Source organism: Nannobrachium achirus, assembly GCF_963921795.1.
Source record: "Nannobrachium achirus genome assembly, chromosome: 23".
Taxonomy (NCBI): domain Eukaryota; kingdom Metazoa; phylum Chordata; class Actinopteri; order Myctophiformes; family Myctophidae; genus Nannobrachium; species Nannobrachium achirus.
The window spans coordinates 35,552,146-35,696,324 of NC_137830.1; the positions used below are offsets into that span (position 1 = coordinate 35,552,146).

General features: G+C 42.4%; 6 protein-coding genes across 6 annotated transcripts in view; 4 read left to right on the forward strand and 2 right to left on the reverse strand.

Annotated features, from left to right (window-relative positions):
- Window positions 1-9,967, forward strand: part of samm50l (sorting and assembly machinery component 50 homolog, like) — a 13,354-nt gene extending 3,387 nt beyond the window's left edge. Inside the window, exons 3-15 of the mRNA XM_080754627.1 lie at window positions 13-114; window positions 1,337-1,424; window positions 2,016-2,122; window positions 2,636-2,766; window positions 2,973-3,060; window positions 3,226-3,354; window positions 3,507-3,578; window positions 3,683-3,769; window positions 5,576-5,646; window positions 6,803-6,870; window positions 7,098-7,244; window positions 8,620-8,761; window positions 9,357-9,967. Of these exons, the coding sequence (XP_080610753.1) occupies window positions 13-114; window positions 1,337-1,424; window positions 2,016-2,122; window positions 2,636-2,766; window positions 2,973-3,060; window positions 3,226-3,354; window positions 3,507-3,578; window positions 3,683-3,769; window positions 5,576-5,646; window positions 6,803-6,870; window positions 7,098-7,244; window positions 8,620-8,761; window positions 9,357-9,402 (1,278 nt within the window). The 3' untranslated portion in view covers window positions 9,403-9,967. The remainder of the gene's footprint in view (window positions 1-12; window positions 115-1,336; window positions 1,425-2,015; window positions 2,123-2,635; window positions 2,767-2,972; window positions 3,061-3,225; window positions 3,355-3,506; window positions 3,579-3,682; window positions 3,770-5,575; window positions 5,647-6,802; window positions 6,871-7,097; window positions 7,245-8,619; window positions 8,762-9,356) is intronic.
- A 4,615-nt stretch (window positions 9,968-14,582) lies between these two features.
- aldh1l2 (aldehyde dehydrogenase 1 family, member L2) lies at window positions 14,583-46,569 on the forward strand. The gene is made up of 23 exons (XM_080754574.1): window positions 14,583-14,804; window positions 16,288-16,432; window positions 18,956-19,190; window positions 22,640-22,805; window positions 25,072-25,173; window positions 25,846-25,935; window positions 26,609-26,743; window positions 27,478-27,603; window positions 28,790-28,881; window positions 31,967-32,114; window positions 33,278-33,397; window positions 34,051-34,178; window positions 35,034-35,184; window positions 38,012-38,082; window positions 38,198-38,303; window positions 39,349-39,436; window positions 40,360-40,453; window positions 40,900-40,999; window positions 41,101-41,199; window positions 42,324-42,489; window positions 43,313-43,418; window positions 43,836-44,035; window positions 45,370-46,569. The coding sequence occupies exons 1-23, from the start codon at window positions 14,757-14,759 to the stop codon at window positions 45,423-45,425; spliced, it is 2,772 nt and encodes a 923-aa protein (XP_080610700.1). The 5' UTR covers window positions 14,583-14,756; the 3' UTR covers window positions 45,426-46,569.
- A 769-nt stretch (window positions 46,570-47,338) lies between these two features.
- Window positions 47,339-47,779, reverse strand: LOC308308894 (mitochondrial import receptor subunit TOM20 homolog; the record flags this gene model as incomplete). Its single annotated transcript, XM_080754350.1, has 1 exon — window positions 47,339-47,779. One exon carries the CDS (start codon window positions 47,777-47,779, stop codon window positions 47,339-47,341), a length of 441 nt encoding a protein of 146 aa, XP_080610476.1.
- A 3,010-nt stretch (window positions 47,780-50,789) lies between these two features.
- On the reverse strand, window positions 50,790-60,503 carry nopchap1 (NOP protein chaperone 1; the record flags this gene model as incomplete). The annotated part of the gene is made up of 4 exons (XM_080754583.1): window positions 50,790-50,997; window positions 55,897-56,030; window positions 59,689-59,763; window positions 60,443-60,503. 4 exons carry the CDS (start codon window positions 60,501-60,503, stop codon window positions 50,821-50,823), a joined length of 447 nt encoding a protein of 148 aa, XP_080610709.1. The 3' UTR covers window positions 50,790-50,820.
- On the forward strand, window positions 52,887-54,518 carry LOC308308462 (E3 ubiquitin-protein ligase TRIM21-like; the record flags this gene model as incomplete). The annotated part of the gene is made up of 1 exon (XM_080753877.1): window positions 52,887-54,518. The coding sequence occupies one exon, from the start codon at window positions 52,887-52,889 to the stop codon at window positions 54,516-54,518; it is 1,632 nt and encodes a 543-aa protein (XP_080610003.1).
- A 10,747-nt stretch (window positions 60,504-71,250) lies between the features above and the next one.
- On the forward strand, window positions 71,251-117,504 carry slc41a2b (solute carrier family 41 member 2b). Its single transcript, XM_080754751.1, has 11 exons — window positions 71,251-71,341; window positions 72,450-73,147; window positions 74,361-74,468; window positions 77,599-77,670; window positions 79,109-79,253; window positions 82,695-82,841; window positions 91,109-91,256; window positions 92,100-92,179; window positions 98,688-98,819; window positions 101,146-101,294; window positions 113,124-117,504. The coding sequence occupies exons 2-11, from the start codon at window positions 72,590-72,592 to the stop codon at window positions 113,307-113,309; spliced, it is 1,725 nt and encodes a 574-aa protein (XP_080610877.1). The 5' UTR covers window positions 71,251-71,341; window positions 72,450-72,589; the 3' UTR covers window positions 113,310-117,504.
- Window positions 117,505-144,179: the final 26,675 nt, after the last annotated feature.

Consider the following 144,179-nt stretch of genomic DNA (forward strand, 5'->3'; position numbering starts at 1 on the left):
TGTTCATTACAGGTTGTTGTCCAACACGTCAACATCCAGGGACTGGGCAGAACTAAAGAGGATCTGCTTGGCTACGAGATCTCTGAGGTCTTCCACGCCAAAAGCCTCATTGACGTATGTATTGTAAACCTTTACTTGACAATATAATAACCTGCAAGTTGCGCTGATCACAGTTTTGAAAAGATTTGGAATTGAGTGTAAAAGCGCAGAAAATGGTGGTTGATCTCTGTGACACATTAGTAATTTTACACATTTCATCTTACTGTAGGCCGACTGTCATGACACATACTGTGATATTTGTTGTTTAAATGAAATGATGACAAAATACATTAGACACTGCTTGGCCGCAGTCATCGTTATATATTAGCCAGTTTAAGCATCGCAACGACAACGGCAGATGACAACGGTAAGCGGAAATGATCCGCGCTCGATAGATAAACCTGCCGTCGCCGCAGCCGTCTCTACAACGCCAGAAGGTCCCTTCCCACGTAGCGCCTACTCCGTCTGCTGCGTGTGCGCGTCGCCATGGGAACCAAAGTGTTCAGTGAAAGGGGTGGGAACCCGTCGCCGCCGAGGCTTTGCTTAACCATTTTGATCGCTACGGCGATTACGTCATAGCAGCCGTAGTCCGCCTGGCGTTGCCGTCCTGAAAATCATCGAGCTTAAACTCGCTAATATTGAGCACTGACCAGAATCTTCAAATAAGGAACTAAAAGGATGTGTAAAGGTTATTGCAGTCCTGTCTGCATGATACCTTTGCAGCAGATAAGACCACCTTAAAGCTATACTGTGTAAGATTCTCAACTAGTGGTCAGTAGCCATATAGCAAACCGCGGTCGCGTTCGCGTCTTTCGCCCGTTTTTCGTACCTTCACACCCCCGCGTCTGCCTCCACAACGCCGAGAGCTATCTTTAGAGGGGTCCCTGGTTCCTGTGCGTTCAGGCATTTCGGAGAAACGGACTATTTCACCCTGCCTGGTAGGCGAGAATTACCTTTTGAGTAAAGAGACACACGGGCGACTACAAATATGGCGACCCCACTTCAAGATGCGCTGCATTGGCCGGTAGTGTACCATGTGTGCATGATCGGCGATGTGATTGGGCAACGTATACACAACGTATACAGATGATGCAGATTACGTAATCATGGCGCGAAATTCTCCCCCCCTCACGGCTCATAGAAAACATATAAAGAGAAGGCTTCAGAAGCTGAAAATAACGGAGTGGGTGTTCTAAAACTTTAGCGATTTAACAGTTAGGACAATTTTAAGATTTGTTTTATAAAAAAAGTTACATAGTAAAACTTTAAGAGCTACATTTCCATGTCTTCATGACAGGTCATGAAGAAGTCTCACGTAGCCAGGCAGAGGCTCCTCCGCATGGGTATCTTCAAAGACGTGGAGGTGCTCATCGATACATCAGAAGGTAGGAGGACTCCTTCCACATGGCTGTGTAATGGCATGCATGAGTTTTTCAAGAGACAACGGAATCCTCCTAACTCATCTCATCCTAACTCAGGGGTCTTCAACGTTTTCAGGCCAAGGACCCCTTAGTTGAGAGAGAGAGATGAAGCAGGGACCCCCACAACCTTATAGATTCCATATAGTTTCATCGTTTTACAGCACAATCATCGTGTATTTTGGATTCATGTCAATTTGTGTTTTCATATATTTAACCACTTGAACCGTCAATAATGAATAAACTTGACCTTTCACCAGGTACTTAGTCTGCTCTTTTTCCCCCTCTACACCAAACCTCTTTGCCGAAAATAGCCGATCTACAAGCTCACAACGCCTCGCAGCACGAGGCATTGTGAGCTTTTAGATCTGCTATTTTTGGCTAAAGTTCTCAGAATATGGATGCTAGGGTTCAAGTGGTTAAATAAAAAAGGAGAAAAAAGTTTCTATCACACAAAGATTTGGAAGACCCCCTGTAGTAACTCTGAGGACCCCCTAGGGGTCCCGGACCCCCTGTTGAAGACCCCTGTCCTAACTCATCTCATCTTCTATACTGTAGGTGCAGATGCTTTGCCCAACGGTCTCGATGTAACCTTTGAGGTGACAGAGATTAAGAGGATGACTGGAAGCTACAACACCATGGTTGGCAACAACGAAGGGAGTATGGTAAGAAACAAAACATGAGAAATGAAAAGTTCTTTAGCTTAATGATTTGCTTCCATGTTATTTATCACCAATGTCCTTGCCAAGACCTCACTCTAATTGAGGTGTAGCTTGCCAGATTGGCTAGTTCTCGCTAGGTTATCATCTCCTTTGAAGACCAGTGGTTTCCAACTGGATCAACACTGCAACCAAGAGTTTCTGTTGACTTTGAAATTGGTACCCATACATAAAATATAACTCAATATGCCTTTCAGTTGACCTTGAATTCTGTACTCATACATAAAATATAACTCAACATGCCTCTTCTAGCTGTTACATTTGAGTTGCTAGCAATTCAAATCCAATTTAGCCATGAGGAAGTTTTCTACCCATCTGTTTTCCCAGTTAGTACTCGGCTGTCTGACTGTTATTTTGTTTGGCAGACAGCTGGTTTTGTATTCCAGTAGACTGATGCACAGTAGGGTGGTTCTCCATCCTGATAGAGCAGGTGTGTGTGACACAGTGTCTTTCTCCCAGGTACTGGGTGTGAAACTACCCAATATGTTGGGCCGTGCTGAGAAGCTCACTTTCCAGTTCTCTTACGGGACCAAGGAGACATCCTATGGCCTGTCCTTCTTCAAACCTCAGCCTGGACACTTTGAACGCAAGTATGGCCACTAATGCCGCTTTGCTGTTTAAAGATGCAAACATCACATTGTCCCCTGTAACCGTTTCTTATTATGAGCACTTATCCTCTCCTTTGTGATTCAAATCTGTTTTAGCAAACGTGAACCCCGAGTGTAAATTCTAGTGGTTCTTGGTTTGCTGGGTCATATTATTTTCTCACAGTTGTTGTTGGTGTCCTCTGTTTCAGCCTCACTCTCAACATGTACAAAGTCACCGGCCAGTTTCCATGGAGCTCCCTGAAAGAGACAGACAGAGGAATGTCAGCAGAGCTAAATGTAAGATGATTTGTACGCGAGTGCTGTTTTTTTCCCCCTCCATGTATTCCATATTTGTGTACAGATTTCTTTTTCATTTTGAGTGGATGTCGCCTTTCACCAGCTATGACTAAAGGCAGTTCATGGTTTCATTTCAACTGATGCCCTTCACCTTCCCCCCTGCAGTTTCCTCTAGGAAGGACCAACCACATGTTGAAGTGGGAGGGGGTCTGGAGGGAACTGGGCTGTCTAGCACGCAGTGCCTCCTTCGCAGTACGAGAGGAGAGTGGACACTCGCTAAAGTCGGCACTCTCGGTATAAAAAAAAACCTTTTCTAAGACTCCAGTGCATAATATGTTTCCCGCTTTGTACTTATAAGTAGACAGTTCTACAAACAGTATAAACTATATATTTCTCTGTGTCTGATATACATAATACACATAATCGATGGCACTTTAATTTTCCAGCACACCATGTCGATCGACACAAGGAATTCTGCAATCTTCCCCAAGAAAGGTGCCTTAATTAGAATCAACCAGGTAAGTTTGTGTTGTGCAGTAGTGCCTGCAAGCAGTAGTGTTGCCGCATTATGTTGAGACATCCAGTTACTGTCCTTGCCAACTGAGGTGTGTTTGCCCTGTAGGAGCTGGCTGGATACACTGGTGGAGACGCTAGCTTTCTGAAGGAGGACTTTGAGCTACAGCTCAACAAACGGCTGTTCTGGGACTCGGTAAGACGAATGTAACCATTATCTCTAAACGTCAAAACATTAGAGAAACGCACCATAGCTTCGTTTAATTTAATTTCATGTCGTTACATTTTGTTTGGATTTACTTTTACTTCTATTTCTTACCTCACCACCACCACCATCACTATCACCATTCACCATCCATTCTCAGGTGGATGTTTTAAAATGGAAACCTGTTATCTTAGTGGTTGTCTGAGCAGTCAAACATTTATTAAATGTAAAGCATTCATGTGTGATCCTGCAGTTTCTTATACTTATATTGCCTAATACTTTAATATTTGTTGATCTTAAAGGACAACTTAAGTTTTTTACAACAAGGGTTCATATTTTAGATTGTAATTAAAGAATATAAAAGATGAGTGTTAAAATTATTTCATTTACTTCTTTCTATTGTTTTAGAGATTCTTATTTCAGTGGTTGGGGGCATGCGTACAAGTGGCTAAATATGTCATTTTACACAGAATAAGCCCATTCCCAAGATACAACGCAATCTTTCATGGTTGGATGTGACTTATGGGAGCTAGAAGTGTTACTGTAAATAGTTATAAAGAAACTGCTGGCTTATTGTGTCTAAAAAGACATATTTAGCCACTTGTACGCATGCCCCCATGCGTACGCATGCCCCACATTTTACAGGGTTTCCTGCAGGAAAAAGTCTTGACCAGGGGGGGATCTCATGGCGCACGCGCGAAGCGCGTGCGCCGAAAATTTTTGATAATTAATTAATTAATTCGAGTAATTAATTCACTTAATTTTTAATATTAATTCTTATTTTTGCCCTATAAAAAACACATGAATGTGCCCATGATGACGGAAAACACAACTACATGCTATCATCCACATTTATTCAACATTGAATAACTTATATTGCCGGTTCGCCACCAAAGGGTTAAAAAAATAGTGTGCACGCTGGTGTACGAATTCGTGCACAGATGATGCACTATGCATGTACACGCTTTTCACAGCTTTCAAACAAAAAAATCCGCTTGGAAATCCGTTCAGGCATTCAGGAGATACCAGCCCTTATGTTTTCTTCAAATGTAAACAAACATGGCTGCCATGTTTGAAAGATAGGGTTGTATGGGGGTTAAACATGCAATTTCGCGATCGCGATCATGCCTAGTACATTGTTGGAGGTCCAAAATGTTTTTTTGAAAAAAAAAATTTTTTTGAAAAAAAAAGTTTTTTTTTTTTTTTTTTTTTTTATATACCCTTGGGGGGGCGGGGGGGTTTTCTGGCCAGGCGGGGCGCCTGGCCTGTAAAGTGCTGCAGGAAACCCTGTTTTAGCACGGTAAACACGATAAAACGAAGCAAATGAAAACATTTCAACACTCACTTTTTCTTTTCTCTAATTACAATCTATAATATGAACCCTTGTTGTAAAAAAAACAAAGTTGTCCTTTAAATGTTGCAGGGCTGCAGTATTTCTTTGTAGCCATTATAAATGTTCTTTTACTTTTTCACTTTTCCTTGTCTTGACTGATGGATTATTATTTATTTATTGAAATAAATGTTAAAATATGCCAGTGGCATCCTTTTAAATAATAGTACGCCTGGACTGTAAAAAACAAACGCAAGCACACATAACTTGAGTTGCACTGAGTAACCACAAGGTGGCAGCACCCAATCATGCAACAAAATTGACCCTTTAATGCTTTTCATTTTAAGAAAGAATCACAGCCATTATTTATAGGTTTTTTTCTTGTTTCCTTTTACATTTTATTTTATTAAACCTTTGTGTAATCTAATGTTGATTTAAAAGAGGAATGTTTCGTTGCTTTTTCCCAGGTCTTATCTGCCTCCCTCTGGGGTGGATTGCTCTACCCTATAGGAGAACAGCCCTCTTGCATCGCCGACAGGTATGCCGTCTGAATCATCTCATCCTTTTGACACATCCCTGGGCCTGATATAAGCAGGGTTCCCACGGTCATGAAATTCCTGGAAATATTTTGAAATTAGGAAAATATTTTTCCAGTACTTGAAAAGTTTTGGAATTGATCAAGGGTCCTGGAAGATCCTGGAAAAAATTAGAGGCAGAAATAGCAGATCTACATGCTCACAACGCCTCACAACGCGAGGCGTTGTGAGCATGTAGATCGGCTATTTTCACAATAAAACCGTGTTATACAAAATTCCTCTACTCTTAGTGCTCGTCAGGGTGCCGGGGTCCCCAGTTCAAATATGATTATTTCGGGGGTAGCGGCCAGAAAAGGTTGAGAACCACTGGCATACACTACCTGTCTTTGGGCATTGCGTATAGGAGTAAGCGACTCGTTATTGAGCTGAATTATTGTTATATAGTCCTGGAAATCAGGTTAAATATTTTGGAAAAGTTTTGGAAAAGTTTTGGAAATTAATTGGTAAAGATGTGTGGGAACCCTGTATAAGTATTACATATAGGGCGCGTTCGGAAATGCGCACTCAACGCACTGGTGTGCCATGTCGTTCGTTTATTCGGTGCACTTGGTGCGTTGTCGTTCGGAAATCCAGTGCGCGGCGCACTGGTGTGTTGAGTGCACGCACTCACCAACCCTACTCAGAAGATGGGGTTAGGCGGTGTGGTGCGGTGGTTCGGTGTTCTGATTGGTTGGTTTTCATAGCCATGTCTCGAACGCTTCTCAGCTGTGAATTTACCGCAAAATGCAGCATTTGCAGCTTAATTGGTCGTTTGGCCTTGATAGTTTCACACACATTAACGTGTAAACTAACAGCAGGTATGCCAATGCTATGAATTACATCTCCTTTCAATGTCAATGTTACGTTAGCATACTTAGCAACTGCTGCTTTTCAGAAAGTTTGCCTTCAGAGTTCAGAGTGAAAAAGCACACAGCTCCCTGTTAAAACTGGTCGTTCGTAAATAAGCCACACTGAACGCACTCTCGAACGTCACGCCCACTGCACTCACTACACCGAGCACACACTCGGTGCGGGTTTCCGAACGCACCCATAGTCACCTAATCGCAAGATACAAATTTTTGCATAATCATTGGAATCGTTTCCATGTTTTCCGTCCAGGTTCTACCTAGGGGGTCCCACCAGTGTCCGAGGCTTTGGGATGTACAGCATTGGCCCACAGAGTGAAGGTGAGTTCATTTTCTGACATTGTCAGTCTGAGCTCGAGGAAAGCTGACCATCAGAAAGTCATTGAAATACAGATAGGTACTGGTAGTTGATGTCTGCAAATGTACAATATGGAACAGAGTCTAATTTTTATTTTAAATCTCATATTTACCACTTATATACTACCACTTTCTTTTTACACAATTAGTGAAATACTCACAGATTTACAATGAGCTTGGATGTGTTTTAGGTGACTACCTTGGTGGGGAGGCGTATTGGGCAGGTGGTCTCCATTTATACACCCCCCTGCCCTTCCGACCAGGCAAGGGAGGCTTTGGAGACCTGTTCAGAACACATTTCTTCCTCAATGCCGGCAACCTCTGCAACCTCAACTATGGTAGGTGTACTGAATAAATGGTAAATGGTGCATTTATATAGCAACTTTATCCAAGGCGCATTACATTCACCCATTCACACACACATTCATACACTGATGGCGGAGGAAACCTGCTCATCGGGAGCAACTAGGGGTTCAGAGTCTAAAGCCCTTTGCACACAGGCGCGTTTAACCGCACGGATAAAACGGACAATATAATTTTTTGAAAAGAAAACAATGATTCTCTATGACCTCATGCACACCGGCTCCGAATTAGCCGTGCGACGGGTGGCTGCCGCCGTGCGTTTTTTTCTCGATCGAAACCAGTTCGATTCGTGCGTCTTGTCGCATGCGGTAAAAAACTCATCACTCCTTTTATGACTCCTCTTTGGATCCGCAGCGCCGATTCCACACAGCCTTGCACACCAAATCCAATGCGTTTTATTCATGCCGCAAACGAAAAAAACGCAACTGTCCTGTGTGCAAAGGGCTTTACTCAAGGACTATTTCGACAATAACTCTGGGGTAGCCCAGGATCGAACTTGGAACCCTTCGGGAACCCTTGAAACCCTTAAGCCTTAAGTTTCGAGACCTCTGTGGGGGTCTCGACCCGCACGTTGCCATCATGGCTTCTTACTGGTATAATTTGTCTCATAATGGTGTTTAAAGGAAGACACTATTTTTGAAGTTTTGGATGTTTTCTCCTATTATGACAGGGATCGATTATTACTTGATTACTGAATAATGAAATTATTATGGGGGCCTGCTGGCCTAGCTGTCCAGGTGCATTCAACATATACCGTATATTTCCAATTAATCGTCTGGGCGATTAGAACCCCCAGCGGGTATTTGGTGCTCGGTGGCTGTTTGCCATACAGGTACTTATTTACAGCCATTTGAATGTGAATGGCGGTAGATATAATATATTTTAATTTGTTTCTTATAATAAAATGATTTATTCCTTTTTATAATCTATTTAAATCGATTCATTTGATCAACTGTTGCACTCCTAGTATTGAGCACTAATAGAGACTTCAACAAACACACCCCTTCTGAATGTTCATGGTACCACACATGCTTGATGTTATGGAAGAATGAGGCATTGTGTTAGTAGCATTACCCCAAAAATGCAGTATCTAGGTTTATTGCCACAAGCATGATTCACAAATAAATGCTGTCTGTGAACTTAAATGGACTCCAGCTGGTTGTCAATGATATTATTTACATGTTTATTTACAGTCAAATTCACACATTAATATATTTGCCAATTCTTACTTTCAACCATTTCTTTTCAAACTTACAAAATATTGGAACACGCTGTTGGAATTACGTGTGTGTTTGTGCGTGTGTGTGTGTGTGTGTGTGTGTGCGTGTGCGTGTGCGTGTTGTACTGTAGGTGATGGTCCTCAGGCACACCTTCAGAAACTAGCAGAGTGCATTCGCTGGTCATACGGTGCAGGCATTGTGCTGCGCCTCGGAAACATTGCCAGACTGGAGCTGAACTACTGTGTCCCTATGGGAGTGCAGAGTGGAGACAGGTGGGATGATACACAATGGCACTGCCATTGACAGACCTACCGTTATATTTTGCATTATTTAAAGGACAACTTTGGATTTTTACAACAAGGGTTCATAGTTTAGATTGTAATTAGAGAAAAGAAAAAGTGAGTGTTAAAATGTTTTCATTTGCTTCATTCTATTGTTTTATCGTGTTTGCTGTGCTAAAATGTGGGGCATGCGTACGCATGGGGGCATGCGTACAAGTGGCTAAATATGTATTTTTAGACACAATAAGCCAGCAGTTTCTTTATTGCTATTTACAGTAACACTTCTAGGCCCCATAAGTCACATCCAACCATGAAAGGTTGCTTTGTATCTTGGGAATGGGCTTATTCTGTGTAAAATGACATATTTAGCCACTTGTACGTATGCCCCCAACCACTGAAATAAGAATCTCTAAAACAATAGAAAGAAGTAAATGAAATAATTTTAACACTCATCTTTTATATTCTTTAATTACAATCTAAAATATGAACGCTTGTTGTAAAAAACTAAAGTTGTCCTTTAATACACACACTTGGCCCCAACTGACTATTTCTTTCTCGACTTTTTCCATCTTCTCTCCCTGCACAGGATATGTGATGGTGTCCAGTTCGGAGCTGGAATTCGCTTCCTGTGATGTCATCACCCTGCTGCCTTCAGTTTATGGCAGCAGAGACATATGGCGCTAAAGGGAGAGAGTATTGTCACTTGTAATGTGTTGTCGAGTGTAACACTAGGCATGGATCCTACAAAAATGCATTGTCCTCGGGAAGTGCACCTCCTGAACCAATCTCCTTTTGATATTTACCATTTATATCACACACTCCTGTTTGCTGTGGCACCACTAGTAATTCTATTTCTGGCCTGAGATTTGGGCCGCATCTCCTTTGCCTTCTGCGGGATTGCAGCCTTTCCAGGGGCATGGCCGGTTACTTCATTTGTTTTTCGAGATTTAATCTTACACTCTAAGCACTGTTGTGTCCTGAAGACTGATGTCCATTGAGCTGTGAAGGAAACCAGCACTTTCTGTTAATGTTAAGGAATAAAACGTAAAGCTCTGCAATTACGGAGGGAGTTGGACCTCATGCCAAAACAGTTTGTTCAAGTAATTAATTTATGGAGTAGAGGAACGATTTGTCATCATCCCAACCCAGCAGCCCTAATGAGTGAACGGTGACTGTGTGTGACCTACTGTACCACCAGTGCACTTACTGTTAGTTCTCTTTTTACCGTTGTAAAAGCTGTTCTACAAACAATAAATCTCAGTTGGTCCCCTGTTCTTATTGAATCATTTGTGGTCGTCTTGAATGTACTATCAAGCATGTAAGAACAATCTCCCAGAAATGTCCCTTAAATTCTGTCAGGACCCTTATATATTTGTTCTTCTTTGTAAAACACATTCTGTTTGACAGATCGGTAAAGAGTGCTATATGAAAGTATATGAAGTAGGCACATTTCTGCCGCATCAGCTGCAATTGGCACTCATTTGTTATTACAGTAATACGACTGAAAGGTACTGTACATAATTATATACATAAATAAGATTACTGCATAACACGGGTATCTAGCAGGGTTAGACTCGGGGCACCCCTGTAATGACTACATTTTTCATGCACGGGCCACAGCACCCCTGAATTACATAATTATTTTACACTTATGTCAAATATGTAAATCTTCCCTAGCGTGTCACAAGGAAAACTTCAGAGAATTTCAGTTTCCATTAGGACATTATCTAACTTTTATACTTGCCGTTTAACCCCAGCATCCCTATTCACATTCACCAAACGTAGCCGATCTACACGTTGGGATGTGTAGATCAGCTATTTTTGGTGAAGAGACTTGGTGCACTGTAGTCTAAAAAGCATTGCACCAAGCACAGTGCAACTCTGGCCCGTTTTACGTAGTAGGCCTATGAGTGGTTAAACTGAAGTGATACTGATAAACTCAAAATATTAGCAAAGTATTGTGGCGGCACCCCTGGACTTGCGTCACAGCACCGAAAGTGAGAAACCCTGGTCAAAGCCAAAGTTTCATAGTCCTCTGTGTGTGTGTGTGTGTGTGTGTGTGTGTGTGTGTGTGTGTGTGTGAGAGTGAGAGGGAGTGTAGAGGGAGTGTGTGTGTGTGTGTGTGTGTGTGAGAGAGAGAGAGAGAGGGAGTGTAGTGACTGGACTTTTGCCCCACATGGGATCCTGTGTGGGGCAGTTGGTAGTGGCTGATGCCAGACACTGTTGAGTGAGAGTCAGGGCAGGTGTACACTCTGATATCAGCTACAGGTGCACAGATCGGCATGGGCAAATTAACAATTAACTGATTAAGTGAAACGTTATCAGCGTCTTAACCATTACGTAATATAAAAGTGAATTGCTAGTGCTTAACTTCATAGCATTCGATCATAAAATGAAGCCCTCGGCAGTACCCATACCCATGTATCAAATACCTTGGATAAGTCATTGAATATAATATAATGGCTTAAGCTGGGTGATGTACAAAATCCTGAAGAGATGACATACAACCACTGAGAAGAGAAGCATTGACACATTTCTGAAATACATTAAAAAACAAACCACTGGGACCACCAAGCCGATGCAAATTTGAAGCCAGTCGCCTAAACAAGAAAAATCTGAAGTCAAGTCTATAACTAGTAGGCTATATAGATTTCTGTAAAGGTCACCACCACAGTTGTATGCTTATAGGCCTCTGGCCTACTGACAAAACACTTGTGGCCATTGTTATTGCGACCGAAGGTCGCAGCAGTTTACCATGAGAAATGTCACAGCTTGTCTCTGTGTGTGTGTGTGTGTGTGTGTGTGTGTGTGTGTGTGTGTGTGTGTGTGTGTGTGTATATACATGTTTACAGTCTATGGGTTGGTTCCCTTGACACATCACTGTGACATCACAGGTGACATCACATATGTAAAAGTCCATATATGGGTATTCCCCAGAATCCCTTTTATGCCTATATATGAGGATCCCTGATGTCATCCCTGACATTAATCCAAACAACTGACATTATAAATAACGATCCCAATAATGACGTCTCTTTGATAGCTTGACACATAGACATAGACCCTCTTTAATTAGGATGCCCTGCCTGTTCTCAGCTTAGCAAATTATTTTGAAAACACACTTTTTATTGAAGCGGTGAAAGCCGCTTCCAAGGAGTGGCTTTGTCTGTCCCGTACCTGTTTTTTTGAGGATTCCCATAGATTCTCAAGGAGTGAGAATGTCTGTCCCGTACATGTCCCATACCTGTTTTTTTGAGGATTCCCATAGATTCTCAAGGAGTGAGAATGTCTGTCTCGTACATGTCCCGTACCTGTTTTTTTGAGGATTCCCATGGATTCTCAAGGAGTGAGAATGTCTGTCCTGTACATGTCCCGTTCACATGACAATTTGGCCCTCCAGACAAAATCATTCATTCATTCAGAATTCATAAAAGTAAAGAACTAAAGCACATAGAAAGTATATCTAAAACACAGAATGTATAGATCTGGAACACTGATTTCAAAGCTCTAGTACACATAGAATAAAATAATTCACCGCTTCACTTCAAACCGAGGTTTGATTATTATTATTATTATTTTTTTAAGGACATTACATTCCAAATATTTTCATCTAGTATCTATTCATATCGAATATCATCTTATCCATTATGCTATTTATTTCAACTGCTTGAAAGGCCTACTATATTCTTTTGTGGGGTTATGTTGTAAGTGTAACCTTTGATTGATTGATTGAAGACTTTATTAGGGAAGTTTGCATAGGAAAAGGTACAGTTTCAAGACAAAGGTCTGGTACAAGGTCAACTAAACAGAGATCCTAGAAAAGCACTTGGCTTATTTACACAGGAAACCATTGAAGTATCTCATATAACATTGAATGACAGACGAAGAGAACACAGTACTACTATGCTGTAGATAGTCAGGAAAAAAAGGAAAATAAAAATAAAACTACAAATAGGTCTATATATTCACGATATTCCTGGCCATTCTATGGAGGCTGCCATTTTCCTTTTACAGAGGGCGCTGGAGCATTTTTAAACATCTTTTCACTTCCTCCCAAGTCGAAGAACAAGAGATCCCAAGGAAGTGACAGGGAATTGTCTGTTGCCAGATATTGCCAGAGACAAGCGGCCAGGTCTATGAATAATAAGCCCAATAGAATTAACTAGGTTCAGTTTTACTACTTTACATTTACATTTGAAAATAGCAGATCAGCAAGCTCACAATGTGTCACATTGTGACACATTGTGAGCTTGTATATTTGCTATTTAAAAAATATAGAGGAAAGAAAAAACTAAAATAATTTGAATATTTTTGAAACATTTTAACAACACAAATCTGTGTGGCGGTCCCTGGCACCACATATTTTCAGATGGGGGTCTGCGACTGTGGACAAATCTGTTAATCTGGGGTCCTTGATATGAAAAGATTTGGGAACCACTGGATTAAAAAATATTAGAAAGTAAGCCCAATAAACAACGACACCAATTGCTTATTATAAGCAGACATGGCAACACCGGTTCATTCAGAGCCAAGAGCCCAGAGCGCCTCTACTGACACTTTAATGCAAGGACACAGGAAACCAAATGATGTTTTTTATTTTCTTTCAGGATATGAACAGGAAGCCGGGGGCGGGGCCAGGAATATCGTGAATAGACCTATATATATATATATATATATATATATATATATCGTAGGTAAAAACACCTTGTGTGACAGGTGTTGTTTTGGAAAGCGGTCACAATAAAAGAGAAATAACGTTTTATTATTACTACTAGCCCTTACCCGTTCAAAGATATGAGCTCCGAAATGATGTGCAGTGTGTGGGTTATGGGATGTGCACTGTGCAGTGTGCACACAGTATATGAGGGATGGAAAGTAACTTTAACTGGTGCTTGCATGCTAATATGTAGGAGCATCAATGTAAGAAATACCCGTTCCATTTAACGGCTACAGAGATACTGTGTACCGATCTGCATGATTTTTGGACATCATCTGTAACAGGGCCAGGGCCAGAACAATCACACACAAACCCACACACACACACACACACACACACACACACCCCCCCCCCCCCCCCGTGTGTGTGTGTGTGTGTGTGTGTGTGTGTGTGTGTGTGTGTGTGTGTGTGGGTTTGTGTGTGATTGTGCATGGCCTGAACAACAGCGCCCCTCCCTTAACATGTGTGGTCACAAAAGGTACTGTAGGCTAAATAGATGTAGATACACCATAAAAATGCTAATATACAGCATACGATTTGTGAAAGTGACAAACGGGCTTCACAGTTATGTCAGGTGTGTTCATATGCTGATGGTGATGCGATTTCAGATAAATTGCTCCAGCCACCGAGGAGAAACGGTGTGTGTGTGTGTGTGTGTGTGTGTGTGTGTGTGTGTGTGTGGTTTGTGTGTGATTGTGCTAATGGCCTGAACAACAGCGCCCCTCCCTTAACATGTGTGGTCACAAAAGGTACTGTAGGCTAAATATAGATATAGATACACCATAAAAATGCTAATCTTCAGCATACGATTTGTGAAAGTGACAAACGGGCTTCACAGTTTTGTCAGGTGTGTTCATATGCTGATGGTGATGCGATTTCAGATCAATTGCTCCAGCCACCGAGGAGAAACGCTGGGACACTCAGACACTCAGACATTCGCAAAATTATAGTATAGATGAGTCCATATAACCCCACCCCTCCCATACATACGTAGTATAGAGGCAGTGCATGAATCGTCGTGTGAGCGCGCACGTAAACAGTACAACCACGGCGTGTCTGTGTCTGGTATAAGCTGGCTGTGACGGGCCACGCAACGGCTGTCACCCAACGGTCACCAACGCGCTCACATCGCCCACTCAGGCAGGTGTGTGTTTGTGTGTCACTCACCAGGAGGAGAGGAGCGCACGTTGCCCTGCCAGTGTGGACTACAATTCGGCAGCATTATTAATCAGATCGGGGGGGAAATAAAAACAAAACACCGCCATCATCATGTTGTGGACAGCGAATCAAATCATAAGAAAATTCTCCACGTCCTCCGTGAGTAGCGTTCACGACTAGTATGCATGCAGTTGCTGTTGCACTAAAAAAAATGATCTTGATCTGTGTGTTACCATGATTGCACGCATCTAACGTTAACCTAATCTATGTGCACTTCTGTGACCTGTGCCAGGACACAATTACAATATTAATGCTTGATTGGTTATATCACATTTTATCTTAGAATGGCAGATACATACAGATCGCAGGCCAGCCAGCCATGAAACACGTTTGATTGCCAATTGCCACGTTACTACTGGACGCTTACACTGATTCATTTCAGCTTACTGTAGCCTACTGTACAGTCCACATTCAGTGGAGTTGCGTCAGATCAGCGTAGCAGTGGAATGGAATGCTCTGCGATTGACTGTCACTAGCTTAGCCTCAGCCTGTCGTGCACATAAGCTGCAAGTTAATGTCATTGTGCTTAGCCTATATAATGAATTGCTCAGAATATTGGACGACAATATTGATATGTATCATGGGTTCTATGCAGTTTGGTTTTGCAAGCTAAGGCTGGCTGCAATTTACGTTTTATTTATTATTCATACGATCGTTTGCATTGTCACATTTTGAGCCATATCCCCTCCTTGCAAATTAATGCAAATGCCTAGACTGTGCCTCGTGGATTTAACAGTATCATTTATTTCTGCATGGGAAACCTGACACCTCGCTCCTTTGAGTCCACTGTCCTTTCCATTTGTGGCGTTGTATTGTACTGTTGTCGTGTTGTGCCTTCTGCAGCCTCACTGGACAGTGCTGCTCAAGCAGCTCACCATTGACTGTATAGTAAGCCCAGGGGTCTTCAACGTTGTCAGGCCAAGGACCCCTTAGTTGAGAGAAAGATGAAGCAGGGACCCCCACAACCTTTCCATAGTTTCATTGTTTGACAGCACAATCATCAGTGTATGTTGAACTTGAACTGCAATTAATAAACTTGACCTTTGACTCTCTACTTAGTCTGCTCTTTTTCCCCTCTACACCAAACCTCTTTGCCAAAAATAGCCGATCTACAAGCTACAAGCTCACAACGCCTCGCAGCGAGGTGTTGTGAGCTTGTAGATCTGCTACTTTTGTCTAAAGTTCCCAGAATATGGACACTAGGGTTCAAGTGGTTAATATAAAAAAGAAGATTTCTATCACTAACAGGTTTCTATCACTCAAAGATTTGGAGGACCCCCTGTAGTAACTCTGAGGACCCCCTGTTGAAGACCCCTGTAGTAGCCTATACAGTCAATGGTGATGTATATCATACCGATGACATTGGTGGCCGTTGAGCTTGCCAAAACTTGTTTAAATTGGCCAGAGGCAACTTTAAGGCAAGGTGTGGTGTAAATGCAGAGGGAAATGTCACTATGCATGCTTTAGTCAGATTTGCAGTGCTACTTGACAAAGGATAAACGACTAAATTAAACGTACCGTCTCGCCATTTATGGATATTTCCATTGCGTTTGAACGATCGTCTGTTTGTTCTTTTTTACAGCATTACTACCAAAATAAGCTCAAACTAGCTCTGATTGGCCAGAGCTTGTTTGGCCAAGAAGTGTACACCAACCTAAGGAAACAGGGCCACAAAGTGGTGGGCGTGTTCACCGTGCCAGACAAGGATGGCAAGGCAGACCCACTGGGTGAGTCACCTCTGTTAATATTTCTCTCCTATATCTATGATCTATCACTGTTTCTTTCAAATGTCAAGGTCTCCCCTTAACTCTGACATTGTACAAATGGAATCGAATGAACCTGTTGGGGTTCATTTGGTTCCATTTGTACACTGTCAGAGTTATAGACTTGTGGGTCAATTTAGACCCCCTTAAAGGAACCTACAGAGTCCCTGGAATCCACTTTGAGAACCACTGATCTATCATCTATCATATCTGATCACTGCCCAGCAGGCTATTGTTAACAGACAGGGAGAGTGCCGTCAACGAACCAGTTGGCAAAGTGAGCCTTGTATGGTAGCCTCTGCCATCAGTGTGTGAATGAGTGAATGTACTGCACGTTGGAAAGCTCTTTGGATAAATGTACGATTACTATCTGGCTGTCAAATGGTAACCGAAATAGTGGGCACCTGAGAACTCTGGGTGCCATTGCTTATTTTTATTTGTATTTTATATTGACATACGGTACATTTTATAATAGACGTGTCAATTGCATATAATCATTTATGCATCGAGCATGGTCAAATCGATCATGTATTCTTCACATTATAAAAATTTGGGTGCCCACAATGTTAAGTTGCACACTAGACCTGTACTCGTTAAAACTACCCAAAACAGGACAGGTTGCCTAATCCAAGTCCTTCAGAGAGCCTGAGCACGCTGGTGGAGCGGTGGTGATGGGGCTTCAATGCGTGCCGGAGGATCTGAGAGGTTGTTGCTGCGTGGGCCTTCGTTGTTCTCACAGAGGGTCTGTGGTTGAGGTAGATGCGTGTTGACTCTGCACAGTGCTCCTGCACAAAGACACGCTTTTATCCTGCGTTAGCTGCGGGATAGTGGTTCCATTGTCTGGCCAGGGAGAGGCCCTGTGTGGCCTGGGAGATGCAGAAGCGAGGTGAAAAGTCTACCACCGACCGGACTGGGCCTTTGGTATGATGCAATATGCCCCAGATGAATCATCATCAACTGGACCCACTGAACCCCTGCACTCTCCCTCCATGATCACCCACCTACCTACAGTTTACACATTTTGTCCCCCCACTCTTCCATGTTCCTTCATGAAACATTCGTCGAGGGGTTTTGGTGCCCTGTCTCCTTGTTAATTTGGAATTTTGGCAAAAGTTGCAGGCTTATAGCAACTCATTTGTACCAACTAAGCCAAATAACCCAGGCCCAGAGGGGTCACAGCATGGACCTCATTTGAAACACAGAACACCATGCTTACTCCTGCTGGTTATAGTATTTGTGACTGTGAGGCCAAGTTTTTTTTCTCTCTCTCTCTCTCTCTCTCTCTCTCTCTCTCTCTCTCTCTCTCTCTCTCTCTCTCTCTCTCTCTCTCTCTCGCTTCCTCGCTGATAATTGACCCCATGTCACCCATGGCTCTCCCTCTTAGAGGGTGTGTGCTTGTGTATTGCAACACTTGTGTGCCTGTGGGTAGAGCAGTTGGATCTGGTCATCAGAATCACATGACCAGGGGGCATCGTGACACAGTGAGCAGGCTGCCCTGAAGCGAGCTGAACTGGTCATGGACCGAGCGGAAACCCAACTCACTGACATCCAAGATGCATATACTGCTGCCAGGATTGTAGCACTGTTTTAGGCCTGTTGTATTTTAGTTTCGTTTAGTTTATTAGCACATCATATAAAACATGTAACATTACATATACATGGGAACAAAATACAGTGTGAGGAAAGGAAGAAGCCATCAGGCTTATTTGGAATCCTTCCCTTAATGGAAAAGTTAATCAAATTACAAATTTAAAAGTTGAATAAGAACAATACAATAGAATACCACAAAAGGGGCAGCTGTGCAATAAAGAGATAAAAACACAGAAACTGCACAAAAGAACAAAAGATAAGAGAAAAAGAAAAAAGAACATTAAGATAACACATCAGTAAACTAAATCATGTTGACTACAGTAAGGACGAAATAAGATATAGCTTTAGATGTTTTTTGAATACTGGCAAGGATATTGATGACTGTTCCACAAATGAGTGCCTCTAAATTTGATAAATGATTGATGTTTTGAAGTACGACAAAAAGGTAAATCAAAATCATCCCTTTGCCTTGTAGGGTAGGAGTGAATGTCAGAAGTTAACTGAAAGAAATTATGAAAAGATGGAATGTCTTGTTTGCATTCTTTTAATTTAAACATAAACAAACAGGTTTGTAGACTATTTACTTTGTCTATAGGCAACAATGAATATTTAATGAAGAGAGGAGCAGGTGGCTCATATCTATTTGACTGAGAAATCATTATTTTTTGAATGATCAGTATTTTTGTTAAGAATGATGGACATGTTGCAGCCCAAACAATATTACAGTAACTAATATGTGGGAAGATTAAGCTATAATAAAGTGTTAAATGGGACGAACTTGTATGACAAGTAGAGCCCCAGCTTGGGAGGCCTAGTTCAAACTGATGTCAAAACCTGACCTCCTTCAATATCAGTTATCTTCTCTCTTATATCTCTCTCTCTCACTCGACTCATCAGCGGCGGCAGCAGAAAAAGACGGGACGCCTGTGTTCAAGTTCCCACGCTGGCGCGTCAAGGGGAAGCCCATTCCGGAGGTGGTGGAGGCGTACAAGGCGGTTGGGGCCGAGCTAAATGTCATGCCCTTCTGCTCACAGTTCATCCCCATGAATGTCATCGATAACCCTAAGCATGGCTCCATCATCTACCACCCATCCATCCTGCCGCTTCACAGAGGAGCGTCAGCCATCAACTGGTGAGTTACGGATTAGGAGAGAGGGTATGTTATTGTTGCGTGCTTGTCTGTCTGTCTGTCTGTCTGTCTGTCTGTCTCTCAAGACTGTGTATCTTTGGGGACATCAAGCATGTGGTTGACAATGCAAGGGTGAACAGTCACTTAAACATCCTAGGTGATACAACGTAGGGATACAACATTTTGGTCAATCTGACCTCTAAGCCTTTGTTTCATCTCAGCAGATTTGTTGATGTAGTCATCTGTTGTGTTGCATATTCTTTGGAGTCTGTAAAATTGGCTTTTTGGTAGATCTTTTTTGAGGGCGGGTGTGCGACTGTGCACTGTCTTGGCCATATCAGTCACCTACATATATGGGACGCCTCACGCCCCTCTCCATGGTAACGGATTGGCGTGGTGTTTTGTTTGGCCCTCACCTCTCTGAGAGTTATCATACAGTATATACTGGCTGTTTGCCAGTTGTTTCTTTGGGGCTTTTTATGCCTTTATTTGATAAGATAGTAGACTGACAGGAAATGGGAAGAGAGATGGGGAGTGACATGCGGCAAAGGTCGTCCGTCCGGACCTGGAATCAAATCGGTGACGCCACAAATCCCATGTGGTATGCGCCTGGACCAGTAGGTCAGCTGGTGCCCCAGCCAGTTGCTTCTTTATGCCTGATGAATATGAGCGACCAAAACGTTGTATCCCTTAATACATCTTTGTAAGTGAAGACAGTGTGTATCTGCAGGACTCCCGTTTTTGCTCTTTGGCTCCTAATCAAAATTGGTTCGCATCAGAGGAAAAAGACAATAAACTTTGACATTCACTTACTCATTTACACGGTTTATGGCTTTCATTTGAGGCTGGTCCAGATTCCACTCATTACCAATATATAGGCAACTACATCTGTTTGAGTGGTGTAATCAATCATGCTAGAATTATACCTTTTTTTTTTTTTGCACCACGCTTATGTCGGTCCGAGCCACCAGAAATAAGCAGTAGTGCTCTGCTCAAATAGTCACTATAAGAACTGCAAGTAGTCTGGAGTGTGTGAATTTAGTAGCAGTGACATTCACAAATCGTAGTTCTGTGTCTTAACCTCACATGGCCTTGACACAGACAATCTCCAAGGAGCCGATGAGGTTTTGCTTAATGACTTGAAAGACTAAGGAAATATTCACATTATTTGCAAATCTATGTGGCATGTTAATTGTAGCTTATCAAAATAAATGACAAACATCAATGTCATATAGGGCTGTCACGATATGACATTTTACATGACGATTAATTGTCACTCAAAAATTGGCGATTAACGATTTAATTGTGTTTTTGTCGTTGATAATTACATTTCTGTTTGGCTTTTAGGCTTTGAAGTTGTACATGGTAGATATGACACATAACCTAAATAATATACAAAGAAATTACTGACATATTTGACAACTTACTACTTGTGAGCTTGTAGATCTGCTATTTCCAACATTTTTGACCTTTTTTTAAATATATGAAAATTTTTCAACATGGAAACGATTATGAAAAATAATCACGATTATGTCAAAAAAAATCACGATTAGACGATTATGTAATAATTGTGACAGCCCTAATGTCATACAGTATGTTGTACAGTTCTATAGGCAGTTTTTGGGTTTGATGGATTCAGGCTATGTAATAGGCCCTAGGCAGAGTGGGCAGAGGAGAGTTTGGTGCTACAGTCAGTAACTGGTCAGGCTTATAGGTTTGAACCAGTTCTGGCTGACCTCCATGTTTTATCTGTCTTTCTAAGAAGCTATCTGTTCTCTGCCCCCGTTATCGTGTGTGTGAGCGTGTGTGTCTAAGCCGGTGCAGAGTAGAGATGCAGCCCTCTTCCAGAACAGACAAGAAAATACACATTTGTGGAGTGTTGTTGGCACCAGATATACTACTGACATTGTCATCATAAAGGTTGAGAACCAGTGTTGATTTTGTCGACTAAAACTATGACGAAAAATGTTTGTCGACTGTGTTTTTTTCACTGACGAAAACTAAATAAAAATTAAACAAAAACTAAGCTGTGGTGACTAAAACTAAGACTAAATATATTGACAATTTCGTCAACAAAATAAAAACTAGACTAAAACGTTAGGGAGGGACTAGTGGAGAAGAGAGTAATTTTATGTTTGGTTGCTCTCAGGTGTTGCGTGCTGATAATAGCCGATCTACAAGCTCACAACGCGTCGCGCTGTTGTGAGCTTGTAGATCTGCTATTTTCAGCACACAACCAAGTGTAAAATCAGTCATTACGATGCCATCAAGGCCTGCCAAAAAAGATTTTAGTCGACTAAATCAACTGTAGATTTAGTCGACTAAAATCTTATGATATTTAGTCGACTAAAAGTAGACTAAAACTAATACTTTTCAGGTGACTAAATTATGACTAAAATTAAATTACATTTTATTCAAAAGACTATGACTAAAACTAAATAAAAAAATTCTGTCAAAAACTATACTGTTGAGAACCACTGGTCACTCTAGCCTTGGTGAATGACAATGGTGTTCAGACTAGTCTGTGTTTGTGTGTGTCCAACATGGCCAATGATCAAAACGCAACGTAATCTAATCATGGCTGAATATTCAATTAATCATTATATTAATGTCAGTAGAATAATTGATTTTGATTTAGGTCAGTCTTGCACATCCTTAACACATTGACCGCCATTTTAACATACCTCCGTACTCCCACCTGCCATTCGTCTCCATAGACTTCCATGTAATTGGGTGTGCACGGATCATGCACACCCATGCCTAGATAATGCACCACGTGTGTCCACATTGCTCACAGCTTTCAAACAAAAAAATCCGAATGGAAATCCGTTCAGGCATTCATGAGATAACAGCCACTATGTTTAACAAAGATGGCTGCCAAAATGGCTGCCATGCTTGAAAGATGGGGTTGCTATGGGGGTTAAACATGCAATTTCGCGATTGCTATCATGCCTACTCCATTTTTGGGGGTCAAAAAAAAATTGAAAAAAAAATTTTTTTGAATTTTTTTTTTTTCTTTTTTTTTTAAATTCTCGGGACTATCGGGCCTGGCGGGGAAAGACATTGGAATAATCTCGGGACTATCGGGCCTGGCAGGGAATGAGTTAATAGAGTGTTTGAGCTTGTCGATCGGCTAGTTTTTTCTAATTGTCTAAGTATGTAGAGCCTGATGAAAGGAAATTTGTATTTGTTAATAAATTATGTGACCCTTTCAGTGTGATGGGCCTAAACGTGGTCCAAATTACTATTACTAATGAGAAATTTGAAAGCTTTTTTTATGCAGCAGCATATTACAGCATACTGTAGCCACCAATATCATCAAACCATTTTGTCCTTGTCTGACTCCCTTTTATCATCTGCTTATCTTGGTTGTGTTTATGACACAGTTTTATGACGTGAAAGGTTTGTGGCTCAGTTCCATGTGTTTTTTGTGGTGGGCTATCATCAACCAGGACCCTGATCCACGGTGATAAGAAGGCTGGCTTCTCAATCTTCTGGGCTGACGATGGTCTGGACACTGGGCCCATCCTGCTCCAGAGATCCTGTGACGTAGAGCCCAACGATACCGTAGACGCCCTCTACAACCGCTTCCTCTTCCCAGAGGGCATCAAGGCCATGGTAACCATACCCCTGCATCTCACCATCTGCAAGCCCCACTGACGATTTGTTCAAACCAGTCTGGTGGGTTGCATACTGGATTTTCTGTCAAATACACAAAGGTTAAAATTAAGCAAGCATTTTATCAGATTTATTATGTTCTACTGGCTCAACTCCTATGTTCTCTCACCATTACGTTTATTTCTATTCTGTACACAAACGTACCAGTAAGCGTGAGAACAGGACCATACAGAGGTTTTGCTTTTGACACAGAACATTTCTTGGAGCTAAGAAAATAAATAAAAATACAAACTAGGCTGTGAACTGTGTTGGAAGATCCTGGGACAGTGATAGACTCTAAATTGACCTTCAAGAAGAACTGTGAGTCAGTGTATAAAAAAGGATACTGTACTCGTTTTGTCATAGAAAAGCTCCTTTTATTAGGATTTTATTAAATCAATTTGTCTTTTCCCCCATATGTCACAGTTTGCTAACCTGTCTCTGGAAAACCAACATTTTCTAATCCAATTAGTCAATTGGGCTAGTAAGCTTATAGGTGAATCTCAGCTCAAGCAATCAGTTCTTTACTCCACACAGCTTCCACGTAATTGTCTCCACCAGCCGAAGGCATGGGGGAGAGTATGTTTTCCCCTCCGTCCGTCCGTGTGTCCGTCCGTGTGTCCGTCCGTCCGTCCGTCCGTCCGTCCGTCCGTCCGTCCGTCCGTCCGTGTGTCCTCGCAGTTTGTGTGCGCCTAATCTCAGTCGCCGTTGGCCCGGTTGCTGCCAAAGTGAGCACACACATTCCCTGGATGCCAATCTAGAACCTCTGCCCTAAATTTATCAAATGGGCCTTGTCTAGCGCCACCTGGTGGCCGATGTTCACAAAACACATTTCTGTGCACTACTCTTACAGATTTTGACCAAAAATCCTACATATCGGTAGGCAGTATCTAGACAGTCATGTGATCGACACGGATCTGTCCGATTTTGCATATTCCATCCTGATTGGCTAAGATTGGCTTCCAAAGTTTGTAGGATTGAGCCGTTTTGAACAAAATGCCTCAAATCCCAAACGCCAAGTGCAATTATCATGAAATCGCGCACACACGTTCCCACTAGGTCGAGGAAGAAATGCCACTTCAAATTTTTGAAATCAGCCTCATGGTGGTGCTATAACAGGCCGATTTGTGGTTTTACCTATAACTCCACCGATCAGTTTCAAACTTTGTAAGCGCACTCCCTAGAGGCTAAGGATAAACCTTTGCCCTGCATTTTTCACATCAGCCTTTTATAGCGCCACCTTTGGGCCGACTTATATAAAACACATTTTTGGATATTACTCCTTGAGATATTATCAAAAAATCACGCAAATCGGTACACAGTATCTCTATAGTCATGTGATCAAGTCCGATCCGTCTGATATTTCATATTCCATCCTGATTGGCTAATATTAGCTTCCAAAATTTGCAGGATTGCTCCGTTTTTGAACAAAATGCCTCAAATTATCAACGCAGCTTGCGATAACCGTGAAAGTTGCCACACATATTCCCACTAGGTCAAGGAACAAATGCTACCTTTTTCACATTGGCCTGTTATAGCGCCACCAGCAGGTAGACTTTAGCAAAATACATTTTTGGAACACAATGCTTCAAATCATGCATGCAGTGTCCGATTGCCATGAAAGATCTAAGGTGAAGAACATATGCCACCCTTTTTACATTGGCCTATTATACAGTAGCACCACCAGGACGCACTAGCCTGATTTCAGACTCAGCTCACGCTTTAGTCTGAAACTGTGCCCTGTTCTGAGCGATTTACGGGGGACTTTTTTGCGAGCGTGCACGCGCGTGTCCGCGCGCGAGTGATCGCGACGCACGGTGATCGAGACGCACGGTGGACGCGACGCACCGTCGGGGAGTGTGTGTGTGATTGTGTGTGTGTCTCTGTCTGTGCCAGTGACTGCTTCCACACAGAACTGCGACCAGAAACTTGTAATCAACATTAAACAGCTTGGTGAAATCAGTGCGCTCGTGCGTGTGTGTGTGTGTGTGCCTTCCTCAGCTTGCCTGTGTGTGTGTGTGTGTGTGTGAACTTCGTTTGAATCGTTTCTCCTGTTTGGACAACTCATTTAGCTGCTAATAAATACATCTTGATCTTGACAACGTACTCGGTTGGATTTTAGACAGAAAGACCTAATAAAGACGCATTATTAGAATTGTTCTCTTGCACTGTGGACTGAAGTGCTACACCTTTAGTGACTGGCCATTGATGTGTGTCCATGGGACAGGTGGAGTCCGTTCAGATGATAGCTGATGGCAAAGCCCCTCGTGTCACCCAGCCAGTGGAGGGAGCCAGCTATGAAGGCATCCAGAAGAAATCCAACTCCAAGGTGAAGTTCATAGACACGTGCACATGTGCACATTCCTACACAAGTTCATGCCTAGTGCCTGCCTACCCAGTACAGATATACATGTACAGCACTAAATCATGGGATAGAACAACATTGCTGTGAACCACATTTACCCTAGTGTCCCTATTTTGGACAAATGTTCAAGCTTTTTACATTTAAATAATAGCAAAAGAAATTGCAGATCTTCAAGCTCACAAGCTGTGAGCTCATCTACAAGCTGTAGATCATCTATTTTTACCATGCGACAAAGTATACGCATAGGGCTTTAGCGGTTAATGAGCAACACTTGTATGCATTCCTGTCCTGCTGTTTACTGAGCAAGCAGCTCGGGGCCACAAATGGGTGACGTTTGTTTTACCAGGAAAAGAGAAGGGGTGGGGCTGGATTTTAGAGAGTTCTCTGATTTGCTGCGTGGAGAACCACGTTGCTGGTGTTTCCTCATACGCTATTCTTAGGCTGGGATTCTTTTTTTAAAGGGTCCGCTTACACGTGTTGCACAACTACAGTCAGACAGCTGTTTGGTGTCTCTCTCTGTCCATTACTAGAAATGTAGCAAAGCACTAATGGAAAGCACTTTTGGTGCGTCAGCATTTTCTTGCCCCCGCCCCCCACCACCACCACATTCCATTCTGTCGTCTTTCCGTTCCCCAGGTCAACCTAGCCCAGCCGGCAGAGGCCATCCACAACTGGATCCGTGGCCATGACAAAGTTCCCGGTGCATGGGTCGTCATTGATGGTCAGGTGTGTTTCTCTCTCACACACACACACATACACACACACGCACACACATACACACACGCACATTGTTCAGTTTTTACACACACACAAATGGATATGTACATGTCAGACTTCGCACTAGGATTTTAAACTGCCGGTCACTGTGACCGGCATGATTAAAATTTACCGGACATCTGAAAAAAATACTGAACATAATCATTTTAATGCATAAATTACAAGCAGGTGCACAAACATAGCCAATATAGCAACAGTTAAAGTATTAAGCCTACTGCATAGTTGGGACTGAAAACGAATTGAATAAAAAGTAGTAGTAGTAGGCTATACAAACGTACTGTACAGCTTCATCTTGCATAAGGGAATTAATTATATTGGACTATAATTGCGCAGGCTGTGTCTGCATGTGCACATACTGCTTTCACAACAGGTGTTTCTGTTGCATCATGTTTCATGCCAACAATACAATACCATGTCTTGACTTTAGAATAATGAGAAATTGTCTAAAAGTCGGGTCTGCGCAATTGTTTCATAAGGTTGATAGATTCATCTAGCCAGCAATCAGACAGCGATAATAATAAATTACCATTGGTTTTTCAATCGGTCAGAGTGTCCCGGAGGAATTTTATTTTCCCGTCTTGGCCATAAGAAATCACTGCTCCCTCTGCATGTCTGTCCCCAGCCCGTGACGCTGTATGGCTCGTCCCTGCTGTCTGGATCGGTGCCAGCCGGTCAGCCGCTGGAGATGGAGGGGGCTTCGCAGCCGGGCCTCGTCACCAAGAACGGACTGGTCCTGCTGGGGTCTGACGGTAAAGCGGTGAGCAGTCCTGTCCTCCCACCGGTTGAATAGAATAAACCTGGAGCCTGGCCTGGGAACCGACCGGGCCAGTGACGTCGCCTCTGTCGGCTGTAAAGAAATCACACCCAGTGTGAATGAGGGGTGCAGGCTGCACAAGAGCAGCGCTGGGTGGCTGCTCACATAGACAGACAATCCATGAACACTGTTGGAGCAGCAGGCACCGCTACAAAAAAAAACAGTGTTCATTTTGTCGACAAGACTAAAAGACTACAAGATTTTGATATTTTGTCGATAAGACTAGACTATTAATTGTGTTATTCAAAAGACTAAAACTAAGACTAATGGCTGTAAAAAATAACACTGATATGAAACTGCAATGATATTAAAGCCAAATACATCTTTTATGTATGGTTTAGTTTGACCAAGTAACAGGCAGTAGAAGACAATGACTTGTTCATAATTATGTGGTTATATTTAGCCTAAAAAAACTATCCTAAAAGACAAAGACTAAAAGACTAAGACTAACCCCAAAAGACTAAGACCAAGACTCAAATGTTTTGATATTTAGTCAACTAAGACTAGACTAGACAAAAACAATTTCAAAAGACTAAGACAGGACTAAGACTAAATGGTGGTTATTCAAAAGACTAAGACTAAATCAAAATTTGCTGACAAAATTAACACTGGTCATTCAAACACGACCTAAGTGAACACATTTTTCCTTATGTCCCTCCCTGCCTCCCTGTCTGCAGGTCCTGGTGAAGAACCTGCAGTTTGAGGATGGAAAGATGATCTCCGCCTCAAAGTACTTCTCCGCAGGAGAGAGCTCCAGTGTGGACCTCACTGATGATGAGAAGAAGATGGCAGAGGAGATCAGGGTAAGTTACCATCCATTGATCTGGATCAGGATACTGGACTATAAAAGATTATAGTGAAAATAGCCGATCTACAAGACACATGAGCTTGTAGATTGTCTCTACGATGGTGTCATGCTGCAAAAATAGACAAAGTATAAATGCTTATGCTTAATGTTGTTAAATTTAGCTAATGTTATTCAATGTAAATTTGTAGTTTACCGTAGTGTTGTGTCGTTACTAGGGATGGAGCCCTAAACAAGGGTAGCTCGATAACCCGATAACAGATTTATTGAGTACCCGGTATCAATAAGCTTTGGGGTTATCAAGCTTATTATTGAGCATAGCGGCCTATGATGTCATGTTTAATCAATCAAGACAAGAGGCGATCAAGAAATTATTACAGTGCTATCCATAATATAAAGCCATTTAACACTTATTGCACAGTAATGAATGATTGTTTTAATGATATTTGTTACTTTTGTCAATTGTCATCTTCATAGATTGTGGTCAGCAACAAACTCACAGTCGCAACAACTGGCCAATAAAGAAAGATACTAGTTATGTTCTGAATTTGTCACATATCTTTCCACAAAATATTAGAAAACGCTCAATAGTGGGCTTGATAAAAGCCTGACTCAATAAGCAGGATCAATAAGGTGCTCATTATCAATAAAAAATTAACAAGCTCCATCCCTAGTCGTTACAGGAGATTGTCTATGTACTGTACAGTATGTATAGGATAATGGTAGGGCTGTCACGATGTGACATTTTACATGACGATTAATTGTCACTCAAATAATTGGCGATTAACGATTTAATTGTGTTTTTGACGTTGATAATTACATTTCTGTTTGGCTTTTAGGCTTTGAAGCTGCACATGGCAATCATGACACATAACCTAAATGTACAAAAACATTACTGACATATTTGACAACTTTATACTTAAAAAATAACATTGATAGTGGAAATAGCCGATCTACAAGCTCACAACGTGTCGCGATGCGACGCGTTGTGAGCTTGTAGATCTGCTATTTCCACTATTTTTTTCATTTTTTTTAAAATATATGAACATTTTTCAACATGGAAACGATTATGACGATTATGAAAAATAATCACGATTATTTCAAAAAATCACGATTAGACGATTATCTAGTAATTGTGACAGCCCTAAATAACGGTGGTGATTAGGAATGGCTTTTCTCAACAGGCCGTTTGGAAAGCCATCCTCAGCAATGTACCTGCCATCGAGGACACCACCGATTTCTTCAAGTCCGGAGCTGCCTCTATGGATGTGGTCAGGTGAGGCACGGGGCTGTAGCTGAATCCTAGACGGACTACATGTTGACCTTTGACCTTCAAAAGGCATGTACCACCGAGTTGCTCCACAGTGGCTCCTCGGTGCCCAAGAATAGAATACTGCGCTTGTTTTGGGGCTTTCCCAAACATGTATTCAGTAACTTTATGGATGTGCTGCTGCTGCAGAGCCTTTCTTAGAAAGAGCATGCATGGACCAACTAAACATCTGTAGAAAAATAGTGTTTGAAAAAGAGAAGGAAAAGAAATCACACCCAATGTGAAGTGAGCGGTGGTCGTGCTTGCATAACGTCTTCAATTGGTAATTGGTGATGTAATACAGGCTACACACACACATATTGCTATGGCAAAACACTGAGGAAAACACATTGCTATGGCAAAACGCTGAGGAGAAGTGGCTACAGACACACGCACAGCCACTCTTAGGAGCGGTTTACCACTGCTCAAAAACATTTCTAGATATCAGTCTAGATACAGTATACTATAGGTATTTTGGTTTCATAATATAATACTGTGATATAGCTTAAATGTTGTGTTTTCCTAAATTACATTAAAGTATTTCCTTTTTCTGAAATGTTCCAGTGAAATGAACAATGAATGCCCCCACCTACATGTCCTTTTAGGAACATTAGCATCGTATATATTATGTACTGTATGTCACATAACATATTATGCGGGAGTATACCTAACATGCCACCCTGAGGCGAGCTTAGAGAAAGCAGTTCACTAGACCAGGTCGTGCAACAAGGGAAGATGCTAACCAGATATTCACATGGGTATATCCACCTCAGGTATAAATACATAAAAACGTAGTAGAATAGATAAAGGAACAAAACTGTGGTGCAGGGGCGTCAATTGGGTATGGCAGGGGTATGCAGCTGCCATACCCTGGGTCCAGGGGGGGAAATAAAAGTTACTTTTAAATATAAATCCATGAATGTCTTTTTGTCTATCTGCGCTGGTTATTATGTTGTTAAATTACAGTGAAATAACTACAAATGCAACATTTTACAAAATGGTCACTTTTACAAGGTATTATGATTATATTCTCCACACTTGTATTCTCCCCATCTTGACAGAATGGTATATACCCAGGTTCCGCAGGTCAGCTGCACAGGTGCAATGCATTATTAGTGTGGTTGCCCAACAGGGCAACACACTATAGTCCTAGGGAAACTTTATTACTAACTAGGGTAACCAAAAGTTTGTCCGCTATCTCCTCCCACAGTTTTTGCGCCACACACTCGCGCCATATGTCAAATCGACCGGCTTCGTCGGGAATCGTGTGCTTGCATTTTGCTAAGAGAAAGGTTGTATAGTTTAATTGATATTAATTTATTAGTGAATTAATTTCCCCCATTGACTTATAATGGGAATCACAAAAACTCACATTCATGTATTTTTCTCTCGCAAACCATAAGGTGTACAGTTTCAAAACTTAGAGAGGAGATTCATAATGATTTCAAGGATTAACTGAAAAATAATTACGTCAGTCGGCCTCATGGTGGCGCTATAACAGCCCACGTTACGTTTCGGCCTGTAACTCTTGAACCGTAGGTCGGATAATTAAAATTATTTTTTCCCTGGATTCCTTGGGTCATGACGCATCTCGAGATATAGGCCCCACCCATTTGCGTCAGGATAGATTTTCCGCCATTTTGAATTATCTTCAAAACACACTTTTTGCTCCTTTTCCCACATATTTTCTACAAATGTCATAAAAATCGGTACACAAGATCTCTGTAACCATGCAATGAACATAGTCAAGCGATATTTCCATAGTCCATACCGTTCGTCCGTAACAGGCTTCCAAAGTTAGCGGGAGGGGCCTGTTTCGCAAGAAATAGCCATAGATGACAAACAAAACGTCCAGTCAACATCAAATTTTAACCACAAGTCGGGGGTGGGATATTCAACGAATCCCCAAAAGCATTTCCCCTTTGACCCATAGGGGGTGCCACAAACGCGCAAAACGTAACCGTTTCATGCCAAAACGCATTTTTCAGGGTGGAACGACTCTCAAAACGAAACACAAACGTTCTCGGGGGTGACATGGCGAAATAATCGCCTTGCAGAATTTGTGGGAGGAGCCTAGCCGTATCCTTACATCAAGAACGCAGGATCCCAACGGCACCTTTTGAATCGCGCGTCGCACGGCCCCGACGGTATCCGTCCCGACGTCGTCTCCCTCGGGCCCCGGCGTTTTCCTCGGGGTCCCGGCGGCGCACCCCCGCCACTCGCGCCGGGGCGGGGCGGGCAACCACACTCGCAATTTCACAAATTGCAAATTTTCTAGTTGTTAAAGCTGTACTGTGGAAGCTGCTCAACTAGTGGTCAGTAGCGGTATTGCCGGAGTCGCCACGGCCGCCGCGAGCACCTCCGCCTCGCCGATACGCATCCGTAGAGCCGTCTCCCGTCATTTTTAGACCAGGATTGAGGGAGTAGCAAGCAAGATTCCTTCACCAATGTAAACACAGTTGCTGAGGGAAGCTACTTCCTTTAGAGACAGCAAGACTCGCTGTGATTGGCCGGTGGTGTATGATCTGCGCTGTGATTGACCGGTAGTGTATCATGTGGGAGATGACATCATTTTGCCGGGAAATTCTACCCCCCTCACAACTCATAGAAAACATATAAAGAGAAGGCTTCAGAAGCTGAAAATAACAGAGTGGGTGTTCTAAAACTTTAGCGATTTAACAGTTAGGACAATTTTAAGATTTGTTTTATAAAAAAAAGTTACATGGTATAACTTTAATTGTGGCACGTTTACTAACATGCTGAGTTTAGCTGCACTTGAACAACCATTCCAGGCTGCCATATCCAGCCCAAGAAACCGTAGAAACCTGTGTAAAGAACTGAAAAAAATAGTTTTTTATCGGACATTGTTAAAATAGCCGATCTACATGCTCACAACGCCTCGCAGCGCGAGGCGTTGTGAGCATGTAGATCTGCTATTTTCACAATAGAACCGTGTTATACAAAATGTAATGTCTCTTTCCCATGAGGACTCCCATCGTTGCCATACCCTAGCTTTTGCTGAACTGACGCCACTGCTGTGGTGTGTTTTCAGGCTGGTGGAGGAGGTGAAGCAGAAGTGTGGTGGTGTCCAGCTGCAGACGGAGGACGTCTACATGGCCACCACCTTCAAGGACTTCATCCAGGTGTTTGTCCGCAGGCTGAGAGGAGAGGATGACGAGGAGGAACTGGTTGTTGACTACGTGAGTCAGATCTGCTTGTTTAGTTTCACATTAGTCTCGCGTGGCCAGACTGTTGCCTCCGCGATTTGGGCAAATGCTCCCGGCATACAGTCTGGCAAACGGAAATAGAAACGATGAGTGCGAGATAAGGCGGATGTGACGCAACCGCTCCCTTGGTGCAGTAGCAATAACATGTCCTACTGGAAGCGTTATGTCTCCTTTCAATATTTCTGGGGGTGTTATTTTGTCTTTCTCTGGTGTTATTGGTATTACCTCCATGATGTTTTCAAACGTTTTCTTAAATTATACACCCATAACAAGAATAGGCCGCTCAAATGACTTTGTCTGAGCTATTGTGTTTCTGTTATGTTTCCAATGGGACTACAATTCAGTGCAGCACTGGCTACTTCCGATACTCGCCGTTCGGGAGCTGCTGTTCCAGACTCTATATAGCATTCGGAGATTGTGGAATAGTTGTCTGGCCACGCAAGACTAGTTTCACATTGACTGGATAGATCATTCAAGATTCAAGATTATTTTATTTGGTCCCAAGGGAAATTTGTCTTGGACATGCAGGCTGCTACATAACATACGACAAGACAAACAGAAAGAGAGAAAATTAAAAAGAATAGTGCAAAACACACAGTGCTGACATACAGTTAAAGTGCATACATACATTACATTACACTACATTATAGAGCCAACACACCCTACTAACGGCCTTAGTTTAACAGAGTAACGGATATGGGAATAAATAAGTATTTGTATCTATTCAGATGTCTTTTCTTGTTTTTCACTGGGACTCTGTAACGTCTGCCAGAGGGTAGCAGTTCATATTCTGAATACAGGACATGAGAGGGGTCTGCAATTATTTTCTTAGCTTTCTTAACTACAGTTTCCTCAAAGATTATGTGCCAGATTTGAACGTACTGGTGTCGTGCTCAGAAAACAGCCTATCTACATGCCCCAAACTATTAGTAACTGCTATTTCCAGTGCGCGACACAGCATGCTACAATGTATATCAAGCCCGTACCAGTCAATATCTAATATAAAGCTTTTTCCCCCACACTACGCCTATTCTTTCCAAAATGTTCTTAAATTGGTTGAGAAACGGTGTAAGAGAAGCTCTGACAGTGCTTTTCGCTATGTGTGATTGGTCGGTACCATGTGGTTTGATCCCCAGACAACAAAAGAAGTTAACAACATGACAGTGAGGATGCCATACCAGAGCTTTATCAACGGCAAATTCGAGGACTCCGAGAACGGAAAGACCTACAACACCATCAACCCCTCTGACGGCTCTGTGAGTGCCATGGACCATAAAAGGGCATGAACGCTGATGGGTAGATTGTCAGACACGTCATGGGGTTGCTCGTCAACTCCTGGTGTAAATGTGCTGACAGGGTTTCGCACCAAATTCTGGGCCCTGGGTACAAGGATTCACTGACATTTTGTGCTTTAACTATTGAAAAATAGCAGATGTACAAGCTCACCACGCGGCACCGAGTGCCGCACTGTGAGCTTGTAGATCTGCTATTTTTGAAAAATCGTGAAAATGTGTGCAAGTCTTTGAACATTTCAAATCCTTCTAAGGTTTTTTTGAAAAAAACTATGTTTCTATGTCAGTGGTGCTTCAAAATGATATGTATTTGGCCACGGACCCCCATCCACCATATTTAGTTCCAAGAACCAACCAGTTCCAAATTTGAGTTGCAGATGCATATATGCATATATATTTTGCACACATTTTCACGACTTTTTGAAAATAGCAGATCTACAAGCTCGCAGCGCGGCACTCGGTGCCGCGCTGTGAGCTTGCAGATCTGCTATTTTTCAATAGCTAAAATATAAAATAATTTCAGGCCCCTCTACCTTGGACCCTAGTAACTCAGTCCCACTTTCCCCCCCTTGTGACGCCCCTGTGTGCTGATAGTTACCGGGATGTTCCTCTCTCAGGTGATAACTAAGGTGGCGTTTTGCACAGTGGGAGACGTGGACCGGGCCGTGGCCGCTGCCAAAGAAGCTTTTGATAACGGCCCCTGGGGTAGGATGAACCCCAGAGACAGAGGAAGTCTGCTTTTCAAGTAAGCACTGTGCCTCTAGAGCACCCCCTGGTGGTTCCCTGGAGCTCAACATGAACTGAAGTTGTACAATCAAAAATGATCTGAACTGTGTATCAACACCACCAACACATTGGATGCCCACGATGAATGCAAGGGTTAATTTGCTGGTGCCCATGGCAACCCGCCATTTTGCCTACCTTCGAGGTCCTGGCGGAAAAAGTAATCAGAGTATGTCAGAGCATGTCCTGTTTATTTCGTCAGGACCGGTTATTAACACATGGGATGCCATCAAAGGGTTAATGGAACTCACCGGGGCGCGTGTGCGCGCGATGTGCGTGCGGGACTCGGCCTGTGTGACGGGCACACGTAGGATCGTTAATGTTCCAACGGCGATAAACATCTCAAGCGCTTTGTTTGGTCGCCACTTTACAATGAGCGTGGACGGGGGCATTCTGCAGCCCTGTCTTCGCTGGCCTGCTGTGCGCGTCGCACAAGCCAGTGACGCGCGCACCCTATAGGGCCGCAAAGCGTTATGGGTAATGTAGTGTTTTTGCTAATCTGGCGATAAAATTGTAATATTGATTAGTATTTATTGGTAGAAACGCCAGGAATGCCAATTTTTGCTTTGCTTGCATGTCTATTAGCGAGACAGCGGTAGTACAGTACAGGTGCTACAGTACAATATAGTTTACTGTATGACGCGTCGATGGGCACACGTAGACATCAAAGAGACTGACACGTTGACACCTCGTGGGCATCCGATGAGCTAAGAGTAGTTAACAGTCTTCCCATCCCACCTAAAGATCATCGCCTTCTCCCTCTTGTCGCTTTCTCCTTTTCTCCTTCCTTCAACCTTCCTCTGCTGTCACCCTCCAGACTGGCTGACCTGATGGAGGAGCACCAGGAGGAGTTGGCCACCATCGAGTCCATTGACTCTGGTGCCGTGTACACCCTGGCCCTCAAGACCCACGTAGGCATGTCCATCCAGACCTTCCGCTACTTCGCCGGCTGGTGTGACAAGATCCAGGTAACGTCGAAGGAGTTTCACCCGATCTGCCGCACATGACTTTAGTTTACTTGGTAGTTGGTGGGACAGTGCACGTTAATGAACATTTGATACATGTAGGCCCCTACAAGAAATGAACATGTCATGTAAACATGCTGGATTTAGCTACATGCTAATTTCCATCCCTAGTCCCACATATAAAAACATCACAACAACATGACAAAAACAGAAGAAAAAGTGAGCTTTTTTTTCTCCTTGTATGGGCCGTTCTCAGCTGTAGTGATATCTGTCTCTGCGTACTTTCTATGATGTTAGTCTCGTGTGACGTTAGTCTTGTGCTCTCACGGAAGTCTCTTTCTCATATGGACACTCGTGACGTCAGTTATTTCCATACATGGAGTTCGGGACACTCATGCCTTGATGTTGCTAGGTTTTCAATGTAACGGGTCCCGGGACCCGAGGTTTTTGATTGATTGAAGAATTTATTAGAAGTTTGCAATAGAAAAAAGTACAGTTTCATGACAGTACAAATCACTGGTACAAGGTCAACTAAAAGGAGATCCTAGAAAGCCGAGGCTTATTTCCACAGGAACCACACTTTAAGTATCTCATATAACATTGAAAGACAGACGGATAGAACATAGTACTTTATCTAGGATAATATCAGTTTCAAAAGCATAACATCAAATACAAAAGGCAGAATACAAAGAAAAGGGGGGGGGGAGCATGGGGGCTTAGTCTATTTACAAGTCACGGGTAGCTGCTGTCTGAAGGTGACTTTTCATACCAATTTTGAAGGAGGCTAGGGATTTGCTCTCCTTTAGGGCTTGTGGAAGGGCGTTCCACATGTTGATGGTATAGCAGGAGAACGAGTTAGCGCCTTGTTTAGTGTTAAATCTACGCTGATGATGATTAGTGGAGCTGCCTCTGGTGTTATGATCGTGAACATCCTTGACCTTTAAGAAGTAGTTTGTCAGGTACATGGGAATCTTGGAGGTGTAGTGTATCTTGTACACCAGGCCCATTGCAAGATGCTGTACTCTGTCAGCTACTTTGAGCCACCCCACGCTTTCGTGGTGATGCTCGGTAAGGTGGGTCAGAGGAGGGAGACCAAGCACAACCCTAATTAGTTTGTTTTGGGCTGTTTGGAGCTTTAGCTTTAAGGCAGCTGGGGCGTCGCGATACCAGACAAGGACTCCGTAAACAATGAGGGGCCCAATAAGAGCACCTCCTAGTGTCTTTCGGGATTTAATATTGATCAGTGGGGCAACTCTTTGCAAGAAGCGAATTCGTTGGTTGACTTTATTGATTACCTTGGTGGTCATTTTTTCACTGGATAGGTTAGCCTCCAGGATGCAACCCAGGTAGCAGATGTGTTTTTTTCTTTCTATCACAGTGTCACCTACTTTAATTGTGAAGTTCTCAACTAGGCTAAGTTTCTGACTAGATCCAAAGAGGATACATTCAGTTTTGCCTAGGTGAATTGAGAGTCTGTTGTCATTAAGCCAGGTGCAGATCTTGTTAAGTTCTTGGTCTTGGTCTTTCGGATGGGTCCCAGGGACATTTTATGAGTCCCACAGAGTCATAATAAAATGTGTCATTTTTGACAAAGTGCAGTGTTTAACTCGTGTTTCATCTTATATGGTAATAATTGCACTAGTTTCAGCACTCAAAATGGTTACAGTCAGGTCTGTGCACATCACGGCAGACGGCACAGAGGAGTCACGTTCAGCTTCGTGAATGGACCGTGGTTACACTCAAATAAGTGCCCTGATAGAATTTGGTCGCGCATGCGCAAAATGGCAGCGCCCGTGTTTTTTTTATTTTTTCCTTTCGTTTCTATCGTGTTTCTAAGACGATTTCTGCTTGGATTTTATTGTTTATAACTTAGGATAAAGTAGCATACAGCCATGAACAATGGTGGAGTCCATGGATTTTTTAAATGTTTCTTTTTACTGCGAATTATTTTTAACTGGAATCTGTTGGCAATTTAGCAACTGCGTCCCATGGACCCAGCAACGTTGACATGAACGCGTCCTTTCACAATAAAGTGCGTCACTGATGCGTGATTATGGATCCCACTGGGAAAGATGGATAACCACGCCCCGGACTCATTTTTGAAGCTTGTGATTGGCTGAACCGGACGTAGGGAGCGCTCCGTTGTAGTCACTTGGACCGCGCGAGGTGCACCAAAGCCCAATTATCATGGCGTTTATCGTGCGCTTGCCCAGGCCTTACGGCCTGGGCATAAATATAACGATTGCATTCACCACGGCTTCGTAACTCGCGCGGCGCTCCGTCGGCCGCGCGGCCCTGGCCCGCTCTTCGCGGGCACTCGCGCCTGCGGCGCTCGGGCGCGAAGAGCAGGACCAAGGTCCGCTGGCCTTCGCGCCGCTTGCAATGTCGTGGACAATAACTGAAAACGAGCGCTCTATGCCGTTTCCATCCATCTTTCCCAGTGGGATCCATAATCACGCGTCACTGATGCATAATGCAGGCCACCCAGTTGTTTTAGTTGTGTTTTTAAGGGTATACAGGGTGGGGCTTTCCCTTGGAGTCATTGGGAGGCTATTATCGTAGGCTTCTGCTTCCCTTGAGGGAGAGGACACTCTGTCTAAAAGTGGTCTGCCTACGAAAGACCTCACAGTCCCCAGCATATGCTTTTCCAAAAGCTGTTGTTTATGGTAATGTAATGTATCGTGCCTTTACGCCTCATCATGTGTCGTGCGTCAAGCTTGATTTTTACTTGGTTGAGAGACACTGGCACTCAGCAAAAATAGCAGATCTACAAGTGCGATGTGAGAAACCCTGGTGCGACCAAGTAAACCATGTCTTCTGGGTCCCACAGGGCAAGACGATACCCATCAACCAAGCCAGGCCCAACCGCAATCTGACCTTCACCAAGAAAGAACCCCTTGGGTAAGTGTTGTGTTCCTCACGGCTCCCTCAGTCATTCCTTTTGAAAACCGTTTTTTCTTTGGACAATGTTAAACTGTGATGCTGATGCACCTGTGGTGTGGTCATTCCGTGGCAGCGTGTGTGCTATAATCATCCCATGGAACTACCCACTCATGATGCTGGCGTGGAAGAGCGCTGCCTGCCTCGCGGCTGGAAACACACTCGTCCTGAAACCTGCGCAAGTAAGTGTGCACGTGACACATACGCACACATGTTCAGAGGGGTGCATCGATACGCTGCTTATATGTACTCGTACTCGTAAAAAAAACACTCGTGTGAACTGAGCGGTGGAGGCTGCGTGCGTGCGTGCATGCGTGTTTGTGTGTGTGTGTGTGTGTGTGTGTGTGTGTGTGTGTGTGTGTGAATGTGAGTCTGAACAACAGCGCCCCTCCCTTAACATGTGTGGTCAGAAAAGGTACTGCAGGCTACATACAGACACGGATGGACGGACGCATACATACCCACACACACGGCCACGTATAGGAGACGGTGTGACCACCTCTCAAAAATGCCCCGATATTCCAACCGAATAAAGTTGCACTCAATGACACACTAAACCAGGGGTCTTCAACGTTTTCAGGCCGAGGACCCCTTAGTTGAGATAGAGATGAACAGGGGCCCCCACAAACCTTTCGTAGATTCCATATAGTTTCATCGTTTGACAGCACAATCATCAGTGTATTTTGGATTCATGTCAATTTGTGTTTTCAGATATTTAACCACTTGTGCCGTCATTACCTAATGCATTTGACCTTTCACTGTGTACTTAGTTGCTTTTTTCCCCCTCTACACCAAAGCTCTTTGCCGAAAATAGCCGATTAGATCTGGTATTTTGTGGCTAAAGTTCTCTGAATATGGACGCTAGGGTTCAAGTGGTTAATATAAAAAAGGGAGGAAAAAGGTTTCTATCACACAAAGATTTGGAGGACCCCCTGTAGTAACTCTGAGGACCCCCTAGGGTTCCCGGACCCCCTGTTGAAGACCCATGCACTAAACATTTGCAAGTAGTCTACATATCACTGTAGTGACACAGCCTACAGATGGCGTTGTTTACTGTTGCAAATTAATATATGGTAATGGTGTTGTGTAACCCTGCATCTAACATCACATACAGTACGTTGCGTACGTTTGTTTGTTTGTTTATGTTTGTTTGTTTTCTCCTACCAATTCTGCCATTCCCTATCTATTGAACAGATGCTATCTAAAAGTCATATGTGGTTTTAATAGGTCACTCCACTGACTGCCCTGAAGTTTGCTGAGCTGACAGTGAAAGCTGGCATTCCTAAAGGAGTGATCAACATTTTGCCAGGATCAGGTAATAAACAGAGATAAAAAGGGATGAAGTGAACCTTAAAGAGTAGTTATTGTTCCTGCATTATTGAGGGTTCAAGCCTGGAGGGCTGAAACCCTATTATTTTTGTGATTCACTTTTTTGGACACTGCTCCTACAGATTTTGCCCTAAAATCACACAAAGTGGTACACAGTATCTCTTAAGTTATGCCATCAACATGGAACTGTCCCATGTCCCATATTCCCTCCTGATTGGCTACCATTGCCTTCTGAAGTTTGTGTATTCGACCTGATGGTCTCCCGATTATGGAGTCTTACTGGTAACATTAAAAGTAATGGTTTTGCTAATTCCTATGAGATGGTAAATGGTAGACATGAAATGTTCAGTTCTCACGGCTCACGCTACATTGCTGACATCTCCTAAACTGTAGGTCCGATTGCTAACAAATTCTATGTAGATTATTATTGGACCAAGCTCACCAACACTGGGAGCTTCGCATTTCATTTTCAATATATTTACCAATGAACTTCAAACGGGTGTGACTTCGCACATAAATAGCCCACTGTAAACTTAAGTGAACAAACATTTGTCCAATAGTTTGTCCAATTCAGGATATGTTCCATAGCAATGTAGGACCATGTGTGTCAATTCAAAGGGGCTGACATCAGGTTCTAAACTTGTGCATGGGCCTGACACAAATATGTGGCTGTAAATCAATGAGGGAGGGGCTTTTGCTGAAAAAGGGTTCAACCCAGCACGGATTTGGCCGTAAATCAATGAAGGTCATAAAACCTGTTAGTTTTCTTTAATACAGGTGTCAGAAGCTGTCAAAAGTTTGCTTGGTCCCCTGAATCGCTGCTTTGTGGCTACTGTATAATAGTTTAAATTTTTTTTCTCGCTCTTCTCTCTCTTCCTCCTGTACAATCACCCCTCCGTTGTCTGAAAGGCGGCATGGTGGGACAGCGTTTATCAGAACACCCCGATGTCCGCAAGCTTGGCTTCACTGGCTCTACTCCAATTGGCAAACAGATCATGAAGAGGTACAGTATCATTGGTCACCGGAGGTGCAGGGCTGTCACGATTATGAGATTTTACATGACGATTAATTGTCACTCAAATAATTGCGATTAATGACTTCATTGTGTTTCTGTCGTTGACAATTACGTTCCTGTTTGGCTTGTAGGCTTTGAAGTTGCACATGGCAGATATGACACATAACCTAAATATACAAATAAATTACTTGCATATTTGACAACTTTATACTTGAAAAAGAACATTGATAGTGGAAATAGCAGATCTACAAGCTCACAATGCGTGTGAGCTTGTAGATCTGCTATTTCCAAAAAATGTTACTTAAAAAAACACATCTGAACATTTTTCAACATGGAAACGATTATGACGATTATGTCAAATAATTGCGATTAGACGATTATGTAATCATTGTGACAGCCCTGATGCTCACGCAGTTTCGTTTCCTGTTTGGCAGCTGTGCTCTCAGTAACCTGAAAAAGGTTTCTCTGGAGCTGGGAGGGAAGTCTCCTCTCATCATCTTCAGCGACTGTGATATGGACAAGGCTATTCGCATGGTGAGGAAAAAGAGAGGTGGACGGACATGCATAGAGAGAGCGAGAGATAAAGGGGTGTTCCTTCTTATTTAACCCTTCCCAATCTCTCTCTCTCTGAACAGGGCATGAGTTCTGTATTCTTCAACAAAGGTGAGAACTGCATTGCGGCCGGGCGTCTGTTTGTGGAGGAGTCCATACACGATGAGTACATCGCGCGAGTGGTGAGATGAATCACTGTTTCTTATACACACATTAACCATTTGAAGTTTGAACCCTAGCATACCTATTCTGGGGGAACATTCATTGTGAGCTTAATGGATCAGTGAAGATATTTAGTGTAGTCAATGGGAATGTGGTCAACTAAGTATAGATTAGGGCCCATGGAAATACAGTATAGGGTTTTAGTGCAGCCACAATAGAGTGGTTCAGGGATGATGTGTTTTTCTAGGTGGAGGAGGAAGCTGGCATCTTCCTATTGTAGTTCCATTGACAAAAGAATCCTACGACATCAAGATAATCTTCACAACTGAACACCACTTTTATGATTTTTGTAAATGCAGTCACCTGAAGTAAAAAGTTAATATGGAGCTGTATACAAACTACACCACGGTCGGTGGCTTGTGTGTTCGGCCTGATGACGTGCATGTGTCCATGATGACCTCTGTAGTCTCATTTGGCCGGTTGTTGGCAAGTGGCTACCGCTGTTGTAAAATTTTAAAATCTTCCAAATTCATTAGTGGTGTATATGATAATATTTTTGTGGTAGAACAAAACATGAAAATCTCTTAACCCATTTAGACCTGAGGCCAATTCTAAAAATGCCTTCTAAATCCTGACTTAAGTTTTCTTAAGTCAGGATTAAATTAAGTTTTTTGTTTGTTTTAGTTTTGTTTTCTGGAATTTTCTTGTGATGAATGCTGACAATAAAACAATAAGTTGGAAAAGAAATTGTCTTAAGAATGTCCTAGGAATTGTCTTAGGAATGCGACAAATACCATGGCGTGAATAATCAATAGAATAAAGGTCATTTTGGGGTTGAACTACTCCTTCAAACAAAAAGCTTAACCCTTTAAATGGGTCCCAGAAGACCCAGAGAACAACGGCCGATCGTTTTTTTTTGATAATTATCATTTATATCAAAAGTACGGGAAAGTACGGCGGCTGCGCCGTGGCTACCTCAGCATTAAAAGGAACTACGGGAAAGGACGACCGGGCTAGGAAAGTGTTAATACTGTAGAATCTACTTCTACCCAATTATCTTTCTCCTCTTCTGGGAAGCACAGTGGCCCAGTCTCTTCAACCTACACTTCTAAACATGTCATTGCTCCATGTGTTCTCTCTTAAGGTGGAGGAAATTAAGAAGATGAAAATTGGAGACCCACTGGACCGCTCGACAGACCACGGCCCCCAGAACCACAAGGCCCACATGGACAAGCTGGTGGAGTACTGTGAGATTGGTGTGAAGGAAGGAGCCACGCTGGTTTATGGGGGCAAACAGGTGGACAGGCCAGGTACTGTAACCACAGATCCTGTGTAGTCCAGTGGTTCTCAACCTTTTCAGGCCACGACCCCCAAAATAATCATATTTTAACTGGGGACCCCCCCACCCTGACAAGCATTAAGAGTTGAGGCATTACATTTTGTATAACACGGTTCCATTGTGAAAATGGCAGATCTACATGCTCACAACGCCTCGCATCGCGAGGCGTTGTGAGCATGTAGATTGGCTATTTTCACTATTTCTGCCTTTAATATTTAACAATTTGGCCAATGTTTAATTTGTCATTTTAGAGGTATTACAAAGTTCTTAAATTAATGTGCATTTACCATCTATACACTTAAACTTTGTGTTGGTTTGTTTACTGTTGAGAAAACAATGTTGCACATTAAGTTAATCATCTGGGGGACCCCCCCCAAATAATGGGGTCCCGACCCACAGGTTGAGAACCACTGGTGTAGTCAACCACAATGGACACTTCTAACCACTTAACCATTATGAACCCTAGCATAACTATTGTATACGACTGCAGGAGATTTACTGTAACTTAAATAAGTCGCTGAGAGGTGCGATGAGACGGGCCTGGCTATTGTCTGACAACAAAAGGAAGATTTGCTGGATCCAAACAATGCGTGTCACATTTTTCTTTTTACAAAGTAGGGTTTAAGTCTATATACTAAGCCAATCTACTTGTAGATCAGCTATTTTCACTATTTTGGAAATGTTTTGCCCAAAACAGGGACAGCAGGTTGAAAGTGATTAACGCCATTTGAAGTTTGTTAGTCTGAGTAATTCCTAATATTTAGGGAATAATTACCATTATAATCCCTGGCCAGGTTTCTTCATGGAGCCCACAGTATTCACCGATGTGGAGGATCACATGTTCATCGCCAAAGAGGAGTCCTTCGGTCCTGTAATGGTGGTGTCCAAGTTCAAAGAAGGGTATGGGATTTTAGTCGACTAAATGTATTTTGGGTGGGCCTTGCCCTTGACGGGCCTCCTAATGCCTGATTTATATTTAGCTGTGTGACGAAAAGCTCACAACGTTGTGAGCTTGTAGATCAGCTATGTGTGGAGTGACACCAGCATGCAGCCAAGCATAAAATGACTCTTAGTTCTACTGGATATCTTCTCCACTAGTCCCACATTTAGTCTAGTTTTTTTATTTGTTGACAAAATTGTCAATATACTTAGTCTTAGTTTTAGTCACCATAGCTTAGTTTTTTTACGACGTTTTTATTTAGTGTTCGTCAGTGAAAAATGGTCGTCGACAAACATTTTTCATCGTAGTTTTAGTCGTGGAAATTGGCACTGCCCGTTAACCCCATCCTGTCTTCCCCTCCCTCATCTAACCTGCAGTGATGTAGACGGTGTGCTGCAGAGAGCCAACGATACAGAGTTTGGCCTGGCATCCGGTGTGTTTACCCGCGACATCAACAAGGCCATGTATGTGAGTGAGCGTCTGGACGCTGGAACAGTGTTTGTCAACACGTACAACAAGACGGACGTGGCTTCACCTTTCGGCGGCTTCAAACAATCCGGCTTTGGAAAAGACCTTGGTATGTGTTATTATGTGTTATTGGCCTGTGATGTACTGCAGTATACTATCATGTTAACTATAATACTGTATCATTGAGAATTTGCCATTTGTGCATCATGTCTCATCTTTCTCCTCTATCTCTGCCCTTGTTTAACTGTCTCTACTCCTATCTAAAATAACATGAAATGCAAAAAGCATGTAACAAACAGGTGGTTCTGAATAATGTAGTTTTAGCATCACACAGTTCATAAACGCTCAGATGATATGCAGGAAATTAATACACACAAGCCTCAATATTAATATATAACTAGTCCTGTGCCCAGGGGAGGGTATGCACACTCACAGTATATGAGGGATTGAATGTAGGAGTCTCTGAAGTAGTGTTGGAGAACCCAGACCGTTCACCATTGATGTCCAGTTGTGCAATACCCGTTGTATCATCAGCCTGTAGTGTAGACAGACAGCCATGGTGGCAACACTGTTTATTATCAGTGATGTCAGCAGGCTCATCTCCAAATTTGGGCATTGTTTCAGCATGTGGCTGTTACCATGGTGGTGATACTGTTTAGTATCAGTGATGTCAGCATGGTCATATCCAAATGTGGGCATTGTTTCAGCAAGCAGATGTTACCATGGTGTTGACACTGTTTAGTATCAGTGATGTCAGCAGGCTCATCTCCAAATGTGGGCATTGTTTCAGCATGTGGCTGTTACCATGGTGGTGATACTGTTTAGTATCAGTGATGTCAGCATGATCATTGATCATCTCCAAATTTGGGCATTGTTCCAGCAAGCAGCTGTTACCATGGAGGATGTCAGCATGCTGATCTCCAAATGTGGGCATTGTTTCAGCATGCGGCTGTTACCATGGTGGTGATACTGTTTAGTATCAGTGATGTCAGCATGATCATTGATCATCTCCAAATTTGGGCATTGTTCCAGCAAGCAGCTGTTACCAGGGAGGATGTCAGCATGCTGATCTCCAAATGTGGGCATTGTTTCAGCATGCGGCTGTTACCATGGTGGCGACACTGTTTAGTATCAGTGATATCAGCATGCAGACAGACGGTCGGATGGCGGATGGACGGCCAGACATTCGCTAAATTAATAATTCGATATTCTGGATAATACAGTATATTGTATATAGATAGACTGATAGACCTTTATTGATCCCATGAGAGAAATGTAGTCACCATGGTCTATTGTCTCTAGACCACTGAGGGTTTTATATTTTTCATCCAACTGTCATTCCTCCTTAAATGCTTTGGTATTGGCCACAGACTAAACAGAATAAGCTTTTGGACTGTTGTTATCGTTTCACCAACATTTTGTTTTCCTGTATTTCATCTACAGGAGAGGATGCTCTTATGGAATATCTCAGGACCAAAGCAGTGACCGTGGAGTACTGATGAAAGCCCTCATTGTGAACTTTGTACCCAAGATGAGTTTCTTTTAAGGGACTTGTCTGCCTTGATCAGAAATGCAGCTTCAAGTTCAGCTTTGCTTTCATCCTGTGTGAGACGTAGAGGAAGAGGCTCTTGTGTGTCTCTGCTGCAGCCTGGACAACGTGCCTACCATTTGATTGAAAGAAGTCTTAACCACGTTAACCCTGCCATCCCTATTTTGGGCATTTCATCATAGGCCAACATTTAAAACATTCAGAAGTTTTTTCTCTTTTTTTTTATGTCACCTACAGACACAATGTCTTGTGTCAAAAGTAGCAGATCCCCAAGCTCGCAACGCATCAACACATTGTTTGTCGATCTTCTATATTCAAAGTGAAACTGCCAAAGGCAAAGTATAAAATGGGGCTCAGGTGGTTAATAAGGGAAATGACTAACACCACTCACTACTTTTGGACCTGTAAAAGATTCATCTATATTTTGCTTTGTGAAGACTGGGGTTTTGATTTATGTTTTGGACCTGAAAAATGGAAGATCTTTTCATTTGTTCAAGACTTTATACATACTGTATGTCAATACTATCTCAGTTAAACTGAGATAATAAAAAGAAATGCTGGCTGTTAGTCGCCACGTTAGCCATTTTAAATGTTTTAGTTGCAAAGCAGTTTTTATGAGCCATTTTATCAGGTGCCTCTATACTTTTTTTCTTATTTTTTTTCTTACACACAATCACTCACTGTCTGGCTCTTAATCTCACATCTCTGGGTCATGTTTTAACTTAAAATATTCCCATCTCCCTAAATTCTAGTTTTTGTAAATATTTTTTAACAAAAGAAGAAAAATAAATAAATATTTGCTATATTTTGTCATGTGAAGAACACTGTAACATTACATTGTTATTGTTAAAAGATACAGCCTGATTCTAGGTCTGATGATGTTTCCACATTTAAGGAATATACAAAACACTATGACATGACTTCTGAAATTACTTTTCTACAGTAGGCTATTTATCCTACAGACTGAACACGAGCAGTAAGGGTTAAGGAACGCAGTGTTTTCGTTGTATGTGCAATTCTGAGACATCTGCCAGTGGGGAAGTTAAAAGGGAAGGAAACTGTATATTTTCCTCACTGTCAATAACCAGCCACAATTGTTATACAATGGTGAATAAAAATCAGTCAAATTGCACAGTTTGTTTTTGTCACCATCATAATTATGTAAATTCAATTACACATCTCAGCAGGCCCAGTGACCTGAAAGAAGGATAGGAACTAACTTTAGTATTAGTTCACTGGCTGCAGTGGATGATCTCAACCACTTCAGTGTTATTTATTTTTTTTTCTTATAATTTTTATCCCACGATTTTGCAACCCATTTTCTCACCCAGTGCCAACTACCTAACCTGTAGTCCTGGTTTCCGCTCTCCCTCTGCCGCGCCAGGGGAATTGGGGAGCACTTGGCTGGCTAGGGGAGGTAGTATAGAAACCAGGACTACTGCATGTTTTTGTGAGGGCATCTACCCTAGGAGACACGGGGAGAACTAACTCCACACAGAAAGGCCTTATCGCCAACCCCACCAAGGGTGTGGGCGCTGATTACGCGGAGGGAAGAACACGCCCACAGCGTGCCCCGGCGGGAATCGAACCCAGGACCTTTTAGCTGTGAGGCGAAGCGCTAACCACTGCGACACCGTGCCACCTTTCAGTGTTATTTTTGATAATTATCGGCACGGTCTACCTATGAGGGCGGATTCTGCCAATGCATTTCAATGGGAATGGAGCGGTTTGCTGCCATTTGCGGACTCAATTCTTTTTATTTATTTTATTCCTTAGTCTTAGAGTCCCCACCCCAATAAAGTTGTTTTTATGTATTTGTTGTTTTCTCAAGCTCCCATGTAAAGAGTCATTGGGCGACCCTTTTCAGTCGATGGCATCTTCCGCCACGGACTGGGCACTCGCCATTCTTCGGTTGACACTGGACAGTTTGATAAGCAGCATCTGGTACACCCCGGGTGGCAGAGTCAGCTGGAGGACCTGCATGAGTTGCTGGGGCTGGCCGCACACTGCCGCGGCACGGGTGAGGTGGTCCACACCCTTCTCGATGTCTCCCAGTGAAAGTTCCTTGTCTGCCAACTCGAGCTCTTCGAATAAGAACTTCTGAATGGCCTCTGTGTCTTTTAGGTCGGGCAGCGTTGACAGGCCATTCTTCTCTTTGGTCAGGTTCTGCTTCCTCCTGCGTTCACGCAGCTTCTTCTTGAAGTTCGGATCACTCCGTCGTTTTCTGTCAAAGTAAATGCAGTACGTGATGAAGGCAGCCCCACACATGCCAGCAACAATGGTGATTGCTTTATTAACCATCATGTAATGACTCTCTCCGGTTAATATCTGCATTTAAACCAACTATTGCAAGTAGGCCTGCCTTATATTTGCAGTGACAGCTGTCATTCCCATTCAGTATTCTTTGAGAGTACTTGAATAATCTTGGAGTATAATGTCACTCATCATTACTATGACATCAATTATATCCATATTTGGGCATATCTATAGTGCAGTAACCATAAGAGTAACCATTGGAGGCCAGTGTGGAACTCCATATTTGGGGCTTCTGTTCTCTGTGACACAATATGATGTCAGTCTACTGACATGTATTTGGAAATTTTGGGTACATTTGGGGCGTGGACAGACCTCTATTGCAACATGCAGGACAGCCAGGTTCTAGACAACCGCCAGTGGTGAAAGAAGTACTCACATTTTTGAGCGGTGCAAACCGCACCTACGTCTGGCTTTGTGTGTGTGTATGTATGAGTGTCCGTATGAGCATGGAACTCCATTTATGGAGATAACCGAATGAGCACAAGATGTCCGTATGAGCACGAGACTAACGTCACAAAAAACTAGCGTCATAGAAAGTACGCAGAGACCGACATCACCACAGCTGATGTCACGGACAGAACTGCTCATACAAGGAGATATGAACGTGTCATGTTTGATACCATGCAAAGTGAGCACAGGTGTGATTTTTACTTAAAGGAGGACTTCACCACTTTTCAACCTATCTTCATATAATTGGTCCTCACTAACAAATAGCTTTTTTTTTTCAGAGGAGGGCTGTGGGCAGGTCAGAAACCAATCGCCTTGTGACGTCATCGATTGGGAATCCAAGCTAATAGAAACTGCAGGCTTTCTATTCCTGAAAAGTTGCAAATGTTAAAGTGGAAGCCATTGTTCTCGCGATAATAAAAATCGAAATATCTTTTTCAAAAATATTGATACATTTTTTTTTTTGGGAAAATTATGTCAAGACGATGGATTCTGAACTTCCCACAGCTCTCCTAGGAGACTTGGACCAAGTAGAAAAAAATTGCGCTATTTTATTATGAACATAGTGGGAACCTATTATATGAAGATAGGTTGAAAAAGTGGTGAAGTCCTCCTTTAAGTAAAAGTATCAATACCACAATGTAGAAACACTCAAGTAAAAGTCCAGTATAAAATATTTACTTGACTAAAAGTACAAAAGTGTTGGCATCAAAACAATAAAAGAGAAAACTCACTCTTGCCACTTGTGAGACCCATTATATTACTTTTACAAATGTTGATCTAAGAGGATATCGCACCAGAGAAGTCAGAGCGTAGCAGGCGTGTTGTGAGCTTGTACAGATGATCTATTTTAGGGTAATGTTCCCCCCAGAATAGGGATGCGAGGGTTCAAGTAGTTCAATCTATCACACAAAGATTTGGCGCCCACCTGCAGTATCTCGGAGGACCCCCTGTTGAAGACCTCTCTGGCCTAGGCCCTAATAAACCATAATGCATCTATGAGCGGTGTGAACATTTATCATTCTTAACAAGACAGTGTTGTGTTCGGTTTCATTGATGTAAATGCATACAGACTACTTTTTGATCTTCATCACTTTAATAATCAATCTATATCTACAAAATCGAAAAAATGAAAGTCAAGAAAATGCAGTGAAAATAAAGCAACAAGTCGATGAATGAATAGAAAAGTAAATGCATTAATGCATTGATTAATACCTATTATCAAAGAGCCAAAAAAAATAAAAATAAAAATTACCTAAAGGTTCAGATGTCTGTAGTGAGATAGATTTTGAAATAAATATCAATAAAGGTGTCCTACTACACTGGACAGATACAGTTAGACACACACACAAACACAGGTGAAAACAATCTCCTGGAGATTAATAAAGATGACTATATATAACATGACATGAAAGTGATGAAACACATCTGAATTTACTTTTCTATTTGTCCCACAGACTGAACAGTCCTGGAAGGACTAAGAAGTACATTTCAGTGTTTTCATAGTATGTGCAATTCAGGGACATGACTACCAGGGATGTCAATCTTTTCTCGCACTGTCAATTTACAGTCAAACATTTTTTTAATTTATTTGTCTGTAAGAAGCGTAGGAAATATAACTAACTTGAGTCCTCTGGCTGCAGTGGATGATATAACCACTTTAATCAAAAAATAAACAGATAGAATGTTTTAATAGAATCAGTTATGACTCCCAAGGCCTTAATTTATGCTTCATTACCTGTATGGTATTTATTATTGGAACATACAATTTAGACAAAACTCTTACTTCAGAATATATTTTAATACTGAACAAAAATGTACTACACAGCCAAAGAATTCGCAACTGTATCGTCATTTCACAAGCTTAAAAAGATTTTGAGAAAACTTGGGTCAGGATTTGGGTGTTTTTAGAACCGGCCTAGGGTCTTAATGGGTTAAAAACATATTATGATGTTGCCTCTGACCAAAGGTGTGCACTCAACAATAATAATAATAATGAGATTGAATGCATTATTATTGTGTATTAATTTGTATTCTACTTGTTTGTATTTGTATTCGTCTTTTTTAAATGTTCAAAATAAACATCCATTCATTCATTCATTCAACCTTCCAGTCACACGGCAGAGGATTGTTACAGTATAGAACTACATAGAGCCTGCATATAAACCACAACAGGAGAGCGGTATACATTAAGACCATTTAAAAATTAAAGGGGCAACCACCACACAGGCTACAACATGATCGGACACTTGCGTTTTCCATTGTGGTCAAAACAAAAAAGCACTCCCATTGAGAGAACGTTGATTTCTGGACAGAGTTCAAAATATGAATATCGTTCCATATAACTTGACAAAGCCAAACACATGTCCATCTTAAAAAAATAATATAGTATATATTTTCCCCCCTGTAGACACACCACACACACACACACACACACACACACACACACACACACACACACACACACACACACACACACACACACACACACACACACACACACACACACACACACACACACACACACACACACACACACACACACACACACACACACACACACACACACACCTATTAACATCCTAATGTCCCGGTTTGTCCACAACTTGGATGTTTGCTTTCTTCTTGTTTTTATCACCAGGCAGTCTGAGATTCTCCTCTGTAACCACAGTCTCATCTTCAGAGTCTGATGTTTCCTCCTGGGAAGTGTGCTGTTCTGTGTCACTGTCTGAATCACTGAGCTCTACCAGGGCTAAATCCTAAAACAAAAGCAAAAACAAACAAACAACCACACACGTGTCAAATAAATCAAATTATTCTGAACGCATTTAACCGTTTCTATAAATAACACCTTCTGCCACTCATTAAAAAGGTGGGGCAATCAGCTTCATTTTTAGTGTTACAGTTCCAATTTTGTCTGCTCATTTCTTTGTGTCATCGCTTCTAATTTCACTCGTTTAATCTGTATTCTGTGCAAGTTATTTCTCCTGATTGGATAAAATTGGTATCCTGATCTGAAAATGCAAAAAAAGTGCTGGAAAGACAGGGAGACTCCTGTTACGGAAATAACACTACATCAATGAGGACTATCAGAATATGAAGATATTTAATACTTATTTTAACAAAGAAATACCACTTACCCTACCTTCAAATTCTGATCTATGGAGCATTCTCAAACTCTGAACCCCCAGTACACAACAGCATGTTGTTCACCTTTGTTCCACAGATCATCTCCTCACCTTAAAGGAGTAGTTCACCCCCAAAATGACTTTTTTCTAATGATTACTCATGCTATGGACTATGGAGACTTGAGTTCAACAATATTCCTTTTGTATTTTTCACATTCCTAAGACAAAAATGGGATTATAGTAAATTTACCCCCATTGATTCCCCATCTGGAATCAATGGGGGTAAATTTATTGTAATGAAATTGTCTTAGGAATGCCACTAAAACAAAAACGTTATATTGAAATTAAGTGAACCGATCTACTCCTTTAACAAGTCCATCCTCTTCCAGTTAATTTCTCTCAGATGACATCATGTGTAAACTAGAGGACAAGCTGACATGAAGTGTTTCAGTAACTTATGACATTAAGCATTATTCTAAGTGCACGACACTGTTAATGGAAATATTGCAGTGTTACACAAGATCTCTGTACAGTATTTGAGATTTCTGTGCCATTTTGCTAAATCAAATGCATGTTTTGGGAGAAGTTGAAGGGTTACATATTCCAGAGAAACACTAAGGAGGCAGAGCAGATCAACAACATTCCTAAAGTTACAGTAAATTAGAACTTTAGTAGAGCTGCGACAGTTGAATCAAAACCTCTTTTGCTCTATAGATTTGTATTGGTATCTGCCATAATATACTGTACATTGCAATAATGACTTGTGTGGTTTTGTTACATACTGTATATAATATTACTGTAGTGTTTTGATTTGTTGAAAGATATATATATTTTTATATGTGACGTGTTGTGAGCTGATGGTAGCGTCACACCGTCGTGCGATGAAGTATGAATTGGGCCACCCCATGTTCTCATGCTCTCCTGGGTCTATGGGTCTCCTGTGAAACAGCTCCCCCTCGGGTAACGGCTTTCTGTGGGTCACAAAGGTTTCAGTAACGTAGGCTACGCCTGGGAGGCGTTCCCGGCACCACGGTTACAACTTCATCCTAGGATTAACACCGATATGCAATGCTAGGAAGAACTAGATCGGAACGTGTTGCTTGTGCTGCTTGCACCTGTATGTTGACAGCCTATTGTGTTCCTTACTTTTGAAGTGCTGCTTTAACTCTGTAATAGCAGTGATACATATTTCTGCTGCAAACGAGGAGCTTCCCACTTTGTCATTTGATCAAAACCACTTTCAACAGGATTTTAGTTACAGCAGAAACAGCACACAGGTAAGTGTACTTTAGATTTATTAGATTACTAGATTTATGGTGTATAAAAATTGCAAAGATAATTTCTTTAAAAACATGGGACAATCTAAAGTATAATGTAGACTTTGACATTACAATGTGCTTTGTGTATGTGCAGAATCAGATATTAATTGAAGTGATTATATTGTAATAATACCATTTTATATATATTTTTGTAACATGTTTCCAATGTTTCACTGTCACTTTTATTTTCAGTGTGTAGAAATGAGCCTCCTGTCTGATGAGCAGTTCCTGTGTTCCATCTGTCTGAATGTGTTCACTGATCCAGTCACCATTCCATGTGGACACAACTACTGCAAAGACTGTATCACACTTTACTGGGACAGTAATGATGTGTGTCAGTGTCCACTGTGTAAAAAATCCTTCTGTAACAGACCAGATGTCTTTGTCAATACTTTCATTGCTGGGTTGGCTGATCAGCTCAGGAATTCAAAGCGGCTGAAAAACAATTCCAACAGAAACCAAGAACCTGTTAAACCAGATGAAGTCTCCTGTGACGTCTGTACCGTGACCAAGCTCAAGGCTCTGAAGTCCTGCCTGGTATGTCTGGCCTCCTACTGTGAGACTCACCTGGAGCCTCATCTGAGACTCGCAGGGTTAAAACGACACAAACTAATCAACCCTGTGAAGAACCTGGAAGACATCATGTGTAAGAAACATGACAGACCTATGGAGCTGTTCTGCAAAACTGACCTTATGTGTGTTTGTCAGTTCTGCACAGAGTTAGACCACAAGTTACATACAATTGTATCTCTGAAAGAGGCATATGAAGGAAAGAAGGCTGAGCTGGGAAAGACAGAGGCTGAAGTTGATCGGATGATCCAGGAGAGACAACTGAAGATTCAGGAGTTCAAACAGTCAGTAGAGTTCAGCAAGAAAGATGCAGAAAGGGAGATAGCAGACAGTGTCAAAGTCTTCACTGCTCTGGTGAGCTGTATTGAGAGAAGCCAGGCTGACGTCATTGATGTGATTGAAGAGAAGCATAAAGAAACACGGAAACAGGCCGAAGGCTTCATTAAAGAGCTGCAACAGGAAATAAGTGAGTTAAGGAAGAGAAGCTTTGAGCTGAAACAGCTCGCACACACGGAAGACCAACTCCAATTCCTGCACAAAATCCCAGCCATCAACATCTCTCTGCGAACAAAGGACTGGACAATGGTGAATGTCCATCATTCTTCATACATGGGGACTGTGAGGACAGCTGTGGCTCAGCTGGAGAAGACGCTCAGTAAAGAAATGGAGACGAAGCTGGGTGATGCTGAGCTGCGCAGGATCCAGCAATATGCAGCAGATGTAACACTTGACCCCGATACAGCAGAGTGCAATCTCATCCTGTCTAAGGATGGAAAACAAGTGAATCATGGAGGCATTAAGAGGAATCTCCCAGACAACAAAGAGAGATTTGCGCCATGTACGTGTGTATTAGGAAAACAAAGCTTCTCCTCAGGAAGATTTTACTATGAGGTTCAGGTTAAAGGGAAGACTGCCTGGGATTTAGGAGTGGCCAGAGAGTCCGTCAACAGGAAAGGATCAATCACACTGAGCCCCAACCACGGTTACTGGACTACATGTATGAGGAATGGAAATGAGTACATGGCTCTTGCTAGCCCTGCAGTCCTCCTCCCTATACGAGAGGAGGTCCAGAAAGTGGGAGTGTTTGTGGATTATGAGGAGGGTCTAGTCTCTTTTTATGATGTGGAGGCCAGAGCTTATCTCTACTCTTTCACTGGCTGCACCTTCAATGAGAAACTCTATCCATTCTTCTGTCCCAGTCTTAACAATGATGGAAAAAACTCTGCTGCACTGATCATCTCTCCTGTCAATCAGAAAGATTAGACTAACCCTCTAAGTTCATTTTAACAACAAATGTGAATTTATGGTTTAATTTTAGTTGGCTAGTTTTTTCCCCCCCTTGGCTTAATTCAATCAAGCTGAACATAATGTATTGTATTCAAACTAGAACTACATTTAACCCAAATCAAGTACAGCCAGCGATTAATGATTTGCAAATGGGCTCCAATTATTTTAATGTTAACTAGAAATTTGCGGCCGCTCACATCTAGAAATCGCGCCCTAACGGGCGCTCATATTAAAAAAAAAAAAAAAAAAAGTAAAAAAAAAAAAGTTGATGGTCAGCAAGGAACATGCGTTGTTGATTTTTGTATTATGTTTTTGAGACAATTGAACAACTGCTGAACGTGGAGTTGCAGATGCAAGACATTGGGACATACAGACAGACATACACACTACCCCATTCTGATTAGGTTGTGAGATGGTTTACTCTATGTAGCTTTATAGAAGACACACAATTGTAATTATTTGCAAGTGCATGTTGTAACCTTGTACTCACTGTTGGGTAAAAACTAAGAAAGATTTGACAATGTCAACTTTTTTATTTTATTTTGTCTAAGAATCTATGTCAATTATAAAATAAATACAAAAGATAACAAATTTAACAAGTCACTGTGAATTGTGTGAAATATCTATTCAATATTGTCCAACCATGTTACACAGACATACAGTGAGTATTTAGGCTTTAACAATGAGTTTTGCTGAATAAATAACACTCAATTTGAGATTCGAGACATGTTGCATTTCATACTGTGTGATATCTTTGTATAAAATTAAACACCGAAACCCTAATCTACTAACATATCTAGTGACATCTGAATTTGGTGAAGGCCTAAAACAGGGTGAAAACTATTTCGAAAAATTAACAGCTTCAAAGAACCATTGATGCAAGAGACTTTAAGGCAATAGTTCATAGGAGGTTTGATTTTCAAAGCAGTGGGTGTAGGTTTGCTAACCAGCCCATTCAATTAAATTGGATTTCCAGAGATATATCAGTAGGCCAGAGATCTGTGTTCTCTCTGATACTCAAGCCCCATTTAGAAAAAAAAAGAAAATCTAAATATCTACAGTCTAAAAAAGAATCCAAGTAAAAAAAAAAAGAAACAAAGAAGTCTACGATAACTGTCTGTTCTACAACCTCACGTGTCACATTCCAACGTGTTGTGAGCTTGTACAGTAGATCTGCTGGTTTCAATTAACTGCCAATAATAATAATACAATAATGACGTGCCTAAACCAGGGAACTCATGGTTAAAGTGGTTAACTACAGTACAGAGTCCACGTAGCGACTCGCAAAGCTAGCAACCAAAACAAAATTATGTTTAAGTTGAATAAGAAGAAAATGTGTTGACCTTTGACTCACCATTTCTATGATTTTGTCAGCTTCCTCCACACACTCGATGTCAAAGTGTCCATCGGGAGACTCACTTATCTGCTGCTTGAGCTTCTCGTTGGCCTGGGCCATCTGCGGCAGGAAACTATGCAACCGGTCCAAAACTAGCACACAAACAGAACATAAACACAAGCATCATCACACCTGTTAAATCTGAAATCCTCAAGGGAATTTGTAAATCTGAGTGTATAAAGGGAACAAAAAGGTAGGGCCGTCCCGAGTCCTGATTATGACATTTTACTTACAGTATGTCATACAAATAATTCCGATAAACAATTTATTTAATTGTGTGGATTTTAGGCCTTGTAAACCGAAGTTGCACAGGGCAGATGACAAAAACTTAAATAAAAGCAAATAAATGACCCATACCATGTATTATTATTATGTCAAATTGTGACAGGCCTAACAAAAGGTACCATTAAGTACACTACACTCACTCATATGTACGTTGCAACCCATACACATTATGGGCACATCAGAGGCCCCCAGGGGCAACATGTGCAAATCGGCGTTGTTAGCCAAGTTAAGCCAACGGTTTCTGCTGTCTATGACATCAGTGCATGTTACCTTTGTGAGCCTGTGCTATTTGGCGGTCTTATTTCAGTAGACATGAAGCAAACATTAAAAAAGGATTTTCATCAACAAAAACATTGTGACACTGCTCTTGCTCAGCAGCCTGTTTTTATTTAAATGAATTGACAAGACGTTTTGGTCCCACTGGACCTTCATCAAGAGAGTCTTACAGCAATGGTACGAACATCTTCTGTATAAATACACACTCCTTCGTGTTCACAGGTGTGAGACAATCACACTACTCTGTAGGAGTGTCACTGTCGAGAGAGAGACAGAATATCTAAACTGTAGTAAAAATAAAGCATATTATAAGGCAGGTTGATGATGTTGAAAGCCTATTCTCTGTGGCGGGAAGCCCCTAAGAACCTACAGTTACTACATTTTAGACATTGCCCTTAGAGGCCCCCCAGACGAGATCAGAACTCGGATCAGATCAGAACTCGGAGCCGGGGGTTGATCGGTGTTCATTTCAAACGACAGCGATCCTCCGTCTTCAATTCGGGCCCGGTATATCCCGCTGTGCCAAGTGAAATATCTGAGACCATTACAAATGAGCCAGATATCCTGGATGACCACCCCTAGCGATCTCGGGCCAGAGTTGATTGGGGAAAAAGTTTTATTTTATTTTTTCTGGCAGTTGATTGAATAAAGAAACAAGGCTCCAGCCTCGGTTCTCAAACTATGTGTCCCGACCCAACGTGGGGTCGCGGAAGGTGCCATGGGCTCGCACATTGACGACCATACTACTGTGTATAACGTCTATTTGCCCTTCAACTATAAAATATATATTGTTTTTTATGAGACACGCATTGTAATTAGGCTATGCTCCCAAATCCATTTTATTACCTTCTGTTTGCATATGCAATGAGTCCTGCAGTGCTGCCAATCTGTTGAAGGTGAAAATCATGGAGGTTTTTTAGCGAGGTGAAACGCCATCAAAAGCCACCTCGAAGATGCAGGTTGGAACTCACTTATATGGAGCTCAAATTAATCATTACATCATTGCGCGAAACTAGGTCAGATAAATAATTAGCGCATCAGTTCCAGGTGGTGGTCCGCTCTCAAAAGTGGCCAAGCTTCTCATCATTGAGAATGCTTGCAGGTGTGCATGTTCAATATAGGAAATTGCCCATTACATCAAAGTGAGCCTTTCTCCGCACAAAAAAAGAAAGAGAGGTTTAAACTTGAACTCAGTCTGTGACTGTCCCACCTTAAGCGCCTTCAACCAACACTGTCAGAGTAGCACTTGTATAGGTCGATTTAGAACCCTTTTAATTTATTAATATATTAGGCTGAGTCGTGAACCTTTTTCATGTAATATCCATCTTCGCGTTCGTTGATAGCCAAAAAAGCAGATACAAGCTCACAATGCACTGTGCCATATGGCTGCGTCAGAGAACAGATCTGTTATTTTGGGAACATAACCATGCTGCGCATTTTGATGACCAAATAATCCTGTGTGCACTGCACTGTAATATTACGTGGGAAGGATATACCTTTTTGAACAATAGCCTAAATTGCGTGGTGTTAATGAGTTGTGGTCATACAACACCAAACAAAACAAGAAAAAAGACCGCACGTAGTAAAAAAGAAAAAAAAAATCCCAAGGAATGTATGTCTCTCTGACTTTGAGTATGATGACATTATATGAATAATAATGTGGCATATAGCATCAACCAGCATTTTAACGGCAACCAGCCAGACATTAAACAGACATGAGCTTAATCAGCTAATAGCAATTATGAATGTCCAAACCTGCGTGCAGTCGCAGAAAAAAAAAAGTTTAACCTCTCGCTTTTTTTTACTGTCCCACCACCTCATCCAAGCATATAGAATAGGGACAGGCCTAGGTTCCTCAATATCATTTAGCTGGGGACCCCCTGGAACTCCCCAAGGACTGGCGGTCCTCTTTGAGGACCAATGAACAAACTGACAGCACGAGAGGCGCAATGATGTGCCCGCAGCCCGCGCGTAAAAGTAAAAAAAAAAAAGGAATGCAATATGGAATGTCTCTGACTTTGAGTATTACATTATATGAATAATGTGGCATAGTAGCATCAACCACCATGATGATAGCCCAATATATTATCTTTTATAAATATAAAAAATATATATTATATATCCCCATGTGTTGTCGTGGTGGGGAAAGGCTTTCGTGAGGTGATAGAATAGGCCTACACTGCATGCCTTGTCGCCAAATGACTGCGCAGAAGAAAAAAAGGAAAAAAAAGAACGCTATAGGCTATAACGTTTTTGAACAAGTGATTACAACATTTTAGGGAGAAAGTAGGCTAAAGTAAAAAGTAAGTAGGCTAATAATAATAATAAAAGTGTAGGCTATTCTATTGTGAGGTGACAGAATAGCCTACACTCTGCGCTGCCAAGGAGCTGGCTTGATATAATCTGAAGCAATCCCGTGTGCTCATTCAGACGACAATAATTGTAAAGGATTTGTACCCGATGACCCGAGAATATCAAGCTTTTTTGATATTCTCGGAGCTTCCGAGGAAGAGCTCCCGAGGCCATAAAAATTTCCATTAACATAATCCAATCGTGTCGGGGTACCGTTCAAACCCAAGACCGAGTCCGGGGCCGACAGAATGATTTTCCCGGGGGGTCATCCCGAAATCTGATCGGGATGACTCGGCCCCGGGATCGGCCCAGTGTGATTGGGCCTTTACAGTCTATGGCAGAGATCTTAGGCAGAGATCTTAGGGATCCACTAGGGGGGTAACTACAGGGGCTCCATCAAAGCTTTGTGTGATGTGGACATTACATCAGCCTAAATAAATAGCCGATCTACAAGCGGTGCAGAGGGAAGAAGAGCAGACCAGAAGTGGTTTAAATGTACGAAAGTACACATTGACATGAATCCAGCATATTCACGGAAAAGATCATGTGTAAACAAACAAACAAACAAACAAACAAACAAAAAAAACATTAATTGACACAACAAGTCTATGAAGTAGTTATCTGTGAAATCTAAGAAAAAGTTTAATCTGCAACACAATTTTATAGTTTTATACAGTATGTATGTGTAGTGGTGGTCCCTGCTTCGTCTCTCTCTCTCTCTAAACTAAGGCCGGGGTCATATTAGCATTATTTAACGCTGAGGAATTTTCTATATCTATGGATATGGCTGTAGAGACAGACAGACAGACAGACAGACAGACAAGAAATATGTCTCACCACTACTTCTCGGGACCCTCTCAGTCTGTAATGATTGTCCAGCTTTGGGCTTTACCAGAAGCGTGTCATGGAGACCTGTCATTAAAAGACAAGTGGTGGAAAAGGTATAAGTATTAAGTATCAATACTGCAAAGTAGAAATAGCCTACTCTGTTACAAGTAAAAGTCCGGAATGTTCAAAATGTACTTGAATTGGGATCAAAAAGTAGTTAAAGTACCAAAAGTAAAAGTACAACATGTTTGAAAATAACAGATCTGGAGGCTTGTAGTTCTTGTCTTCTATTTTCAAATAGCCTATAAATAGGGCTCACTTTAGAATCGAACAAAAGACCAGGGTGCACAAACCCCAGCGAACCAAACTGGGACGGATATGGAACCGAAAAATGAACTGTCTGAGGGATCTAAAAGTGGTTCGTGTATGTTTTTTATAATTTATACCTGCAAAGTAACTGGTAACTAAAGTTTTTAAATAACTGTAGTGGAGCAAAAGTACCGGGTACAATATTTGCCTCTGAAATGTAGTTGAGTACAAGTACTGGAAAATAAGTACAAACACCTCAAAATTTTATTCCAAGTACATTACTTTAAGTAAATGTACTGTACGTGGTACTTTACACCATGTGTTAGATGAATGCAATGATAATGAATATACGTCTCAATGTCAAATATACATTTTAACTATCACAATCACGGGGCGACACAAATCCACTCAAACAACGTTTGATATTAATAATGAAGACAGTTATTGTCCAAACCTGCTCCGTTGCCAAACGACAACAGATCCTGCGAGCTGCTTTTCTTGCTGTTCAGCTCCATTTTGGATGTTTTGAATCGACACGCGTCTCTCAAAAAGGGACAACATCCGGTTGAAAGGTGAGGCTGTGCAAACATTTCATCGGTTTCCATATAGCGCCCTCTAGAGGAGCTGGGTCAAATACGGTTGGTTGGTGAATGTCATTTCAACCGGTGGTTCTCAACCTGTGGGTCCCCAGATTATTTTTGGGGGGTCCTCAGATGATTAGCTTAATGTGCAACATTGTTTTCTCACTGAACAGTAAACCAACATAAAGTTTAAGTGTATAGAAGGTAGACTATTAAACTGCACATTTCTAAAGTGACAATTTAAGGACTTTTTAATACCTCTAAAATTAAACATTATTGGCCAAATGTTCAAATATTAGAGGCAGAAATTGTGAAAATAGCCGATCTACATGCTCACAACGCCTCACGATTTAAACAAACACTGACACACATACAAAAATGAATAGATAGGCCTAGGCAATAAATATATAGGCCTACATATACGTGTAAATATAAAAATGATTCAATATAGTTCAATAAATAAACAAATAACTATACATGAGGCCATGGTTCTCAGCAGGAAACAGCTGGATTGTGTAGTCCAACTATAGGGAATATGAGACTTTACCCATATATGTATTATATTTATGGTGTGATATAGGACGTTTGTTACTGTAGTATATTTATGTTCATACACAAAACTGATCAAACTAAGCCATCCCACATGGTTCTAAGATATCAATTGTCAATTTGGAAACTCTGAATGTGCAGGTGCAACCCAGTGTTGCCATTACTTGCACCATTTTACAGAATGGCAGAAAATGTACCCCATTACAAGGGGAGCCAAAGCTATGTATGTGTGCTAAAGCTTACAGACCCCTCTAGTGTTGGTATGAAGATACCGGTATAACATTTTATTCAAAAACAATGTTACATTTAACACATCAATGCAAAAAAAAAAAAAAAAAAAACTCAATAAATATATTGTTACAAAAAAAAAACGATCAGTAAACTATGAGTGAAAGCATATGCTGAATGCCCTCCTTTACAAGTCAATTGTCTTGCCTTTTCAACAAGTAATGCTCCCAGTTTGCGTCGTTCTTGTGGATTATTGATATAACGATAAGGCAGCTTAATAGACCACAAACATACAAAATACTGTATCATTGGCATTTAAAAGCAAAAAACTCAATTGTCACAGCAAGGAACATCTTTCAAATAGTACTAGGGTTTACATGCAATGGTTAACAACACCTTGTATGGGGAGGGGGGAAAAGCTATGAAGTTGGTTAACCAACTTTATATATGCTCAACCTCACAAAAGAGAAAAAGCACAGGTGGGACATATAGTTTTGGTTGGATGATCAGTTTGCTTTGCCAGAGCTGTCTGATGACACTGATGACTACTGATCATGTCAGACAACAACTGTGTCAACACATGCCTTTTTCAAAAACCAATTCAGGTCACAGAATATCTGTCAGCACATGCCTGTCAATAACCCTCTTGGGTCACAGAATATTCACAGCAGAGTTGAGGACATCTCCAGTAAAACAGGTTGTTTAAGGGAGGTCACAGCTAATAAGAACAAGAACATAAAGTAACTGGAGTAGCTGGTTCTGCTTGGAGGAGCAATTATGTGGCATTGGGGTAATAGACCAGTTGACAATTCAATTTGTTAGGAAAAATGATTTATTTAAATAGTTTATTTAACTATGAAACATCCACAGCAAACCAGATGGTCAAAGTTTGGCTTCGGTCCTACTAATAGTAGACAGAAAATTCTCCTGAGGAGGAGAGTCTCGGTGAAGCATGGATGTGTTGTCAATCCTGAACTTCATCTTCCTCCATTAGATACTAAAGGCTTTCCCTGCAAAGTAGGAAAGGTATACAGGCAGATAGACGGGGAGAAGAGAGAGAGAGAGAGAGAGAGAGAGAGAGAGAGAGAGAGAGAGAGAGAGAGAGAGAGAGAGAGAGAGATAACAGACTTATTGAGTACTATCAGCTTTGGGCTTATCAAGCTTGAGAAAAAAACGCTTGAGAGCTTATGTGTGTGTAGTCTGAGTGGCACATACCCTGTCTGTGTGTGCGCTGTATGAATATCAGCAGCATTATATAACCAGTAAAAGACACAGTAATGGTCTTAGGACAAATGATGAGGCAAAAAACTGTCCTGCACTTACTTTCTTTGCCTGGAGGAGGGACGTCATGGACCTCTGCTGCCAGGACAGTGTCAACCTTGGCAGCCACATCTGTCTGTAAACAGTCAGGAGAGAAGATTGCCATGAAAATCACTGAATGCACCAGTAGTGGTTGTACGCCTACACTGGTCAGTGGTCACAGGTGCCAAAAAATCGATTATTTCATGTTCTCACCCTATCCACTGGTCCTTGGTCGTTGGCTTTTTCTGACCCTGGAGATAGGCAGATACCAAATATGAACGTGTGTTTATTAGGGGTGTCGCGCTTCTGAATCAGATTTTATTTCACACTTCCAATATTACAAACAGGGTGAGTTTCCAATCTCTAATAGGCCTCTGTACTTTTTCCCCACCTGCCTATCCCACTCTTGTGCTGGCTGCAGCATACTCCAAATGAACAAGAACTTTTGGCTTCAACAGGGTCTTAACAACAGCTCTTAAAAGCCAGCTCTGAGTTCTGAATGCCAGACCTCACACACTCAGTATAATTTGTCTATCAACCAGGGACGTGCTGGGCCCCTGATTCAGCCCGGGAAAAAGAGTTGGAGAGGCCCTCATTGCGCGCTATAGAGAGAGATCTCTCTCCATAGCGCTGCTGCTACTCAAAGATTTGCCATTTCAGATCATGACAAGTGACAAGCCAGTGGGCCAATTACATGAGTTATATTTCGTCGTTGTCGGGTGGAAACCCTTGTATGTCCAAAACCGTTTGTTTTGTATTTATCATTTAAAAATGATTTAAACTAGTGAAAACAGCCGATCTTGTTTTCACTACTTTTGTGCGATGGCCTTGTATGATGGGGCTTTGCTTTGCGAAAATAAATTACAAATTTGAAACTTGGAGATACAAGGTTTCTGCCCGACAATGACGATTTACTTTGTTGGCCGCCCAGTCCCCAAAATGGAACGACATTTTATTTGTATTTTTTTCCTAATGGCCGGCCTGGTCCAGGCCTGGTCCATGCCGGGAATGAACCGGCCGTTCGGGAGTTGTCCCGCTTTTCCCAATGGCCAGCACGTCCCTGCTATCAACACAGCAGCTCGCCATGTCGCTTGAACCACTGAAGAATTGTTTACAGTGCTGGAACCGGTGGTTTTACCACCTGGATCTCACTCCAACGCTCAAGAAGGTTTCGCCATTTCTTGACAGTTTGTGTCTATGGTCACTCCAGGAGGTACTCACTGGAGGTTGGCTCGCGACACTAGAACATCCTATATTCTAGTGTGCACGCTAGAATACATGAAATATCTGGAAATCAAAAAGTGAACTTGAATAATGGATTTGGATTCTGAGAATCATAACACTTGCACTACTAAGGGACGGGTGGGGTGTTAGTGTCACTTGTTACCACCGTTTTACTAACAGGCAATCGGTGGGCAAACATGGGCACATATGCAGACTTTTTATCTTCCTTGCTTGTCCAATTAAAAAGGTGAACATAATTTGTTCCAGACAAGCTTTTGTATACTTACTGTAATATTCCAACCAGTTCCTTTGTCTGACATCCATTGGAAGTTTGGCAAGAGCCATGTCGTAGGCGTCCTGCGATTGTTTCAAGATGTCATTTCTCTTTGCTGTCATGATCTCAATTCTCTCTTTAACTGCAGAAACGAAAACAATAACTGTTAGGATGAATGATTTCAGATTCCTGGAATTTATAGATATTGTTACACAATAGGCCTACGTGGATTGTTATGGAGTCATGTCACCCACCCCAACACGGTTTACTGTGCTATTGCTTTTGATTTTTGATTGATTGAATACTTTATTAGCAGTTCGCATAGGAAAAGCACAGGACAACCCTTGTCGGGCACCATTGGATAATAGTAGCCTACCATAGTACTATTTTGCAAACCGTTAATTAAGTATTCAATGACTGAATCACGTCTGCAACAGAATGAGGTTCATGTCTTTACCTTCAAGGTCAAAGGCTTCAAGAAAAACGTCCAGTTTCTTCCTCCTCTCTGCCTGGGTCTGGGACCGTGTCACCACTGGAGCCATAGCTGATGACAAGACAATTGTGTCGTCATTAAATTTATTAAAATTGTATAGTAACAATTCTCGTGTGATTACATTTTCCACCGCTGCAGATTGTAGTATGGTTGAAAGTGTAGCTAGCTTAAATTATCCTCGATATCTCGACGTCAATGTTTCATTCATCAAAATGTAACGTTCTGGATCCGATAATTCGACATTTTTGTCGATGAAAATAAACCAACTTAAGTTTGAACACTAACCGCAGCCATATAATATCAAGGAGTTGGACTAAATCGATAACTAACTCACATTGCTTGGGTTTTAGCTGGTCCGATGGGCCTGAAGTTTTAGCCGGATTCATACTTCGCCGCACGACGGCAGCGCACCGAAAACAGCTGATCTACAAGCTCACAACGGGCTGCGGGACGAGCGGCGTTGAGCTTGTAAATCTGCTATTTTCGTCGTGACACCGTCGTGTGAGCCAATACCGGCCTACTACTTTACCTGTGTGTACAGACAGCTTCTGTAGCTTCAAATCACGTCAGTTCAGAAACGTTGGTTGTTAAAGTTAAATAGCGATGTTTAGGAGTAAAACTTGTGACACATAAATATTGGTTTGTTTTAACCAAATGTAATTAGTCAACAATCAACAATAACATAGAAGGGAGTCAACCGCGCTGTCAACGTGAAGTTGATAGTTGACGCATGCGCATGTGGAGGCGCAAGTTCCTTTAGCGCTATATGACGTCGATGTTAATAGATCAATAGGCCTATTAATAATAACAACAATATTAATGGTAATCAGTGGTGGAAAAAGTGGACTTCAATTTTAAAAGTATCAATGCAATGTATAATCTATTACGAGTAGAAGTCCTGGTGCCAAAGTATAAAGTACTCAATATACAGAATGTCCCAAGTTTTCAAATGTATGTCTAAAAATCCTTTGAAAATAGCATCGTTGATCGTTCGCAACGCTTTGTGAGCTTGTAGATCATCTATTTTCAATTGGGCAAAATGTATATGGGGCTTAAGTGATTAATGTAGGCCTATGTTTTTGAATAATTATCAAACCTTCAAAGTAACTAGGCTATAGTAACTAAGTTTTCAAATAAATGTAGTGGAGTAAAAGTAGGCTACAGTATTTGTCTCTCAGATGTAGCCTAGTGGAGTAGGCCTATAAGTAAAAGTAGGCCTATACTGGAAATTGGAAATACTCAAGTAAAGAATAAATACCTCAAAACTATACTTACAGATTACAGTACTTAAGTAAATATATATACTGTAGGCTACTTATAATTGTTACTTTCCTTTGCCAGTTGTCCAGGTGCCCACTTCTCCAAGTGACTAGGCTACATGTCAGGGGCTTTTAAGCCGTGACATCATTTTGTAGTCAGACCTCCAAGCAGATTTATTGTCAATAGCCTATGTGTCCCTCGCTATTTCAACATATCTGAGACAAAAATAACGACTACTATAATTCTACCACTTTCCTGTCAACAAGAAAGAGAAGACAAATTAGTAAATAGTAAAAATAGTAAAAAGATTCACGGGCGCTGGGGCCTTTTGGCCCCAAAAGTTCTCCTCTGCCTACAAAATGATGTCAGACTTAAGAGCCCTAGTTGTCCAAGTGCCCACCTTAGTTCTGATCAAGTGACATGACATCCAGGGCTTGCTGGTCCAGTGAGTTGTATCAGTGAACTGTAGCCGATACTGTCATGAAACTGTACCTTTTCCTATGCAGTATTTCTAATAAATAGGCTACCTCAATCAAAGTCTTTAGTGGTTCTAATGTCAACACGGAGATGTAAATAATCAGTCCTGCTGCTTAACCTTCATTTTCGGGCTCACCTTACCGCTAATCACTTTTCAAGTTTGGGGTGGGCCTGGTGTAGGTTACAAGATAAAATACACCATCCTCATACCTGACAAAATACTTCCAAAACGTTGGAAAATGATATCCACAATTACAACACCAGAGGCAGCTCCACAGATCACACTCAACCCAGATTCGGCTCAAACAAAGGGTCACGTTCGTTCTCCTGCTATACCACTATGTGGAATGTCTTTAATCAATAAGAATCAAAGGCCAGCCATGTTCATTTCCTGATCCAATTCCTCGTCATTTCACAAGATGTGTGGCTATAATCTTGTGGGAACACTGAACCAGTCTGGTACTTTAACTTAGACCAGTTTACATTATGGTATTATCTGCTGTCTACTCACATGCACACATTCACCTAAAAGCTGTTTGTTTGTTTGATTGATTGATTGATTGATTGATTGATTGATTGATTGATTGAAGACATTAGTAGAAGTTTGCATAGGAAAAGGTACAGTTTCATGACGGTTCAGTTCACTGGTACAATGTCTACTAAAAGGAGATCCTAGAAAAGACTAAGCTTATTTCCACAGGAAACCATTAAAGTATCTCATATAACATTGAATGACAGGCAAATAGAACACAGTACTATGCAGTAGATATAGTCAGTAAAAAAGAAACAAAATACAGTAAGTCAATACAAACAGTACAAAGAAGGGGCAGGGGAGGGTAAGGCTGGGCTGGGCTAGGTTTGTTTTAAGCAAACTTGGTTGATAACTTCATTTATAATTTGTCTCAGTCTCTTAGAATGGAAAGCTTAAGAAAATGAGTAGCTGCTTAAACCCACTTTATTAACAGTATAGACAGTCATGGGTGGATTATGGCTTGTGCACATTGTGCACATGCACAGGGGCCCTGGCACTGCCTGAAGATCAACGTTTCAATTAGTCAGTCAGGGACACGTTCCATGGAATGTTGGAGACCCCTCTGTCCATTTCATCTAATTCCACAAGGCATATATCAAATTAAAACCTGTGTTGTCTAATGACATGACAGGTTTCCAATTGTGTAAAAAAATAAACTCTTATTTTGACAGCCATATATATATATATATACACCTCTTTCCGCGGGAATTTACTGGAGAGTTTTTTGCACCACACTTCCGGTTAACAGCAGACATACAAGCTCACGTCGCGTCGCAGATGCAACCGTTGTGAGCTTGTAGATCACACTCGGCTGCTACGCCGGAAGCTCCGTCCAACTTCTGCGCAATGCACTATGGGATGTTGGAAAGTTGTGGATATATATATATATATATATTAAAAGACGAACTGTCACCCACAGCCAATCAGGGACGAGCATTACATCCCAGGGATCTCCATATCTCCATATATGGGCATAAAAGGGATTTGTTCCCCTGGCATCACAGGGATCTCCATATATGACATCAGGGATCTCCATATATGGGCATAAAAGGGACAGTGTAGAAAAGAACCGTATTTGGTAACGGCTTCATGACGATGAACAATGCGTCACCATGAATTGTGTGGCATCATAACCAGCACTTATAAACAGGACTCCCTATAAGTCCGATTCGTTCTGATAAGTAAGTGTTTGAGAAGGAAGTTTAAGTGAGATTTTAGTAATCAACAGCTATTCTATACCCCATCACTATACGTCTACCCACAGCGAGCCTCATCATTGAGATTGCAGGTTTTAAGTAAACCTACTCAGTGAGCATCGATTCGCAAGCTTTTAGTAAGTTTGTGCTTGAAGCGTATAGCAGTATAGATAAGACTCTGAACAGGCCTATCTCAGAGATCCTGAATTCGTAAGAGATTCTGAGATTCACATCATCACTGTGACATCACTGTGACTCAGTCACAGTGATGTCACAGTGATGATGTGGACATCAGGGATCTCCATATATGGCAATAAAAGGGATTTGGTTAATTCCCCTGACATCACAGTGATGTCAGAGCGTGATTTTTAGGGGCAAGGCCATTGGCCTTTGGTCTTGTCAATTTTTTGAGGGCACAAAGGCCAAATGCCAGGGCAGGAAGGCCAACAAATAAAACAAGAATTTAGTCCATTGAAAGAATTTGTTGAATTTGAGGGTTAGGGATGATAACCTAATCTGCAGTGAAATAGATAAATCTGATCTGATCCATGCTCAGCCCTGCACCAATCAAAGTCACTGGAATGGTTTAAAGATGGGGACTCTGGGGAGTTAAGATTTCAGAATCTCAACGAAAGACACTGCTGTCTAAATGACAAGAAAGTGACACCGGTGTCTAGCCTACTGTCTACATATTGACAAGAAAGAGACAGAGCAGAAAGTGGTACAGTCAGCTAGGGCATTAAGGCCACTGTGGCCTCAAGTCATGCCATTTTTTTGAGGGGCACAAGGCCAAACTGGAGGGCAATGGCCTCCATGAAATTCCTGCCCTGCTTAGAATGACTATAGATTTATGGATGTGAAATTTGTCTTGAATTATTATTAAATGAATTATAAATGTCTCATTTCTCTTCTTGTTACAATTCAGAGTCAACATTAACAATTATCAATCTTTCCAAAATTATGTATGTAGAAGACACAGTGAACGGGAGTGACGCGACTCTCCAAGCCCCTTTTCGACTGCAGCTTTAGCACCACACTACACCACACCGCGCCAAATAAAAATATCTACATTTTCCATTACACAAAAGTACTCCTATCTGTAAGAAACTAATTATAATACACTAAAATGGATTATAACTGTGATTATAATACACTATAAAGTATTTATGTATTACTATGGTAACTATAATACAATATAATAGATTATAATAGTGGTTATAACACAATATAATCTATTATCATGTATTACAACTATATCATGGTGGTCTAAATGAAAAGTCAGTAGAGTGATCAGTCATTATGAAGTGTTTGGCCCTGTTTGTCCTAGCTCAGCCCTACTCATGCCTCATCTATTTGAATGATTACATCAAACGTGAAATTCACGATGGCAAATATTGCGGCATGGTCATGCTGGACCTCCAGAAGGCATTTGACACCGTTGATCATTCTATTCTGATTGAAAAACTCAAAGCTATTGGTCTTGATAGCACAGCAGTGAGATGGATGCACTCTTACTTGGTGGGGAGGGAACAGATGGTGGAAGTCAACGGAACCCTGTCTCCCCCCCTCCCAGTAAACTGTGGAGTACCTCAAGGGAGTATACTAGGACCACTGTTGTTCTTAATATACGTAAACGACATGTCATCTGCTTGTGACTGCAATCTGTTTCTGTTTGCGGATTCACAATTAAAGTAGGTGACACTGTGATAGAAAGAAAAAATCACACCCGTGTGAACTGAGCGGTGGTTTACCCACCAACCCCCCCCCCCCCCTCCCCACCCGTGTGTGTGTGTGTGTGTGTGTGTGTGTGTGTGTGTGTGTGTGTGTGTGTGTGAACAACAGCGCCCCTCCCTTAACATGTGTGGTCAGAAAAGGTACTGCCAGGCTACATACACAGCCGGACGGCCGGACGGACGCATACATACCCACACACACGGCCACGTATAGGAGACGGTGTGACCACCGCTCAAAAACTACATCTGCTACCTGTCCTGGAGGCTAACCTATCCAGTGAAAAAATGACCACCAAGGTAATCAATAAAGTCAACCAACGAATTTGCTTCTTGCAAAGGGTTGCCCCGCTGATCAATATTAAATCCCGAAAGACACTAGGAGGTGCTCTTATTGGGCCCCTCATTGATTACGGAGTCCTTGTCTGGTATCGCGACGCCCCAGCTGCCTTAAAGTTAAAGCTCCAAACAGCCCAAAACAAACTAATTAGGGTTGTGCTTGGTCTCCCTCCTCAGACCCACCTTACCGATCATCACCACGAAAGCGTGGGATGGCTCAAAGTAGCTGACAGAGTAGGCCTACAGCATCTTGCAATGGGCCTGGTGTACAAGATACACTACACCTCCAACATTCCCATGTACCTGACAAACTACTTCTTAAAGGTCAAGGATGTTCACGATCACAACACCAGAGGCAGCTCCACTAATCATCATCAACGTAGATTTAACACTAAACAAGGCTCTAACTCGTTCTCCTGCTATACCATCAACATGTGGAACGCCCTTCCACAAGCCTTAAAGGAGAGAAAATCCCTAGCCTCCTTCAAAATTGGTATGAAAAGTCACCTTCAGACAGCTGCTACCCGTGACTTGTAAATAGACTAAGCCCCCATGCTTCCCCCCCCCCCCTTTTTCTTTTTTTCTGCCTTTGTATTTGATGTTATGCTTTTGAAACTGATATTATCCTAGATAAAGTACTATGTTCTATCCGTCTGTCTTTCAATGTTATATGAGATACTTAAAAGTGTGGTTCCTGTGGAAATAAGCCTCGGCTTTCTAGGATCTCCTTTTAGTTGACCGTGTACCAGTGATTTGTACTGTCATGAAACTGTACTTTTTTCTATTGCAAACTTCTAATAAATTCTTCAATCAATCAATCAATCAAACTCTAGATTGGATACTTTTTAGTAGTACCACGTTTAGTACCACTTTCACAACACTCTACAGAGGTCCTTTCCGTAGTGGAAAACCTGGCACAAGTGGGCGGTGTGGACTGGTGTGGTGTGGTGTGGGCCATGTCAGTGTAAAAGGGGCTCGCTCAATAGAGGGCTCTGGCGCAGGGATCCCAGTCAGAGGTGTGCTTCGCGCATGCGCTCCACTATGAAAATATTTCGGTGGCACTTTCTTCTTGGTTGCCTGCTTGCTTGCTGTGTGAGTCTGCTGTCACCGTTCCTGTTCTACTGGTTCCTTCCTACCACGTACACCGACCTGCGACGACGACACCAATGTGAGTTTGTCGACGCAAAAACTCCAGACACACTGCGTAATGTATACATGCTCTGTTGGTGATGTTAAGCTCACAACAACAACAACGCGTTGTTGAGGTTGTAGATCTCTTTCGCATCTCTCCACTGTTTTGACTCCGCTTGCTAGCTAGCGTCGCCCCGGGTGTATTAGCTATACGCTACACAGCGATATGGTGACAATATGCTCCCCTCTACGATGTTATGATGATGTGCTAATTAAGTGAAAACCGCTACTTACCCATTTGAAGTAGAAATGCCATACACCAGGGGTCTTCAGCGTTTTCAAGCCAAGGACCCCTACCCCTTTAGTTGAGAGAGAGATGAAGCAGGGACCCCCACAACCTTTTCATAGATTCCATATAGTAGTTTCATGGTTTGACAGCACAATCATCAGTCTATTTTGGATTCATGTCAATTTGTGTTTTCAAATATTTGAGCCATCATTACCTATTAAACTTGATCTTTTACTCTGTACTTAGTCTGCTCTTTTCCCCCTCTACACCAAAGCTAAAGATCTCAAAATATGGATGTTAGGGTTCAAGTGGTTAATATACAAAAGGAGAAAAAAGGTTTCTATCGCACAAAGACCCCCTGTTGAAGACCTCTGCCATATGACATGGTACAATGAGACAGACTGACATGCATGGAGGCCTATCTGTATAATGTTTATAAGTTTTCCACTACAGATGGTATCAAAATACCATTTTGATATGTCTTAACCACAACAAATAGAATAATACTATCACACTCACTGCTTTAGGGAAATCATGGTTTTAGCAATGGTAGCTGCTAGCTGGTAGTGTTTATGAGACCTGGCTGTAGCTTCAGGAATGGCTAACTCCACAAAAAAAGAACTCATGTGCAGCTCTTTATACCTTGGATATGAAATCTTGCCATAGGCATAACATTGCTAACCCAATTCCTCCAAATGCCAAGTCTCCAAATGATCTTCCAAATCAGTTTAACTGCCCATTACTATAGCCTTGATTCTCAGTTATTTGAATTATTTCTTCTTTAGAGATGGCGCCTAAGTAATAACAGTGTACATTCTACTTGATGGTCTTTACATCTCTTATGTCCGTCTGGCAGACAAGGTTCAGATGATGATGGTGAAGATGGCTGGCGTTCTTCTTCATGAGGCATAGCTCGTCGTTCTTACCACTTCTTCACACTGTCCAGACTGGATGGAGGATGAGAGATGAGACATCGCAGCCTCGGGAGGACACATAATGAGCATCCGCACACTAGGGGGCACAATAGGGAAGTCCCTTGGCACTAGCCTGACTGTGCGTATGAGCGGAGCGGGCGGTGGGTGGAACGGTCTCTCCCTCAAGCCTGTCTCCTCTGGGCGAATCACCTCCCTGTTCCAGACCATGGTTCCTACTGGGTACACTAAGCTCCACCAGGAGGAGAGGCTGGCCATGGTGGACCTGGGGGCCAAACCTGAGGCGGGGCCACACCAGAACGGCTACCGCCCAGACGCACCTCACGCAGAGGGCCGTCGCCACTTGGATCGTGCCGCCCGGTCGTCTCTGACCTTATCGGACTGCAGCGACGGACGCTACTCTGAGACCGAGCCCATGCTCCCCGAGGGAAGGCTGTCCGGAGAGGAGGCCGATGAGGAGGAGGAGGTGGGCGAGCAGGAAGGCCAGGGATCTTCTTCTTCTGCTACTGCCCGTATCTTGCCCAAGGAGTCATGGCTGGCCATGGCGCTCCAGATCCTGTTGCCCTTCCTGCTAGCCGGGTTTGGCACTGTGTCAGCCGGGATGGTGCTGGATGTGGTGCAGGTGAGATTTGAGCTCTATGTTTTAACTTACTCTCCCGTAAGCGTTTTCACACCAGGGAGGGGTGACTCAGGAATAAGCAGACCAGGCACTTCACGTAACATATTCTGCCAGGGTTGAGGTAGCAGTCACCAAAGGGTGAAATATCCATCCTTGAGCTTAAGTTGTGGCTTCATACAAGTTGATAAGATCTTGCGTGGTCAGTGGTCACTTTTCTCTGTAGCCAACACACACAGTTCTGATTTTATTTTCACTTGTTAGGCTTGTTCTTATTTTGGCAATATTCCATAGCTAAATATTCAATTATTGTTGTGCTTTTGTGCCTGTTGTGTATTGATGTCATACTAGGGTCAAGAACAGAGCATTTTTATTAGTACTGTACTGTCTATCCCACAGAACAGATCTCTGCATATTATGAATAGTGCCTTAGTCGTAGTCCCCGTAGAATTAAGTAGTAAGCAATGTTTAAAATCTGCATGCTTCCTGGGGCATTGCTTTCTTTCTTTCTCTATTCTTTACCCTTCTAACTTTTTTCTTGAAACTCTACGGCAGAACTTTGGGAGCTTGTACAAAAAATAATTTCACAATTTCATAATACACCTGTAAACCTGTGATGTGAAAATTAAGTTGGAAGTTCACTGTTCACCAAGCAACTGTTCAGTGACTGTTCGATTGTGTTTCATGTTGTTTATATAGTCTGATCATGAACCATCAAGCAGTAGAATTGACACAGCGTTTCTAGCTGATGGACTACCATTTTTAATGTGGGACGTAGGGATGGGACGATAAGCGATATTATCGTTTATTGTGATAAAAAGAACTCACGATAATCGTATTGTGGAGATTTAATTTATCGTGATATCATCCTCCGTCATGCACTGGGATCAGTTCACCTTTTATTTGCCGAGCTGCATATCCGGTACCACTTAAACCCTCTAGAATTGGTAAAAGGTACTTATAATATACGTACTTGATACAGTCTTTTTTCAATCTATCAAATCTATAAAAGTAGCCGATCTACAAGCTCGCAAGGCGACGCGTAGATCTGCTATTTTTTGGCCAATGTTCCGCCCCAGGATAATGGATTTTGATTATCGCGATAATATCGTAAATCGCAATTTTTATTCGTCACAATAATCGTGATATGACATTTTCATATCGTCCCATCCCTAGTGGGACGTTCACAAAATGTCTCATCTTCTACTGTCCCTCGCAGCACTGGGAGGCTTTCAGATACATCACAGAGATCTTCATTCTGGTTCCTGCCCTGCTGGGACTGAAGGGGAACCTGGAGATGACTCTGGCCTCCAGACTGTCTACAGCGGTGAGAGAAAAACACACCAGTCATGACCACAGAGCGTGACACACACACACACACACACACACACACACACACACACACACACACACACACACACTGTACATGCATATCGTCGTTGACGGGTGGAAACCTTGTATGTCCAAGACTGTTCGTTTTCTAAGTGAAAACAGCAGATCTGCAATGTGCTCGTAGATCGGCTGTTTTCACTAGTTTTGTGCGACAGCCTTGTATGATGAAGCAGGGCTTTACTTGGTGAAAAACAATTTACAAATTTGAAACTTGGAGGTGAGGTTTCTGCCTGACAGTGACGATATGTACAGTTTGAAAAAACTTCACATGGAAAAAAAACACACACTTGTCTCAAACAGTCAGCATGACGCTGACACATTTATAATAAGTGTTATTAAAACTGTTCATGTACACTTTTCTGTTTTTTTGCGCACCTTCTGCTCCAGTCAGCCCTTTTTTGCGATGTCACTGACCTAAAATATAACATGACGTGCACATGTGGCCCGTGTGCTTCTGCGGGTGGCAAACAAGACGTCAGACACACTGTGTGTGTGTGTGTGTGTGTGTGTGTGTGTGTGTGTGTGTGTGTGTGTGTGTGTGTGTGTGTGTGTGTGTGTGTGTGTGTGTGTGTGTGTGTGTGTGTGTGTGTGTGTGTGTGTGTGTGTGTGTGTGTGTGTGTGTGTGTGTGTGTGTGTGTCTGGTCTCGTAAGCCCCTGTTGTTGTCCTCTTAGCGCTGAGGTCATGTCTTTCTGTGACACGGCGTTACCAACCTATCATTACAGCGTTACGCACCAGCTTCTTTGTCAGGTGAAAACGAGACCGTGGGTGGGGGTGGGGGGGTTGTATAACACCTGTAGCAGGAACATGGAACACTGACCCCATTCCAGTGACCAGCATTACTTCTTCAGCTGTATCTACTCTAGTCTGTTCACACCCCTTCTCTTGTTGAGATTATTTTTCGTTCGTTATTATTATTTTATTCCCCCCCACCTGCAAAACTTTTAAAGTCAAGCCAAGCCAGAGCCACTGTGGTAGATTCGAATCCCTGTCTCCACGGTTGGGGCTAGGAACTTTACCCCGGCCTGTACCACCCAGACGTCTCACTTGTTGAGAGATATTGAGATATATATTCTTCCATGCCCTGCCACTTATCCCTAAACTTCTTTGCATTTTACTATTTTGAACATTATACATTATACAAAACAGTACAGTAACATTATTCCTAATCTTAACCTCAGTAAAACTAGCTGTGAGCCTGTGAGGCAGTGTGAGGTAATATACAAGCTCACAATGTTTTGCAATACGCTGCATTGAGGGTGGCTATATTCTTTTTTTTTTTTTTTTTTTTTTTTTTTTTTTTTTTACATTTTGGTAAATTGTTGAACATTTTTTGAAAAATGTCACCTATAATGACATGCCCAAAATATTCACGACAGGGTTAAACGGGTTAATAATTATGCCTTTTCAAATGGAGGGCTAAATCCTGAACTTGTGCACCACCACGTCAACAACATGGCATATTTTAGCAGAGCTTCTCCTATGTTCACCTTCTCAGTCCGACTCTTTATCATTCTCTTGCTGTGCTGCTGAGATAGTGTGCTGCAGAAAAGGGGGCTGATGCAACATAATTCCCTCTTTGTTTGTCTCTGTTGGCTTCTCACAGACCGGCTCCACATTCATTCGTTATTGTGTCAATATGGACAGGGCAGCTCAGTCAGTGCGGGTTTATGTTTCCCTCCCTATCCTCAAAGCACTCTTTCCCAAATGCAAGCAAGCAACTCACTAGCAGAAATGGTGCCTTCAGTTCACCCTCACACTCTTGCTGAAAAATAAATAAAACGATGTGTGCTGCAGTGCTTAGGCAGCTTCTACTGTAAGTCAAACAAATATTGGGCGAAATGTACGATGTTCCATAAGTCACAGTGTATGCAGATAACCACTTAAAGCCTGTTGACTGGGGTACCCCAAGGGGTCTATATTTTTCCTCTCAATTTCCCCAAATATCTTAAAAAAAAAAACCTGTGCATTTATTTAGCGCCTTTTATCCAAGGTGCGATTGTGCATTACATTCACCCATTCACACACACATTCATACACGATGGCGGAGGAAGCCATGCATGCTCACCGGTAGCAATTAGGGCTTCAGCATCTTTGACACTAAAGAGCCATTCACACTGAGCACTATAATTATAACTATAGAAAATATAGTTTAAAAATGGTTCTAAGCCAAGTGGAAGGCAGTGTTCACACCAATACTATAAGAAAATGGTGAATGATATAGTTATCTTAGTTATCGTGCCAGTGGGAATGGCGCTTAACTCTGGCGGAGCCCGGGATTGAACCGCCAAGCGGCCACTCTAACTCATGAGCCAGTGCCGAAAATAGCCGATCTACAAGCTTGCGTCGCAATGCAGCGTGCTGTGAGCTTGTAGTTATGCTATTTTTGCCAAATGTTCACCTTTTATGATATGCCCAAAATAGGGACTGGTTCAAGTGGTTATAATCCAGCTGTGATGGTCCACTCCACACAGCCCAATGTCGAATTCTGTGTTGTTGATGATAGAGAATGGCCATTGGGTGAGAGCGTGGACAGGGGTGTCGCACCAAATTCTGGGCCCTGGGTACAAGGATTCACTACAGGCCCCCCATGAATGTTCTTCATAGCGGGAGAACTATTGTGCTTATGCTTTAACTGTTGAAACATAGCAGATATACAAGCTCACAGCGCGGCACTGCGAGCTTGTAGATCTGCCATTTTTGAAAAATCGTGAATAGTCTTTGAATATTTCAAATCCCTCTAAGGTTTTTTGTCAGTGGTGCTCAAACTTTTTCACGTGAAGGACCCGCCAAAATGATATGTATTTGGCTAACAGACACCCATCTCAAAATATTTAGTTCCAGGGACCCCCCTCCCCCAGAAGCAAAATTTGAGTTACAAAATGTTCGCTTAAAAAAATACATTTATTCAAAGATTTGCACGCATTTTCACGACTTCTCAAAAATAGCAGACCTACAAGCTCGCAGGAGTGCCACGCTGTGAGCTTGTAGATCTGCTATTTTTCAATAGCTAAAGTATAAAATAATGCTTTGTGCACTGCTGATTCCGCTTTGTCCCCCAACACAGGTGAACGTGGGCAAGATGGACTCTCCCATAGAGAAGTGGAACCTCATCATAGGAAACCTGGCACTCAAGCAGGTAATCACTTTGCGGCAGGGCGTCCTCGCACTATCATTCATTGGGTCGTTCCATCGATCTCCCTCTGATCTCGTATCTGTGAGGGATAGGGAACGCAAACAGTGTGTCTCCGCGTTGAACAGAGTCGTTCTGAACAGGTTCTGGTAATTATCTACCCGATGGCTGGACCCCCGATGAGATCAATGATGAATACGTGTCATGAACAATAGACGTTTGGGGAGATGTTATTTCAATATACACGAGTCAACACGACTACATTATACGATTATGTACTGTATATCAGGGGTCTTCAACGTTTTCAGGCCAAGGACCCCTTATAGAGAGATGAAGCAGGGACCCCCAGATTCCATATAGTTTAATCGTTTGACAGCACAATCATCAGTGTATTTTGGATTCATGTCCATTTGTGTTTTCAGATATTTAACCACTTGAACCGTCAATACTTAAGACAACGTGACCTTTCACTCTGTGCTTAGTGTGCTCTTTTCCCCCTCTATACCAAAGCTCTTTGCCGAAAATAGCCGATCTACAAGCTCACAACGCCTCGCAGCGTGAGGCGTTGTGAGCTTGTAGATCTGCTATTTTTGGCTAAAGTTCTCAGAATATGGACACTAAGGTTCAAGTAAAAAAGGAGAAAAAAAAAGTTTTTTTTATCACACAAAGATTTGGAGGACCCCCTGTTGTAACTCTGAGGACCCCCAAGAGGTCCCGGACCCCCTGTTGAAGACACCTGCTGTATATGAATGAATACTGTATACTTTCTCCTCCTGAGAGATTGCATAATGAGTTATGCAATATGGGCTCACAAGAGGAAGTGTACAGTCGGGGTTATAAAGTTAGGTAACTTATGTACCTATTTCTGAATGAATGCATTTCTCCCTGTCTTGACCTTAATCTGAGTTAGGGCTGTCACGATATGACATTTTACATGATGATTAATTGTCACTCAAATAATTGCGATTAACGATTTAATTGTGTTTTTGTCGTTGATAATTACATTTCTGTTTGGCTTTTAGGCTTTGAAGTTGCACATGGCAGATATGACACATAACCTAAATATACAAAGAAATTATGGACATATTCGACAACTTTCTACTTAAAAATTAACATTGATAGTGGAAATAGCCGATCTACAAGCTCACAACGTGTCGCGATGCGACGCGTTGTGAGCTTGTAGATCTGCTATTTCCACTATTTTTTACTTTAAAAAGATATGAATATGAAACATTTTCAACATTCACGATTATGACGATTATGAAAAATAATCGCAATTATGTAAAATAATTGCGATTAGACGATTATGTAATAATTGTGACAGCCCTAATCTGAGTATTAGTGTTATTTGTCTATCTGCCATTCTCTCTCTCTGTCATGTAACATCCTCCTCTCTGTTTCGGTGTAACCTTTTGGTTTTGTTTGCCCTGTTTTATGGGTGCAGGTGCAGGCCACAGTAGTGGGCTTCCTGGCAGCAGTGGCAGCCGTCATTCTGGGTTGGATCCCAGAGGGCAAGTTCCAGATGAGCCACGCCGTGTTACTCTGCTCCAGCAGCGTGGCCACGGCCTTCATAGCCTCCCTACTGCAGGGTACGAGCACACACACACACACACACACACACACACACACACACACACACACACACACACACACACACACACACACACACACACACACACGCTCAATAAGTACTTCATCATATAACAGTGTTGTGTACCGAAAATAGCAGATCAACAAGCTTTGGCATGCGACACGTGTCGCTTCGCTGAGCATAAATTTACCCATTTTAGGACTAGAATTATTGAATGCTTTAACTATTGAAAAATAGCAGATCTACAAGCTCACAGCGCGGCACTGAGTGCCGCTCGCAGCTATTTTTGAAAAATTGTGAAAAGGTTTTCAATATTTAAAAAAAAAAGCAAACTTTTGTAACTCAAATCTCTGCTTCTGGGGGGTCCCTGGAACAACATATTTTGAGATGGGGGGGGGGGAGGCGTCTGCGGCCAAATAAATGTAATTTTGGGGGTCCTTGACATGAAAAAGTTTGAGAACGACTGATTTAGAGGAAGGATTTAGAAGTCGGGTCAAAGATATTCAAAGACTTGCACACATTTTCAAGATTTTTCAAAAATGCCAGATCTACAAGCTCGCAGCGCGGCACTGTAGATCTGCTATTTTTCAATAGTTAAAGCATGTATTGCATGTATTGTAGACATGCATGCAGACACACGCACAACAACAATGCTGACAAGCACCTAACTGTTAAGATGACATCCCTGTTGAGAGGATGGCCTTTTGTACGCACACGTACACGCACAACCTTACAAATACTCATGCACATGCACGCGTGCTCAGTCTGCTCACACATCAAACCAGAGAGTATCACAATACCAAGTACAGTAGATAAGATAATAATATTGTGTAAGCCGTTGAGTAACAACCCCACGCTGGTTTGTCGCAGAAGATTATTAATATGCATCTTCAGCCGTCATGTTGGGTGCTAAAGAAAACAAAACATATTCTAGAACAGGGGTTTTCAAAGTGGGTGACAGGGGTGCTGCGAGATAATTTGATAATATTTGGAATTTATTTGGACACTTATTTAGTATCATTTTAAACTTGAAGTACCAAGTTATTTTCAGTCAGTTCTAACCGAAGTGGCTATTATCTCAATGTTTTCCTTGCAACATAATCACTAAAATATTGTCACTGTCGGGCAGAAACCTCATATCTCCAAGTTTCAAATGTGTACGTCTTTTGGTAAAACAAAGCACTGCTTCATCATACAAGACTGTCGCACGAAACTAGTGAAAACAGCCGATCTACAAGCACACAGCGAGGCGAGGCGTTGTGTGCTTGTAGATCGGCTGTTTTCACTCGTTTAGTACATTTAATTGGTGAGGTTTTGGACATACAAGGTTTCCACCCGACAACGACCATATGCTATCAATATAAGGTGCTGGAAGTGAAAATTATAATGTAGGGGTGCCTCGGATTAAAAAAATATTTATGGGGTGCCCTCACTGCCCTGAGACAAAAACGTTTGGGAACCCCTGTACATCTAGAATCTAGATCGTGAGTACTCTTGCTAAAGGTACTGTAGGGTCAGTGATGTTGTTTTTGTGAAAAGATAAAAGCACTATAATCTGATTATAATCATTGCTATAGAGTGTTTCAGATAGGTGACAATATGTCAGCCAATCAGGAGAGGGTACACATTTATCAGCTTAATTTTTATATTGTTCCAGTTCCAATTTTGTCCTCATTTATTTGTGTCATCATCAGTTCCAATTTCACCCGTTTAAATCGTAATTTTCTATCCTTATGGGGTAACATTTGTATCCCAACCTGAACATTTTCTGTTTAACACTTGGGCTGCCTAAAACGTCCAGGAACGTGATAAGGATTACCCCCCTGTGGAGCCCCACGGCCCATTATCACATCCAGGGACGTGTTAACTGGTTACCATGGTAACCGATAGCTGCCCATGATGCCTCGCGAAAGCCGCTGCTGCCCGGCTTCCACTTTCCTCGTTCACATCCATTCTATCTGGCTGCAGTAAAATGGCTTTTTCTCCGTTTGTTTTCCCACATCGCTCGTTTGGTCAAAACTGACGCCTTTTCTATGGACTATATCTGACTCATGGAGCGCCGCGGTTGTATTTTCTCTTCTCCGCGTGAAAGAAGACACGTGGGGCGGCCGTGAACGGGAGCGGCCGCGCGCACAATGGGCACGCACAGCGCGCACGCCTGCACGGAGCAATCAGAAATCGGGTAAATAACATTGATTTGATTATGGCAGTTAACACTTTCCCAGCCCAACCGTAATCTATCGAAATTCCTTGGTAGGATCAGTCAGCCGCCGCCGGAATCCCCCGGATTTTGTAATAAAAAAAAAAAAAGAAAAAAGATAATTATCGCAAAAAAAGATCTTCCTCTCTTCTTCTTCTTCTTCCAAATGATCAGTGTGTCAGCGGCTAAACCCGAAATGCTTGATCGCTTTCCAGGTCACGGTAGCTGTTTTCATTATAAACAGGAGCAACATCTCAGCCTCTGTAGGTCGTATTTTCATTCAGAAAAAAGTTGACATGGAGTGTGCAATGTGCATATAAAGAACATGCCGTGCGCTTATATCGATGTGCACAGATCGCGCACACGGAGTGCGTCGTGGGAAGGATGTTTTCACTAAAATCCCCTAGTGCAGGCCAATGAAGCTTTAACGGCGTGAGTACAAAATCACAGACGCCTTTTCAGTGAAACGATAGACATGTTAGTTGGGTCTCTCTGGTGGTCTTGTAAAATGAATGCTGTCTCAGATCATAAGTTATATTCCTGAAATAATAGAAATTCCCCGGCTAAACCACCGCACAGCTATTTCTGGGAGGCTGGGAAAGTGTAGATACTGGAGATACAGTACATGGAGACTCGTTTTATTGAACAAACACTCTATACTGGCTATAGCAATCAGAATATAACGAAAAAACATCGCATCGATGCACCTGGGACGTATCCTCAGTGATGTAGCCCAAGCTCATCGGGATTTCGGGTCTCGCAACATCATACCCCTCACCTGGGTGACCCAGCCGGGGTTGATCAAGTCCCGACTTACGTCCCAGTAGTTACCCACGATCAGTCCCATTAGGGAAAGACAGGACCATTCACTCCACCACTCCAGAACTACTCTGCCAAGACTAGGGAAAGAAGTCTGGCGCTTGGAAGGACTAGGCTCTGTGGATTTACTCCTGTCCAGGCCCCTCCTACGTCTCACCATGTCCACTCCTGCTCTCACCAGGTCCAGGACATTTGCGTTGCACCAGACTTTAGCCCCAGACATTTCACTCAGGAGTGGTGATTTTTTTAGAGCTATTTAACACTTATTTTAACCAAAGAAAACCACTTACCCTACCTTTTTAATGTCAGTGTTTTAATGCATGTGATGATGACATACAGTATGTTAAACCACCAAAACGAAAAGATTACAGTTATCTTTATTTTTTGACGTCTTTGTCCCTTGTCCCTGGCCACGTACAGGTATCATCATGGTGGGTGTGATTGTAGGCTCCAAGAAGACGGGCATCAACCCGGACAACGTTGCTACACCCATCGCTGCCAGTTTTGGTGATCTAATCACCTTGGCCATCCTGGCCTGGATCAGCCAGGGCCTCTACAACTGCCTGGGTAGGAAGATGACTTGCTTTCACTCAGTGGTGTTTTTGACAGAAATCTTTGATTTAGTTTTAGTCATAGTCTTTGAATAAAAATGTCAATTAGTTTTAGTCATAATTTAGTCACCTGAAAAGTATTAGTTTTATTCAAATTTTAGTCGACTAAACATCATAAGATTTTAGGTGACTAAATCTACAGTTGATTTAGTCAACTGAAATGTATTTTGGCAGGCCTTGATGGCATCGTAATAACTGATTTTACACTTGGTTGTGTGCTGAAAATAGCAGATCTACAAGCTCACAACGCGGTGTGAGCTTGTAGATCGGCTATTTTCAGCACACAACACCTGAGTGCAACCAAACATAAAATGACTCTCTCCACTAGTCTCTCCCTAACGTTTTAGTCTAGTCTAGTTTTAGTCAACGTTTTGTTGACGAAATTGTCAATATATTTAGCCTTAGTTTTAGTCATCACAGCTTAGTTTTTATTTAGTTTTCGTCAGTGAAAATAAACGCAGTCGACAAACATTTTTCGACATAGTTTTAGTCGACAAAATCAACACTGCTTTCACTACAGGGAAGCTTAGCGTGCTTCAGTTACGCTCTTGTTTGTCATGAAAAACCTTCATTTTATTCAGTTGATTAAGCCCACTGGTAGGTTTGTTTTGCCTTCAATACCCGCTATGCCTATTTTTTCGTGCGCTGCATGTACCCTTTATTTCTTAATCAAAATTGATGATGAGGAAAGCTTAGGATTTTTACCTCCTGTGGTCAGAGGACACGGAGCACAGTGCTAAAGTGTTGAAAATAACTGTCATCATTTCCATAACCAGCGGGGGAGTGTTGCAGACCATGGGGACATAAGGAAGCCACCGCAGACAATGAAGCACGACTTATTGTGCTCCAGACTGAAAATAGTGAATAACAGCTTTCACTGCTTTTCTGCATTATGTCACAGTCCCTGTGTCATTCACTATCTTGCACAGATTAAGTTGGTTGAGAAGTTGGTCATTTCCACGTTTTGGAAGTGTGGGGAAAATATTAGGGACTGCCGAAATCTAATAAGTCCTACATCTCATTAGTCCGAATTTAGTTAGGTTTTATGGTTAGGTTTAGGCATAGTTTTACTGAGGTTTGGGTTAGGTTTAGGCATAGTTTTACTGAGGTTAGGGTTAGGTTTAGGTTTAGGCATAGTATTTTTCACCAGGTTAACATCACCAGATTCTGACTAATGGGATGTAGGAACAATGAGATTTCTGGCCAATGCCATGGCACCGAGAATATTTGCGTTACATACCTTTTGTTGTATCTACCTGTATGTGTCTGCATTTCTGTCAGGTGTTGTATAGATGTGTTGTTCAAAATGTTGAGATATTTGCTGAGAAATATGATCTCTCATCTCGGTGCAATGATTTCACCCAAGTGACCAATATTGTGAACATCTATACTATAATTTTGCGAATGTCTGTCTGTCTGAGTGAGTGAGTGAGTGAGTGAGTGAGTGTCTGTCACAGCGTTTCTCCTCGGTGGCTGGAGCAATTGATCTGAAATCGCATCACCATTAGCATATGAACACACCTGACATAACTGTGAAGCCCGTTTGTCACTTTCACAAATCGTATGCTGTATATTAGCATTTTTATGCTGTATCTATATCTATTTAGCCTACAGTACCTTTTGTGACCACACATGTTAAGGGAGGGGCGCTGTTGTTCAGGCCATGCACAATCACACACAAACCCACACACACACACCGGGGGGGGGGGGGGGGGGGGGGGGGGAGTGTGTGTGTGTGTGCAGGCGGGCGGGGGGGGGGGGGTTCTGGCCCTGTTACAGATGTTGTCAAAAAATCATGCAGATTGGTACACAGTATCTCTGTAGCCGTTAAATGGAACGGGTATTTCTTACATTGATGCTCCTACATATTAGCATGCAAGCACCAGTTAAAGTTACTTTCCATCCCTCATATACTGTGTGCACAGTGCACATCCCATAACCCACACACTGCACATCATTTCGGAGCTCATATCTTTGAACGGGTAAGGGCTAGTCCAGTTATAAATGTGCAAGAAGAGCCCTGTACTTCAGTCTTCCACCACTAGAGGTCACCCATGCACCATTATTCAGTTTGACCATGAGCAGTGAATTGAACAGACTCCCTTTTTACTTTCTCCCAAATATTCTGCAGCGTGTTTAATTTATGTCACACCCAAGCCCAATATTGCACTACCTCGCATTGCTTAATACATTGAGCGCTGGAAGCCGTTTCCTCTGGAAAATATATCTAACTAACCAGCCTTGACAGGTCAGATTGTATGAAATAAGCATTCACCGCTCACTGAGACCAAAAAGGCTTTGAAAGATTTTATTTTTATTTTTATTTTTTATTTAATAAGACCATTTTCAGATTACTCTTTTCCATCTCAGGGCAATGCAAAAGGGCTGTCTGGCAGCCAGTGCAGCTCCCTGGACAGTGGCTCTGTTGTTTCCAGGGTCAGCCTTGTCGACACTTCTCTTCTAAATTGGACCTAATGGCCATTTTACTCCATGGCTTAAATCTATTTCAATCACATGATTATCTACGGAGACGGCCGGTGGAGATCTCCCCTTAAAGGACAACTTTGATTTTCTACAACAAGGGTTCATATTTTAGATTAGAAAAGATGAGCGTTAAAATGTTTTCATTTACTTCATTCTATCATTTTAGTGATTTTAACTATTTAGATTTGCATGCATTGCATGCAAGTGGCTAAATATGTATTTTTAGACACAATAAGCCCATTCCCAAGATGAACTACAATCTTTTAGGTGCAGATGTGACTTATGGGGGCTGGTGTAAATAGTAACAAAGAAATTGCTGGCTTATTGTGTCTAAAAATACTAGGGATGGTCCGATCAGGTTTTTTGGAACCGATCACCGAGCACCGATCACAAAAGTTTGATCACCCGATCCCGATCAATCACCGATCCGATCAAGTTATTATTTATATTTTCTAAATGTTAATGTTTTAACTTTATTTAATTCATTCACTCATGAATTCATTTATATATTTGCCTTATAGTTATTTACCAGCATTACTATGTATTTATTATCATAGCAGTAACAAATTATTCCTTCAGCACTGTGGAAATCAATACCCCAAAATGGCCTCAAGTGGGCATACTAAACAGCTGGTTGATCAGATGCACCGATCGGATCGGATCGGTGAATTTACCTTTTGATCTAAACCACCGATTATCGCCGATCATGCTTTGATCGGCCCGATCCGATCCATTGCCGATTGATCGGTAACATCTCTAAAAAATACATATTTAGCCACTTGTACGCATGCCCACTGAAATCAAAATACTAAAATCTCTAAAACAATAGAAAGCAGTAAATAAAAACATTTTAACACTAATCTTTTCTCTTCTCTAATTACAACCTAAAATATGAACCCTTGTTGTAAAAAAAAACAAGTTGTCCTTTAATGGTATACCTGCGCTTGCCGTTAGTTAGTGAGGAGCTCTTGTTGATATTGGATTCCATAGATTCTGATATTTAGTCGACTAAAACTAAAACCTTTCAGATGACTAAAATATGACTAAAACTAAATTCAATCTTATTCAAAATACTGAAAAGACTGAAACTAAATGAAAATTGCCGTCTAAATGAACACTGTCGGGCTCATCTCATCGTCAGTCTGAGCCTACGTGTTAATGACAGCTATTGGGTGTGTAGAATGGGAACATCTGTGTGGGGCACCTCACCCCCACAGAGCAGGTGCTTTACCCTGATTATTCTTCCCAAATAGCTTCCCTTTGGGAATACAGAAAAGAGGTCGTCTTAACTGTGTGTGTGTGTGTGTGTGTGTGTGTGTGTGTGTGTGTGTGTGTGTGTGTGTGTGTGTGTGTGTGTGTGTGTGTGTGTGTGTGTGTGTGTGTGTGTGTGTGTGTGTGCCCGATTCCCCGCAAATCTGTGCCACTTGTGTTTATAGTAAAGGGTGCAACAGTTAATTGAACCGATCAATAACCAATTATAAAAAAATAAATCTATCATTTAATTGCAAAACGACTTTTCAACCTGTCTTCATATAATTGGTCCTCACTAATGTTCATGATAAAATAGCAAAAACAAAAAACTACTGTCTGTCTCATAGGAGGGTTGTTGGCAGTTCAGAACAATTTCTCAATGCACTATTATGTTTTCAATGAGGTCTTGAAGCCCGTTCACTATTCAGAATTTTTCAATCATCTTTTCCTAGATAAGTGATCACAGCAGGATGATTTGGTAAGAGAAATGTGATGTTTTACACTGCATTTGTGAATTATCAGGGGTTAGCTGACATTTGGTGGGTCAAGAGTAGCCACAATCATTGTAGTTTTGTGTCCACAACTGTTCTAATTTGGGCATACATTTTAGGCAGATTTCTCCCCTGGACCCCGCTGGGGCTTAAGAGGCTAAGAGACACAGGCAGAGTAGAAATAAATTGTGCTATTTTATCATGAACATTAGTGAGGACCGATTCTATGAAGATGGGTTGAAAAGTGGTGAAGTCAACTCATTGACTGCCAACATTGATTTTCGACTTTGGACCTTCCCTGCCACGCTGTGTTTTACTACCTTTGAAAAATCATAGAATATTCACTAGTCCCTCCGATCCGCTAGCCGGGAGCCCTCAAAATATGTGCATGGAATTGGAAAACCACTTGCGATGATCCACTCCAAAGACTTCTGCGTCAAGCTTGCACCCAGCCCCTCTCCCATACACCTCCATTATGTTTTTTTCTTTTCTTTTTAATTCCTAAAAGAAGGGAAATGCAGTTTTTGTTCCGGTTACGTCATCGACGTGTCAGGTGACCTTGCGGGTACCCCGGAAATAATCGGTGACCCATAAGCTTGCGAACAGCGCCACCTAGCGTAAAAAAAAAAAAACTCATCAAACTCTTCCGTGGCGGCCTGGACATATGGCTATAAGTTGTCAAAACCGCCACGAGGCTGACGCTGTAAATCAGTTAATAATTTTGGCATGTCATTATTGGTGGCACTTTTCCAAACACATTCAAATGGTGTCAATATAGACGATCTTCTAACTGAGCTTATAGATGGGCTAATTAGTGGCCAAGGCACGAAGTGCCCGAAGGCCACTTATTGATATTGGACTTCAGCACTATTATTCCGCCACTTTTTCTCTAGCGGCTAGACCGTGCAGTCGCTTTTTACGAAACTCGGCAGTATGGCAGAGGACTATGCCAAACGGCTAAAACGCGAAGCCCGTAACAATCGGCCAAAGGGTGGCGCTGTAGGAAGCCTTTGAAAAATGCCAACTTTGAACTGGTGTAGCTCATGCCCTGTTTCAGGTACAGCAATGACACCTGTATACACTTATGCGTCTCCTCATGCCGAACAACTTTTACGCTCTGACTTTTGACCTCTGACCTTTACTTCTCCCACAATTTTGAATTATATGAAAAACGGTCAAAATCTATCTCCTCCTGGGATTTTCGCATAACGTGCGCAAAACTTTTTTTACATGAACTTTGGACCAACACGGTCATCGCACAGTGGCCGGATTTTCTTTAAAGCGAAACATTATTTTTTAATAATTCACTCAATGTTGCAGTTTTATGCAAATTATTCTTCTGCCTCTAAATCATACATGCAAAGTGACACGTTCATGGCATTTGGCAAATATGTAGATGGTAAGTCCAAATATCACTGAAAGCAATCTTACTCCAATTGGCCAAAGGGGGGCGCTATACGAAGCGTTTGAAAACTCAAACTTTAAAGGGGCATAAGTCATGCCTCGTTTCTTTTGAAGACATGCAACTTGCTTACACGCGTGCAAGCAGAAGACATCTGTGTCTTTGTTAAGTAAGCTCCGCCCTTTGATTTTCCACAATTTTGAGCAGTTTGTAAAACGTTTAAACCCGCTTTTATTCCGGAATTTTCGCATAACGTGCATGGAACTTTTTTTACATTAACTTTGGACCAATATCTAAAGATCTGTCAGATCGGATTTTTTAAAAATTGAAACATGCTTTTTTTAATAATTCAATCAATATTGCAAGTTTTATGCAAATTATTCTTCTGCCTCTAAAACATACATGCAAAGTATCATTTTCATGATGAACTACTCTAGAGGGTTAGTCCAAATATCACTGAAACCAATCTTACCCCAATTGGCCAAAGGGGGGCGCTATATCATTTTGAAAGAAGGCGTCAAGTACATTACATGAAACTTTTTCTTTTTTCTTTTCTTTTTTTTTTTAAATGACAGGTCCATCATGTGTGACTGCTGTAGTGTAGTGGTCAGTGCCTGTGCCTGCGATACGGATGGTTGTCAGTTCAAACCCCACATCGGGTTGAGTTGATGTTAACATCCTGGATGCCCATGGCATGTGCATATGTCAAACTCTTTAATGTTGACACGTCTGATCTAACTCCAGATCACGTTCATGTTTAAAATGAGCCCCACAACTACTGTAGATTTACATGAAACTTTTTCTTTTTTCTTTTCTTTAAAAAAAAAAATTACAGGTCCATTATGTGTGACTGCCGTAGTGTAGTGGTCAGTGCCTGTGCCTGGTATATGGATGGTTGGCAGTTCAAACCCCACGTCGGGTTGAGTTGATGTTAACATCCTGGATGCCCATGGCATGTGCATATGTCAAACTCTTTAATGTTGACACGTCTGATCTAACTCCAGATCACGTTCATGTTTAAAATGAGCCCTTCTCTACCGGCTGTTTTTTTTTTCTGTTCTGAGTAAAAGAAAATATGATCACTCGAAAATTTCAGAAATACTCAGATTACATTGATTTCACCCCAAGCCTCCAAAATATAAAAAAGAAATCAATAAAATCAAGGCACTCAGCCTACATAGAACTTTTTTTTTTTTAAACAAACATGGTTAACAGACCCTGTGGCTGCCTAGTGTAGTGGTCAGGGCATATGCCTTTCATGCAGAAGGTTGTTGGATCGAATCCTGCCTGGGGTTTATATAAGCATAATACCATGACATTTTGTAGACTTTACAGTTTGTGGGCTTGTAAGGCGCCTGCCCTATGAGATTCATAGCCTGGCCGATTCATATGGTCTTCATAGCTCAGCAAGGCTTACTATGTACATCATCAAACTGTCCAGGTGCATAGTATCACAGTATTTTTATGTCTGTTGCATATAGGCCTACAGTCTTTTGCATACACGTTGTGTAGAGGCCAATTTGTGCTTTTACCTATAACCACCGATTAGTGTAAAACTTTGTATGCACACTTCCCAGAGGCCAAGGAAAAACCTGTGCCCTGCATTTTTCACATCTGCCATTTATAGCGCCACCAGAAGGCCGACTTACAGTATGTAAAACACATTCTTCAATATTACTCCTTCAGATTATATCCGAAAATCACAAAATCAGTACACAGTATCTCTACAGTGATGTAATCATGACAGATTTGTCAGATATCATATTCTATCTAATTGGCTAACATTGAATTCCAAGGTTTGCAGGATTGCTCCTTTTTGAACAAAATGTCTCAAACGCAGCCTGCTATGTGTGTGAGATTTTGCACACACATTCCCACTAGGCCAAGGAACAGATGCCACCCTTCTCACATTGGCCTGTTATAGCGCACCAGCGGGTACATTTTTGCAAAACACATTTTTGGAACAAAATGCTTCAAATCCCGCATGCAGCGTCCGATTGCCGTGAAAGGCCCAAGAACACGTGGCACCCTTTTCACTTTGGCCTATTATAGAGTCACCACTAGGCCAAAAAAAAACCTACCTGACCTGCCGGAGTCCTGTTCGGAAGAACACTGCTTCTAGTTTTTCTTTGATGTCTTCTTTGCTTTCCCTTGATGCCTTTTTGCTTTCCTGCTTTTTATGCCTTGGCCACTTTATCGCTGCTTGCAGCTATATTTTCACTTGTTTTTGCATGATTTGTGCACCATTGTGCGACAAAGGATAAGGTTTAGTGGTCATTTTTTTCCTTCCAATTAATAGAAATTATACTTTTAAATAATACTTTTTTCTTTTGTTTCATTTTTCTTCTTGATCATACGAAAATGTAATCGATAGAATAATTGCTAATAAAATCGTCGATAGTTGCAGCCCTAGCTTATTTGGTCGCCTCCTGTTGTTACTTGCTCAGTCATGCTTAAAAACGAATACGAATAGGAGTCAAATTGCCTTGTTTCAGTTGTGTTTAATAATTAATGGACAGTTTTGTCTCTCTGTCTCTCTCTGTCTCTGTCTCTGTCTCTCTCTCTCTCTCTGTCTCTCTCTGTCTCTCTCTCCAGACTCCTACCCTTACGTGTCGTCCCTGGTGTGTGCCTTCTTCATGTCGCTCACCCCTCTCTGGATGGTCATTTCCTCCAAGCACCCTGCCAGCCGCACCCTGCTCTACTCCGGATGGGAGCCCGTCATCACCGCCATGGTCATCAGCAGGTGTGTGTCTGTGTGTGTGTGCGCGCGCTGGTGTTTAAGTCTTCAAAGGGGAAAGAACAGCTATTCTAATGTTGTCTGGGACGGGGCAGTGTGTGCGGTTTGTTTGATGACTCATCCCATAAACAAATTGGCCCTCGGCAGGCAGCGTGCGCTCTGCTTTCCCCTTGGGGGTGGCAACCTCGCAAATAATGCTGCATGCCAAGCTGTGTGTCTGATTGTCTGTGTGTCTCTCTCTGTTTATAGCTGCTCCTCGACCCATTTATCATGTGTATGTACTGGTTGTGTCTGGGCTGTATGCGTTTCTCCTTCCGTCACGCGACACCCCTTTTTTATGACCCATTTTCTTTATTGCTATTCTGTGTAAAAGAAGATGGTAGAAAAAGTTTAGTCTTTGTGTTATGTATAGGGCTGTCACAATTATTACATACAGTAATCGTCTAATCGCAATTACTTGGCATAATCGTGATTGTTTTTCATAATCGTCATAATCGTTTCCATGTTTAAAAATGTTCATATATTTATAAAAAAAAACATAAAAAATAGTGGAAATAGCAGATCTACAGGCTTGTAGATCGGCTATTTCCACTATCAATGTTCTTTTTTAAGTATAAAGTTGACAAATATGTCAGTCATTTCTTTGTATATTTAGGCTATGTGTCATATCTACCATGTGCAACAACTTCAAAGCCTAAAAGCCAAACGGAAAAGTAATTGTCAACGACAAAAAACACAATTATATCGTTAATCGCAATTATTTGAGTGACAATTAATTGTCATGTAAAATGTCATAATCGTGACAGTAAATATTTTATTTAATGTTGTGACCCGTTCTGTACCCTGCAGCATTGGCGGGCTCATCCTGGACAAAACGGTGTCCGACCCGAACCTGGCTGGCATCGTGGTGTACACCCCTGTCATCAACGGTGAGTCACAGCACCCCGCCCCGCCCAGCGCAGCGCTCGCGTCTTGCTGGCCACCGAGCGAAACGGTTCAAATCCCACACCTCAGCTCTCTGTCTCAACACTTTGTAACACTCCCTCCTCCCCCTGCACCGCTAGCATCTCCTCCACCAGAGATAAGCTTTTTAACCCATTCAGAACGGGTACACATTATTGTGTATCATCATTTTATGCTTTAACTATTGAAAAATAGCTGATATACAAGCTCACAGCGCGGCACCGAGTGCCGCGCTGCAAGCTTGTAGATCTGCTATTTTTGAAAAGTCGTGAAAATTAGAATTTTGACCCGATTCTATAAGTGTCTTTTGAATCCTTCTAAGGTTTTTTTGAAAAGCCCATGTTTCTATGTCAGCAATCTGGCCAGCCATCGTCAAAGAAAAGGTCCTTTTCACTTAAATGGAGCTCAGTTGGTCTGTTCTTGAGAGACTACTATGTCAGTGGTTCTCTAACGTTTTCATGTGAAGGACCCCCAAAATTATATTTATTTGGCCACGGACCCGCATCTCAAAATATTTAGTTCCAGGGACCACCCAGAAGCAAAATTTGAGTTACAAACGTTCGCTTTGAAAATACATTATACCGCAGTCAAAGATTTGCACACATTTTCACGACTTTTTCAAAAATAGCAGATCTACAAGCTCGCAGCGCGCTGTGAGCTTGTATATCTGCTACTTTTCACTGGTTAAAGCATTCAATAATTCTAGGCCTAAATGGGTTTAATTAAGCAGAATTAATGAGGGACATTTAACGAGATGCCAGACGATTCTGCGCCTAATTGTTTCCCCCGCCATGTGTGCCACGTAAAACACGGTCTGGGATTGTCAGTGTGCGCTGATGGGGCAGGGACCTTTTTTTTATTTTAATTTTATTAAAGCTGTCTAAAATTTACAACGAATTCACCTCGGATCGGGATTCAGAGGCCGCTGCGTTTTGGTGCTTTAAAAGTCACCGCGCCTCCTGCTGTCCGCGTTGGCGCGGTAAGATGCTGAGAACGGAGATCTCAGGAGGAGGGCAGGGAGGGCGAAAAGAGCAGGAGGGTTATTTACGGCTGGATTAATAGAATAATAATAATAATCTTTATTGTCCCCGAAGGGAAATTTGTCTTCACTGTCTGAAACAACACAAGAAACAACACAAGAAACAACACATAACAATATAACGACACAAACATATCACAGAGACAGATCATCAGTACCTCACTATACACAGAAAAACCCTCTTAGCGACGGGTGCCATTCAGATTGTTAAGTGCAGCATTGGCTGAGGGGACAAAACTCCTTTTAAACCGAACTTTGTTCCCACGCCAAGGTTCTGTATCTTCGCCCTGATGGCATTAGGTCAAAGTAACGATGGCAGAGGATGGTCAGTGTCACTTGTTATTGAGAGTGCTAAGCGTGTGATGGCCTTATTGTTCATATCAGCAAGTGTGGGTGCGGGAAGTCCGATGATCTTGGAAGCAATGCGGGTAATACTGTAAAGTTTGTTTCTAACGGTCGGGAATGGAAAGACTCTCGTGGAGGAGAAGGATGGTTGAAGATGGGTTAAGTGTTGGACAGAGCCAAGACCATGAGATGAGATGCAGTGTTGATTTCGTTGACTAAAACTATGACGAAAAATGTTTGTCGACTGCGTTTTTTTTTCAACGAAATAAAAACTAAGCTGTGATGACTAAAACTAAGAATAAATTATATTGACAATTTCGTCAACAAAATAAAAACCAGACTAAAACGTTAGGGAGGGACTAGTGGAGAAGAGTCATTTTATGTTTGTTTGCTCTCAGGTATAGCCGATCTACAAGCTCACAACGCGTCGCAGCGCGACGCGTTGTGAGCTTGTAGATCTGCTATTTTCAGCACGCAACCAAGTGTAAAATCAGTCATTACGATGCCATCAAGGCCTGCCAAAATACATTTCAGTTGACTAAATCAACTGTAGATTTAGTCGCCTAAAAACGTATGATATTTAGTCGACTAACATTTGACTAAAACTAAAGCTTTTCAGGTGACTAAATTATGACTAAAACTAAATGACATTTTATTCAAAAGACTATGACTAAAACTAAATCAAAATTTGCTGTCAGAAAAACAACATTGATGAGATGAGACAGTCAGTCGGTCGGTCTGTCTGCCCCCTTCTGGGCAGAGCCAGCGCTGGCTGTGAGGAGACGAGGACCCCCTGCCGTTCCACCATGGCCTCCCTGCACCCTCGCCCCCCCCCCCTCCGTCAGACCCAGTGATCCGAATAACTGCAAACCCCAAGCACCCTCCTTCACCCCACACCTAAGGGGGTTTGGGGTGAAGGGTGCGTGGGAGGGAGTAGCGACGAGGTGTGCAAAGAGTGATGCCCACGGTCCAGCGGAGACGGGGTAGAGCGCTGTAGATTGAATTAACCCTCACTTTTTAATTAAAGCTCACAGCGCGGCACCGAGTGCCGCGCTGCGAGCTTGTAGATCTGCTATTTTTGAAAAATATCTTATCTTTGACCCGATCTTTGAACTGACTTCTAAATCCTTCCTCTAAATCAGTGGTTCTCAAACCTTTTCTTGTCAAGGACCCCCAAAATTGCAGGTATTTTGCCACGGACTCCCATCTCAAAATATGTTGTTCCAGGGACCCCCCAGAAGCAAATATTTGAGTTACAAACATTCGCTTTTAAATAGATATATTCAATGACTTAGATATATATTCAAAAAACTAGATTTTTCAAAAATAGCAGATCTACAAGCCCGCAGCGCGGCACTCGGTGCCACGCTGTGAGCTTGTATATCTGTTATTTTTCAATAGTTAAAGCATTCAATAATTCTAGGTCTAAATGGGGTAAACAGACATTGCCTTAGGGTCATTCATGTAGCTAATTTAATAAACCATTCCAGTTTATGGCCTTGAATCAGTTCAACCTTCTGTTTATCATCCTGAATACAAAGAGCCAGTTCCACTCAGCTGTTAATCCCCTGCTCTGCCCTGGCATTGTATTATCATAACACACAAATGTGCACAATGACTAACAATAGCTTTTTCTTCCACTTGAGAGCTGCTTTGTGTTCACCTCATTCAGGATTTATATACCGTACACTACATAGATGATGATGTTGTTATTTGCCAAGTACATTTGTACATACCTGCTATTCATTTTCTGCATAACAATACAGAGTCCTGCACGGGTTTGTCTGCAAGTCTCGATAGTCACGAGAAAGTCCCTATGTAGCTCACTGCCTTTCTTCTCGTACCTTTTAACGTGGCCGCGAGAATATCCGTTGTGCGCGATCGGACTCCAACCATGCATCGTGCGTGTTTACGTTGTCCACAGCTTCAAAATAAATAAAAAACTTTGAAAAACGGACCATCGGTTCTAGAACTGGCTCCTGTGTTGTATAAACAGTGAGTGAATGGTCTGTTGCCGGTTGCCTTGGTAATAGTGCAGCGATCAAATGGGTCCGTGAAGAAACCGTTCCGAGAGGTTTAGTTCCGCTTTTTTACTTCCGGTTTTAGATTTAAAAAAAAATGTATTTTAATTAAAGCTTATTAAATTCTCTGGTTTATGGGGCCTGGCAGGGAGCTACATAGACAGGGTTATTTTTGGAAGGGACTGTGTTACTGTTAACCCTAACCCAGATCCGTGGACTGACCGTTACCCGTGATCATATAAATATCTAAACCAGATCCGCCCCGCCCGTCAAAAAATGTATTCGTCGCCCGCCCGCTACCCGTGATTACATGCATTAAAGTAAATAGCCTACAGCCGTGTGTATGTGCTTCCAAATGGCATCACACTCGATGTCCTCAGTGTTTGCGACGCAATATACAGAACCCGCCCGTGTTTAGTCGTGCACCGCCCGTCCCCACACCCGCAAATTTATAATAGTATATATTCCGCCCGTCTTCACCCATCAAACACGGGGCCCGACCCGTTGCAGGACTCTGGTATAGTGTGCTTAGGCCTGGGATTTGAGTTGTGATATTGTGATGTGATGAGTTGTGATGGACAATTACTGCTTGTTTTTGCTGTGCTAATTTACAAACACTGTTCAGCAAACCTAAGTGTTGCTTTTGCAGACATAAGTCTTTGACTAGTTAGTTGGCTCTTATCTTGTGTTGTGGCAGAGCATTCTGTTCTATTGAGGCTGCCGTGAAGCCAAGATCAATCTTGGGCAACAAGCCTGATTAGGATATGCTGGTGAAAACAGGTGTTGTGAAGAGAAGATAACGGCAGCCCCCATTATCTTATCTAATGTAGACACTGAGACACTCTTCCAGGGAGTTAAGATGTGCTCGCTAATGCTTACAAACATTAAACCAGCCTGAGCGATTCTTTTTTTTAAATCGATTTCAAAAAGTTGTATTTGAATAAAGTAAAAAATAAGAAAAATAAATTGCAGAGCTACACATTTTTGAAAATGACGACCTATAATGACATATACTGTAGGTCGTCCGATGTGCACACACTCTGGGATGGTAACCGTACCCCCAACCAGATCAGCAATGATCACGTCCCAACAGTTCCTGTGTCTCGTTGCGAGAGAAGGAGTTGATGCCGATGACGAAGGGAGTGTGAGTCAGGGTTCCCACGGTGATGAAATTCCTGGAAATATTTTGAAATTAGAAAAATATTTTTCCAGTACTGGAAAAGTTTTGGAATTGATCAAGGGTCCTGGAAGGTCCTGGAAAAAATAGCTATGCATTGTCTTTGGTTATTGATTTTGTTATTACCTCTGAAATGACAAATTAAACATTGGCCAAACTGTCAAATATTAGAGGCAGAAATTGTGAAAATAGACGATCTACATGCTCACAACGCCTCGCGTCGCGAGGCGTTGTGAGCATGTAGATCGTCTATTTTCACAATAAAACCGTGTTCTACAAAATTCCTCAACTCTTAGTGCTCGTCAGGGTGGGGGGTCCCCAGTTCAAATATGATTATTTCGGGGGCACGGCCTGAAAAGGTTGAGAACCACTGGCATACACTACCTGTCTTTGGGCATTGCGCATAGGAGTAAACGACTCGTTATTGAGCTGAATTATTGTTATATAGTCCTGGAAATCGCGTTAAAAATTCTGGAAAAGTTTTGGAAAAGTTTGGGAAATTAATTGGTAAAGATGTGTGGGAACCCTGGTGAGTGCTTAGGACCTCCAGGAGTTTCCCCGACAGGATGGGAATGTAGTTGAAACTGTACTAGACATAACATGACCAAAATTGGGATGGCAGGTTGAAAATCGGGACATGTTGGATGATGCATAACTGTCGAAAGCGAATGTCATAAAAGCAAGATTGTTGCCGGTATATGGCCGGTGTCTGGCTCTAAAGTAGACCAAGAGTGATTTGTATTTTCATCTTTATTGATGCATGCAGTGTTCATGATAAATATAAGAAGCGTTCAGTGGAATCTCCATAAGGATTCTTGGCAACGAGGATGGGCTCCCTAACCTTTTCACTGCATCTTTCTTTCTAGGTCAACCGAGCTCGGCTGGGCTCTGGTACCGCCACCACCAGAGCCTAGAACCTTGACCAACACCATTTCTGTTAAAAGGATTTTTTTAGAGATACTCCAAAAGCGACAGACTATGATAAAGAAACTCTCCGTGTAACTCTTTGTCTGAGGGGAGGGATGTGTGAAAGTAGGCCGCTGTGGCGTGAATATGAAATGTTATTCTCTGTACATACCCGTCAGTCTCATGACAAGCTGGATGTTAATTAAAAGCCGGCATGAATGACTGAACAGAATAAATATATTTCCCTCCCTCATGAATTTCCTCCTCTCTCCCTCCCTCTGTTCCTTATCTAACCGACAAATCCTGATTTCCCCATTTCTTTTTCTCTCTCTCTCTCCCCGTTTTCCTCCGTCACAATGTTTATTTTCTTTCGGGCAATGTCCATTTGTCATTGCTCTCTCAGGGCTTGTCAGACTGAGAAATTAAATAGGATCTGAGCGCTGGTGCTGCTCCTCCACGCCTCCCAGGCAGATGTGACAGCTGTGTCTCTGCTGTCCTGCATACGTTTTCGAGGGATATACAACACTTAGGCCTAGAATTATTGAATGCTTTAACCAGTGAAAAATAGCAGAGCTTGTAGATCTGCTATTTTTGAAAGAGTCGTGAAAATGTGTGCAAATCGTTTGTAACTCAAATTTTGCTTCTGGGTGGTCCCTGGAACTAAATATTTTGAGATGAACAGAGTGGGTGTTCTAAAGCTTTAGCAATTTAATAATTAGGACAATTTTAAGATTTGTTTTATTAAAAAAGTTACATAGTATAGCTTTAAACCTTCTATAATTGGTAAAAGGTACTTATAATATACGTACTTGATAGTCTTTTTTTCACTCCCTATCAAATGTCCAAAAAATTGCCGATCTACAAGCTCACAACGCGCCGCACAATGGATTTTGATTATCGCGATAATATCGTAAATCGAGATTTCTTTTGTCACAATAATCGTGATATGAAAATAATGTTCACATCGTCCCATCCCTAATGTCCAGGCATTGGGGGGAACCTGGTGGCCATTCAGTCCAGCAGATTCTCCACCCACCTGCACTTCCACTGCGCCCCTGGGGAAGTGCCTGAGGAGGCCAAGGGCTGCTACTACCCATGCCGCACCTTCTGGGGATCAGGTAACTTGTACTGTACTGTCACAGTCAGTGCTGCTCAAACTTTCACATTTCAAGGTCTCCCGTCTCCCCTTACCGCTGACAGTATGCAAATGGAACCAAATGGATTTTTTTATGTGAAAAAAACAACAACAACAGCACACACATTTGAAATATTGATTTGATGCTCATATTAGCCATAGGAAGTATTAAGTTTGTTTTTATTTGCACATGCATGACATGAATTCCATAGGGATAGATGACACATGACATTTATGACATCATCAACTTGCGACGGGCATTTCCCCTATTGAGTGAAAGATTAGCTATTTCTAGAAGAAATAAAATATTTAAGGTGTTTTTAATTTTACATTGTATTTATAGAGGACAATTATAATGTATTAAGGCATATTTGTCGTATTAGCCAGGGATCCCTTTAAAATGGCTAAAATAAACAATCTACAAGGTCACAACGTGTCGCATCGCCTTTGTTTTTTTTCCCCTACGATTCGTTTCCCTAAATGCCCAAAATAAGGACACCAGATTTAAAGTGGTTAAAAGTGCATCAACAACGATATAAAGATGATTAGGAATGATCTTTCTGTCAATTTCATCCAGCTGTTTTTTTATGTAAAATTGTGATTAGTGATCAGGCAGCAGGCCTACAGGTAATACTACCCATCACCACTAGGTGTCCTGTGGAGCATCAGATGAACATAGAAAATCCTGATGGCAACCGCAGTTACTGTAACACGCCACACACACACACACAATCTGTCTGCGGTCGCTTCACGCCCTTAAGGTATCTTACTTGTTGTTAGTTGAATGGAAACTAACACTCAGGTTTGTACCAATTAGAGCGTACGCCTTGGGTTGCCAGCTACTCTTGGCATTGCACGTTGGCAGTGTCCTTGATTATCCCTGAATCGCTAACTGCTCGTGACGTGCAGGCGGGTGCCTTGCATTGGTGACTCTGCCAACGGATTGTGAAAGTTTAAGGGAACGGGTTAATGTGATGCAAACAACCTAGGGCAGGGTTCTTCAACGTTTTCAGGCCAAGGACCCCTTAGTTGAGAGAGAGATGAAGCAGGGACCCCCACAACCTTATCATAGATTCCATATAGTTTCATTGTTCGACAGCACAATCGTGTATTTTGGATTCATGTCAATTTGTCTTTTCAGATATTTAACCACTTGAACCGTCAATATTTAATAAACTAGACCTTTCACTCTGTACTTGAACTTGTACTTTTTCCCTCTACACCAAACCTATTTGCTGTTGCCTGGTTAATAAACCAGACTCTATCACACACACCACAGGGTGGTGTTGTGCGGTCTGGTTTATTAACCAGGCTATATTTGCTGAAAATAGCCGATCTACGAGCTTGTAGATCTGCTATTTTTGGCTAAAGTTCTCAGAATATGGACGGTAGGGTTCAAGTGGTTAAAGGAGAAAAAAAGCTTCTGTCACACAAAGATTTGGATGACCCCCTGTAGTAACTCTGAGGACCCCCTAGCAACACCTGTCGGACCCCCTGTTGAAGACCCCTGACCTAGGGGTTCTGGCAGGCAGGCAGAACGGAGCAATCGGGAGATAGGGTAATGGGAGAGTACAGATGAATATAGTAAGTTAGCAAAAGGGTAGATTGATCTACAACTAATCGACTGCAATTCTTTGAATCACAATGTAATTTAGGCAATACAAGTAGTCAGAATGGGTTAGAGGTAAGAATCTTGACAGATGAACGGAGAACCACCAGTCTGATGAAGGCTTAAGAAGCCTGGACGCAACATGCATATGCTTGCATCATAAAAACAAAATATTTTTCATTTCAGGTACACCCATACATCTTCTTTGATTAGACCAGGGGTTTTCAAAGTGTTGACGGGGCACCCTGGGGTGCCGTGACAGCAGTCCAGGGGTGCCGGGAGATAATTTGATAAGTCTGAATTTATTTGGACACTTAAAACATAATATTTAGTATCATTTAAAACTTGAAATACAACGTTGTTTTCAGTCAGTTCTGACCAAAATGTCTATTATCTCAACGTTTACCTTGCAACATAATCGCTAAAATATGCTATAAATATAAGGTGCTGGGAGTGAAAATTATGAATATAATGTCGGGGTGCCTCGGATGAAAGTTTGGGAACCCCTGGATTAGACAATAGGTACTCATTTCAAAATATGCTTAACTGAATAAATTGTTAATTAATCATAATCGAGGCGAAAGTTTGAAATTATCGTGATCTTGATTTGAGGTCATATATGAGGCCTACAATGGATGGCGGTAACGTTCCAAACTCTTGTCGCCGCTCTCTTCCTCATCCTTTCCCCGCCTTTTCCCAGGACCCAATCACCGCTCTGCTCAGGTGCTGCTCCTATTGGTGGTCCCTGGTCACGTGATCTTCCTGTACACCATCCATCTGATGAAGAGTGGCCACACCACCCTGACCCCCATCTTCATGACGGTGTACCTGGCTGCTGCTCTGCTGCAGGTGAGACCCCGCCCCACTCGTCACATCTTCAGGGTTCCCACGGTCATGAAATTCCTGGAAATATTTTGAAATTAGAAAAATATTTTTCCAGTACTGGAATAGTTTTGAAATTGATCAAGGGTCCTGGAAGGTCCTGGAAAAATAGCTATGCATTGTCTTTGGTTATTGATTTTGTTAATACCTCTGAAATGACAAATTAAACATATTAGAGGGAGAAAGTGTGAAAATAGCCTATCTACATGTTCTCCACGCCTCGCAACGCGAGGCGTTGTGAGCATGTAGATCTGCTATTTTCCCAATAAAACCGTGTTATACAAAATTCCTCAACTCTTAGTGCTCGTCAGGGTGCCGGGGTTCCCAGTTCAAATATGATTATTTCGGGGGTCACGGCCTGAAAAGGTTGAGAACCACTGGCATACACTACCTGTCTTTGGGCATTGCGCATAGGAGTAAGCGACTCGTTATTGAGCTGAATTATTGTTGTATAGTCTTGGAAATTGGGTTAAATATTCTGGAAAGGTTTTGGAAAAGTTTTGGAAATTAATTGGTAAAAATATGCGGGAACCCTGAATCTTAATCATTTGAGATGATCACAATTATCTTTGCATAATTAGCATCATCATTGTTTGCATGACGAATGATGTACATACATTTCCAAAAGACTCTCCCAAAATTGCGGAAACAGACGATCTACAGCTCACAACGGCTTTAAATTGGCAATTTATTTTTATTTCCTTTTTTTTTTAAATTATTATTATTTATTTATTTTACATTTTGAAAGTATAAAGTTATTAAATATGTCAGTCATTTCTTTGTATATGTAAGTAATTTTTTTCATATCTGCCCTGTGGAATTTTTTGTTTACAAAGCTTAAAAGCCAAACACACACTTACTGTAAATCTTTAATCGCAATCATAAAATGTCCTGATCGTGACAGTCGTTCGTACGCTCTTACACCCATCTGCGTCTTAGATTCTGAACTCAAGTGAATGTCATTCTTCCATGAATATTGATGGTGTTATTTTGTATAATTCACGAGCAATGTAACAACAACAGGGAGCATGTTTGCTTAGGTCACTGAACTCTTGTCTTTGATGAGCCCAATCAGCATACAGTGGCTTCTCTGACGATTGCTTTTAGTTGGTGAACCTGAATGAGCAGCATTTAAACGTTGAACTATTGACATGTATACTGTAGCTCTTATGGTTTTTCCTGGTGGACACTGAAAGACAAACAGGTTGTGTGTGTGTGTGTGTGTGTGTGTGTGCGTGTGTGCGTGTGCGTGTTATGCATTCCTAGAGCTGTGGTTTGTGGTAACGCCTTTAAGGAATCTTGACTTTGCTGTGAGTTCTAGGAGTTTGAACCGTTTTGAAGGCAATTGCGGCTGACAATTATGGGAGCAAAAAAGCCGTCGAGTATCAATTGCTCCTTTCAGCATTTCTAGTTTGCCATGACTTGACTTTGTGGTATGTATGGTATTTATGGAAGTATGTTTTCTGTGCTTCTGATGTTTGTGTTGCTTTAGCTTGTTTAATTTTCTTTTTGCCACTCTTTTTGAAAAGTGGAAACGTTCCTTTAAAAGTTACCTTTTCCATTTCCAAGCTGAATGCAGACAGAATGATGTTAGGAATCCATTGGCATCATTGTAAATCTCCCTCTGACAGCTTGGGGGGTTATCGGCATGAATGTTGCTTTGAGCTATGCTTGTTTATACTGTTCTGTGGCAGCTGAAGGCGATTATGGAGTAATTATTTGTTCAGACGAGAAAAATCATTATTCACAGAATTCCAAATGCACTGCACTTTTAGGAGAATTGCATTAAAATAGGATGGTTTGGACGGTTTTGGACGGTTTGAAATTACATTTAGATTTGAATTGCCTAATCCTATATAAAACCTACTCTTTTTTTTATCTAGCTTATGCAGTTGTTCACATGAGAGTAATCTGTCCGGTAGTGAATTCAGTAGGAATGATATGTTGGTCTTATTTCTTGAATAATGCATAGCAAAATCCTCAGTGTTTATTTATGTTTGGAACTCACTTGAGTGTACAACATGTACTCTGACTTGATGAATTGAATACATAGGACCAAAATGCCAGGACCTTTTGTGTTATCCTTTTAGCCTAAATGTCTGGCTGTACCTACTTTACATTTCTGACTAATAAAGTATTCAATCAATCAATCAAACCCTTGCCTGTAAGCAAATGGACCCTTATGCATCCATTTGGTACATTTGTACCCTCAAGAGTTACTGGAATCCCACCCAGTAAAATCCTCAGTATTAATTGCGACCGTCAGGTCGCAGTTACTATGAAAAGCTCCACCGGCTGTCAGTCACGTCACGTCACGTCACGTCACGTCACGTCACACTTTTGCCCTAGTCATATCTCTGCCACCGTTCTCGGCCCTACCAATGCCAAACTTTGCACATACACTCCTTGGATGGAAAATCACAACCTCCACTCATTTCTCAGACGGCCCTCTTCTAGCGCCACCATCAAGCCGATTTTTGCAAAACCCTTTTTTGGACACTGCTCCTACAGATTTTGGCCTAAAATCACACAAAGCGGTACACAGTATTTCTAAAGTCATCAACACGGATCTGTCCCATTTCCCATATTCCCTCCTGATTGGCTACGATTGCCTTCTAAAGTTTGTCTCCCGATTAGTGAGTCTTACTGGTTTTAGACTTTTGCAACCACTGGCAACAGACATCAGGATGTACACTTTGTACAGTGCTTTCTAATTAGACCTGTGTCAAGGTAGGGAGCTTCCTGTCTGCCCCTGCCTGAGGGGCAGATCCTATGTTCTCCCATACGTTCACTGATCTTGTTACTTCATGTGGACACACCCTCTATACGGCCTGTACCACAAAGCACTAGGACACCGTCCAGATAGGGTTACATTTGTACACAGAGTTACGTGGACAAGTCCTTTGCTTTGGTTTGTTTCTGAGGGCAGATTTACCTTGCGGTTCCAGGTGCACACTCGAGACCACTTGGTAGATGTTGTGATAGAGTGAAGGCTGCGTACCGTTCCCCGGAACGCATCATCGCACCGCACCGCACTCGAGACCGCCTCGGGAGGTGGTCTGGAGTCAGTTTGATGCGTCCTCGGGAACGGTACACTGCAATGTGAAGCCATCGTTCCAAAAACAAGAAAGTGGACTGCGGTAGCGAGGCTGCTTCTAGGATCAAAATAACAAGCAGTGTTGGGAAAGTTCACTTTAAAAACGAACTAGTTCAAGTTCAAGTTCAGAACTTCTAAAATGAACTAGTTCATTTCATAGTTCATAATTCTATATTTTGAACTAAGTTCATGGTTCCCCAAAATGAACTAACTTAGTTCTTTTTTGTTCTTTTTTTAACCATATTTTTTTTTATACTTTGGCTATTCAAAAAAAAAAAGAAGAAAAAAAATATATAGCCTAGGTCTATATATATATTATATAAATGTTTAGACGTTGCTGCATACTATTATTTGTCAAAACTATTGACACAGCCCATATAGAACCACACACAGCAATAATTTCATCCAACTTAACATTGAGGTGCCCACAATAGTTATGTGCCCACTGCCTAGTTCCCAGTCTTCCTGCACCCTTATTGTGAAGGGCTGAATGTAATAACCATGTTATTGTCTCATTGTGTGAAATATCATAATATTCAAAACAAATATTTGACTCCAATTGATTCCCCACACAGTATTGACTTGATATAGCAATAAAAAAATATATATTACACAGCAGTTGTGGGAAAACTAAGACATTGTTCAAAAAACACAATTCCGATATTGGTCATTTTGGAAATAGGGCAAAAAATATATTTTTCTTCAATCCACTGTCTTGACACTCGAACCAAAATTGTTCTATAGACCATAATCTACAAATTGGAAGTGAAAAATAAACTTTAACACACATTTGAAATGAAAACAAAAAATTACATGTACAAGGAACCCCACTAGAAGGCATACGTTTCTAAACCTCGTGCACAGCATGTTTCCGCGCTGGTTAAAATAGCTGATCTACAAGCTCACGTTGTCTCGTGGATGCAACGCGTTGTGAGCTTGCAGATCAGCTATTTTCGCCGTGCAACACACATAGGACAAAGTATATAGTCAGGCTTGCGAGACGAGGAGGAGATTCACAGTGCAGCAGCAGAGTGCAGACAGCACCTTGTATCAACGTTCACGAGGGGCTGCGTGCAGTGTGTGCTATTGGAGCATGTGAATGAAAAGAGAGAGGAGAGGACAGACGACCGCGGAGGCGCGGACCGCCGCATGAACGGCCGACGAACGCCGACGAACTCCGTTCACTGGCGTCAGAATGACCGCGTTCGACAATATCGTTCATCAAGCGAAAACAATTACGTTCAGTTCACGTTCGCCCAAAATATGAACGTGTTCATGAACGATCGTTCTTTGAACGCGTTCGGGTACAACACTGATAACAAGGATTGGTATGTGACGTGACGTCACTAATAAGATACTAAGGATGCACCTGTGACGTTGCTGTTATACGATGATTACAGACGACGTTACATTGCGACGTTTCTAAGACAGTCAGCACACACTGCTTTTGTTGTGTATTGTTGTTCTGTTATTACAACTCAAGATAACGTCAGGAACAGTGGTGCATTGGTGATCCGGTGTCTGGGGGGTCGCGAACGTCGCTCAACACCTACAATACAGGTCCATTGATATGCATATAGGCTTGTTTCTTTGTTAAAACAGTTGTCGAGGTGTGAACTTGGGGGCGGGTTCGAGACCCCGGCTCAGAAAAGATATGGGTCGTCGGGGGCGCGCGACCCAAGACTACGGCAACACTGGTCAGGAACACAGTCAAACTTGAATATTCGCTACATTCTATATCTCCCAAAGCCCCATAGTCAACAGCGCTCCCGGGAGGCAAATAAATACCATACAGTTGAATGAAGTGTACTCAGGCACGAAAGAATCTTGGCCAATGTGAATGCTGGTCAGCGGGGACCAGGCAACCGTATTCGGGAACAGTTCGAATCATTCGGACCGCCGTGTGAATTCCCCTGAGACTCACCTGGAGCATCATGTCATCAAACACTGGAAGCCCAGAAGAGACACAAGATCATGAACTTTGGCCTGTGGTGAACCTGGAAGACAAAATATGTAAGACGCATGATGGCCCACTGGTGCGTGATTGATCTGTACTGAGAGATGGCACACATTCCAGAGGAAGAGGCCACAGTGAGAAATGATCAGCTTGGTTAGACGGAGGCAAATCTAGAGGTGTGTTATAAATACATTTAGATTATCCTTCTGAGACAGCAGAGGGTTTTGGAGATCTGGTGATCTGGAAAGCTTAACAGGCTAGACATAAGTCATGTTTCCATAAACCTATTCGAATTAGGGAAGCGAATTATCAGAAATGCACATTAAGAATTTAGCCTGTTTCCATTAAACTGATGAAATGCGATTCTTGGGAGATCCTGCCTGGGTCCATCTGACCGACCTGCTGTAAATACTTGACGAAGGGTCACTCCGTGTGTAACAACCGGTTTGTTTTGTGGGCTAACGCTATACAATGGACGTTAATTAAGCGGCTGGGGCAAAATGTTATAGGAGGACGATATGGACCAGAACGTCATAATTTATTTGCATTCATTGTCTGACCCGTTTCCATTCACAAATGCGCATTTAGTTTCTTCGATAAAGCCTCAAAATCCACCTCCTCCAAGCGGATAAAAGTTTTTGCGGATAATGAACGTTTATTCGAATTTTGAAGTGTTTCCATAAAAAGATTTATTCGCAAAACTCTTAATGCGCATTAAGAGGCTTTATGGAAACGCAGCTAGTGAAGGAGAGAGGGCGGACACTGACAGCCTCCCTGCTGGCCTCTGTCAAGAGGGGTCAAGTTGAGTGCAAGACATCCAATACGCTGCTGCGTTTTCCTTAGGTGTGATCCACACCACGGATTGGTCTGACATTAACATTCCTGCTGCCAACGTCTTTGTGGGGACTGTGAGGACAACTGTGGTTAGGTTGAAGAGAGAGAGAGAGAGAGAGGCTGTTCTCCTGAACACGTCAACACCACGCATCCCAAACTCATCCTGTCTGAAGAAGAGAAGAAAGAACAGAAGTAAAACCTAACGTGTGTTTTGCGATCTTCCCAACATCGCAAATAGATTTTTCACATGGGTAAGGAAAAGAATAAGGCTGTAATCTGACCCTGTTTTAAGGATTCGAACTTTGGCGGGGTTTTCCGAACGGACCATTGAACAGTTGGATTTTTAATTAATTTAATAAAAAAGACCGTCGAATGTACTGTACCTTTAACCAGTACTTTGTTCAAAAATGCGCTATTTTACCCTTTAAAAAACACTTGCAAGTTGTGTTTAAGCTCTTACTTTTTCTCTTTTAAAAGGGGTTGGGGTTCAATTCGAGGGGTGATGGCTAGGATCTGTTTTAGAAAATCCAATCGGAGAAGTTTGTTTCCGGACGAACTCAACGAATGCCGTAGAGTTGCATGGATGATGTAAGACTAGGTAACTGCGTCGCGGACGGGCTGATCTGGTCTCGATGTAACAAACCCAGAAATTGCATTATGGATCCTTTGGGGGGTTTGCAATGAAAATAGAACCGATCCTATTTTTACAGCATGCGGCGTATCCAGGGCTAGCGCTATCTGTGAGCCTGGTGTTGCCGTTATCATTGATATATATATTGGATCTTTCCGAAACGCGCATACGCGCGCACGCCCCGCATACGCACTGACGCGTGTGAAGAGGCTTGGTGTAGCCCGGCCGTTAGTTAGGAGGGTCTCATATCCTTTATATGATTCAGATCTACTCTTTCACAGGCTGCAACTTCACTGAGAAAATACCCATTCCTGAGCCCCTAGAGGTAGAAAAGCAGCCTCTTTGATCATCTCCTTGGATCGTGTATTGATTGGATGTACATTTTAAGGCTCTTTCTGGTGCTCGACTGAGTATCAAATAATTCATAATGTTGTAGACGTGGCCTATATATAATTGTATCATAATCATGATGCAATTCACACACTATAAAAATAGCGATACAGCATCAGATTGTTCACAAGGCCGTGTTTGCTGCCTGGTAACACATGTTTCCATGTTGTTGACGAGGTGTTCTGTTTTTGTGAGTCTGCAGTATATTTCGGGTGTTGGTGCACAACAACAAATGACCCCGTTATTTGATCCCTGTTTTAGGCTGTCCGCTCTGAAGGGTGGAAAGTTCCCCCTTCTGTTTGCTCAGGGAGTTACCTCTTCCCTTGGTGCCTCTTCTCTTTCACTCTCTCAAGCACGCACGCACGCGCGCGCACACACACACACACACACACACACACACACACACACGCTCACTTGCACACTCTCTCTCTCTCTCTCCTCTCTTCAGTTTGCAAGTAAACACAAACCTCAATCCTGCATTAGGGATGGGACGATACGAAAATGTCATATCACGATTATTGTGACAAAAGAATTATCGCGATTTATGATATTATTACGATAATCAAAATCCATTTTTCTGGGGTGGAACATTTGCCAAAAAAATGCGGATCTACAAGCTTGTAAATTGGCTATTTTTTGGCAAAGACATCTTTGATAGAGAGTGAAAAAAAGACTGTATCAAGTACGTATATTATAAGTTCCTTTTACCAATACAGAGGGTTTAAGTGGTACCGGATATGCAGCTCAGCAAATAAAAGGTGAATTGATCCCAGTGCATGGCGGAGGACGATATCACGATAAATTAAATCTCCACGATACGATTATCGTGAGTGTTTTTTATCACGATAAACGATTATATCGCGTATTGTCCCATCCCTAACACACACACACACATACCACACACACACACACACACACACACACACACACACAGACACACAGACACACACACACACACACACACACACTCTCTCTCTCTCTCTCTCTCTCTCTCTCTCTCTCTCTCTCTCTCTCTCTCTCTCTCTCTCACTTGCACTCTCTCTCTCTCTCCTCTCTCCAGTTTGCAAGTAAACACAAACCTCGATCCTGCATGCAGAGAACCCTGCGAGGCATGTCTGAGAGATAATACATAAAGCTGCTTCGCTCGATATATTTTACATTTCTCAGCCTTGGCTTTGAGTGCTAAGATTTGTTTTTCCAAATGTCTACAAAATGCTTGAATTACTTGAATTACCGAGTTGCGGCATATAAGAGTAGAAGAAGTTGCAAGAATAAATTAAATATAGATTTTTTTCTAAAAGATAATTATTGTTTGCCGGTTGTTTTCAGTTACTTATCCATAGATTCTTTTATCATTTATTCTGCTATATTCTTGAGCAATGAGAATGAGGGCAAGAGAAAACAAAATTAAACGCCCCGTTTAGATGACGATCTCTAGGGAAAACGGCAAAATAAAATATCAGAAGTGCCTTCTCTTTAGACGGCAATGTCATTTTCTGTGGTTGAACCCTAAGCAAAGTGAAATCCCCTTCCAGAGTTGCAATCTTTGAAGACGCTCCGCCTCGCATCTCCATGTAAACAAGCAATATGGGGGAAATGGCAAAACATGTGACGTCATGGCGTCTTCTGTTCTGATCGTTCCTGTGTAAACGTGGCCTAAGTCGAGGCCCTGGTTCGGTCACCAGTCCCTGTCACAAATGCTTTTCACAAGGCAACTCTGAATCTCAATGCATAGCCATGTTCGAAACAAACCATTTTTGCTACTAATAGTTCATTTTTCCCAAAATAGGGGTGCCACGTTGAAAGACGTTAAGGCAGGGGTCTTTTCAACGTTTTCAGGCCAAGGACCCCTTAGCTGAGAGAGAGACGAAGCAGGGACCCCCACTACATAACGTAAAAAATTGTGTTGCAGATTTAAAATGTTCATGGATTTCTTATACAGCTCAGACTTGTTTGACAGCACTATCATCTGTTGGATTAATATATTCAACCACTTGAGCTGTCAATGCCTACTAGTCTGCTCTTCTTTTCCCTCTACACCAAACCTCTGTGCCAAAAAAACAGCCAATCTACGAGCTCACAACGCCTCGCAGTGCGAGGCGTTGTGAGCTTGTAGATCTGCTATTTTTGGCTAATGTTCCACTAAGAATAGGGATGCTGCTACTACTAGGGTTCAAGTGATTAATGTAAAAAACATGATCCTATCACACAAATATTTGTCGGCCCCCTGTAGTAACTCTGAGGACCCCCTATGGGTCCCGGACCCCCTGTTGAAGACCCCTGTGTTAAGGCATTCACACACACACTTGCCATATGCCATGCTTCGTTTTGCCTCCTGCCTACGGAAGTCATACTGTAGGTCATTAGAAATATGGACAGAAAGGCTGATGCTGTCACACCGAGACACCTATTTTATTCTGTAGTAGACATTTCCTCTTTATGGCCTCGCAGACACAATTATAGGGAACAAAAGTGTACTAGGTAGGGGAAGGATCTGTTTTTACACTTCCCTCTTTTTGTTCTGCTTGACATTCAACTAAATGTTGAATTTGCACGCATCTGTTTCTTTGAAATAACGACACCACTGAAATAATGACACCACTGCAAATGCAAGTTCTTTTCCTCTCTCCTCTCATGTCAGAGTTGATAAAGGGTGACGATGATGACAATTTTGATACAGTTAGGCAGCAGTTTCAAAGACTATGAAAGTGAATTTGGGAGCAGTAAGTATAAAAAGGGAGACTGAATATCGCTTGTGCCACCCCATCAAAATGCAAACCTTGTCTCTGACTTTGCCTGCCAAAAGTAGTTAGGTTTGATGGGTCGCTGTGTCCCAGAGGTGCTTTTCTGCTTTCATTCGATGACTTCTCAAAGTTATCATGAAGGGAACCTCCTTCAGAGTCTGCGCCTCTCTTCTAAAGACAAGTGCGACTGTCTACAAGCTAGATACATCCATAAGTGGGTCTATCTTTTACTTGGTACATTGAGAATGAGGTGTTGTTGCAAGAATTTCACCAGCCACCTTATTTTTTCTATAATGATCTGTCTGAAATCTCTGTATGGCTAGCAGACGGTGTCTTTCAATGGCTGGCACTGTGTTCAGAGTTCATCCTAATTGACATCCTTTTCAAGACGTTTTATTTTTCTGCTAGCAACTCTGGACAGCTAATTTCCCCTTAAAGGACAACTTTAGTTTTTTACAACAAGGGTTCATATTTTAGATTGTAATTAAAGAATATAAAAGATGAGTGTTAAAATTATTTCATTTACTTCTTTCTATTGTTTTAGAGATTCTTATTTCAGTGGTTGGGGGCATGTGTACAAGTGGCTAAATATGTCATTTTACACAGAATAAGCCTGTTCCCAAGATACAACGCAACCTTTCATGGTTGGATGTTACTTATGGGGGCTAGAAGTGTTACTGTAAATAGCTATAAAGAAACTGCTAGCTTATTGTGTCTAAAAAGACATATTTAGCCACTTGTACGCATGCCCCCATGCGTACGCATGCCCCAGATTTTGGCACGGTAAACGTGATAAAACAATAGAACGAAGCAAATGAAAACATTTTAACACTCACTTTTTCTTTTCTCTAATTACAATCTAAAATATGAACCCTTGTTCTAAAAAAACAAAGTTGTCCTTTAAATTATAGCTGCGTGTTTATCTTTTAATAGAGCCCTCTGAACACCACCCCGGACATCCTTAAAACATTTAGGCCTAGAATTATTGAATGCTTTAACTAAGCCGCGCTGTGAGCTTGTATATCTGCTATTTTTGAAAAATCGTGAAAATGTGTGCAAATATTTCAATATATATTTTTCAAAGAAAACTTTTGTAACTCAAATCTTTGCTTCTGGGTGGTCCCTGGAACAACATATTTTGAGATGGGGGTCTGCGGCCAAATAAATGTAATTTTGGGGGTCCTTGACCTTAAAATGTTTGAGAACCACTGATTTTAGAGGAAGCATTTAGAAGTCGGGTCAAAGATATTCAAAGATTTTCAAAAATAGCAGATCTACAAGCTCGCAGCGCGGCACTCTGTGCAGCGCTGTGAGCTTGTATATCTGCTATTTTTGGAGCTGTGTGAAGCACAGGCTCCCTATACGTGGCCGTGTGGGTCTGTGGGTCTGTGTGTGTGTGTGTGTGTCTGTCTGTATGTAGCCTGAACTTCCTAAACTTCGGCACGCCACTAGTCCCACAGTTTTGCCACCACACACTCGCGCCATATGTCAAATCGACCGGCTTAATCGGGAATCGTGGGCTATTACTTTTCTAAGAGAAAGGTTCTATAGTTTAATTGATATTAATTTATTAGTGAATTAATTTTCCCCATTGACTTATAATGGGAATTGCAAAAACTCACATTCAATTATTTGTCTCTCGCAAACCATAGGGGCTAGAGTTTCAAGACTTGGAGAGGAGGTTCATAATGATTTCAAGGATTAAATAAAAAATAATTGTGTCATTTGGCCGCATGGTGGCGCCATAACACCCCACTTTACGTTTTGGCCTGTAACTCTTGAACCGTAGGTCGGAAAATTAAAAATATAATTGCGCCATGATAGATTTTCCGCCATCTTGAATTTTCTCCAAAACACACTTTTTGCTCCTTTTCCTACATGTTTTCTTCAAATGTCACAAAAATCGGTACACATGATCCACACACACACACACACACACACACACACACACACACACACACACACACAGCTCCACTTCACACGGGTGTGATTTTTCAATAGTTAATGCAATAAAATAATGGTTAAAGTGGTTATAAAATCGAACGCGACTCGGGCGCGTTCCAGGTCTTTGAAGGTTAAAACATTTCATTATGGAGGACACACTCTCACTCCGTTGCCTGTCTGCCTCCGTCTCTCGTCTCAGGTGTTCACGTTGCTGTGCATAGCAGACTGGATGGTCCACCTGATGTGGCGGAGCGGCAAAGACCCCGACAGCTTCTCCATCCCCTACCTGACGGCCCTGGGCGACCTGCTGGGCACGGCGCTGCTCGCCCTCAGCTTCCACTTCCTGTGGCTCATAGGCGACCAGGACAGCGACGTCGGCGACTGAGGTAATAGTCAGGGAAAATTAGCGGAATACCTGTCAAATCTGGGAATGAATTCCTTACCAAACAATTTCTTCACCAATGTGTTCGTAAAGGTGTCTAGTAACATATCTAACAAAGATTTAAATTCAACATCCCTAGGAAAATCTTTGTCAGCTAGGGTAATTCTGGGTCTCATTCACTTACTATACACTATACTATAAGGGAAAAAATCACACCCGTGTGAAGTGGAGCTGTGTGTGTGTGTGTGTGTGTGTGTGTGTGTGTGTGTGTGTGTGTGTGTGTGTGTGTGTGTGTGTGTGTGTGTGTGTGTGTGTGTGTGTGTGTGTGTGTGTGTGTGTGTGTGTGTGTGTGTGTGTGTGTGTGTGTGTGTGTGGGGATCATGTGTACCGATTTTTGTGACATTTGAAGAAAATATGTAGGAAAAGGAGCAAAAAGTGTGTTTTGGAGAAAATTCAAGATGGCGGAAAATCTATCATGGCGCAAATGGGCGTGGCCTATATGGGGAGATGCGTCATGACCCAAGGAATCCAGGGAAAAAATATTTTTAATTTTCCGACCTACGGTTCAAGAGTTACAGGCCAAAACTTAAGTGGGGTGTTATGGCGCCACCATGCGGCCAAATGACACAATTATTTTTTATTTAATCCTTGAAATCATTATGAACCTCCTCTCCAAGTCTTGAAACTCTAGCCCCTATGGTTTGCGAGAGACAAATAATTGAATGTGAGTTTTTGCGATTCCCATTATAAATCAATGGGGAAAATTAATTCACTAATAAATTAATATCAATTAAACTATAGAACCTTTCTCTTAGAAAAGTAATAGCCCACGATTCCCGAGTAAGCCGTTCGATTTGACATATGGCGCGAGTGTGTGGTGGCAAAACTGTGGGACTAGTGGCGTGCCGAAGTTTAGGAAGTTCAGGCTACATACAGACACACACACAGACAGACAGACAGACACACAGACAGACCCACACGGCCACGTATAGGGAGCCTGTGCTTCACACAGCTCCAAAAATAAATGAGCTTGTAGATCTGCTATTTTTCAATAGCTAAAGTATAGAATAATTAAGGCCCCTCCACCTTGGGCCCTAGGAACTCTTTTCCACTTTCCCCCCCTTGTGACACCCCTGGTTGTGTGTGTTTTAAAAGCTGCACTATACGTAACTTTCTTCTACCCTGGATTTGAACCCGGTTTCCTGACATGTTTACTATTGAGCCAAGCCTGCCTTCTCGCTCAGTCGGGGGATAAATTGAATCTTGACCATCAGGTCATAATTTGTGTCAGATCCTGTGTCTAGGTGAGACATGATGACCTTTGGGCTTTAACAAGATCTAAATGTCTCAATAGAAAAGCAGGGAGACACAATACAACCACCCACCCAGTTGTATAAGTTGTGGTATTAACATACTCTACCATACAGATTGGACAAAATTGCATTTTATTCATAAATAAAGTTAGCCTTATGATGCTTTAAATATAGGGAAAGAAAACAACTAAACAAAGTTTAGTTGTTTAGTGTCTTCCCTAATAATTTCCTAGAGATAATTATGTACAGTGCACTAACTAATGTACATGTGTGGAGTTCTTTTTTATTTCTTTTGCAAGCACATGACTTTCACTCTACTACATTTTTTACTATTTTACTTTGTATGGACATTACAGTTCAGTAAACAGTACAGTTACATACAAGGTCTGCTAAGAGGATTTTAAACCCAAGAAAGCCTGTGGCTTGTTTCCATTGGAGTCCTTTGTACTCAATTCATCGAAACGTAATGTAATGACAGACACATACAATACTAATACTAAAAATCACACCCGTGTGAAGTGGAGCTGTGTGTGTGTGTGTGTGTGTGTGTGTGTGTGTGTGTGTGTGTGTGTGTGTGTGTGTGTGTGTGTGTGTGTGTGTGTGTGTGTGTGTGTGTGTGTGTGTGTGTGTGTGTGTGTGTGTGTGTGTGTGTGTGTGTGTGTGGATCATGTGTACCGATTTTTGTGACATTTGAAGAAAATATGTAGGAAAAGGAGCAAAAAGTGTGTTTTGGAGAAAATTCAAGATGGCGGAAAATCTATCATGGCGCAAATGGGCGTGGCCTATATGGGGAGATGCGTCATGACCCAAGGAATCCAGGGAAAAAATATTTTTAATTTTCCGACCTACGGTTCAAGAGTTACAGGCCAAAACGTAAAGTGGGGTGTTATGGCGCCACCATGCGGCCAAATGACACAATTATTTTTTATTTAATCCTTGAAATCATTATGAACCTCCTCTCCAAGTCTTGAAACTCTAGCCCCTATGGTTTGCGAGAGACAAATAATTGAATGTGAGTTTTTGCGATTCCCATTATAAGTCAATGGGGAAAATTAATTCACTAATAAATTAATATCAATTAAACTATAGAACCTTTATCTTAGAAAAGTAATAGCCCACGATTCCCGAGTAAGCCGGTCGATTTGACATATGGCGCGAGTGTGTGGTGGCAAAACTGTGGGACTAGTGGCGTGCCGAAGTTTAGGAAGTTCAGGCTACATACACACACACACACAGACACACAGACAGACACACAGACAGACCCACACGGCCACGTATAGGGAGCCTGTGCTTCACACAGCTCCAAAAATGACTCCCAAAAAGATATGCTTTAAGTGGGACGTGAGGGGTCTAACTAGGTGTTTTTGGAGCTGTGTGGAGCTCCCTATACATGGCCGTGTGTGTATCCGTCCGTCTATGTATGTGGGTATGTATGTGGGTCCGTATGTAGCCTCAAGAATGTGGTAGTACCTTTTATGACCACACATGTTAAGGGAGGGGCGCTGTTTTCAACTGCAATACACACACACACACACACACACACACACACACACACACACAGCTCCACTTCGAACAGAGGTTCGATTTTTAATTATTCAGAGTTCATTGCAAGCATTTGTTTTGCACGAAAAACATTCCTTGGGCTAAAGATGGACCCCATACCACTGTGAAAAGTGATGACTCATCACTAAACCATAATTTCTATTTTTAGCCCAATGAATGTTATTTGTGCAAAACAAATGCTTGCAATGGATTCAGAATAATTAAAAACACCTAGTTAGACCCCTCACATCCCACTTAAAGCATATTTTTTTGGGAGTCATTTTTTCCCTCATAGTATAGTGTATGTAAGTGAATGAGACCCAGAATTACCCTAGCTGTCAAAGATTTTCCTAGGGATGTTGAATTTCAATCTTTGTTAAGATATGTTACTAGACACCTTTACGAACACATTGGTGAAGAAATTGTTTGGTAAGGAATTTATTCCCAAGTTTTTATGAATATTCCCTGACTATAACCTCTGAACCCTCAAGAGAGGCAATGGTGTGGTAACGGGACCCCCCCCCTTCTCCCTCCCCCTTTAAGCCTGGCAGTGGTTCTGTCTCTCTGCGTCACTCATCTGGGACATTCCTCTACTTCTCTTATTGGACACGGTGGCATTTTATCACAGTGCTGTGAGAGACGAGAAGATGCTGCACATCAAGGTTTAGCAAAACGAAAAAAAAGAAAAAGAAAAAAGACAATTTAATGCATCTGGCCATTTTTATATATTTACATGTATGTATATAACTAAATATATGTATTCCATAAGTCTTTGTTCTCTTCACTGCTCATGGCCTTGTGATGACCCATAATGTTTCTTTGCACCGAGGCACTTAACACTATGTCCCACTGGATCCTCTTCAGGGTGGGAAATTAACGCCAATATTTTTTTTTGCTTCGAATTTTGCCAATTTTGTTTGTTACCAGGCAGGCACACCAGCCATCATTTGTTGCAGAAGTCCATTGCGATCCCAATGTTTAAGATGGCTGGTGAAAAGATAAAAGCAGTGAAGTGAATTTTGCCATTAGCCCCACCAGCACGGCCAGTATACAGTAGTTAGCTTCCTGCCCTGACCACTATGGTGTTTGACATGGTATGTCAACCCAGGTCAGAGCCTCTGCCCTCTGTCTAAAGCACGCACAGTAATATGGTTTACAAGCCTCCTTATGTCTATAATGCTAACCTTATGCAGAAAATGTCAACCATAAGCATAACATGCTTGAACGGCCCATTAATGAGTCTGCTAATGGTAATAATGGTACATGCCACGGTCATGTTAAGCAAATTAGTGGGGATGGGACGATATGAAAATGTTATATCACGATTATTGTGACCAAAGAAATCGCGATTTACGATATTATCGCGATAATCAAAATCTATTTTCCTGGGGCGGAACATTTGCCAAAAAATATTTATTTTTTGGCAGACATTTGATAGATCGTGAAAAAAAAGACTGTATCAAGTACGTATATTATAAGTACCTTTTACCAATAGAGGGTTTAAATAAAGCAAATAAAAAGGTGAATTGATCCCGAGTGCATGATGGAGGACGATATCAAGATAAATTAAATCTCCACGATACGATTATCGTGAATGTTTTTTATCACGATATACGATAATATCGCATATAGTCCCATCCCTACAAATGAGAGTAATTATCTTCATACCCCCCCGCTCTCTCAGATGCACTCGCGTTCACATTAATTTTCTTCCTTTATTTATTCATCTTGTTGCCATTGACGTCGTGGGTTCAGAAACTCTGCAGTGCCAGTACAATTTATTTTGCCTACTGTGGACATACAATACGCACGCCAGGAAGCCCATGCTGTTTACATGTATGCACAGTGATTCTCTGTCTCTCAGAGCCAATTCCAATGATTACGTGCCTCTTGAGATTCACTGGTTGACATGGTATTATTCTCTGTCATGCCATAAATGTAATTTTGTTATTTCTACATATTTCTGCATTGTAATACAGTGCAATTAAGAATCGTTTTTCATTTTGTACTCGCTACCAATTTCCTGACGATAACTGTTGTACGTTTGCTTTTGTGGCATACATTGGCATAAATGTTTTAATAAATAAATGTTGATAATTTGATAAATAACCAATTTGTGATTCTGTGGTGGCTTTTCATAAATGCCGTTCTCATTAAAACGTCATGTTTCTCAACCATATTGTTGAGAAAGAATACGTCAAATCAGCTCAGGGTGTTTGCTGACAAAAGCTTGAATACTAATCCATATTGAAACACGGCAATGTTGTGTTCAGTGTATCTATCTCTCTCTCTCTCTCTCTCTCTCTCTCTCTCTCTCTCTCTCTCTCTCTCTCTCTCTCTCTCTCTCTCTCTCTCTCTCTCTTTCTCTCTATCTATCTCTCTCTCTCTCTCTCTCTCTCTCTCTTTCTCTCTATCTATCTCTCTCTCTCTCTCTCTCTCTCTCTCTCTCTCTCTCTCTCTCTCTCTCTTTCTCTCTATCTATCTCTCTCTCTCTCTCTCTCTCTCTCTCTCTCTCTCTCTCTCTCTCTCTCTCTCTCTCTCTCTCTCTCTTTCTCTCTATCTATCTCTCTCTCTCTCTCTCTCTCTCTCTCTCTCTCTCTCTCTCTCTCTTTCTCTCTATCTATCTCTCTCTCTCTCTCTCTCTCTCTCTCTCTCTCTCTCTCTCTTTCTCTCTATCTATCTCTCTCTCTCTCTCTCTCTCTCTCTCTCTCTCTCTCTCTTTCTCTCTATCTATCTCTCTCTCTCTCTCTCTCTCTCTCTCTCTCTCTCTCCGTTTGCCTCAAGTTAGGCCAACAAATGTCCGTTCTCCCACGATCACCATGACAACACAAGCAGAAAATGTTCATCCTCTTCTTTCTTGACCGCTGCGTCGGTTCAAGGAACATGCATTTTCCACACAAATGCCACCCTCCACACCCACCATGTCTGCACCATCCGCAGGCATGCCTGCCTGTCTCTGTTTAACATGTAGCACTCCATGAATGATGAGCGTGATGGGTTTCATCCTGGACATGGGATGATTGATTTGCTGAGTTGAGAGTATTGCAGTGTTACGTCAGAGAGAAACAAATGCCCTTCAGAAGATGGAATCAGAACATAATCAGTTAGACATACTACTACTACTACTGTAGACTACCCTTACCGATTACAATATATTCAGTACCTTAGATGTTTTGCATGATATTTTACATTTTGCCATCCAAAAGGTGGATTCTTTTCAACATCCGTTGAAAAGGAAGCATGACAAGGCGGATAAGGATATTAAAAGGCGCCTTTCCCACTGGGCACGATAACTATAAATACTATCCTTCACCATTGTATTTTTGGAGCTGTGTGAAACACAGGCTCCCTATACGTGGCTGTGTGGGTCTGTGTGTGTGTGTGTGTCTGTCTGTCTGTCTGTCTGTGTGTCTGTCTGTCTGTGTGTATGTAGCCTGAACTTCCTAAACTTCGGCACGCCACTAGTCCCACAGTTTTGCCACCAAACACTCGCGCCATATGTCAAATCGACCGGCTTACTCGGGAATGGTGGGCTATTACTTTTCTAAGAGAAAGGTTCTATAGTTTAATTGATATTAATTTATTAGTGAATTAATTTTCCCCATTGACTTAGAATGGGAATCGCAAAAACTCACATTCAATTATTTGTCTCTCGCAAACCACAGGGGCTACAGTTTCAAGACTTGGAGAGGAGGTTCATAATGATTTCAAGGATTAAATAAAAAATAATTGTGTCATTTGGCCTCATGGTGGCGCTATAACACCCCACTTTACGTTTTGGCCTGTAACTCTTGAACCGTAGGTCGGAAAATTAAAAATATTTTTTCCCTGGATTCCTTGGGTCATGAGGCATCTCCCCATATAGGCCACGCCCATTTGCGCCATGATAGATTTTCCGCCATCTTGAATTTTCTCCAAAACACACTTTTTGCTCCTTTTCCTACATATTTTCTTCAAATGTCACAAAAATCGGTACACATGATCCACACACACACACACACACACACACACACACACACACACACACACACACACACAGCTCCACTTCACACGGGTGTGATTTTTATAGTCCGTGTGAACACGGCCATCCACTTCACTCATTTTTTGAACTATAGTTTTATAGTTATAGTCATAGTTATAGTGCTCAGTGTGAATGGCCCGTAAAAGGAAAGCTAGAACATCTAGATTCCCCTGTGTCTTTGGAGTTTGAGAGATGCATTACAGTATCTCTGCCTTGTCCACTTTAACCAATGGATTCTTCCTACCTTCCATGTGATTTGTCATGGTTATATTTTGTTCCCAGGCTCAAAGAGGTCTGGTGTTCTGATGAAGCCGTTTCGTTTTTACAAAGATTTATTCAAAGAGTGTACAATAAAATCGGCCTACTGTACTACACAATATCACAATATCAAATCTGGATCTTTGTGTTTTCTGTTGTTTTTTCTTACTTGCACAAACAAGACAAAAGATACCCTCTCAAGTCCTTGGGATAAAGGAAGTGGAAAAACAAATGGATAATAAAGAATGGGGAAATGAAGCAAGTGCTCATAGATGTTAGAGATAATTGGGCATTACATATTTTTTCAAAAATGAAAGCCGTAGAATCTTTCAACCAAGATGTTTGTTTGTTTTTTGTGCTGTTTTCTACTTATACTGGTTGACTAGGCCTGTGAGTGATGCATCGTTGTCATAACGGCCAATCAGTACTTCTGGAAACACGTCATTATTAGGGCCCTGAAGCTGAGCAACCATTCCTGGTGTGCTTTCTTTTTTTTTTTTTTTTTTTACTTTTTTTTTTATTATCATGGGTGACCCTGATTGATATAGTCAGCGTGTGCATGCATTGCTTAACAATGTACCACTGTTATTAAGTGTCTAGACAGCCCGATTATAATTATTTTTACAGTGGCAAGTGAGCCCAGTTCAAGGTTGATAAACGAGGGCATGGAGGGTACATGAGAAGTTACTTGGTCCCCTTGGTCTGCTGGCTTGGCGGTATTGACCCAGATCCAGGTCCAGAAGGCCTATGAAACCTAAACCAGGCGTGGAGGTTTTTTTCCCCCACTTCAAGTGGCCCTAGGGGCTATTATCAGCAGAGCCCCAGACATGAGGGGGGACAGAGGAACCTGAAGGGTAGACAGGGGCGTCACAAGTTGGGGTGGAAGTGGGACTGAGTTACTAGGGCCCAAGGTGGAGGGGCCTTCATTGTTTCATACTTTAGCTATTGAAAAATAGCAGATATACAAGCTCACAGCGCGGCACTAGTGAAAAAAGTCGTGAAAATGTGTGCAAATCTTTGAATATATGTATTTTTTTAAGCAAATATTTGTAGCTCAAATTTCTTTCTGGGGGGTCCCTGCCCTGGAACTTTGAGTTGGGGGTCCGACGGACCGTGGCCAAATACATATCATTTTGGGGGTCCTTGACGTGAAAAGGTTTGAGCACCACTGACATAGAAGCATGTCAGTTAAAAAAAAAAGAAAACTAGAAGGATTTGAAATATTCAAAGACAAATGTTCACGATTGTTCAAAAATAGCAGATATACAAGCTTGGTGCCGCGCTGTGAGCTTGAAGATCTGCTATTTTTCAGCACAAAATATGAAGAACATTCATGGGGCCCCCGCGATGAATTCTTGTACCCAGGGCCCAGAATTTCTTGCAACACACCTGAGGGTAGCTATAATCTCGCCCCAGCGTCACACAGGTCGAATGCCCTGCCCTGGCAGCTCCCCAGGTGCCGGTCCTCGTTTTAGGAAACAATAACTTGCTTCACAGTACGGTTAATTGGGAACAGATTCCTCCAGAGAGGTGTGTTTTTCTATAGCCGGTGATGTCAGTGTCCCTTAATGTACTCAAACCCACGTTGCCCAGAGGAATTCCAACGGCCCCGTTTGCTGCCAACTGTGGAATGAATAACGACTGAGTGACGAGCCTGGCATTTTGATTTGTGTCTGACTGCACCTACACCAATCAAATTATAGACAGCAATTATTCAGCTTTAACTGCCATGTGCTTCTACTTGAAGCTGATTTGATGATGGCACAGGAGAAGCTTTAACCCGGGCTGTTCTTTATCCTTTTGACCCATTTTAGACCTGGGTTTTCTGAAAAACCTCTATCGTTGTTGTCGGGTGGAAACTTTTTTTTTTTTTTTTTTTTTTTTACTATTTAAAATAGTGAAAATAGACTATCTACTATTTGTAGGTCTTGTAGATGTTGTAGATCTGCTATTTTCTCTACATTTCTATGACACTCTTGTATGATGAACAAGGGCTTTAAAAATCAGAGATACAAGGTTTCTGCCTGACAATGATGATATTTACCATATTAAATGATGTGTTTATATACGGGTAGGCTATAGCTGAGAGAAATGACTGTAATAAAACAGAAAGCATGCAATACTCCAGATTAAATATAAGTCTTTAAGGTGCACAGCTCGATAATGAAATGAAAATGTATTTATATATAGCGACTTTATCCAAGGGGATAACAAAGAAAAAATAAATAAGCACACACTCCATAAAATTCTCAATGTGTTAAGGATATGAGCCCCCACCACCCCATGCCCCCCTATCCTCCCTTGGCTTGCATATTTTGTAGGCTTGCAGCTTGCAAAAGAGTCATTGAAAAGTGCTTGCAGTCAGTGCCTGTATAAAAAATACTGCACGTTTGAAGATTTTGAGGTGGTGCATTAAAGCCTCTGTGCTCCTGACTTGCTGTATTGAAAGATAACAATCAAAAAGTATAACTGCAAAGTGTGTCTGCTCAGGTGCAGCAGACTTTGATTGAGTGGGTTAAGCGCTTGTCTGAAGTTCACAAGGTGATGAGTTTAATCCTTGCATCCTTATGTGAGTTTAACCCTCATATGAAAAGTAAAAAAAGTAATTTTGAAAGGCAACTTTCTGGAGGGAAGGTTGAAAAGCTCACGCACAGGGTGTCTTACATGGGACACGGGTCCAGTACGGTGGCAGACTTTGTGGCTGGTGCAAGAGGCTCAAGGTTGGCGGAGGCAGCTTGATGTGAGAAATCATGCCATTTGAGGCCTATAGGAGTGGATAAAAGGTGACGATGAACTTCTTCAAATGAAACTGAAACGCACAACCTCTATCTTGATATGGCTGTTTTTTTATAACACTGAATAAGAAATAAACAACGAGAAAGCACTTCACCTCTAAAGTCTTCTAGAGTTTTTATTATTGCGACCATCAGGTCGCAGTTACAATCAAAACCTCCACCGGCTGTCTGTCACGTCACATGTCACACTTTTCCCCTACTCATATCTCTGCCTCCATTGCCCCTATCCATGCCAAACTTTGCACACACACTCCTTGGCTGCCAAACCACAACCTCCACCCCTCATTACTCACATGTCCCTGTTCTAGCGCCACCATGAGGCCGATTCTTGCAAAACACATTTTTTGACACTGCTCCTACAGATTCTGCCCTAAAATCACGCAAAGCGGTGTATACATGTGACCTGCCGGTCGCTTATCTCCGGATTAGGGAGTCTTACTGGTTAATATGTGTGCACACAGATGCTGATGATACCAGCTCAGGCTGAGCAAAATACAACATGAAGGAGAAACGCACAGACACGTCCTTAAGAAGGGATTTTCGCCCCACCAAAGAGAGGGGGTGTTTGGGACTGGGAGGAGTCCTCCACAGTCAGCAGTCAGAAGTCAGAAGTCACTGATAAAGAGTACAGAAATAATAATAAACAGAATTATACCTTAAAGGAGTAGTTCACCCCCAAAATGACTTTTTCTTCTATTGATTACTCATATCATGGAGACTTGAGTTACATACAATTTGTTTTGTATTTGTCGCATTCTTAAATGTAAATGTACCCCTACGTATGGGGAACCGGATGCATGGCCCTGGTTGGGGACCCAAATGAATGGCAGTGGATGGGGAAACCGTCAGGGTACTTTTTTTAAAGTATTATTATTGTCTTAGGAATGCGACAAAACATTTAAAAATATTATTGAACTCAAGTCTCCATGGCATGAGTAATCAATAGAAAAGAAATCATTTGGGGGGTGAACTACTCCTTTAAACTCCTTCCAGAGCCAGGGGCGGCAATAACAATGATATTACATGGACGTGTGTATCAACATGTGTTGACCTTAAATCTGAAACAGTAGCTATAGTCACATCGTGGTCAGAGTACCTCGTTACAAAGAACACATGAACAACGGCAGACTGTCTCGCAAATAGATGTTCATAGGCTACTTCACGTACACAAATCAAACTTTAGTTCATGAAAGGGTCAGGCAGAGACCTCTATTAGGAATTATATAAAAGGGTTAAAGGAAAATTCTCTATTAGTCTCCATCCACACTCTTTTAGACCATTGAGCTAATGATTCAAAATTCCCCTCCACTTGTTTGCGCTGCTGGGTGGCTTTCCCCAGCAGACCTGGGACTTGAACCCACAGGCTCAAGGTTTGCAGACTGTGTAGCCTCTTGAGACAGTTTTGACTGAGAGTTTTCAATGTCTTCTCTCTAGATCTTTTAGAAAAACAAGGTCCGCACACTGGATTACGCTCCAACGGTTTAACATTATTTTTTGGTTCCTTTACACCATGGACGTGACATCATCATCATCATCAGTCTGATGAAGAGCCGTGAGGCTCAAAACATCATGTCTGCGGTGTAAAGGAACCAAAAATACCTTTGAAACCTTTGAAGCATGATCCAGTGTGCACACCTTGTTCTTCTTATGGATTCTGACCTTTTCCTCTCAAGATCTTAACACAAAACTCTGAAAAATTGTGAGTTTACACAGTTAAATATTGTGTACTTTCACATAATAAGTACAGTAGCTTGTTCAGTCTCCAAATTGTCACTACACAAATGCTTTCTTGTGTTTTCTTCTCATTACTTGTTTTGTTGTTGTTGTACTTTGTTGTATTAGGCCACCATACTAACCAAAAGGGAATGTCTATTTGTGTTTTTCTTTGAGTAAACAGAGAACATTCCTGACAGCCTAGGGTGACATTCCTCCAAGACACGGAACAATATGGCGTCAAGACTGTACCTGGAATGCCAACCTAATTTACAGAACACTCTTGTTTGCCTGACGTGACCTGCACTGCCTCTCCCTTTACCTGTGTCCCATCTCTATTTTTCATTTCTCGAGTCACCCAGAACCCACAGACAGACAGTTGGATGGCCTGCCCGTGATACTGCGACCTCTGTACCCCTCTTTCTTCTGTTCTCCGGCTCTCGTGCTGACACTAAGTGTGCCGGTGACAAGAGAAGATCAATAACTGGTGTCTCTGTGCGGGGACAGATGACTCAGCCTTGTAGAGTGGGCACAGGGTGCTCTTGGACAGGGGAGTCGCACCACATTCTGGGCCCTGGGTACAAGGATTCACTCACATTTTGTGCTTTAACTATTGAAAAATAGCAGATCTCCAAGCTCGCAGCGCGGCACTCTCGAATATTTCAAATCCTTCTAAATCCTTCTAAGGTTTTTTGAAAAAACTATTTTTCTATGTCAGTGGTGCTCAAACCTTTTCATGTGAAGGACCCCCAAAATGATATGTATTTGGCCACGGAACCCCATCCCCATATTTAGTTCCAAGAACCCTCCAGAAGCAAAATCTTAGTTTACTGTCAAGATTCCAGGATGACCTCCCACTTGGGTAATGTCGCCCCCTGGCGATCATTCAGAGAAACTACTTCAGCTCCCGTACTAACGTAGGTAGGAAGGGCCTGTCACTCAAACCGGAGTGACCCGCCTCCAGGCTATATAAGCCCCCGGAGGCGGAAGTAACATCCTCTTTTCACTCTCTGCGATATCACATTCAGATAAGTTGAAACTCAGCCTTTGTATTATTATTCTTCGCGCATTAGCCTAAAGCGGTGGCATTGGAGTCGCCCACCGGCGAGTGTTGAATTAACCCGTACCTAAGAATATTTATTCTTGTCCCGTCTTAAACCGACGGTTTTCTACTGCTTTAACAAAGAAGTTTACCGCTTGTTCAGGCCTCTGCCCGAACCAAGCGTGGCATAGCATTAGCCGTTAGCTTGTTAGCTCGTCTGCTCTTTGTTAACGTTAGCTACACTGCTTACCGCTTGTTCAGGCCCTGCCCGAATCAAGCGTGGCCTAGCTTTAGCCGTTAGCTTGTTAGCTCGTCAGCTTCCTTTGTTAACGTTAGCTACACTGCTTCGCTATGAACCCTCTTGCATTCTGCCGAGGGAATGTATGTTTCTGCCTGTACCAAGTTTGGCCTAGCATTAGCCGTTAGCTCGTTGCTCGACAGCTTCCTTGTTAACGTTAACTACACTGCTTCGCTATGGTACATCGGTTCCACCTGGCTAGGGCAGGCCTCGGAGCCTGCGCTCCACCAGGAGGGCTTAACGCTCTGGATCCTACAGCCCAGGCTGTCCGCCCCAGGCGGCCCGCACCGATAGTCAAGGTGCGGCGCTGCCGTCCGGGGCACCGCTTGTTCAGCAGCGCGCCTTGGTCAAGATGGCGCGAAGCGACGTGAGACACCGCCTGCCGTGCAGCCGACCGCAGCTAGCTCCACTGTCACTGGAGCTGGCGGGTCTGGCGGAGTTACCGCGAGGAAGGTGACTAAGAAGTCTAACAATATCCCTCCGGTGACCATTTCTCCTACGGGCGCGGTGCCTAAAGAGTAGCGTTGTGATGTGACCGTCGGGGACGTCCCCTTCGACGTGAACTTTAGCAAAACAGTCCGATCCTTCAGGCGCGAATCGGACCTGAGCTCCAGTCAGAGCTAGGGTTCGTACTCAGGATACTCTGAGGACGAGAAGGAGGAGGACATGGCGGAGGAGGATGGCTCTCGCCCTGTCTTTACAGTGAAAGGTAAGGCCCCTGCGGCGCCAGCACTTCAACTGCCCCTCCACCCGCCAGTCAGGCGGGTGGAGCGGGTGGAGCGATGGCAGAGGACGTTGGTTTTCTGCAACGGAGATGTTGGATTCACTAAAGCGCTACAATCCTCATGGAAGTTACACAAGCACAATCTTTTCTGGGTTCTGTCAGACCCCAGTATAGAGTGGTGGGCACGACGTTTATTTTCTGTACCCCGCGTCGGGGAAATGAAAATGAGAATGTCGATGTATATGCCTCCTGTGTCCCAGATAGATCTGTTGAAAGAACAAAGTCTGTTTCTGTCCAACTCTATTGCACTAGCACAGATGACTCAATCTTGCATGACTCCTGTAAAAGTGTTGAAGTCCTGTCAGGACTTTTTAATCAATCACGGGTTTTATCAGCAACCAGTATTGTTAATGTCAAACATTTATATGGTTCCTCTTACACGCGAGGGGAATATCCCTCGCGTGAACAATGCAATGAATTTAACGATGAGTCACTAATTCTGTCGGCCTACTATGAGCCCTCGTCACGGGACAAGCATGAAGGCCATAGCGCAGGTATTAAACGTAAAAGTTCCTCCCCTGTCAGGGGAGAATGCTTTAGTTGCGGACATTGTAGAGGGGGATTGTGTTGGGGCAGGGGTCCGTGGTGTCACCCGGTTCCCCTCCCCCCAAACGAGGACGTTTATTTTTCCCCGCGTCGGGGAAATAAAAATGAGAATGTCAATGAATATGCCTCTTGTGTCCCAGATAAATCTGTTGAAAGAACAAAGTCTGTTTCTGTCCAACTCTATTGCGCAGACGACTCCATCTTGCATGCCTCCTGTAAAATTGATGTAGTCCTGTCAGGACTCCTTTGTCAATCACAGGTTTTGTCAGCAACCAGTAATGTTATGTCAAACATTTAGATGGTTCCCCTTACACGCGAGGAGAATATCCCTCGCGTGGTTAATGCAATGAATTAACAATGAGTCACAAAATTCTGCCGGCCTACTAATGAGCCCTCGTCAAGGGACAAACATAAAGGCCTTCCCCGCGTCGGGGAAATGAAAATGAGAATGTCAATGTATATGCCGCTTGTGTCCCAGATAAATCTGTTGAAAGAACAAGTCTGTTTCTGTCCAACTCTATTGCACAGACGACTCCATCTTGCATGCCTCCTGTAAAATTGATGTAGTCCTGTCAGGACTCTGTAGTCAATCACAGGTTTTATCAGCAACCAGTAATGTTATGTCAAACATTTAGATGGTTCCCCTTACACGCGAGGAGAATATCCATCGCGTGGTCAATGCAATGAATTAACAATGAGTCACAAAATTCTGCCGGCCTACTAATGAGCCCTCGTCAAGGGACAAACATAAAGGCCTTAGGACAGGGGCTAAGATAAATGCATGCCTCCTGTAGTAATGATGAAGTCCTGTCAGGACTCGTTAATCAATCACAGGTTTTATCAGCAACCAGTAATGTTAATGTCAAACAATTATGTGGTTCCTCATGCGCGCGAGTGGAATATCCCTCGCGTCGACAATATGACTCCTTTATGCATGCCTCCTGTAAGAATGATGAAATCCCGTCAGGACTCCTTAATCAATCACAGGTTTTATCAGCAACCAGTAATGTTAACGTCAAACAATTATGTGGTTCCTCATGCGCGCGAGTGGGCTTTCCCTCGCGTGAGCGATGCTATGAATTTAACTTTGAGTCAGAAATTCTGTCGGCCTACTATGAGCCCGAGTCAAGGGACAAGCATAAAGGCCTTAGAGCAGGTATTAAACGTAAAAGTTCCTCTCCTGTCAGGGGAGAATGCTTTAGTTGTGGGCGAGTCTGTTTATCAGTCGAATCGCTTTGTTCTTCCTGTCTCTCTATCGAGCGAAGTGCGAACGCTTCCGGTGACACCGGATACGGATTCGCTCGCTCCCCGCTTCCGGTCCCGCCGCAAAATAGCTCCGCTAGTCAAGCGGTACAACCAGAAGGTGTTTCCGCCATGCGGCCTATTGAACCCTTGCGCTCCGCATCCGGTCGTTCCGGATACGGATACGCAGGTCTCCCGCTTCCGGTCCAGTCGCCAAATAGCTCCGCCGTCACGGAAGCACAGTGGTGGGGTTTCTCTCTCTCAAAACACGCTAGCACGCTGCGCGCGCCAGTGGAAGTTATGCAACCCGAGCCATTGGGTATTTCGAACGATAACCAGGGGTTACAGGTTACAGTTCGCAGACATACCCCCGCTTTCGAGCAGGGTTATTTATGCCAGGGCGCGTGGTTTAAAAGCAAATCTTTTGAGAGAAGAGATCAGCTCCTTGCTAAGCAAGGGTGCTATAGTGGAGCTGGACAGGACCCAATCCCGCATGGGATTTTGGAGCCGTTATTTCCTGGTGCACAAAAAGGGGGGGGGCTACGTCCCATCCTGGACCCAAAGGCACTAAACGTGTACCTGAAGAAATACGTTTTCAGGATGCTAACTGTACCCACCATGTTACGGTCGGTCAGGCAAGGGGATTTCCACTGTTCAGTGGATCTGAAGGATGCTTATCAGCACGTTCAGGTTTATCCCCCACACAGGAATTTCCTACGGTTCGCCTTCGGGGGTCACCTGTACGAGTATACAGTACTCCCTTTCGGTCTGTCACTGAGCCCGAGGGTTTTCGTGAAAGTGACCGAAGCAGCCATCGCCCCGCTGAGACAGCAGGGCGTCAGGTTGGCGACGTACATCGACGTTTGGATGATTTCAGCGAGCTCCGCCCACGAAGTGGCGCGTCACACACAAGTGGTTTTGGCTCACCTGAAGGCCTTAGGTTTCATAGTCAACCACGGCAAGAGCATGCTGACTCCAGCACGTCGTCTTACATTCATTGGGGTCCTTCTGGACTCGTCCGACATGTCGGCCCGTCTCTCAGAGGAGAGGGTGGACAGGTTTCGGGAATGTCTCGACTCCTTTCAAGTGGGCCAGGTGGTCACTTACAGGAGTTGCATGGTACTGACGGGAATGATGGCTTCCGCAGTACATCTGTTGCGTTTGGGCAGGTTTCATATGAGACCTTTTCAACGATGGATGTTATCCCTCGGGATCCCGCCCTCCTTGAAGTACAAGAAGGTTACGGTTTCCCCTTCCTGCGCGATCGCCCTGTCTCCTTGGCTGGTGGAGGGGTTCCTCACCAGCGGAGTCTCGATTGGCGAGGTGGTTTCCCACAAGTCGATCACGACAGACGCCAGTCTCAGTGGGTGGGGAGCCACTTTCGAGGGGCGCACAGCGCAGGGGCTTTGGCCTCTGGAGATGAGGGGTCGTCACATCAACTATTTGGAGTTGATGGCTATACTCCGGGCGCTCAAGCAATTCGAGCCTTGGATTTTGCATTGTCACGTTCTGGTCAGGACCGACAATACGACGGCCATGTTTTATGTCAACAAACAAGGAGGCCTGTCGTCGTTGCCACTGGATCGTCTGGCTCGAGAACTGACGGTTTGGTGCGTGTCGCGCCTCAAGTCAATCAGGGCCTTACACGTCCCGGGTCTCCTCAACAGCGGAGCAGATCTCCTGTCCAGGGGAGGTCCTCGCTACGAGGATTGGTCTCTTCACCCCAGGGTGGCGAGACGGATTTTTCGCAAGTTCGGGCCGCCGCGTCCACGTCCATGGACGCGGCCGTGGACGCGTCCATGGACGCGGCCGCGAAAAAAACGTCCGTGGACGCGAGGCCGCGTCCACGGACGCAAACGGCCGGCCGTCCCGGCCGTGGACGCGACCGTGGACGCGGCCGTGGACGCAGACGGCCGGGGACGCGGCCGTGGACGAGGCCGCGGCCGTGGACGCAAACGGCCGGCCGTGGACGCAAACGGCCGGCCGTGGACGGGTCCATGGACGAGGCCGCGAAAAAAAGGCAGCGAAAAAGAAAAAAAAAGGTGTCTATTGTATGTATTTTTTGATGGAGAATTCAAATATGACCTTCTTTTTTGCATAGGACAACTCTAACCTGCATCAATTGGTATTTTATAATTGCCAATTGTACCCTATCCATCTAAAAAACAAATTGGATGTCTATTGTATGTATTTTTTGATGGAGAATTCAAATATTACCTTCTTTTTGGGATAGGACAACTCTAACCTGCATCAATTGGTATTTTATAATTGCCAATTGTACCCTATCCATCTCAAAAACAAATTGGATGTCTATTGTATGTATTTTTTGATGGGGAATTCAAATGTTACCTTCTTTTTTAGATATGACAACTCTGACCTGCATCAATTGGTGCATCAACCTACTTACTATCTATCTATCTATCTATCTATCTATCTATCTATCTATCTATCTATCCATCTATCCATCTATCTATCCATCTATTTATTTATACTTCACCTTTAGTCCAGAAGAGAGTTCAGCCTCAGGAACTTGCACACATGGAACTGTGTCATGACTGTGTCATGGAGCTAAAACAGAGCCATGTTAAATACTCACAATGACTCTGATGGACCAATCAGGGTGGTGGTGGGGGGAGGGATCAACAATAGACAGAAACTGGATAATGCTTTGTTAACTGTCCCACCTAAGTCCCTGCTAGTCTGAACAAACATCACCTTCCCTCTCATAACACTACTACTACTACATTTATATAAAGCTGCTCTTGCATTTGAATTCAAGTCTGACACAAGTTAAGGTTAACTTAGGTAGTATTTCATTTTGCTGGCTTTTAGGGTCTGTGTGAGTGTGTAGGCTCACAAATTATTATAATTGTCATTAAGTGACTCTGAGATCTATCCATCCATCCATCCATCCATCCATCCATCCATCCATTTATTTATACTTACTGTTTACATTTTCTATAAATATGTATTTCTATATAAAACTCAGTTGTGTGGAGTTATTGTGTGCCTTTTCTTGTTTTCTTGTTGCTAAAGAGTCCATTTGTTCACTAGACATTAAGTCAAGGTTACTATTTTGAGTTGAAGCTAAGTGTTTTATTGCTTTGTGGTTTAACATGATTTAAAAGGCAAATTCATTGTTATGGTTACTTTAGAAGACTGCTTTTGCATTCATGAGTTAAGAGAGCCAAGCTAATTCAAAGAGTTAGGTTAAAGGAACACAAAACATGACCTAACTCACAGCTGCCATTGGACAGACAGTTACAACATACTCTTATCTTTCACAGAACAGACAATTATCATTTATTATCTATTTGAGACTATGTAGCTGCTCTAGGGGAAATAGAGCATTATATCAGCCTATTCAATTGATAATGACCAATGGGTGCCAGTTTCTAAGTAGTTAAAGCATATTAACATAACAATATATGTGGCCTAGACATGGACATTGCCCAATCAACTCGTAATCTACAGAAATGTCCACCACATCACACAGTATAAAACCTAGTAGGCTTAGTGGATTACCTATGTTAAATCATGTCAGGTTAGTTTGGTTCAAGATTCAAGTATAATAATTTATGAGACAAAAATGTAAACAGCACAAATGTACAATCACATCTAGGCTAGAATGATAACATAAAGTCCTGACTACTCCTTGTTATTGTGGTCCTAAATACTACAACGATTAGTTTGGATGCATTGCTTCTATCATGTCCAATTAAAAATAAATACATTACATACATACAGAAATCTGCCTTCTCCTGTATTGTATTAGTGACATTCATTATAAATAGTAAAATAACAGGACAGAGCAAAAAAGGCCTCTGTTGTGTCTTTATCTGATCACATGCAATCAGACACTCACACTGCACAGCAATACTTTATTACAGGCTCAAGGCCCACAGGGTAAGAAGACCATACATTACAAAGATAATAATTAAAAAAACAACAACAGAGTACATTCTCCAAGCCCCACCGGAGCTAAAGAGGCACTCATGCCAGTGGCCTCTAACGGTAGACGTGTACCTGACAGAGTTTTCCCCACATTGGTTACAGATATAAGGTTTCTCTCCGGTGTGAATTTGTTGGTGTATTTTGATATGTTCCAGTCTAGGAAAGCTCTTTCCACACTGGTCACAGCAATAAGGTTTTTTTCCAGTGTGATTTTTCTGGTGTGCTTTGAGATGATGCATATCACTGAACCTTTTCTCACACTGGACACAGCAGTATATGGCTTCTCACCAGTGTGGATTTTCAGGTGTCTTTTCAGAGCCGTCTTCAGAGTGAACCTTTTCCCACATTGGTGACAGCAGTAAGGTCTCTCTCAAGTGTGAATCTTCTTGTGTTGTACGAGGCTAGATTTTACAGTGAAACGTTTGCCACAGTGTTCACAGCAGTAAGGCTTTTCTTCGGTGTGAAATCTCTGGTGTACTTTCAGAGCAGCCGTTAAACTGAACTTTTCCCCACATTGGACACAGCCGTACGGTTTCTCTCCTGTGTGAATTCGTTCATGTATTTTGAGATAAGACAATCGAGTAAAGCTTTTCCCACACTGGTCACAGCAATAGGGCTTCTCTCTAGTGTGAATTCTCAGGTGTTCTCTTAAAATCCCCTTTTGAACAAATCTTTTCCCACACTGGTCACAACAATCTCTCCAGTATGTGAACGCTTATGATCTTTTAATTGTCCAGACGAGCAAAATACTTCCCACATTGTTCACAGCTGAATGGCTTCACTCCGGTATGAATTCTCTGGTCTACTTTGAGATAATAAATTGAGCTGAAGGCTTTTTCCACATTGGTCACAACAGCACTGTCTTGGTTTAACTGAGGACAGCACAGGACAGGGAGAGAAAACACACACCTGATAAGAGCCAGATTCACACATTGATCAGCATTTAAGTAACATCATCATTATTATTGTTGTTGAGTCTGAAAAGAACAATACAATGTGATAGATCTTTACACATCTGACCCATAACATTATTAGCAATTCACATGGTTACTATAATAGGTGAGTCTTCTAGCTTTTAAAAAAAATAATATTTCATTAATTCTTTCTCTTACTAAGTGGAACATCCCACTTCTTAATTGTATATTATTTGGAAAGGGTTGAGTAGCATAAATTCAATGCTGAGTTGCATTTGTTTTTCTACATTTCCCCTTCAATGTATTATTACAATGTATTTACTATTTCTTACTTAGGTCTACTTAACTTTGTATTTTTACATTATTATATTGATCAACATTAACACATAGTGTGCGTTAGGTTAGGTTAGTTGCAGAGTGTCCACAACTGTCCAGAATACACTGTACATCATTTCAAGACTCCAGACTTCAAGTGAAGATGAAATCTCTAGACGGCACCAGCGGCAATTCTGATGAAGAGGTGGAACCCAAAGACCATCAAGATCTCTGTAAGTCACAGACTGAGTAAGTCTCCAGATGAACTCACACACATCAAAGTGTTTAAACATTACTTTTATCATTCATGACATAATATCATGTTACTGTTACCTACATGCCTTTATATGGGGAGAACCAAGCAACAACTTTGACCCAGTGATGATTTTGCTTTTAATAGAAAGGAATCCCGTACATTGTTGTATGTTAAATTACTTTCTGATCTGTTTGTGTTCATTATAACAGCCACAGGAAAGATACATTGTTTCAGATTGTTCCAGAGACTGATGACAGACCCTGGATGTAGCTCTGTCAGGTACACGTCTACCATTAGTGGACACTGGCATGAGTGGCATGAGTGCCTATTTAGCTCCGGTGGGGCTCGGTGAATGTACTCTCTGTTGTTGTTTTTTTAAATTATTATCTTTGTAATGTATTGTCTTCTTACCCTGTGGGCCTTGAGCCTGTAATAAAGTTTATATATTGCTGTGCAGTGTGAGTGTCTGATTGCATGTGATCAGATAAAGACACAACAGAGGCCTTTTTTGCTCTGTCCTGTTATTTTACTATTTATAATGAATGTCACTAATACAATACAGGAGAAGGCAGATTTCTGTATGTATGTAATGCATTTCTTTTTAATTGGACATGATAGAAGCAATGCATCCAAACTAATCATTGTAGTATTTAGGACCACAATAACAAGGAGTAGTCAGGACTTTATGTTATCATTCTAGCCTAGATGTGATTGTACATTTGTGTTACATTTTTGTCTCATAAATTATTATACTTGAACCTTGAACCAAACTAACCTGACATGATTTAACATAGGTAATCCACTAAGCCTACTAGGTTTTATACTGTGTGATGTGGTGGACATTTCTGTAGATTACGAGTTGATTGGGCAATATCCATGTCTAGGCCACATATATTGTTATGTTAATATGCTTTAACTACTTAGAAACTGGCACCCATTGGTCATTATCAATTGAATAGGCTGATATAATGCTCTATTTCCCCTAGAGCAGCTACATAGTCTCAAATAGATAAAATAAATGATAATTGTCTGTTCTGTGAAAGATAAGAGTATGTTGTAACTGTCTGTCCAATGGCAGCTGTGAGTTAGGTCATGTTTTGTGTTCCTTTAACCTAACTCTTTGAATTAGCTTGGCTCTCTTAACTCATGAATGCAAAAGCAGTCTTCTAAAGTAACCATAACAATGAATTTGCCTTTTAAATCATGTTAAACCACAAAGCAATAAAACACTTAGCTTCAACTCAAAATAGTAACCTTGACTTAATGTCTAGTGAACAAATGGACTCTTTAGCAACAAGAAAGGGCACACAATAACTCCACACAACTGAGTTTTATATAGAAATAAATATTTATAGAAAATGTAAACAGTAAGTATAAATAAATAGATGGATGGATGGATGGATGGATGGATGGATAGATCTCAGAGTCACTTAATGACAATTATAATAATTTGTGAGCCTACACACTCACACAGACCCTAAAAGCCAGCGAAATGAAATACTACCTAAGTTAACCTTAACTTGTGTCAGACTTGAATTCAAATGCAAGAGCAGCTTTATATAAATGTAGTAGTAGTAGTGTTATGAGAGGGAAGGTGATGTTTGTTCAGACTAGCAGGGACTTAGGTGGGACAGTTAACAAAGCATTATCCAGTTTCTGTCTATTGTTGATCCCTCCCCCCACCACCACCCTGATTGGTCCATCAGAGTCATTGTGAGTATTTAACATAGCTCTGTTTTAGCTCCATGACACAGTCATGACACAGTTCCATGTGTGCAAGTTCCTGAGGCTGAACTCTCTTCTGGACTAAAGGTGAAGTATAGATAGATAGATAGATAGATAGATAGATAGATAGATAGATAGATAGATAGTCAGTCACTTATAGACAATTATAATAATTTGTGAGCCTACACACTCACACACAGACCCTAAAAGCCAGCAAAATGAAATACTACCTAAGTTAACCTTAACTTGTGTCAGACTTGAATTCAAATGCAAGAACAGCTTTATATAAATGTAGATAGATAGATAGATAGACAGATAGATAGATAGTAAGTAGGTTGATGCACCAATTGATTTAGGTTAGAGTTGTCATATCTAAAAAAGAAGGTAACATTTGAATTCCCCATCAAAAAATACATACAATAGACATCCAATTTGTTTTTGAGATGGATAGGGTACAATTGGCAATTATAAAATACCAATTGATGCAGGTTAGAGTTGTCCTATCCCAAAAAGAAATTAATATTTGAATTCTCCATCAAAAAATACATACAATAGACATCCAATTTGTTTTTTAGATGGATATGGTACAATTGGCAATTATAAAATACCAATTGATGCAGGTTAGAGTTGTCCTATGCAAAAAAGAAGGTCATATTTGAAATCTCCATCAAAAAATACATACAATAGACACCTTTTTTTTTCTTTTTCGCTGCCTTTTTTTCGCGGCCTCGTCCATGGACCCGTCCACGGCCGGCCGTTTGCGTCCACGGCCGGCCGTTTGCGTCCACGGCCGCGGCCTCGTCCACGGCCGCGTCCCCGGCCGTCTGCGTCCACGGCCGCGTCCACGGTCGCGTCCACGGCCGGGACGGCCGGCCGTTTGCGTCCGTGGACGCGGCCTCGCGTCCACGGACGTTTTTTTCGCGGCCGCGTCCATGGACGCGTCCACGGCCGCGTCCATGGACGTGGACGCGGCGGCCAACGGCTCTTGCTGCCTGTTTGCGTCAGCGGAGAATACGAAGTGTCCGTTGTTCTTCGCGGTGAAGGGCAGTCCTCCCTTGGGGTTGGACGCCTTAGCGCACACGTGGCCGAGAGGTCTACTGTACGCGTTTCCCCCCTTCGACATGATCCGTCCCACTCTGGAGAGAGTCAGGAGGTTCGGTCTGGAGATGCTCCTGGTGGCTCCCTACAAGGGCACGTGGAGATCGGCGATCGCCCCTCTCCTTTGCGAACCAGGCTGGCAGCTGCCTCAGTGCAGGGCTTTGTTGAGCCGGGCCAGGGGGGAGATCTTCCACCAAGACCCGCAGGTCCTAGACCTGTGGGTTTGGCACGTGAAAGGTTAAACCTGCTGGCAGCCGGTTTTTCTTCTGAAGTGGTTGCTACCATTCAGAGTGCTAAGGCGCCCTCTACGAGGGCGTCTTATGATGGAAGGTGGAATGCCTTTGAGGACTGGTGTGAGTCGCGTGTTCCACCTGTGGTGGCTCATGTGGCGTCAGCCCAGGAAATTCTGGAATTTATGCAGAACCGCTTGAAAAGTGGTCTGGCATTTTCTACCCTTAGGGTTTGGCGGCTATTAATGCCTGTCACCTGGGGGTGGCGGGCAAGGTACCTTCTAAAGTCCCGGAGGTCATCAAGTTCATGCAAGGTGTTGAACGTTTGAGGCCGGTGACTAGGTCTTTGTTCCCAGTTTGGGATCTGCAGGTGGTTCTGGGGGGCCTGTGTCGGGCTCCCTTTGAGCCGCTTGTAGGGATGTCTTTGAAACTTTTGAGTTTCAAGACAGCTCTTTTGCTGGCTTTGGCCACGGCCAAAAGAGTTGGTGACCTGCAAGCTCTCTCAGTGTCTTCGGAGGGCATGCAGTTTATGAACAATGATCTCAAGGTGTTGCTCAAGCCTCATCTTAAGTTTGTTCCTAAGAACATGGTGGTCCCTAAGGAGCCTGTTGTTCTTCTGGCTTTTCATCCTCCTCCGTTTGTCTCGGTGGAGGATGAGCGGCTGAATTGCCTTTGTCCGGTCAGGGCGCTAAAGGCCTACTGTGACAGGACTGCTGGTTCTAGAGCTTCTTCTCAGCTCTTCGTGGAAATGGGCAATGTTCTTGTCAGAAAGCCGGTGTCTAGACCCACTCTTTCGAGGTGGATTGTGGATGCTATTAGGCTGGCTTACTCTAGTGCGGGAGTGGAAGTGCCGGCGGCACTTAAAGCCCGTAGCACTAGGGGTGTGGCTACTTCGTGGGCTCTGGCAAAGGGAGTCTCCGTTCAGGAGATTTGTGTTTCGGCGAATTGGTCTTCGCCTTCTACCTTTGCAGCCTACTATCACCTGGATATCGAATCCTCTTCGCTAGCGCATTCGGTTCTGGGTGCTGCTGCCTCCTCTACGTCATAGAGGAGTCGGATCTTCCCCTCCCATAGGTGGGCAGGTAGCCACCTAGGGTATTTTGGGGGGGACCCTGTGTTTTCCTTATATAGTGTGTCTTACTTATAAGGCGGACTTGTCCTTTCATTTAGTTGAATGAGGCGGACTTCGGTCTGTCGGGGTCTCTCTCTATTTTCTCATTCCTTCACACCCAGGTCCGGTGGGCCTGGGACCTTCTGGGTGATGGGTCACGCCCGTTTGGGCTGTGCTCACCCGTATGAGGGGTTTGTGGGGGTATGAGAGTAGGTTGTGGCTTAGAGGGGAGTTTAAGAATCCCAAGTGGGAGGTCATCCTGGAATCTTGACAGTAAACGGTAGGTTCCGTACGGAACCATTGTTTACTTAGAGATGGAAGGATGACCTCCCACATAATGCCCCTCTGTTTCACTGAATGTGGCAGAGAGTGGTATTAAGAGGATGTTACTTCCGCCTCCGGGGGCTTATATAGCCTGGAGGCGGGTCACTCCGGTTTGAGTGACAGGCCCTTCCTACCTACGTTAGTACGGGAGCTGAAGTAGTTTCTCTGAATGATCGCCAGGGGGCGACATTACCCAAGTGGGAGGTCATCCTTCCATCTCTAAGTAAACAATGGTTCCGTACGGAACCTACCGTTCCAAATGTTCGCTTAAAAAAATACATATTCAAAAAGATTTGCACACATTTTCACGACGTTTCAAAAAATAGCAGATCTATATCTGCTATTTTTCAATAGCTAAAGTATAAAATAATTCTAGGCCTTGGGCCCTAGTAACTCAGTCCCACTTCCCATCCCTTGTGACGCCCCTGCTCTTGGAACCGGAAGCACCGGTCGATCTGTCCTTGTTTATAAGCCTGCTATCCATCGAATTTATTTGGCATCAAACCCGAAATGTGAATGTGTCTGTGGTTTTGGCGACCAGGTGGGACACACATCCCATTTATTTTCATTATGTGGTTGGGAATCATATACTGTATCTACACCGCATACAGGTGTATGCTGTCAACCTGAGAACACCTGAGAGACCCCAATTACCAGAGAGGGAGAGGGACGATAGATCCGGCACTTTTCTTAGCTGAGGTCTTGAGTCTATTCTTGGCAAGCACCTTTTCGAACCATCTTCTCAAACTTCACGACCACGTCTGTGCCGGACATTTATTTTGCGTAGATCCTGGACCTCACACAGGATGGTCATCTAATCCTCCACAACCTGTCCCTCATCACCTGGGATGGGACGTTAAGCGATATTATCGTTTATCGTGATAAAAAACTCTCACGATAATGAGATTTCATTGTGAAATCGTCCTCCGTCATGCCCTGCGATCAATTCACCTTTTATTTGCAGAGCTGCATATCCGGTACCACTTAAAAGTCCTCTATATAATTGGTAAAAGGTACTTATAATATACATACTTGATACAGTCTTTTTTCACTCTCTATCAAATGTCTTTGCCAAATAATAGCCGATCTACTTGTAGAGCTTGTAGATCTGCAATTTCTTGGCAAATGTTCTGCCCCAGGATAATGAATTTTGATTATGGCGATATCGTAAATCGTGTGATTTCTTTGGTCACAATAATCGTGATATGAAATTGTCATATCGTCCCATCCCTACCTGTCAGTCAAACTGTCAGTTGTTTGACACGTTGCATATCAACCAATCTGGGAAGTAAAATACCAAAGAAGTTTACCAATGTACAGTACATGAGTAAATAGTTTCTTTCCACCACTGTGTTGATGTTACATTCCACTTCTCAAAATGTTACAATCCACTTCCAAAATCCTGCATTCCACTTCCAAAATGCGCTGTTCATGTTACTTTCCACTTTCTAAATGTTATCAAAATGATATCCTTGATATTGCTATTGTGGCGTTAATGTCATATTGTGGCAGTTACAGTATATACAGTAAATACTGCATTACATTTGGGACACCTTATCTATATCTATATACTGACCATGATACTGACATGATACTAACCACGATACTGACCATGATGCTGATTGACCATGATGCTGAAATGATAGATACGGACATGATGGTGATACTGACATGATACTAACCATGATACTGACATGATACTAACCACGATACTGACATGATACTGACCATGATACTGACATGATACTAACCACGATACTGACATGATACTGACCATGATGCTGAAATTATAGATACTGACATGATACTGACCATGATACTGATTGACCATGATGCTGAAATGATAGATACTCCCCTACCTGGTCACACTCGCGTGGCCTGGAATAAGGTGAATAATGTAAATGCACTTGGACTGTACTTAGGCCTTTTGCGCTCTATAATAGGTTTTCACTTAATAGGTTTCAGCCTTTATTTAAAAAAGTTAAAATCATAATGATCATATTCTTCTACCATCTGATAGAGCTCATAGAGACATTAAGTCATTTTTGCCAAAAATGTCACATATGCCCGGCCTTGTTGCTTCAGTGGTTAAGGCTTCATCGGTCCAAAGAATGCAACAGAGAGAGAGCTAACATACAGCACGCATGCATTTACACAGACTGCCTCTCTCAATCTCTTTGTCACTCTACGCTCTGTTCTTTGCAGTTGTTTCTTGTGCCCAACCCCTACGCTGCCTTCTGATTTAGACAGACACATGCACGCACGCACGTACGCACGCACGCACGCACGCACGCACACACACACACACACACACACACACACACACACACAGAGCTTCCCTGCTGCAGTCTGCCTCCAGCTAATGACAGGGTGTAGAAAGCCAGAGGGAGCAGCAGGGAGGGCAGAGTGTATTTCTGACAGACCAGGACTTGGACCACAAGGTCAGCCAGGAGGAGGAACTCTGCCAATAACAGGGGGCGTGCTGTGCTGTGCTGTGCTGTGATGTGCTGTGCTGTGCTGGATGCAACAGGTTGACCATCAAAAGGGCAAACATTCCCCCATCAGCTGCCGTGTTTAGAATAGCTCCAGAGGTGAATGTAACGGAATCTCCAGGGCCTCGAATTTGGGGCTTGAAGTTTAAAGGGTTCGTCTTTTTTCCGTCTGCGACTGATTGTTTCTGAAGGGCATGGGTGGGTACAGGGGTGTGTGTGTGTGTGTGTGTGTGTGTGTGTGTGTGTGTGTGTGTGTGTGTGTGCGCGCAGGGACGTGCAGAGAATGTTAGAGAGGCAGGGGCTGACATTTCTAAAAGGGCCTTTTGGTGAAAATATTGAAAATAGCAGACCTCCAAGCTCACAATGCGTCGCACTGTGACACGTGAGCTTGGAGGTCGGCTATTTTCAATAGTTGATACCACATAACTAAGCATAACTAAGTCAATACTGGAGATAACGTAACGTCATGGATTTCTACACAGAGAGGGTAATTCTTTCAACTTAAGATGCTGCATTCAAGTCCAGGAGTTTGGACAAGGCAATTCTCTTGAATGCTGCCTTCAGGTATGGCATGGAAAGAGGACGTTTGCATTTCTTTCACCCTAGTGAAAACTGCATTCATGGTCTGGAGAGGGCACTTTTTACAGGCAGATAAAAGGGCAGTGTGTGTGTTTCGGGTGGCGAGGGTGTAGTGCTTTCTATTAACGAAAGGCCTGTTTGTGGCGTCCCAGTGCAATCGGCCCTGGCACTGTTGTTTTCTTTTTTTTAAGACATATATATATACATATATATATACACCCAGGGGCATTTCTTCAAAGGAGCCCACTTAAAAAGAACCGCCGAGCACAGTGCACAACTTTGACGTAATGACAGACAGATGAGGGTCTTTCCAGTGCTGCTGGGCTCTCCGCAGGCTCAGACACGGACAACCACGTGGCCGTGGGTGGGGGATCCAAACACAGCTGCTGGAGTAGGGAGTTCCAGTGGGGGCATTTACATAAATATGTTTCTGTAGGCCACAACCCAAGCTAAATCCTTGTCTACTACAGTGTCTAACTATGGAAAAGTATAATTAATGATGTGTTGTTGCATGTGCTGGGTGTAGCATGTTATGGATGGATGGATATGGATATGAGAGCGGAGATAAAGTGTAGTGCAGTGTTTCTCAAGCTTTTTTTGGGCGAGTTCTCATGGTCAGTTTCATGTTAGTATCAAGGTCAGCAATGTACTGTATCATGTAAGTATCATGATTCCTATCAGTATCATAGTCAGTAAGTATCATGGTTAGTATCAAGGTCAGTATCATGGTCAGTATCATATCAGTATCATGGTCAGTATCATTCCAGTATCATGGTCAGTAATGTATCATATCACTATCATGGTCAGTATCATGTCAGTGACATGGTCAATATCATGGTCAGTATATCATGTCACATGATATTGACATGATAATGGGGGTGGCTGTCAGGTCCTTTCACAGGTCAAATCTACAGTAAATGGCAGCAAAGTCTAGGATGAAATGAAGAAAATGTGCACTTGAATATATTAATATAAATACGTTTAAACATTGATTGCCTCCAGTTCCCCCTCTGTACGCCCCCTGGGGGGGCTATGTTTATGACCTGCACTACCGCACTCATAGTCTGACATTGACACAGAACACAGAACAACGCCAGAGACGTTTGGAATTTGAGTTTCTGCTGCATTTTATTGTGAAAACATCTGACAGAATGAACCATGGATCACACCACTGTAAAGATCAAAAAATCTCCTCCCACAGATGACATATATACTGTACATGTATATATATCGTCGAATATTAATGTATTTTGGTGAATTTGAAAAATGAGAGAGTAAAAGAGAACAGAAACAGAATGGCTAGGGGTGGGGTGTGGGGGAGTCCCATGAGGATAGAGCGAAATGGAGAGTTTTGGTGTGTTGCCATGGTAATAGCAAGACGTGTTGGGTAGTTGCAAATAAATAAATAAATAGGTGGAGCCTGTTTGAACGAGGTTCTCGCTGCTCTAAGGCAGAACGGGTACAGTACAGAGCGAGTTCATGAGCGCGCACGCACACACACACACATACACACACACACACACACACACACACACACACAGACCCTGCATTTGAATAGATACTATACAGTATATATACAGTATATAATTGTTGATGTAAAGCGTCATTGGGTCTCTTGAAAGGCCCTATATAACTTAAGTTATTATTATTATAATCATGTATGTTCTCATGAGGCACTCCAGTACATTCAACAGCAGAAAACGCTGTTCCTGGTATCATCGGTAACAGAATAGTCAACCCCAACTCGAAACATCACCAACCATCAAAATCACACGCACTTACTCACACTCACTCACTCGCTCGCACGCACGAACGCACGCACACACGCACGCACGCACGCACACGCACACACACACACACACACACACACACACACTGTACAGTATGCAGCACACATATACAGTATCTGGCGACAGATGAAACAACTGAGACCGGTACAGCAGGGAAATGGGAGGCTTTGTGACCCATGTGGTTTTGGAAGGACGTACAAGGCGTTTGAAGCAACACAGATCCACATTAAAAGCTTTCAGGCCGCCTCAAGGCCGGGAGATCTGAGCACAGCCGGTAGAAAGATGGACACCCTTCTCTTCACCACACCTCCTGATGCAGTCACAAGGGCCTGCAGGTGCTTTATCCCATTCAAAACGGGTACACATTATTGTGTATCATTATTTTATGCTTTAACTATTGAAAAATAGCAGATATACAAGCTCACAGCACGGCACTGCGAGCTTGTAGATCTGCTATTTTTGAAAAATCGTGAACATTTGAATTTTGACCAGATTCTATAAGTGTCTTTTGAATCCTTCTAAGGTTTTTTG

Bases quoted from the DNA above. Each gene is read 5' to 3' on its own strand.
- aldh1l2 (XM_080754574.1), top strand. From the start codon at position 14,757: ATGTTGTGGACAGCGAATCAAATCATAAGAAAATTCTCCACGTCCTCC. The intron at 27,604-28,789 runs GTAAGTTACCAT...TTTTCTCAACAG, and splicing joins AGATGGCAGAGGAGATCAGG to GCCGTTTGGAAAGCCATCCT. The intron at 33,398-34,050 runs GTGAGTGCCATG...TTCCTCTCTCAG, and splicing joins TCAACCCCTCTGACGGCTCT to GTGATAACTAAGGTGGCGTT.
- slc41a2b (XM_080754751.1), top strand. From the start codon at position 72,590: ATGAGCATCCGCACACTAGGGGGCACAATAGGGAAGTCCCTTGGCACT. The intron at 92,180-98,687 runs GTGAGTCACAGC...CCTAATGTCCAG, and splicing joins GTACACCCCTGTCATCAACG to GCATTGGGGGGAACCTGGTG. The intron at 101,295-113,123 runs GTGAGACCCCGC...CTCTCGTCTCAG, and splicing joins TGGCTGCTGCTCTGCTGCAG to GTGTTCACGTTGCTGTGCAT.